At 42.8% G+C, this 122,640-nt stretch overlaps 1 protein-coding gene across 7 annotated transcripts; it reads right to left on the bottom strand.

Moving 5' to 3' along the window:
* Positions 1-14,539: 14,539 nt before the first annotated feature.
* DDX4 (DEAD-box helicase 4) lies at positions 14,540-119,351 on the bottom strand. Of its 7 annotated transcripts, none has more exons than XM_084629023.1 (21): positions 119,284-119,351; positions 118,672-118,759; positions 110,171-110,234; positions 95,970-96,044; positions 89,245-89,295; positions 84,804-84,848; positions 70,251-70,346; positions 69,540-69,617; positions 64,284-64,325; positions 56,600-56,647; positions 56,450-56,494; positions 48,846-48,988; positions 42,683-42,835; positions 41,170-41,324; positions 39,104-39,233; positions 37,417-37,583; positions 36,585-36,730; positions 32,923-33,022; positions 25,253-25,523; positions 24,977-25,084; positions 14,540-15,290 (listed from the first exon to the last, which is right to left on the bottom strand). In XM_084629023.1, the coding sequence occupies exons 2-21, from the start codon at positions 118,741-118,743 to the stop codon at positions 15,207-15,209; spliced, it is 2,073 nt and encodes a 690-aa protein (XP_084485149.1). In that variant the 5' UTR covers positions 118,744-118,759; positions 119,284-119,351; the 3' UTR covers positions 14,540-15,206. The 7 variants fall into 7 exon arrangements, with proteins under 7 accessions (XP_084485149.1, XP_084485145.1, XP_084485146.1 ...); XM_084629019.1 differs by having other exon boundaries at positions 119,237-119,293; XM_084629020.1 differs by lacking the exon at positions 119,284-119,351 and adding an exon at positions 119,172-119,242.
* Positions 119,352-122,640: the final 3,289 nt, after the last annotated feature.

The raw sequence follows: 122,640 nt of genomic DNA, 5'->3' as shown, positions 1-122,640 counted from the left end.
TGCATCAGCGGTCAAGTTAGCAGGTCTAGTGAAGACCTGCTAAATTGACCACCGATCGCTCTCCTGTCAACTCCTTTACTGCACCTAGAATCATAGACTTTAAGGTCAGAAGGGACCATTATGATCGTCTAGTCTGATCTCCTGCACAATGCAGGCCAAAGAATCTCACCCACCCCTTCCTGTAACAAACCCCTAACCTACATCTGAGCTTCTGAAGTCCTCAAATCATGGTTTAAAGACTTCAAGGTGCAGAGAATCCTCCAGCAAGCGACCCGTGCCCCACACTGCAGAGGAAGACCAAAAACCCCAAGGCTTCTGCCAATCTGCCCTGGAGGAAAATTCCTTCCTGACCCCAAATATGGTGATCAGCTAAACCCTGAGCATGTGGGCAAGACTCACCAGCCAGACACCCAGGAAAGAATTCTCTGTAGTAACTCAGATCCCACCCCATCTAACATCCCATCACAGGCCATTGGGTATATTTACCACCAATAGTCAAAGATCAATTAATTGCCAAAATTATGCTATCCCAACATACCATCCTCTCCATAAACTTATCAAGCCTAGTCTTGAAGCCAGATGTCTTTTGACCCCACTGCTCCCCTTGGAAGGCTGTTCCAGAACTTCACTCTTCTGATGGTTAGAAACAGTGGTCTAATTTCAAGTCTAAACTTCCTGATGGCCAGTTTATATCCATTTGTTCTTGTGTCCACATTGGTACTGAACTTAAATAATTCCTCTACCTCCCTGGTATTTATCCTTCTGATATATTTATAGAGAGCAATCATATCTCCCCTCAACCTTCTTTTGGTTAGGCTAAACAAGACAAGCTCTTTGAGTCTCCTTTTATAAGACAGGTTTTCCATTCCCCAAATCATCCTAGTAGCCCTTCTCTGTATCTGTTCCAGTTTGAATTCATCCTTCTTAAACATGGGAGACCAGAACTGCACACAATATTTCAGATGAGATCTTACCAGTGCCTTGTATAACAGTACTAACACCTCCTTATCTCTACTGGAAATACCTCACCTGATGCATCCCAAGTCTGCATTAGCTTTTTTCACAGCCATATCACATTGGCTGCTCACAGTCATCCTATGATCAACCAATACTCTGAGGTCCTTCTCCTCCTCCATTACTTCCAAGTGGTGCGTCCCCAGCTTATAACCAAAATTTTTGTTATTAATCCCTAAATGCATGACCTTGCACTTTTCACTATTAAATTTCATCCTATTACTATTACTCCAGTTTACAAGGTCATCCAGATCTTCCTGTATGATATCCTGGTCCTTCTCTGTATTGGCAATACCTCCCAGCTTTGCCTCATCCACGAACTTTATTAGCACATTCCCACTTCTTGTGCCAAGGTAATAAAAAGAATAAATAAGATTGGTCCCCAAACCAATCCCTGAGGAACTCCACTAGTAACCTCCTTCCAGCCTGACAGTTCACCTTTCAGTGTGACCTGTTGTAGTCTCCCCTTTAACCAGTTCCTTATCCACCTTTCAATTTTCGTGTTCATCCCCATCTTTTCCAAATTAGCTAATAATTTCCCATGTGGAACCGTATCAAATGCCTTACTGAAATTGAGGTAACTTAGATCCACTGCATTTCCTTTGTCTAAAAAATCTGTTACCTTCTCAAAGGAGATCAGGTTGGTTTGGCACGATCTACCTTTTGTAAAACCATGTTGTATTTTGTCCCAATTACCATTGGCCTCAATGTTCTTAATTACTTTCTCCTTCAAAATTTTTTCCAAGACCTTGCATACTACAGATGTCAAACTAACCGGCCTGTAGTTACCCAGATCTCTCTTTTCCCCTTTCTTAAAAATAGGAACTATGTTAGCAATTCTCCAGCCATACGGTACAACCCGAGTTTACAGATTCATTAAAAATTCTTGCTCCTGGGCTTTCAATTTCATGTGCCAGGTCCTTTAATATCCTTGGATGAAGCTTATCTGGGCCCCCCGATTTAGTCCCATTAAGCTGTTCGAGTTTGGCTTCTACCTCACATGTGGTAACATCTACCTCCATATCCTCATTCCCATTTGTCATCCTACCATTATCCCCAAGCTCCTCAATAGCTTCATTAAAGACTGAGGCTAAGTATTTGTTTAGATATAGGGCCATGCCTAGAATATCCTTAACCTCCACTCCATCCTCAGTGTTTAGTGGCCCCACTTCTTTCTTTTTCTTCTCTGTTGTTACTGTTCTTCTGTGTGCTGTTTCTGTTGTTACAAAGTATCGCTTTGAGTCTCTCTGCCTGAGTAGTAGTTGTTACAAAGTATTGCTTTGAGAACAAACTTCTTAAAATGTACTAACAATTAGCAGCTTGCAAGTTTCACACAGAGAGGGAGAGAAACAGTAAAAGAGACCAAAAACCAAGAGACCTCCTAATTAGTAATACCCTGCAATTTAAACTGTGGGGAATCAAACTCATTTGTGATTTTAATACAGAACTTCTTTAATATGATCCAACACTTCAATACCTGTACTCCAGTCATGACTACTATTCCATCATGTTTCTGTTATCCCCATAATATCTGGTTTCACTTCCTGCACCAGTAGCTCTAGTTCCTCCATTTTGTTACCTAGGCTGCTCGTATTAGTTTACAAACATCTTAATTTTTTTCTGTTTAGCTTTGCTTACATTCTTTACACAATTAGGCACAGACATTCTACCATCAGTATCACCTATTAGACTGGTATCTACACTGCCCTTCCTCCTTATGTCCATTCTCTTACCCACAGCTGTATCCTCTCTTACTTTGTTTTCTTCCCTCTTGATGTTCAAATCCAGCATGGAGATTACCTGGACATCTCCCAAACATGTCCCCCAAATTCCTAGTTTAAAGCTCTCTTAATCAGTTGTGACAGCCTCCATCCTAGAAATCTATTTCCCTCCCAACTCAGGTGAAGTCCATCCTGAAAGAGCAGTCCTCTGTCCATGAATGCTTCCCAGTGGCCCTACATCCCAAAGCCCTCCTTATAGCACCACTGCCTGAATAGGCAGAATCCCACTGAAGATCTCCTGAGCCTCAATTTCCTTAAGCATCTTCCCCAGTCTGGCATAGTCTCCCTTGATATGTTCCAGCAAGAATCTAGCCATATCATTTGTTCCCACATGAAGGACGGTCAGTGGATTCTTTCCCGCTCCCGTTAGGATCCTCTTCAGCCTCAGGTCCACAACCCATATCTTAGCACCCGGCAGACAGCACACCCTTCTGTTCTCTGGATCAGCTCTGGTTACAGGCCTGTCTATTGTTCTCAGTAAGGAGTCTCCAATCACCTAGACCCGCCTTTTCCTGGTGATGGTGCGATTCTCCGATCTATCCCCTGTTCCCTCTGGCTGCAAGTCCTCTCGATTCCTAGTCTCCGTTGCAATCCTCTGAAATCCATGCCTTATCCTCCTGGGGCTATTTGGTGTTGTCTCCATAGACTTTTCCCCTCTTCCTTCAGGACTAGCTGCTCTTTTCTTCCTTGCCCTCTCACCTTCAGTGACCACCTGCTGTGCCCCTTCATTTTCCAACTCCGCAAACCTGTTCCTGAGCTCTGTTTCTTCTGCACTAGCCCGTCTTTTCCTCTGCCTGGTTCCCTTAGTCACATGCTTCCACTGTCCACTTTCCTCATCCAGCAGTCTCCCCTCAGAGTTCTTTGGTCCTGCTTCCATCTGCAAGTCTGAGCTTTTCCCTTCAGCCTCCTCATGTCTTTGCTCTATCATCCACTCAAACCCTCTTCTAAACTCAACCAGACTTTCCACCTGCATCTCCAATCCTCAGATCTTTTCTTCCATCAGCTGTACCAGGTGGCACTTCATGCAGACAAAACGCTTTTCAGGTACTCCCTCCAGGATCCCATACATGCGGCAGTTTCCACATCCAGTCATCTTCATTGTGTCTTCCACTGCTTGGGTCACAACCACTGCTGCCTCTGTATCTGTCATAGCCTTCCCACCTAAGTCCTGTTAGTCTGGGAAACACAAACCAAAGCAAACCACCACCACCCACAGCAAAACAAACCCCCCAACAAGCACCAAAACACTGCCAGACCAGCACACACCCCCTTCACTAGCCTGTCTGTTCCTCTGCCTGGCTCTCTTAGTCTTCCACTCAAACTCCAGTTCACAGTTCTGTTTGCTGGCTTTTGTGCTGCTGCAGCTGTCTGTGCCACTGGCTGGATACCTTTATAGGATCCTTAGTCAGAGAAGCCCCGCCCCTTGTTAGGGCTCAGCTTCTCTCCCAGCATACTGCCCGTACCAGCCTCCATAAATACAAAAACAAATACCTACAAATACCTTATCCAACAGAATACCTTCTCCTCCAACAGAACTCCCACTCAAACTCCTGTTTACAGCTTTGTTTGCTGGCTCCTATGCCGCTGCAGCTTATAGAATTTTTCATAGAATATCAGGGTTGGAAGGGACCTCAGAAGGTCATCTAGTCCAACCCCCTGCTCAAAGCAGGGCCAATCCCCAATTAAATCATCCCAGCCAGGGCTTTGTCAAGCCTGACCTTAAAAACTTCTAAGGAAGGAGATTCTACCACCTCCCTAGGTAACGCATTCCAGTGTTTCACCACCCTCCTAGTGAAAAAGTTTTTTCTAATATCCAACCTAAACCTCCCCCACTGCAACTTGAGACCATTACTCCTTGTCCTGTCCCCTTCTACCACTGAGAATAGTCTAGAACCATCCTCTTTGGAACCACCTCTCAGGTAGTTGAAAGCAGCTATCAAATCCCCCCTCATTCTTCTCTTCTCCAGACTAAACAATCCCAGTTCCCTCAGCCTCTCCTCATAAGTCACGTGTTCCAGACCCCTAATCATTTTTGTTGCCCTTCACTGGACTCTCTCCAGTTTTTCCACATCCTTCTTGTAGTGTGGGGCCCAAAACTGGACACAGTACTCCAGGTGAGGCCTCACCAATGTCGAATAGAGGGGGACGATCACGTCCCTCGATCTGCTCTCTATGCCCCTACTTATACATCCCAAAATGCCATTGGCCTTCTTGGCAACAAGGGCACACTGCTGACTCATGTCCAGCTTCTCGTCCACTGTCACCTCTAGATCCTTTTCCGCAGAACTGCTGCCTAGCCATTCGGTCCCTAGTCTGTAGCGGTGCATTGGGTTCTTCTGTCCTAAGTGCAGGACCCTGCATTTATCCTTGTTGAACCTCATCAGATTTCTTTTGGCCCAATCCTCCAATTTGTCTAGGTCCCTCTGTATCCTATCCCTGCCCTCCAGCATATCTACCACTCCTCCCAGTTTAGTATCATCCGCAAATTTGCTGAGAGTGCTATCCACACCATCCTCCAGATCATTTATGAAGATATTGAACAAAACCAGGCCCAGGACCGACCCCTGGGGCACTCCACTTGACACCGGCTGCCAACTAGACATGGAGCCTTTGATCACTACCCATTGAGCCCGACAAGCTAGACAACTTTCTACCCACCTTATAGTGCATTCATCCAGCCCATACTTCTTTAACTTGCTGACAAGAACACTGTGGGAGACCGTGTCAAAAGCTTTGCTAAAGTCAAGAAACAATACATCCACTGCTTTTCCTTCATCCACAGAACCAGTAATCTCATCATTGAAGGCGATTAGATTAGTCAGGCATGACCGTCCCTTGGTGAATCCATGCTGACTGTTCCTGATCACTTTCCTCTCATGTAAGTGCTTCAGGATTGATTCTTTGAGGACCTGCTCCATGATTTTTTTGACTGGCCTGTAGTTCCTAGGATCCTCCTTCTTCCCTTTTTTAAAGATGGGCACTACATTAGCCTTTTTCCAGTCATCTGGGACTTCCCCCGTTCGCCACGAGTTTTCAAAGATAATGTCCAATGGCTCTGCAATCACAGCTGCCAATTCCTTTAGCACTCTCGGATGCAACTCGTCCGGCCCCATGGACTTGTGCTTTTCTAAATAGTCCCTAACCACCTCTTTCTCCACAGAGGGCTGGCCATCTACTCCCCATGCTGTGATGCTCAGCACAGCAGTCTGGGAGCTGACCTTGTTAGTGAAGACAGAGGCAAAAAAAGCATTGAGTACATTAGCTTTTTCCACATCCTCTGTCACTATGTTGCCTCCCTCATTCAGTAAGGGGCCCACACTTTCCTTGGCTTTCTTCTTGTTGCCAACATACCTGAAGAAACCCGTCTTGTTACTCTTAACATCTCTTGCTAGCTGCAACTCCAGGTGCGATTTGGCCCTCCTGATTTCATTCCTACATGCCCGAGCAATATTTTTATACTCTTCCCTGGTCATATGTCCAACCTTCCACTTCTTGTAAGCTTCTTTTTTATGTTTAAGATCCGCTAGGATTTCACCGTTAAGCCAAGCTGGTCGCCTGCCATATTTACTATTCTTTCGACACATCGGGATGGTTTGTCCCTGTAACCTCAACAGGGATTCCTTGAAATACAGCCAGCTCCCCTTACAGCTGTCTGGTCAAGAAGAGTAATGGGAGTCTAGAGTCAAGCGTCTCCTGTCAACATCACATAGGGTGGACCCCACGATAAGTAGATCTAAGCTACGTCGATTTGAGTTATGCTATTCGCGTAAGTCAAATTGCGTAGCTCAGATCAACTTTTCCCTTTAGTGTAGACAAGGCCTAAGCTGTAGAGGCAGAACTGTATCCATCCTTTAATGGAATAGTCCATCACAGCATGTGCAGAGATTGAACCATGCAAGTTTTAAGTACCCCATGTTGAGGTGTCCTGTACAAGAGTGTGTGTACAGTGGCGGGTCTGATCACCAGTCTTAAGTTCAGACAGATAGATATTCATGGCTGTCAAACAAATAAACTGGAGAGTTCTGAAGGTTTTTGAAGAGTGAGGTTTAGCCAAACTTAAGAACTAATGGGTGGGACACTTCTGCCCTGCTGCCATGGGTGGTAAGAGGGAATCAAGGGGGGGGCATGGCTGCTCTGCCATTTATGCCTTTATACAAGAACACAAGCCTCCATAGACAACTATGCAAATGATTCCAATCTTATATACATGAGCACCTACAGTGGAATGCATGACACATACTCTAAAGAGAATCTGCTTACCTACATCCAAACTGTTCAAACTAATATTTGAAACTAAATGTTTAGCACAATGGTACCAATTAAGCTCCAAACATTTGTGTCACCTGATTATCTTTTTACACGCAATGCTATGGTCTAATCATTACAATTTTTCAATGAATAATAAAGATGTGACCTGATGTGAATCCTGAATAGTTAATGTATTTTTCAGTTCATATAAAATATCTTTTTTAAACAGAGTAAATAGTTCAATCTACATAACTAAAACACTCTGTACAATATCTTCGTGGATACTACAAACAGACAAAAAAAATCAGTCAATTTCTTCTGTTTCAGCATACTTCAGTCATCTTTTCAGAAAAAAATATATGAACAAATTACCCCATCTCCTCAGAAGAATGTGCGCATCCTCCATTTTGCTGATGGTAGGAAAAGATAAATAACATCACTTAAAGTTCACAGCTATTAATAGGAATTAGATTAGACATTCTATTTAAATCAGTTTTAGCTTACTCTGTTAAAAGGGAGGAAACAGAAAAACTATAGTGCAAGGAAGTCCCAAATTTATGGTGTTCAGGTGTAATCAATTACCAAGTAGTGCTAACAAATTAATGCTCAAATTGGTTAATCACAGTCACTTACTGGAGCTAGTACTGTCTCCAGCAGGTCAGATGCAGATTTGGGGCTGTATTCCACATATAGCATGTTTGATACAGGAAGATCACTTATCTGTACAGTAATTTTAGTTTGAGATGTTTTGTCCCTATTGGTGCACCAACATATGATGCGCACGTGACCGTGCACTTTTGATTGGATACTTTAGTGTCCTTAGATCAACAACAGCGCAACGGAATCAAACTGCCTGCTTCACTTCAATGTTTTTCCCCATTCATTTAATTTCGCTTTTGAGATTACACAGAGTTCTTCCTTCATGTCATTTCTTAATACCTGAAGAAGAGCTCTGTGTAGCTCAAAAGCTTGTCTATCACCCACAGACATTGGTCCCATAAAAGATATTAGCTCACCCATCTTGCTTAACAGCCTGAGACCGACATGGCTACAACTCAACTTCTTTTATCTTGGGTATTTCTATGCCCCCATTTCTGTTGAATCTGAGCACTTCACAATCTTTATTGTATGTATGCTTGCAATCCCATGTGAAGTAGGGAAGTAATATTTCTGAGGGGCAGCGAGACCAAGGGCCAGATCTTTAAAGATACTTAGGTGCCCAAAGATGAAGGAAGGTGCTTTTGAAAATCCCTATCGGCATCTTTAGGTGTCTAAAATACCTTTCAAATATGGCTCCAGGTGACTTGCGTATGGGCAAACATGTACGTGACAGAGCAGAGAACTTAATGTCAGTCTCCCACAAGCCACGCTAGTTCTTCCATTTTTTGCCCTCGCTGTAATTTTTTCACTTTTGTTCAATGAAAAGAACAAAAACCTACCTATATTTAAGGGTACTACATAACACACTGTAGTTTTGAAGATTAATAATATGACCCATGAAATAATTTTAGTAACACTGGCACAAGCTCTTTGTATTCGTCTGTGCTTGGAAACAAGCGCACACACGTCTAAATTCATTTTAATATTTGCCTAAACTTAAAAGTTAATTAGAAAGTTACAGGAAATGAAGCTGGGGCTCAGTTTTAGCAGAACAAACACCATTTGTATTCAGAGGACTATACATTCTTCGTATTTTACCCACATTCTGTGAATAGCTGGTTTGGTCTTATTGCTACTCAGTATCTACAGGGAGACGGGCCAGTCCTTGCTTACAGACAGCCCCCCAACCTGAAGCAAATACTCACCAGTAACCACACACCACACAACAGAACCACTAACCCAAGAACCAATCCTTGCAACAAAGCCCATTGCCAACTGCGTCCACATATCTATTCAGGGGACACCATCATTGGGCCTAATCACATCAGCCACACTATCAGGGGCTAGTTCACCTGCACATCTACCAATATGATATATGCCATGTGCCAGCAATGCCCCTCTGCCATGTACATTGGCCAAACTGAACAGTCTCTACGTAAAAGAATAAATGGACGCAAATCAGACGTCAGGAATTATAACATTCAAAAACCAGTCGGAGAACACTTCAATCTCTTTGGTCACTCGATTACAGACCTAAAAGTGGCAATTCTTCAACAAAAAAACTTCAAAAACAGACTCCAACAAGAGACTGCTGAATTGGAATTAATTTGCAAACTGGATACCATTAACTTAGGCTTGAATAGAGACTGGGGGTGGATGGGTCATTACACAAAGTAAAACCATTTCCCCCTGTTTATTCCCACCCCCCACCGTTCCTCAGACATTCTTGTCAACTGCTGGAAATGGCCAACCTTATCACAACAACTGGTTCCCCACCCCCGCTCTCCTGCTGGTAATAGCTCACCTTAAGTGATCACTCTGGTTACAGTGTGTATGGTAACCACCCTTGTTTCATGTTCTCTATGTATATAGATCTCCCCACTGTATTTTCACTGCATGCATCTGATGAAGTGAGCTGTATCTCATGAAAGCTTATGCTCAAATAAATTTGGTAGTCTCTAAGGTGCCACAAGTACTCCTTTTCTTTTTGTTAATACCTACCATAAGTTTTAAGATAGAATGTAACTCCATCTCATACAGAAAATTCATTGCAAAAAATGCAAAATCAAGACTAACCATAAGTAATATATTCTGGGGAAAGCGAAATCTACAGCAATAGAATAATCACTAGGTAAAAACAGAGTTTATGTGGTAGAACTGATAATATTTGATGATTTTAGCATACGTCTATGCTTCAAACTGGGGATGTAATTCCTAGCTCAAGGAGACATACTCATGCTAGCATGCTTAAAAATAGAGTGTAGGCATGGCATTTTAAGCAGCGGGAGGGGCTGGCTAGCCTACTCAAGTATATACCCACCCTAGACACTAGTCATGTATACCGGGGTGGGGAGCAGAACACGCTAGTCCCTCCCACTGATTGCGACACCCCAAAGCTATACTATTTTTAGCAAGCTAGCACCAAGCTAGCGCAGGTATGTCTCAAACTGGGTATTACAACCCCAGCTTGAAGTGTAAACATACCCTTAGTGATCATGTCTGCGGTGGTCAAGATCTGAGCTAAAGAACATTCACACAACTCAATGGTCTTGATGAGTACTGCTTACTTGTGACAAAGGGATCATTTCACCAGCTCTATGCCACCAAGGGAATACCCTTGTTCCAAAGGAATTGCCTGGTGGCCAGTTCAGGCAAAGCTAGGGTAAAGAGTATACATAACCTAGAATGAGAGCCCCGTATTGTTCTCTTATGAGCCAGTATTCACATGGCTTTTATGGAAAGCCAGTTGACACCAGAAAAAGAAAAGAGCTGGCTTAGCAGCATATTTTGGAGAAGGAAAAATATATAACTATAAATCTCTTAATGAGTTTACAAAGAAAGACTAAACATTCCCCACTGAAGAGTGGTTTTTAAGATAATTGTTTATTTTATTATGGGTTGCTTTCCTGTGCTGCAAACAATCATGGAATGGACTATCTTCAAACAGAGAAATGAAATGTTGCCCGGCAAGGAACTTTGAAATTAAACAACTATTTTTAAATATTTATATTACTTTATTCCATATGCTTTTAAATAAATCTTCAAGTCTCTTACCTTAGTCATCCAAATTTTACATCCAAACACCAGAATTATCCAGATGGTGCAATTGCTGATCTCACACTCGTTCAATCAGACCTGGCATTTTCACTCAAGGCTGGCAAGGGGCTGCAGCATTGACTGTGCCTTTGCAGTAGATGCGGATGACAGCAGTTAGGAGTATTCCATGTGCTGCTGAAGCACAAGTAACATTTTGCAAGTGACCGAGAGAACCACATACTCCCAACCCAAACTATGTACTTCAGAACGCAGACCTCTTAGCAAAATCAGCAATTTTAGAGCAGCCAGAAGGGCTCGAGTTAGTAGCACTTACTGTTATTGTTTCAAAGAACCCAGGAAAAGAACATGCATCATTCAACATATTACTGAAGCTGGCCTGGTAGGATTGTGCAGCAACAGCCGGACAGGTGCATGCAACGTATCACAGAGCTGCTACTCTCAATGAAAATGAGGGGGTGAGAATTAGCACAAGTCACTGGATGGAGTATAGTCAACATAAGAGTAAACCAACTGTTGTCTTGTACATACATTTTCATTGAAGTTGGAAACTTGGCAGTTGAACTTATAATTGGTCTAAACCAGGGGAGGGCAAACTACAGCTCACACGGGCTGTGTCCGTCCCATCAGACCTTTTAATCCACCCCTCAAGCTCTCCCCAGGGAGTGGGGTCGGGAACTTGCCCTGCTCTACTTGTCCGGTGCTCCCGCCAGGGAGCAAGGTCTTGCCCCACTCTGACACTCCAGCCAGGGAGTGCAGTCGGGGGCTTGCCCTGCTCCACCTGCCCGGCACTCCCCAGCCCGACTCACAATTCCTTGATGAGCGCCATCTTCCCACATGCAGAGCCACACTGCACAGGCTCAACCGGCACCATTTACCCTGACTTCACCATGCTGTTTCTGGGATCAGAACCCCGCCCCTACATGGCAGCACGCCCAATCCCCGAACCGCCATCCTCCTTGCACCAACCTCCACCTAAGCTGGCCAATGATCAAAGCCAGCAGCATCACAGGATACCGAATAGAGTATAATAGTGTAATACCCAATAGTGTCCGATTAGGAACCGCAAGCTCCTTCATCGATCACTCCCCGAAGCACTGCTCCTCCCAGAGACTCTCCTCATTTATCATCAGCCAATCACCTCACCCAGACCCTCCAGGTCTCCTTTGGCCCCACCCTCAAGATTCTCCAAACTGCCATGGAGCTGCATCCATCCCAGCTGGGGTGCCTCTCCCTGTGGTGGAGCCTGGTACAGCTGCCTTGGTGTCACTGCTGGCAGGGCCCCTAGGAGTCCCTGGTACTGCCCCGTAGAGGTCCCCTGTGTGCCACACCCCACAAATCCCCTTCCCCCGACCTTGATAATTTTGTGAGCTTTCATGGCTCGCCATACAATTTCCATACCCAGATGTGGCCCTCAAGCCAAAACATTTGCCCACCCCTCATCTCAACCCTTTGAAAAAATACCATCCTTACTGCCATATGTGGGCCAAATGCAGCCTCCATTATACCCATGAATCATAGCCCTGTGAGCATATGACTCTAAAGGAAACTAAAGGTTTAATCTGACAAAAATTTGTGACGGCAAGACAAACCAAGGTTGTGCTTCAAGTACAATATATCTTCCTCTTAACAGAACTCTTACCTCACTAAGATTCCGGGAAATTATTTTTACCAGATTGGACACAAAACTAACAGCAAGGAAGGATCCTACAAAAACTCACACACTGAAGATACTACTGATTTTAGAATAATAGAGCTTTAGACACAACAGTTTTTCCTTTTGTTCAAAACACCAATCCTCCCCCTCCTTCCACTGGTTCCAAGAAAAAAACCCAAACAGGATTCTCAATTTAAAAAAAACAACAACTGTGTTGTTACCCGAATGTGTTCAGAAATAATCAGCAGCTACTAGTTTTTCCGTAGATGAGAAACTAAATAGTTTTATAAGGGGACAGAGCCAAAAACAGTGCAAACTAACTTTGTACAGAAGACGGTACGGTCTATGTAAGAGAATACCAAGTGTTAAATTAATAAAAGTTGTATTTCCTTTGCTAAAAGCAGGATAAGCTTCAACGGCTTAGGAACCCTGTTGCCTCTACAGTACTAACCAGACAGATGCTTTACCCAGCTCTGGACTCTATAACCTCTCCCAATTTGTTTATTTTGTAGAGGGTTCCTGGTTTTGACCAAAAAGGAAGAGTACAAGACATCTCTAACGATCAGTGTGAGACCAAGTATGTCTCTGGGCAAGTGGTATCTTCAGCTAGGTGCTATTTTTAGATTTCTGAAAAGATGCCTGATGTTTTGGTTAATGCTTTTGATAAACTAGATATTTCCTTTCAAGACGTGTCTATTTGGGGAAGAGCAGTAAAAACTGAACACATTCCACAAAACCTTGAGGATTATCTTGGTTTTAACAAAGGAGGCATGATTTATTAGAGCATCATGTGTGAACAATTTGCAGTTTCAAGCCAGAATTTTGTGTCCTGATAAGATATATCAAGGAAGTTTCTGTAACACTGAAGCAATCCCGAAATAGACAGGACAAAAAAATTAGAACCACAAGTGTGCAACAGAAAACTAAGTTATAGCTAGTGAGCTGAGACAACAAAATTAAGAGATCAGGACAGACATTCCTTCTGTAAAGATACAAGGTGAATACACACATACAATCTCATGCCCCTTCACTTTTCAAATACCGACCTCTTCTAAATTGGCAATAAAGAAACCCACCACATTTGGTTAGGATAAACAGAACAAGGCTCAAAAGAAAAAGGTATATTTATGGTGAATTACCTTTTTCTGGTTGCCTTTGGTTGGTGCTTCTGTGGACTGTGGCCATACTCCAAGCTATTTCCTGAAGTATAAGGTGTGCAGAAGACTACCGGCAGGAGGGTGTGGACAAGACCTCATTTGTTCCCTAGGGTCTTAGCTTTCATTTTTAAAAGTTAAGTCTGTAGCCATGGTTGTGAAGAAAACTTCCAAAATGTGAAGCAAATATATGTTATGCTGAGATGTCTGCCTCAATTTGCAAAGCACTTGAAACAGCTGAGGTGTGAACTCCCCCATTGATCTCAATGTGTGCACTTAGCTGCCAGGGATAAAGCTCTGTTAGCCATTTTACTGTATGCAAAACGGAAAGGAATATCACTGTTATAGCAAAATTTGCTAATATTCTGCACATTATAGGTCAGTGATGTATAAACACAAAGGACACAAAAATCAACTGAATCCAGAGCATCATTAAAGCAATCTTGTCTGGCAGTTAAAGCTCAGTTTCTTTTGTACTGCAAAGCAACTGGACAACAGGAGGGCAGACACTCAGTATCACCTTTCTAAGGTATGTGGTCTTGGGGTTAGCCTAAGTGTGGTTTACCCAGATGGTAACTGCATGAGCTGAGAGAGGAAAAATGGGAAAGGTTTGTTAAATCAGATTTGAGAGACACATTTGAGAGAGAAAAAGGCCCCAGACAGCTGTTCCTTGGGACAGGGCAATGTTACTACTGCCCACTAAAATTACATACATTTAAGTCAACATGAAGGCAAAATGTTTAACATCTAGTAAAATCAAGATTTAAAATGTGAGTTTTGCTATTTTAAGAGAGAAGTTTTTTTTAAAAATCCCTGTGATCAGCTGTTTTGTAAAACAACTTCCCTATAGTCAGCCTCAGGATGGATCCATGACCTTTTGTTTTGTACAGAAATAGTGTGCTTAGAATACAACATGTGATGTTCAGTATTTAGCTGACAGACTTCATGTGTCGGAAATGGATATTATAAAAGCCTACATCTTAACAAAGTCAAGATAAAAGCAATCAGCAATACAAGACATAATCCTCAAGTTTTTATTAAGTATGTTTACAAGCAGACATCTGCAATAGCTCTTTACAGGCCAAAGTGACATGTCATCTGGTGTATACAGTATTTTACCTCTGACATATTTGAAAAGTTAAATTATTTTGCAGTTACAATTTTAAATTTAAGAAAGCCCTTTATAACAGAGTCTTCACTCTCAAAGCATCTTTTTGCAACGTTGTGTAGTTCACATACAGACTATGGACTTGTAACTGGTAACTTGGACCAATTTACTGTTTTGTTTTTTTTTTAAGAACAAAAAAATGAGAGAAAACTGTAAGGGGAATTTCACACATTCTGAAACAAAGAATACTCACTGCCAAAGTATCATCAGTAAACACTCTTAACAGTTTTTGTAATATACTTTCAAGAGTGGAAGTCTTGGTCCAGGATGTATGAAACTTATTACAATGCCTTTCACAAAGTATACCAAAAGTAGCAAGCAACTCATGAAACACTGTACATTTAGTAGATCCATATTTCTGATGGAACCACAACTTTTCAGTAACACCAACAGTTTTTAAACATTTTAAATATTTTACATAACTAAATTCTTTACTGGCTAGTTAAGTGAACATCTCTCACTTTACAAGTCTTTAAAAAACAAAAACTTTTGTATCAAACCAAAATCTATAACTTGGTACTGTTTTAGTCTTAATCCCATGACTCATCAGCTGCTCTTGCAGTATATGACATAGTAAGTCCTCCTGCGTTCATACTGTCTTTGCCTTGGTAAGTCTAGAAAATAAAGTTGATACTAACTTGTAGACATGTTAATTTTAAAAAAAAATTCATCTGTTTTAACCTGAGTCAAAGCTATATAAAATCTTACTCTTACCATGATTGTGTGTATATATTATATATATATACATATATATATATATATACACACACACACACACACACACGAGTAGAAAATTTGTTAGTGATTTATTTCCCTTCTGAGGCGGACTTCTCCCCCACAGTCAGACATTTGGGCTGTGGCTGCCTCCCTGCAAATAAAGACAGTTCAGATTTGTCCGTACAATTATGGGGTTTGGCCACGCCCATTCTTCTATTTGGCCAGATAAATTCTTACAAAGTTAAATGGAAATACTGAATTCCTAGGCTCAAGCACCCCCCACCCCCCAACTGCAATCCCCCAAACAGAATACTGACATTTCCTGGTCTAGTCTGTAGCCAATAGGTCTAATTCTTGGATATTCCCACCTTTGAAAGATGTTGTTCAGGATCTAGTTTTTGACAGAACACTCATGATCACCTGAAAATTGCCTACTGAGCTGATCCTCTAGGACATTCTGTAAGCCTGGCAGATATAGAGCCACTTGATGGGATTTTATGATTGTGCCAATTCCAGAGACTAAAACCTTTATAAAGGGAAAAGGGAGAACTGTGCTCCTTCCTGACATAATTCAGTGCAATTGTGTTGTCTGTCATTACTTGACTTGTCGATACATGCAGCAGGGTTAGACAACTACTGTGCACACTAGGCAAGTGGCTCCGAGTTCTAGAACATTTACATGGAGGTGACTTTTCAGGTGAATCCAGAAGCCTTATGTCTAAGGGTGGTCTATATGAAAGGAATTCTCAGGCAACCTGTACCCTCATGTCCACGTGGTATCTGCTGGGTAGTTACTGATTTCAGCCACCTTTGAATGGATTGTAGGTCAAGTCTGATATGTGGTATGATAAATATACAAGTCTGAGGCATGCTTTTACAGATGTCCATGTGAGAGCATGTAGATGGCTGATTAGGTCTACCAAGGTCTGGAACCTCACCTGTAGTAGATAAATTCTTGCTGTTCTCAGATCTATTCTGGCTCCTGTTAATTGCATCCTTTAGGCTGGCAGTGTGGACTTCTCTGTTGATCCCAAGACCCAGTGTGAAAAGAAAGTTCTAGTATCAAGTGGAATTATTCACCTATTGTGGTTATCTTCCTTGAGTGACCCAATCATCGAGATTTGCGTATAGTGTCCCTTGTCAGCTCACCTAAGGAGACAACTGCTAAATATTTGAATACCCTCGGTGCTGCTGAAAGGCCAATGGAAAAGTTTCTGTACTGGTAGTAGGACACTTCTACTTTGAATTGGAGATACTTTCTATATACTGGATGTAGAAGTAGGCATCTTGCAGGTCGAGAACCATAAATCTGTCCTGGGGATCTAACAAAGGCATCATCAAGGCATGGGGTATCATTCCAAATCTGAAACTTGAAATTTGGAATGGCTCCAGATTAGCTCTTGAAAATGACATCAAACTTGCTGCTGTGAGGCTGATATGGGGTGTGCAGTAGAGGAAGAAGAGTCAGAGGACTGCTCATGTTGAAACCTCTGCTTCTTCCTTAGCAACTTCTATTCTCTTTGTGGATTACAATAGTAAGCAAAGGGCCTCTGTTTGGGATTTGGCCTGCCTTATTTTAAGAGCTGGCACATAGGCTCCAAACAAGCAAGGCCTGGGTCTTAAAACTGAGAGAATCAATAGGCACCTTAAACAGGTCACAACGTTCAAATGAGAAGTCTTCAATGATTGTTTGAACCTCTTTTGGTATTCCTGAATATTGAAACATGGAGCTCTGTATGGGCAACTGAAGTGACCATTCAACATGACACTGTATCAGAAGTGTTTAACAGTCTACAGTAATATTTGGACCACTAGCTGTCCATCAGATACAATAGATTTCAGCTCTTCCCTATGTTCTTGTGGGAGTTGTTCTATAAACAGTGAAATCTTGTCCCAAATGAGGTAATATTTTGACAGACGTGCCTGGTGATTTGAGATGCGCATCTATAGACTCAAAGACCCAGTTATTTAGTATGGAAGTCTTCCTGCCAAACAAATCAACGTTTTGCTGGATCTTTGTCTCTTGGAGTCATCTTTGGAAGCCTTTGCTGTTTGTACAGTCACCATTATCAGTAATCTAGGAACTGGATGGATACAGAAATATTCAAACTCCTTAGCTAGGACTTGATAATGTCTACCTAATTTTTAGATGTGGGTGCCAAAGATTGGCGGGGGGGGGGGGGTGAGAGGCGCCACTTATTTGCTGGTTCCAGTAGCCCTTTGTTAATGAACATGGCAAGCCTTCCAGGCCCGGAAGATGTCCAATAGTGCAAAAAAAAATCCTGCAGATTATCTCCACAGAAATCTCCAAGGTGTCTGTCATATGATGTAAAAGATCTTGAAAGATTTTAAAAATAATTCAGCTAACTAGAAGAAGAAGAAACTATAACCTTTTCTGGTGAGGAAATGGACATTGCTGCTGGAATCATAGTCTCTTCCGTTTCCTGCAGGTGTTCTTCTTCACTGTCCTGTTCTTGCTGACGTAGGCTGTGGAACAGTACCAACAGACTCTTCAATAGACAATGGACAAGGACATGGGAGTGGAGACTGAACTCTAGAAGGGGCAAGCAGAAGTCTTCCTAGCTGGCTGCACACTCAAAGTAGGCCAATAAGGCCAAGACCGTATATTGTAGGGGGTAAGAGGCTGGGGCCATGGGGGTGGATATCAAGGTGGCTGCCCCCCATGAAAACCTTGCAGTCTGCTGCAAATTCCCTATGAGACCAGTAGGGCCCATTTAGAGTGAGACCTAAGTAAATGGATGGAGCATTCCTCCCTGCTGCATTCAGAAGGGAAGGAAGAAAAGAAACACTCTTTCTTTAAGTGGGTACCACTCCGACTGGTGTCCTAGGGTGTTCTCGAAACCCCACCACAATCAGAGCACCAGCATTCATCAGTACTGTGGCAAACAGTTTTCTAATGGCAAACGAGAGCAGCAAGGGTGATTGTGTCTGTGCTGTCACTGTGTGATTGCTCAGTACAAAGAATGTCTTCAATGCCTAGAAAGTAAGTACCTGAAGTATCAGCAATAGAGCCATTGGCACAGGAGTCATCAGCACCTCATGCACTGATAACAGTCCCAAGTTATCAGATACAGGGAAGTGTGGACTGACACTTCTGGGTACTTGGTGACTGGTTTATGCCAAGTTATTAGAGGAACCGAATGTGAGCCATGAACTGCCTTTTGGCTGAGCAGCATGAGAAGATGCTGTGGTATGGTTAGGTTTTTGCTTCATTTTACTAGGCCCCACAGAGGATGACCTAGGGCCCTGCTTGGTGTGTGAGGTGTTCTTTCTTATCCCTTTCTGAGGGCTGGGTGTGTGTGGGGGGGGTGTCTTAGATGCTCTACCTGACTCTGTAGTTGAAAGTTGCAGTCTGCTGGACGAATGACCCCAGGAGCTTGGAGTAGGGCCACAGTCCACAGAAGCACCAACCAAAGCTGTTCAGGCTTGGTAGGGCCTTTTGTCTTAAGTTCAGAGGAAACTCTTTCTAATCTCTCCAGGAGAAAGTTCAAGATTGACCTCTCTTGCTTCCAAGAAACTGCAGAAAAAGGAGCAGAAGACCTGACTAAATACTGGGGATGTATCCCTCTCCAAGGTAAAAAAGAGGCAGGTAGGATTTGTGTTTTTAAGTGGAATAGCCACACCACAAGAGGAGCCAGTTTTGAACCATAGAGACTACAATTCAGACACTGCTATTTGATCCCAATACTGTGGGTTCACTAAATCTAAATGAAAAAAGGGTAGGGTGGGTTTTGTTGGTGTATTGTTTTTTTGTTTGTTTTTTTAAGGCAATGGATAAACAAGACTACTCTGCTAAATAGCATCAGGGAAAAAAGATGCACAATGTCCAGAGTAACCTGACACTGCAAGGGCCCCCATTTTGCTGTCATGGGAGGTAAGAAGAAACAGAAATAGCTGGGCCCACTCCACCCTTTATGCTCCCAGGTGGAAAGTACAAATGCAGACATAGCTCAATGGATATTGGCCAAAAAAATCCAATCTTGAGTACATGCACACCATAAGTAGAAACCATGTGGTCAACCACTCAAAGAACTAAAAGACAATTTTCTGACTAGACTGACGAAGGTATTTTAGCTGATCATTTCATACAGTCATACCTTTTATTTGGGGCATTGATGGTTTTGAACAAAATGGGGGAAGAATGAGCTACTCTTTTTTATGGTTGAAGTAAACCTGGTTCTTGAAGATGATCTACCAAGAACCATGACCTCTAAGAGCAGTGATGCTGGAGATTTTTGTTGCTGTGGTTGAAGGTAAGTATATCTTGAAGAAACGAAATACAGGGCATTAGATGCCATTTATTTTAATGGATGAGTCTTGGGATTTTGCAGCCTCGTAATCCTAGGTATGGAAGACAAGGCAGAAACAGCCTGTATTTATAATACTGTTTTACTCAGACATAAGATCTGATGGTGGGAAGCCAAACCCAAGACCAGGCCATACTGTAAGAAACCCAGGAGGAGCTGTAAAATGCATTTTGTTAAATACATTTTGTTATTTTGTTAAAATCAACCTAAAAAACCCTGTAAGAATTCTGTCCAAGTTCTTGATAAGCCATGAGTATGGGAAGACTGTGCAAAGATAAAGGTGTATTACTTTGTAGAGACCAACAATCTCTGGTCCTTTTCTCTAGTGAACACCCTCAACTTTGTGTTTCAAATGGATGTGAATATGTCTGCTTAGCTCCCTGGATATCATCTAGAAAAGTGGTTCTCAACCAGGGGTACATGCATCCCTGGGAGTATGCAGAGGTTTTCTAGTTCTTTGCCTAATTTTACAAAAGGCTACATAAAAAGTACTAGTGAAGTCCATACAAAACTCCAATTTCATACAGGCAATGACTTTATACGGCTCCATATATTATACACTGATGTAAGTACAATATTTATAATTCCAATTGATTTATTTTATTATATGATGAAAATGAGATAAATTTTTCAGTAGAAGTGTGCTGAAACACTTTTGTATTTTTAGGTTTGCTTTTCTAAGCAAGCAGTTTTTAAGTGAGGTGAAACTTGGCATACGCAAGACAAATCAGACTGCTGAAAGGGGTACAGTAGTCTAGAAAGGTTGAGAGCCACTGATCCAGAACACTTCTTGATGAAAGAGCCATCCTGAGTTATCTGCTGATAGTTTATTCAGCCTATTTTTGTTTACTTGATCCACTTGATGTATGGATGGCTTCCATGGAGCTAGCCAACCTTACATTCAAGAGAGATCATTTAGATAAGTTGGGAAAGGATGCTTGTAAGCCTGTCACTGTGTTGTCTAACTCAGCTCAAATGGGCTGCTCTCTGAAAAGCAGACAAGACCACTTGCATCTCTAGAGTATTAATGCTTCAGTCTCTTGGAGTTAAGCCATGTTGCCTGTATATTGCTGTGTCCCAGATGCATTCCCCCATCCTGAAAGGCAGTTATCTCTAACTTTGAGGAGATAATCCTATCATGTGGGCTACCCCTTTACAGCAATTATGGGACTGCATCACCACAAACTCTAATGTACAGTCTTGCCAATGGAGTAATCCCTGTTTGTGAGACCAGAAGACCTAGTAGCCGCAGGTACAGATAATGCTGTTACATGCTGGATCTTTTAAAACTTTGCTATATTAAAAAGACAATGGCTGTCTCCTTATATGTCTCAGACGCAGACATCAGGCTGATAGTCCTCAGAGTCAAAGAATAAGAGCTCCTCCTTAAATCATAAATTCAAGTGCCCGGAGCACTGTAGACAGAGGGCCTTTGGCTTGCTTCCTGAGAGGTCCACAAGTATGGTGTTTTGATTAATATGTTGACTAAAGACAAACTTCTCATTCAGACTGAAACAGACTAAAGGGTAATGTTTTGTATTAGTAATGGTGAATTTCATGAGAAAACTGAAAAAATTGCTTTTGACAAGAGCCATGCAGAATATGCAGTTTCTGCCAGATTCACGGACGTTAGCATAACTCCATTCTGAATTTTGTCTTAATTGACTTGTCCTGTCTTTTGACCCATCTTCACCAACTTTTTAGAACTACGTTAGAATACAGAGCATGACCCTGGGCATCTCTTCTCTTGAGTCATAGGTTCCTGCCCCTAACTCTAGAAGAAGAAATCTTTCAGGATTGTTTGATCTTTCCATTCTTAAGAAATCAGGAAACAAGATGAAGAGAAGTAGAGGAATCTGAAGAAAGTGCTACACAGATACTATCTTCTGTATCCACCTATTTGAAGTTGACAGGAACCAAGTGTTTGAGAAAGGAGACATCCTGGCTCCTCAGGCTTTTTCTGGATGAAGATCTGGTTGTGGAAGTAGGGAATCTGATCTGTACGCAGGTTTTATTGCACATCATACTGTATGTAATTTTATTTATTTATATATATATATATATACACATATATACACACACACACTTTATTATATATATAGTTTTATATATAAATAAAACTAGGAAAGCTGCTAAGGGGAACATCCCTAAAAGATATCAGACCTTCCACTGGAGAACAAAGAGTATCCTGTAACTTTTCCGTTAGAAGTGATTGGACCGGGAGTTTGAGAGGATCTTTGGACTTACCTCTTATGAGATCTTGTTCAGTGTGGTTTGTTGAGTCCCAAGAGATAAAGAGGACTGGACCCCATCCCTATAGAAGCATCACCAAGGGCATCTCAGGAGATGTGGGGTGACAGGGAGGTCCAAAAGTCCATGATCAGAGCTATGGAAGAGCTCCTTTTCTGTGGCTCCTGAGGTGCTCTCCAATCAGCTGTTATTACTGTTTATTTTCCTTTTTTGGCCTGCCAAGCCACGATCAGGGAATGAGCAGATGTAAGCAGGGCACAAAAAGTGAGCTCATTTGGTCAAAAAACAATAATAATAAAAAAATCCAGGAAATTTTGGTCCCATAAGAAAGAAAATGGGGGGCAGGAGGGTGATGGATTTTGGCCATTGCTGCCCCAAAGTTATGCTATGGAAATGACAAAAATAATGGATGAGGTGGGAACATTGACACACTACTTTGTTCGCATAGCTGGACACAGAAAATCTAATGGAAGGGTGAAATGAAAGGTGGCCAAGCCCTGAGTCTCACGGACAAGTCTGAACTGCCCCCAGAATGCACAGGAAGACAGGTATAGCCCAAATGTCTTGAAACCAGAAGTGATGTCGGGATCCAGAATATGTTCTGCAACAACTTTTTAGCATGATCATGGAATTATTTTGCTCCCATCAATATCATGTCTGGATAAGCAGCACAGACAATGTGCTCACTTCTACATATAAGCTCAGACTGGTGAACAAGTGAGCCATACCAAAGCAGCTCAATGAAACTCACCATGCACCTCCTTCATGGAAGGCAGATGCAACACTTCCACGAATGTAGGTGCTTCTGCTTCTAGATTAGTAGCTTCAGTAAAGCTAAGTGTCAAAGAGCAAGGGAATGAGAGAAAAATTAGGGGGCAAAATAAAAAAGCAATGAGGACACTAGGCAAAAGTAGGAGATTGAAACAAAGAATGACTCCCCCCCCCCCCCCAACACCCAGTCAGAAACACACAAAAGTTGCCTCGAGAAAGGCAAATTCACACTTCTTGATATCATGGAAGCAATTGGAAAACTTGATGGTCTCCTCCGAAGGCAGAAAAATCAACAAAAAGAGCCTCTAAAATGGGAACAATTTTTGGATGTCGATTCATTGCCATTAACTCAAAAAAATTAATCACAATTAAAAAAATTAATCGTGATCAATCGCAGTTTTAATGGCACTGTTAAACAATAGAATACCAATTGAAATTAAATATTTTTGGATGTTTATCTACATTTTCAAATATATTGATTTCAATTACAACAGAATATAAAGTGTACAGTTCTCACTATATTATTTATTACAAATATTTGCACTGTACAAATGATAAAAAATAGTATTTTGCAATTTACCTCAGAAGTACCGTAGTGCTCTCTCTCTATTGTGAAAGTACAACTTATAAATGTAGATTTGTTACATAACTGCACTCAAAAATAAACCAATGTAAAACTTTAGAGCTTACAAGTCCACTCAGTCCTACTTCTTATTCAGTCAATCGCTAGAACAAACAAGTTTGTTTACATTTATGGGAGATAATGCTACCAGCTTCTTATTTACAATGTCACACAAAAGTGAGAACAGACATGGCACTTTTGTAGCCAGCACTGCAAGGTATTTACATGCCAGATATGGTGAATATTTGCATGCCCCTTCATGCTTCAGCCACCATTCCAGAGGACATGCTTCCATGCTGTTGACGCTGATTAAAAAATAATGTGTTTATTAAATTTGTGACTGACCTCCTTGGGGGAGAGTTGTATGTCTCTTGCTCTGTGTTTTACCTGCATTATGCTATACATTTCATGTTACAGCAGTCTCGGATGATGACCCAGCACACTGTTCATTTTAACAACACTTTCACTGAAGATTTGACAGAATGCAAAGAAGGTATTAATGTGAGATTTCTAAAGATAACTATAGCACTTGACCCAAGGTTTAAGAATCTGAAGTGCCTTCCAAAATCTGAGAAGGACAAGGTGTGGAGAATGCTTTCAGAAGTCTTAAAAGAGTGACACTCCGATGCAGAAACTACAGAACCTGAACCACCAAAAATCAACCTTCTGCTGGTGACATCGGACTCAGACAAAAATGAACACTCGTCGGTCCGATCTGCTTTGGATCGTTATCGAGCAGAACCCGTCATCAGCATGGAAGCATGTCCTTTGGAATGGTGGTTGAAGCACAAAGGAAATACAAATATTTAGCGCATCTGGCACATAAATATCTTGCAATGCCAGCGACAACAGTGCCACGCGAATGCCTGTTATTACTTTCAGGTGACACTGGAAACAAGAAGCGGGCAGCATTATCTCCTGAAAAAGTAAACAACCTTGTTTATCTGAGCAATTGGCTGACCAAGAAGTAGGTCTGAGTGGACTTGTAGGCTCTAAAGTTTGATTATTTTATTTTTGAATGCAGTTTTTTGTGCACAGTTATACATTTGTAAGTTAAACTTTCATGATAAAGAGACTGCACTACAGTACTTTTATTAAGTGAATTGAAAAATACTATTTTATTTTTACAGTGCAAATATTCATAATAAAAAATAGAAAGTTAGCACTCTGCACTTCGTATTCTATGTTGAAACTGAAATCAATATATTTGAAAGTATGGAAAATATCCAAAAATGTTTAAGTAAATGGTCTTCTATTAAAGTGTGATTAATTGCGCGATTAATTTCACTTGACAGCCCTAGTATTAATGTTTACGTCACAAAATTGTTCTTGAAGAAACCTCCCCTTCCAAATACAGAATTTAAGTTCAGCCTCTTTTTGGCAACTCCTGAGAACCGGCTGTAATACAGATGTCTGTCTCCCTTCACTTTCTCTCACCTCTGAATTCTACACACATTGATAACATTTCTTATTTCAAGAGCCATCTTGACCAGACTGTCCTAGCCACTCAAACGACAATATTAAAGAACACATAAAAGCCATTTTACACATGGACCTAGGTTATAAACATTTTCCAAAACCAACAATTCCATTTCTTTGTTCCAAAACTTACCTTTCGAGTATCAACAGACGCAAAGATATTTCCTCTTGGATTGCTAAAGCCAGTTCCGTGAGCACTAAACGCAATTTCTTCCAGCCATGATGGAACTTCCTGCTGAGCCTACAGAAGAAAAATTGCTAGTTTAAATTCTGACTCGATTGCCAAATTACATATTAAGAGTTTTTCAAGTGCATCACAGGACTGATGGCTAGTCCATCCACTAAAATTAAGTCTTAATAGTATATGAAATGAGAACATATTTAAGTTTGAAAAAACTGGGCAACATACATCTGAAAGCACTTTAAGCAGAGGTTGGGCTATGTGGCTGTCTGAAACAGAATCAAAGAAAGTAATGGCTTTTCCAATGTTCCCACAGCGTCCAGTTCGCCCAATCCGGTGAACATATTCATCAATAGTGGAAGGAAGATCAAAATTAATAACATGTTGAACATTTTCAATATCCAGGCCTCTTGCTGCTACTGAAGTAGCAACAAGAACAGGACATTTTCCAGAGCGAAAGTCCCCAAGAGCCTCTTCTCGCTCTCTCTGTTCCCGATCACTGCAAATAAAGAAAGCATTGGTTAGAATACAGATTTTTCTCTAAAGGCCAGTGAAACACAAGATTAAGATACTGCAAGTCAAAGATCAACAAGCTATGGATAGTAAGAGACATGGGCAATACTGGTATTTAAGAATAAAGAATGCTTCAAATTTTATAAAACCAAACTGGCAACATTTCACTGAGAAGTAAAACTATTAAAATATACAGCAGGGATGCTTAACTTGCACCTCTAGAGATACATTCAGCTCTGCATGCTGTTTTGATAATATCTCCTCACTTCTGGCCTGGGAGTGCAGTGATCATAGAAGCACTCTTGCAAAATGGCAAGGGGACACAAATGCGGTGGGTGGAAGGAAGGGTCTAAAGTAAACAGCCAGAAAAGAGGTGTGAAGGAGAAAATACGAGATGCTGGAAATTGCAAATCAGTTTTGTGGTTTGAGACACAAACGTCAGATATGTTTCTATGTTCGTACTAAAGTTGCTTCAATATACATTTGCAATATTATGCTGCATCAGTGTACTGTGGTGATAAACAGGTTTACCTAAGACTACAGATATCTAGTCAAGCATCAGTCTATCAACACACTATTTCTTCCAATCATAGCCAAAACAATTTCTGCCAGCTCCTTGTTACCAGAGCCCTAAGAGAGGATGCCATGGATTCCCAGCTGAATGCCCCCTCTTGACCACTCACTACACTGCAGTGAAGGAAACCATCTGCTCAGTCCTTGGGTGTTTTATGCTTCCAGAGGCTGAATGGAGCCCAGCTACTGCCCCAAGTCTTGGGGCCTATGCACATTTAGGGCACAGACCCTTTGTCTAGAAAACCTAATGAGAGATGGAATCTGCTGTCCAGCTGCTTAGCCCCTGGGCTCAGAGCTGACCCTTCAGACACCACCATAGTTTCAACATACCCTCAGATCTCCACCCCAATGTGTGAGCCTTTTGGATTACAGTTTAACACTCTCAGGAGGCCCTTTGTAACTGTAAGCACACTACACAAGATTCTCAACACCACTGCTCTTTCAGTTAAGAGAGCACAGATAAGTTAGAAGATAATTATCCTAGATGCCCCTCACAAGGTCATCCCTCCCTTCAGAGTCCTCGTGAGCACCACGTGTTCAGGAACGTAGGCAGGCTGCCCTGCCTCATCGGGTCTCTACAAATTGGGCTGCTACTCCATCTTGCACTGGAGAAAAATGTCCCCCTGAACAGATCAGTTCCTCCCTTTTGGGTTTATTTATTTATTTTATAACCATGCAGGCGCCTCTGTCAAGAGACTCCATCAGGTGACCAGTGCACCTACTAGGTGACTTCATTGCTACAATATTTATATTCCAATTGATTTATTAATTTTATAATACTAATCTATTTATTGCTACAGTGACCTGCCCAGAGTTCAGATTTGAAAGAATGGTTTGCCCAGAACAGCAGCCATCTGTCATTTAGATGGACAGTCAAAGTTTAATTACTGTTAGGCTTTTGTCTTGGAATTTCAATCCAGCATGGAAGCAATAGCACAAGAGACATGACAACTAGCCCCACATTCAAAATGGAGTTTGCAGCTTGGTAAAGATACAAAGAGAGCCAATCTCAGACAGAGTTAATAAATTGTCACAGGGAGATACGCAGACATTTCCCTGCAGATCCCAGAAGCAGGTACAACTGTTAGTCGGAGGCAAGTGAATGGTGCAGGACTCACCCTTAACCTCTTGACCTTCTACAGCTAAAATTTTTGGCATCTTGATTGACACAGTAACTATTTATATATGTTAGGCCCAAGGAATAGGGTTTATATTTGCATTTCTTTTTTGTCCAAATCAAAGAACAGGAAGTGGTTAGATAAACACAAAAATAGATGTGGAAATAAGATAGGAGGGCAAAACTGAACTAAAAGGAATAAAGCAGAACAATTAAGGGAGAAGGTAAGTTAAAAAGAGTTACTGGAGGGCAGATCTTCCTGCCAAAGATGGCAATGGCTTAATTTATAATGGCTAATTAACTTGTAACTTGGCCATTTTAGATGTTTATTCTAATGTTATAAAATGATTTCTAAGCTCCGGGTGTTGTAGATCTGGAAGAACTTGTGCTGATGTCCTCTGGCATTGGTATCATGCAGACTCTTCCAGCTGTAGTTCACCCACAGATGTGGGCATCTTCTGTTCTCATTTATATGGGTGTAAACTAAACATGACCCCTTTGAAGCCAATAATTTCCACAAGTATTAAATTAGAGCAAAATTTGACCTAGAGTCTGTGTGCATGCCTTCTTTGAATCTGTGGAGGGGAAAGGAGAATACGGCACAGATTTCTGAACAGCCCAGATGTCCTAATGTATATTACTCTTTGTTTATTTCCAGAGAGTCTCTCTTTTTTCTGTGTCCAGATAGAGAGCAGAAAGATGGAAGATCTCTACGCTGGGTTCTACAGTAAACTGCATTGCTCCTCAGGATGAATTCTTCTATTGCCTTACATATTAAAAAATGCAATATGGTGATTCTGTAAATAAGCATCATGAAACTCGTGGCCCGCATTATAACCCTTTATCCCCTGCCACTACTATGAAATCTTTTTTTCAAGATTTGTACCCAAGATTGGTAGTTTCTGAATTCTGTAAATCACTTTTCTGTTTCTAAATTTGTGAACAGTGATGAGAATACTACAGATTAGATAGCACAGATTAAAATAGGGTTGGGCATTTGATTTACCCAAAAATAATTGTGTGACCAGTCAAATATTGGTCAAATATTTTGTAACACTAATTTATTAGCTCAGTAACAAAAAAGAGGAAGACTTTACGATCTTCAATAGGCTCAGCTTTAGATACTTATGCCTAATTACAAAAAACAAGTTAATTAACAAGTTGTTTTAACTTTGAAAAAATGTAGCACACAATGAAATGAAGTTCTTAAAAAAAACTTTTTAGCAATTTAAGTTAGCATTAAAATGTGAATGTTATTCGAGACTGAACAGTTACAAATGAAAAGAAATTAATCAGAAATAGAACAAACAGTAGCTATATAAAAAAATTAATTGTAAATGCACTTATGCTAGGTAGGCAGCAGGCCACCTTTTCAAACCACTCAATAGCCATGCACTTTGTGTGTGTATTTGGGTCAGAAGTTTAATGACTGAACCCTCCTCTCTCCCCCCCACCTCCCTTCTAAGTTAATTTCAGTATGTTTGTCTAGTCAGTTTAGACTGTAAGCTTTCAAGGCAGGAAACGCATCTTTAAACGTGTTGAATATCGTTTGTATACCACAATGTACAATGATGGCCTGGCTTACAAGTAAAGGCATACACAGAGTGTTCGTTCTAGGAGATTCCTGCCAGTTAAGATGCTCAATTTTCGATTAAGTTCACCTTCTTTCCAAAATGTGGCATTACCATGTAGTAAAGAGAGTGTTCAAGACATTTAAGCAGGTTTGCTAACAGATGGGGCCACAATGCAATAAAAAAGGTAGGCCACTACCTACAATAGGACATTCTTGCAGGAATAGTTGTCCATGGTCAAACAGGCATTCAAACCAACTGCCTTGCCAAGCCTAGATTAGAAGCACCTTCCTTTCATACTTGATCTGTGTTCTAAGGCTGCTTTAAAAGAGGTTCCTGCTTTTTTGCTTTAAGATTTCTTGTTGGTTATACTGCAAGGCTGCTCCAGACCCATGGGAACTCATCAGATCATTCTTGAAGGGAGTCTGAACATCTGTGTTGGATTTTACTGAACTTAAAACCGGACAGGCCCTCCTTCTCCTGAGATCTGTCTTAAGAGTCTGAAGATTTGGCATATTTATGCAGCTTAGACTTCTGTTTTCTAGACTTGTATTTTGTCTTCAAGGAATTCTTTGTCCCCAGAGATAAACAAATTAGCTATCAATAAAACAGAAGTTCTAAAACTGCTATGAATAATTCCTAAAAAGGCACGAACTTTTGACCAAAAATGTATGCAATAGGTCCTAAGAGAGTCACTATTCCTGAGAATTCTATCTTTAAATGCTGGGAAAGATACTAACCCTCGAAGAGTCCACAGACATAGCTACTCATGAGAGAACTTTAACACTGAGTGGGGAGTTAACAGAGATATTAGGACATTGAAAATTTAGGAAAGAAGAATGTGGGAATCAGGAAAAAATAAAAAGGAGATAAAGGTAACGCATGTAACTATATTTGGTACTTCACTGTTTCCTCCACAATCCAAACCACTGCTCCCAACTTCATTTTTATTTGTTTGGCTACAAGTCTAGTTATCTGAGCTTTCTGGCTCTGTAACCCACCAATATGAATTTGACTCAGGCTGCTACTTCCTGAAAGTACTCCTGAGAAAATTCTGCACCACTGTGTACATGCAGAATTCATATGCCCCACAGATTATTTTTTCTCTGCAGAAAATACGTTCGCCTGGGAAGGTACTGCAGTTACACTTTTCATCCACCAGGGGCTGCTGTGGTGCCAGAACAGAAGGCAGCCAACTCATCTGCCACAGCAGACAGCCATAGAAAGGGAGAGGAGAGACTGCACTCCTCACAGTGCCCTGCCCATGGGGGCAGGTGAGGAGACATGGGATATGGGGGGAGCGGGACAGAGGGGCACACAGGGCTGCTAGGGGGTCACAGCATTGATCCAGGGGCTGAACAGAAGTGATGGTGCAGCGACACATGGGGACACAAGGAGATGGGGTGGCTGAGTAGGGTTTACAGGGACACAGAGGGAGAGGGGCAGATGTGCCTGACTGAATGGGAGAGGCTAGAGATCAGCCAAAGTCTGCATGGGGAATACTCCCCAACTTCCTAACAATGCCGCCCCCCCGAGCACAGACTTTCTTTCCCATACTTCTCCTACCCCCACCCGACAAACCCTTCACGTTCACTCTCAGGCTCCTTCCCAGCAATTACTTCCTTCTCCCTCAGCTCCTCCATTACGCTTGACTCCCCCAAGCTTTTGCATGGCTTTGAGGGGTACAGGAAATACATTTCTGTATTGTAATTTAAATGAATCATTACTCAAAATTCTGTATTAATATACCTAGTAAGGGATTTATTTGTCAAAAAACATTTTCTGAATCTTTTGTTGTCTGTACTGTTATAAACATACTTGGCTGACAGGTATTTTAAAATAAATCATCAAAATAATTTAAAACTGTGTGATTACATTGTGTTATTTTGACATATATGCAGAATTTTGCAGAATTCTAAAGTACTGTTCACAGAACTTAATTTTTTGTTGCAGAATTCCCCCAAAGTACTGAAAGGTAGTCAGACTCATAAGAGGAGTTTCTGAGGACCTGTAAAATTAGCTGGCTCTCACTCCAGGCCCTGGGGGGACATCGCTCTGCATTGAAAATGTCACCATCATAACTGACAATCTTGACAGAAGCCAACGATTAAATATGTAATATGACTACATTACCCTTTCATATTTGGAGCTAAGTGAGCTAAGTATATTTGGAGCAGTAACTTTCCCCTTTATTTCTCATGCTGTAGAGGACCTCTAAGCAGGCCAAAACATTTAGCTACAGAGCCAGAAAATAAGACCCAAATCCCATGAGCTTCCAAAAACAGGGAAATGAAGATAAAGAAGAAAAGCCAGAAATCACAGCAGCAAAATGCAAATGGAAAAATCACATATTGCTCTCACTTTCTCATGTATTCCTGCTCCACCTCCTTGCCAGGTGTTTTTACTTAAAATGAGAAGTGAATGCTAGTGTTGGAAAAGCCAACTCCAGATGCTTGTGCTCCCTCTCTATGTGCTTTCACTGCACGATCTGAATTAAAGCACACCACACAGGGAAGCTGTGAAGTTATCCATGTTTCCTCCACTGTGAGACACATCTGACTTGGTATGGTCTGTAGGCTTTAATTTGACCAGTTCTGATTTCCTGCTTTCTGCAGATAAACAGGACTTCAGTCTGAAGGACTGAGTCTGGTACCTTTCAAGAATTTTAAATTCAATTTAAGTCAATATATTGAAGGCAGCCAAAGCAATTTGGCCAAATAAAGTGTTCTACAGTGTGACAGTTACAAAAGTTTATTTATAAAACCATATATTTTCATGATATAGTGTAAAAAGCTAATCAAACAAGCTATAATTCTGTCATTCAAGTTTCATTAAAAAGTCAACATAATTTTATCAGTCTATAAAATTATATTTATATAGTGAAAATGGCCTCAACATTATGGATTAGATGGACATTATGACCTCAACTACTGCAATGCACAAAGATGGGAAATCACTGTCTGAGGAGAGCACCCCACTGGTGCAGTATACGAGGAAAACCACTTTGTACATGTTATATGTACAATTATATGTAGATCGAGCCCTTCGTTTTCACTTTTTTTATTTAATTTTTCCTGGGACTATATCAGTGTTTCTTACCACAAACAACAAAAACAGGTGAAAATCAGTGCAAAAAACTTATTAATTTTTCTGGGTAAATACTGGGGTTTATTTTGGTGACCGGAAAGACGGGGATTAATTCAAGTAGGTTAATGTTGTGAATTCCATTCATCAATGTTGTTTGCTGCAGAACTAAAACCCGACTCAAAACACTCCACCTATGAGTTTAAGAAAACAACATCTCTCTAATACCCAAATAAAACTTTTCATTTGAATAAACAGCTTACTGTTGTAGCTTAGAACTATTAGTCTATAAATATTTAAATTTAATAAATTGGGCCACACCATTTGCAACATGTACATTCAACTTCAAAAGTTTACAAAAAAACAAAAACAGGAGCAAAGGATGAATACTTCCTTGTGCTCTGAAATGTATTCTGATTCAGATTTTTGTTTTCTTCCCATTTTAGTGCATGAAATTTTTAAATCGTTATCTGTTAACAGCTTGAAATGTGTACATGATAGGTGTGAGATTCATCAGTACATTCAGATCCGCACGCACTTCAGATCTGACATGCGTGCCTGTTTGTTTATTGTGTATCTTCTCGACTAATACATAGCCTTATTTCAACAGGCAGCATTGCATATACGCAGACTGAAGTATTATCGTAATACATACATCTCATGCAATGTATTGTATTTTCCTAAAAAAGATTTATATATTTGAATGATACAAAAAGAGGGGGAAAAAAGGAATACTTTTTTTTACAACCCCAGAACGTTTTGGTAAAAATCAGTTTAAACTGAAAATGAAGAGGCTTATATGTACACTTTATCGCAGGGAAACAACTGAAAAATATTTAGCCATTTAGCAGTGAGAACAGGATTCCCTCCACTCCCATCTCTTACATTGCCCAATAAGCACTCAGAATCAGAATCCTGGTTCCAAGTGTTTTAGTCCAATAATGGTTTTTGCCCATGACAAATGAGTTTTACAGAAGAGGTCATTTTTAATTTAAATAAAATATAGCAGACCAAAATAATTTATTCAGTAAAATACTTACCCATGAATACTGGTGGTTGGTATTTTTTCTTGACAAAGAAAGGTTGCAATGAAGTCTGCTTTTTTCTTTGTTTCCACAAACACCATAGTTCGCTCATCTCCTGCAACAGATTAAAGACACAATCTGGCAAAGGGGGGACATTACAAACTTCCTACATCTCAAAAGCACTAATGTGTTTTTATCATTTCTACCATAAACATATTGCCATAATTTAAATAGATTCAGAGTTTAAGACCACAAGGAACCAGTCTGATCATCTTGCTTCACCTCCTACACAATAGGCTACAGAATTTCACCCACTAGTTTCTGTATCAAGCACTTACCCTTTGGGGTAAAACATTTGCCAACTCCCTACGCCTCATGATCCAACCTCTGCAGCTTCTTTCCTATCACCCTAAAAACTCTGCTCACTAATAGCAAGAGTAATAATTAGGGCTGTCAATTAATCGTAACTAACTCACTCGATTAACTCAAATTAATTGCGATTCATTGAGGTTTTAATCGCACTGTTAACCAATAGAATACCAACTGAAATTTATTAAACATTTTGGATGTTTTTCTACATTTTCATATATATTGTATTCTGTGCTGCAATTGAAATCAAAGTGTATATTATTTATTACAAATATTTGCACTGTAAAAATGATAAAAGAAATAGTATTTTTCAGTTCACCTCATAAGTACTGCAGTGCAATCTCTTTGTGCAAGTGCAATTTACAAATGTAGTTTGCACTCAAAAACAAAACAATGTAAAACTTCAGTGCCCACAAGTCCACTCAGTGCTGCTACTTGTTCAGCCAATCATTAAGACAAACAAGTTTGTTCACATTTACAGGAGATAATGCTGCCCTCTTCTTATTTACAATGTCACCAGAAAGTGAGAACAAGCATTTGCCTGGCACTTTTGTAGACAGCACTGCCAAGTATTTACGTGCCAGATATGCTAAACATTCATATGTCCCTTCATGCTTCAGCCACCATTCCAGAGAACATGCTTTCATGACGATGACGCTTGTTAAAAAAACAAAGCGTTAATTAAATTTGTGACTGAACGCAAAGAAGGTACCAATATGAGATTTCTGAAGACAGCTACAGCACTCGACCCAAGGTTTAAGAATCTGAAGTGCCTTCCAGAATCAGAGGGATGAGGTGTGGGGCATGCTTTCAGAAGTCTTAAAAGAGCAACACTGCAATGCAGAAACTACAGAACCCAAACCACCAAAAAAAGAAAATCAACCTTCTGCTGGTTTTAGAGTAGCAGCTGTCTTAGTCTGTATCCACAAAAAAAGGAGGACTTGTGGTATCTTAGAGGCTAACAAATTTATTTGAGCATAAGCTTTCATGAACTACAGCTCACTTCATCGGATGCATTCAGTAGAAAATACAGTGAGTAGATTTTATATACACAGAGAACATGATACAATGGGTGTTACCATACACACTGTAACGTATCAGGTAAGGTGAGCTGTTACCAGCAGGAGAGCAGGAAGGAGAAAATCTTTTGTAGTGATAATCAAAGTGGGCCATTTCCAGCACTTGACAAGAACATCTGAGGAACAATTGGGGAGGGGGGAGATAAACATGGGGAAACAGTTTCACTTTGTGTAATGACCCATCCACTCCCAGTCTTTATTCAAGCCTAAGTTAATGGTATCCATTTTGCAAATTAATTCCAATTCAGCAGTCTCTCGTTGGAGTCTGTTTTTTAAGTTTTTTTGTTGAAGAATTGCCACTTTTAGATCTGTAATCAAGTGACCAAAGAGATTAAAGTGTTCTCTGACTTGTTTTTGAATGTTATAATTCTTGAAGTCTGATTTATGTCCATTTATTCCTTTACATAGAGACTGTCCAGTTTGGCCAATGTACATGGTTGTACAATATACCTTCTGCTGGTGGCATCTGACTCAGATAATGAAAATGAACATGAGTTGGCCCGCACTGCTTTGGATCATGATCAAGCAGAACCCATCATCAGCATTGAAGCATGTCCTCTGGAATGGTGGTTGAAGCACAAGGGAAATATGAATCTTTAGCACATCTGGCACGTTAATATCTTGCGACACCGGCTACAACAGTGCCATGAGAACACCTGTTCTCACTTTTAGGTGACACTGTAAACAAGAAGCAGGCAGCATTATCTCCTGCAAATGTAAATAAAAACTTGTTTGTTTGAGCGATTGGCTGAACAAGGAGGAGGACTGAGTGGGGTTGCAGTGTCTAAAATTTTATATTGTGTTCAAAAATAAAACAGTTACAAATGTAGAATTATGTACAAAAGTAAGTTCAATTTTCCTGATAAAGAGATTGCATTACAGTACTTGTATTAGGTGAATTGAAAAATACTATTTCTGTTTGTTTGGTTTTTTTTACAGTGCAAATACTTGTAATCAAAAATAAATATAAAGTGAGCATTGTACACTTTATATTGTGTTGTAACTGAAATCAATATATTTGAAAATGTAAAAAAATCCAAAAATAGTTAAATAAATGGTATTCTGTTATTGTTTAATTGCGCGATAAATCACAATTCATTTTTTAATCGCTTGACAGCCCTAGTAATAATGGAGGTATGCTATTCTCTGGCACTAGAAGTACAACCCACCTAGTTTTTGAAACCTTTCTGAAGGGTTATTACTGAGCTTATTTTAAAATAAACTACATGCAAAAACTTATTCTCAAAGCAAGATCAGGATTATTAAAAAAAACCACATTCAAATACTATTATTCTGGTGGGTGGAGGTGAGTTCTGTGGAGTACCGAAACGGTCAATTGATCTAGCTGATTTTGTCTGTCCATCCAGCCATGATGGCCTTCACAGATGAACAAAAGAAGAGTCATGTATATAGTCAAAAGAAGTCAGAGCTGAATACTAGAACACGTCATTAGTTAACACACTTGACACCAGCAGGACAACAGTACCTCCCCACTTCTCCAAAAAGATTTAATAGGATGTGTGTTGAGGCCTAGTAAGAATTTATTACATTTACAAGATACAGAACACATTTAATAATGTAGTATGAAGTATCACATAACTGAACAACACCTATCAATTCTATAAAATCAATTTTGTGATAGAGGTATTGGATTATACCTGTACTTTGCATTTCTGTGAGCGGACCAATGGTCTGTGAACAGAGATGTTCTTGCTTCAGATAGCTTTCCCAACCAATTGGCAGAAACCTTCGGTGCCTTTTTCCCCAACTAACAACTTGCCCTCACTAACTAGTGGTCAATATTCCCCCACAGAATTCCAGTTCCAAATAATAAACTAAAATTGGACCAGGGTAGAAAGTAAGTCTCGCAGGTGGAATTGTAGAGTTCCTTCACAGAAATGACCACAAATCCTTATTTTTGCTCTGCGGGGTGCCAGCAACCTGGGAAACTATTTTTCGTCTAGCAGTACCCAAAACTAGTGGATTATCTATAGAACACCTATATACAACATAAACATGTTTAAAACAAAATTACTTACATTAGGAAATTTGCTAAAGAAAGAAAATACTCTACTGAAATGGATACTGTCTTTTACTATATAACAGTACAGTGCCTAGAAAAGTGGGGTCCTAGACCTGGCTGAGTAGCAGAATCAAGCGCTAAAATAAATTCCTATTAACTTGATTTTCTCTGGAAAAGACAATTAAAAAGCTAACAAAGAAAGTTACTTATGCTTTGCAGAATTTCAACCAGTTTTTCTCTCTTGGAATATTGGGAAACTTGAAGAATGGTCTGTTGAACATCACTACAGGCTCCACCCACTTGTCCAACAGCAACAAATAAATATTCAGGTTTCAAAAATTCTCCAGCCAGCCTTTAAAAAGAACAAGGTTTACATTATTATAGTGGTACCTGATTTGTATTGTGCTAATAAGTAGTTTAAGTAAGTTGCATAAAGCTTTTTATTATATATAAACCCAATCACCACAACACAGCAAAGGAATAGACTTTTAGACTTAAAAATTAGACCTTTCAGACCAAATTATATCCTGGGATATACAGTACTCCCATTAATGTTACAGGAATCCAGGGCAGAATTTTTGCCTTAAGTTTTTAAAATAATCAACACAATCTTTAATAAGAAAAATTTGAGAATGCAAAGCACTAACTGCTAATTGTAGGATTAGACGTCAGGATTCCTGAATCTCAGCAAGCTCAGCAGTTTAACAGTCCACCAGACCACACTGCTTCTCGCATAAGTCAGCATCTCCTCTGCTTACATGCCAAGGAGACACTGACCCATGCTGCAATAACTGAAGTTAACTCTTTTACATAGTGAACACAAACCACAGAAAATGAGTTCAACTTGGGGTCTTTTCAATAATAAACTTAATATCCTATAAAGTTTGTTAAATATTAGTGCTCAATTTTTTAAAACAGTATTAAGTAGCAACTTCAAACATTTTTATTTGATTGTCCATATAAGCGAAGTCTGATCACAGATCTTAAAAACACATTTTCTGCAACTACATTTCCAGCTTCACACAAATTATCACACACCTTTGAATTTCTTCCGGGAAAGTGGCACTAAACATTAGTGTTTGACGCCTGTCTTTTGATGGCATGCCTGGGCAAGAGATTAATTTCTTCATCTCTGGACCAAAACCCATATCGAGCATACGGTCGGCTTCATCTAACACCAAATATCTCACTTTACGCAGTCCAATCTTTAGTGGATTTTTAAATAAATACAATAAGAACGAAAACAGCTTTAAAATATTTCAGTAAAGATACATTCAAAACAGAACAGGCTAAAAACAAGAAACTTTTCTGCCAATACCATTTTCTGTGACTATCTGTAATAATGGTAAGGTATTCCTCTCCTCTCAGAAAGCAGGTCAGTCACATTTAAAATGCTTCCTGTTTTCCCCAGAATCACCTTATACCTGTTCATTTCTATCCAGTACACAACTTAAAGATCTTAACTTACTTTACCTCTGCACTATCTACTCTACAAAGTGTCAGGGAATTTCAGTACAAAAAATAATTTCTGATATAGTTCAACATAGTTAAAAAATTTAGTCTAGTTGGAACGCATCCATTTTGTCGTAACCAGACCTCTGACGTTTATTAGTGACAGGCGCCCAACACACCCTTTGTTCCCTGACATGACCCCTTGGTGTCACTAATGCAGACCTCCACCAAGTCACAGAACAAATTAGTGGCTACAGACAAAAGTTTATTTTGTGACTATTGTCACCAATCAGGAGTGAGATTCTGACCAGCTGTCCTAGGAAAACGGATGGAAAACCAACACCAGATGCTTCCTTGGTAGCAAGGAACACAATTCTCCAGGAGGCACTGAGATATCTTCACCTGCCCAGGGCCTTATTTACTGAGCATTACTTTAACACTTCACCATAGGTTTTGTGTTTTTTCTGCCAACATTCACCTAAGTGCAAATAATAGAGTCACAAACTTACAAACTGATTAATGGAAAAAATAAGTTGTTTCCAAATATGTTAATTTAATTCTTTTCATATTAAGAAAATAGTTCCACACAGACAATAAAAGCTGCTAATCCTAATACTAAGGATTTTACTACCAACAGAAGACTAAGCCAGTGTAAATCAGATGGAGATTTGCCCTGAAGAGAGAGACCACTAGGGAGACCTGAATTCATGTCCCTGCACCAAAGTTGTAATTTTCTGAAAATCAAAACAACAAATACGACTGAGCCCATAAGTAAACAAGATTGTCAATACCTTTCACTTCTGTAATCCTTTTCTTGCCATGTCATCTTCCAAACACTTACCTGTCTCCCTGGCTGGTATTATGTCAGACTCCAGTTCCTCAGGGCAAGAATACTGTCACAACTAGATGTCTTAAAGTGCTACATACATTTATGGTGTTACAAGAGTCCAAATATAAATCCTGCTAAGTGCTCTAAATATGCATCTATTTACAAACATATTTTACATTGGCTAGTTATACTACTGCAACAAGTTTAGCATTTTTTTCAAAAATGCTACCTAGTTAGGTCATGCAAATGGAATCACTGCAACCTCATTTGACTGCCAAATTCATCCATTCTAATCAATGGTGACAAGTTTGCAAATCTGTCTTTGCTTGCATCAAGTTAGACTGACTAGCACTGATCTGTAATAAATCTGGTGCAAACTGTTTTCAAGGAATTCAAGGTAAATTACACACTTAAATGTAATCGAAACTTTAGGTAAGATCTTACCTTTTCTTTTCCTATGATGTCCATAAGCCTTCCTGGGGTAGCACATAATATATTACAGCCTTGCTTTATCTGACGAATTGAATGACCTGTCTGCGTACCTCCATATATCACAACTGGCCTTATGCAAGTTCTATTAAATTGGCAAGAAATTGTGATTACGTAGTCACAAGTCAATTCTTCGTTACACACCTTCATTTATAAACCCTCCTCCCCCTCATCCCAGGAATTACTGTATTGGTTCATAGTTACAGCATTTAAAGCTTTTCCACAAACTGCTCAAGTCAGGAACTTAAATAATGGGTGACTGTGGTTGATGTTGAGAGAGGCAAGATTTTGTTTGATGATGTACTAGGACTAGCACAAACATTTAGTAATTCGGCATTCTCTCAGTTATTTGCTCATTAATCCTCCATACAATTACTATAGAGCTAAGACTAACAGCTACTATTTTTAGCATCCTGATGCCAGTCCTCTGTATTTTGTTTGAGGCTTTTGTAAATTTCATACATTACAGAATTAAAACATGATAGCTAAAAGGTCACATTCAAAGTCAGAAAATGCCAACGTTAATTTTTCTTGTACAACTTATCTTTCCCCTTTGTGCATAAATATCATGATGACTGTCTTGCATGGTTACATTACACCTTTTCCCACAGGATCTCTATCTCATGCAGTGGTTAAATCAGCAGTTCAATATCCATTTGCTACATTTTGGGCACTCGGTTCACCATGGGCTTGCACTTGCTTTCACTTACACCAGTGAGAACTGCGACTGAATCTGCTGACAGATTTACTCCAGGCCTACGCTATAATAATTGCGAGAAGAATTTACCCACAAAAACATAGATCCCATTCATTATGTCCTTGCTTTATTCAATATGCACCATCATCCCACAAGCTGAATGAGTAAGGCACTCTTTTACCCAGGACTCCTAAGTAACCTTGGAGCTGAAGTCCCACTGAATAAGTCACACATGCTTGAAAAATTGTACTCCCTTTGAACAACATCCAATATACAATCATTACAACTACTGTAACAAATACACACAAAGGACAGATTTAATGCTGGGCAAGCAACCTTAACTGAGGCACTGAGTGTCCATCGTAAGTGGTTTCCTTAAAAAGGACATAATAGTAACAAATTCTATAGTGTGGAACTTAAAAGCTACTGCACTTGAATGAGCTGTTTTGTACAAGATGAATCATTAATGAAGCAAAGGTAGTAAGTGCATCAAATGAGAGATTTGTTTAAAAAAAGGCATTTAAAATTCTATTTAACTGTTATGCACACGTATGTAGTGCCAACAGAACTTTGGAAGATTACACAATTAGAGTGGTTGTGTGAAACGTTTTTCCAGCTATTCCATTTGCCAAGGGATGGGCACAGATTTTTACGAAATCAAAAAACAAACAAAGACGCTTATCCAACCTCAGGGCTCAGTGCTGAATTTCTATCCCTCTCCTTTGAGGCAACAGAACTGCTGTAAAGAAACGACTGACAACTTTTTTTAAAAATAGCAGCAAGAGTGTTTTGCCTGAAAAGATTCAAACAAAAAACAACCCCCTAAAACACTCACCATTTTTGCTCAGACTTTCAATAAGATCTCTTTGAACCTTAATTTAGCGTCTATTAGTAATACTGAACTGTAGCTACTTTATTTTTATTGTCAAGATGAGTGAATGCCAAAAAAACCTTACCATAAATTATGAAAGCAAACTAGATTATTTCATTTTACTAACAAATTGGAACTCATTTCATAGGAAGCGTCGCTTTGTGCTTCTATAAACATTTGTCACAAATCACCTTACAAACTCTTTTTGCCCATTCTAACTTCTTATCCATATATTAAATGTCAACTAGACTACAAAAAACTTCTTTTGTGGCCTAAATTCAATTCCTTGCTCAAGTGAATGTAGACAAATTGAATTGGATGAAAAGTGTGGGTTTTTTTTTTTTTTGTTTTTTTTTTTAAGGAAATGCCATGGTAGCAATTCTTTGATTTTACAGTCATTAAATTAAGCCTCATACTTTTGCAATGTAGCCTGGTATTTTTTTAAAAGCTTACCCATATGAAAACTTTCTTGCTTCCAGAAAGATCTGGTTTATCAGTTCTCTAGTTGGGGCTACAATAATACATTCTGGTTCTTGCTGCTCTCTGAAGTGACTGGCAGTTACCCCATCTTTCATCATGTGAGCCAAAATTGGCAAAAGAAAAGCTGCCTGGAAAGCAAACATGAATGCTTTATTAGCATTGTGTTTAAAAGGTTTGTTTCAGGAGCATGAGCAATTTGTGAAGCAATGAAGTTAAAGAAAATAACTTTATTTGAAGATTGAAAAGTTATAATAAACCTAGCAAGTTCTACAGAAATTCAGAGACGGGAGGGCTGCAGGTACTCAGGAGTGCTATCTGGGGGGGAGGGGGCACACACAGATGGGAGCAGCCTGGAGCACGAGCTGGGGCTGGCAGGCTCCCTACCCGGCTTCTCAGAAATGGCAACATTTCCCTCCCTAAGCTCCTAACTTCATGTGCTGCCAGCTACACAGCTCCCATTGGCTGGGAACTGCGGGGTCAGTGCCTGCAGCTAGGAGTGAGGGAGCGACATATTGCCGCTTCCAGGGAGCCCCCCACAAGGTAAGCAGCATCCAGAGCCCTCATCCCCTCCCACGCCTGAAGCCCCAGATCTGAGCCTCCTCCCACACCCCAAACTCCTCCTGCTGCTGCTGAAGGGTGGTGGCCTGAGACTGGCACAGCAGTGGCCGGTGCTGAAGTCACTGCGGTCGTGGAAAATCACAGAATCCAGGACCTCCCTGACAAACTCTCAGCCTTACTTGTGAGGTATCCACTGAAAACTAAACTCACTGATCAATAATATTCTTGAAAGATGTATGCATGCAGTGGGTTATAAAGGAGTTATGGGACATATGCTGGAATGGTAACTAAAATGTGTTGAAGCCAGGCATGTCAGGGAAGTTAGTAAACAGACCTGCTGAGACAAAGGAATTCGTATTTGAGTCTTTGACCAGCCCAATCTTCAGCCAAAGACACCGAAAATCCATATTTCCATATAAGCAGAAACAGGACCATCAATACAGCATGGAAAGGAGATGGTAGGAACCTGAACAATTTGCATTTCAGCCAACACAAATGGGGGAAAAGAGAGCATGGAGCTTCCTTCACCACCAGGTTCCATGTCGCCTTCCTCACAGCTTAAAGTTCTTTGAGCAGCAGCAGTCAGAAGAATCCATTTCAAAGGTTTACTGGTCTATAAAGACAGTGGGTATGAACCTCAACTGAGAAGCAACTGAGTCAACTTATTGTATACAATATTACTATATTAATCAGTGTACAGAGTGAGGTCTTTTCTTAAAGCTAATGACACTGGTGATTCGTATCATTGTTAAATGTATGTATTAACACTACATAAGGAATTATGGATACTCATTGATATTAGGCTGTATAGTCTGCCCAGACAGGAGGGAATGTCATAGCTATCTACCTGTCTCCTGTGTAAATTAAGCATAGGAGAAATCAGAACCAATGGAAGCCCCCTTTATACAGATCTTTATACAGAACTTACCGTTTTTCCAGATCCTGTCTGGGCACATGCCATTAAATCTCTCCCTGCAAGTATAACAGGAATACTATACTTCTGCACTGGCGTAAGTTTCAAATATCCAGCTTTAGCAATGTTCTTGTTCAATGTTTGACAAAGATTAGCTTCTTCAAAAGTCTAGAAAAGAATCAAGAAAAAGTCTATACTGTTGTATATCACCATACTAAAATTATTCAAATTCAGAAGTTGAGAAATACTGATAGGAAGTGGTCTAGAAGCTTGAAACACCAGAACTACTCCACTGCTCCTCAGGATTCAGAACTTTTCATGTCTACGGCTACTTGAGCGTGTCCCATCACCTATTTAATTCCCCTCAACAATATCCTGCAACTGCTGCTGTGACCATTCCTTCATACGAGTGCCATTCAGAAAAAGTTAAAAGGATTGCCGGAGTAACATGGAGAGCTTCAATGATTGAACAAAAAGAAAAGGAGTACTTGTGGCACCTTAGAAACTAACCAATTTATTTGAGCACAAGCTTTCGTGAGCTACAGCTCACTTCATCAGATGAAGTGAGCTAGTGAGCTGTAGCTCACAAAAGCTTATGCTCAAATAAATTGGTTAGTCTCTAAGGTGCCACAAGTACTCCTTTTCTTTTTGCGAATACAGACTAACACGGCTGTTACTCTGAAACCAATGATTGAACAGTTAGGGATTGCAGGACAAGATTCAGATGCCATTTTGGTTCTCTGAATAGGTGGAAGCTCAACTGCCGTATCTGGCTTCAGAAATCTACAGACAGATCTGAAAGCAATTTCTTCGGATTGCAGCACTGTACTGAACTGACAGACTTCCCACAGTGCAAATTTCACTGCCCCACGTCCAAGTGAATTTATGCTGATTCTGCCTTTTGAATCTCATCAACATTCCCCAGACTGATAAGTTGCCTAGTTGCTCCAGAGTCCCTGAGATTGGCTTCTGTAGTGGAGTATCAAAGCAGTTTCTAGGACAACATACAGGAGCATAGAAATTTCCATACTGGATCAGTCCAGGGGTCCATCAAGTCCAACATCCTATCATCAACAGTAGCTAGCAAAAATATTTTAGGAAAGGTACAAGAAACTCTGAAGCAAGCAGTTATGGGATAACCTGGCTTCAGGGAAAGTTTCCTCCTACCTCATCCACCACCAATAGTCAGAAGCAGGCTTAAAACCTGAAGCATGATGGTTTATATTTCTTCAAAACCTTATTTAATATTTACAAAAATTCTGGATTATTCTGGTTATCCCCATCAATGTCTAATCCCTTTCTGAACCCTGCTAAGCTTTTGAAGCTCTTGGCCTCTAATTATCTTGTGGAAACAGTAGACCTGGTGTCTTAGCTGGTCTACAACCTTGTCTGTTCTAGACTTAAACAGCCCTTCACCATCAAGTGGAGTCTTACCTGCATTCTTGTTTTGAGAGGAAATCCTGACAAACATAGCCACAAGTGGTACTTCAAATTAATCACAGCTGCTACAATTCTAGAGGCCTCATCTGAAGCACTGAATGATGCTCTGACGGCATACTTAGCAACTGACTGACTGACTGACCTTCAGAAATAAAAGGTTTGGCTAGTCTTGTATTGTCTTTCAGCAGTGACTGGAGCACGCGCTGGTGCTGGGAGTTGGCGGGGCTGGCAGGCTCCCTATCCGGCTTCTCGGAAACGGCTACATGTCCCTCCCTAAGCTCCTAACTTCATGTGCTGCCAGCTCCACAGTTCCCATTGGCTGGGAACTGCAGGGTCAGTGCCTGCAGCTAGGAGCTAAGGGAGGGACTTACTGCCGCTTCCAGGGAGCATCCCACAAGGTAAGCAGCACCCAGAACCCTCATCCCCTCCCACGCCCGAACCCCCAGACCTGAGCCTCCTCCCACGCCCCAAACTCCTCCTGCTGCTGGAGGGGGGGGCGGCCTCTTTCTTCCATTTGCATATAATCACCTGACAGTTTACCATTCTAATGCCCAGACTGACAGAGGAGAACATATTCCTGCCTAAGTTTCTTATCTTCTCTATCAAAGTATTAGAGTGGATTTGAACTGCTTTAGCACTTTGAACTGCAGTCACATCACTACCAGTGAGACAAGAAGCAGCCAATATAACGGTAGTAATGAATGACTAACTACCCTGACATCTGTTGGAAAAGTAGTACAGCAAAACACAAAATTTCCAACCACCATTCCAAAAGGCGTGAGTCCATGCTGATGATGGGTTCTGCTTGATAACGATCCAAAGCAGAGCAGACCAACACCTGTTCATTTTCATCATCTGAATCAGGTGCCACCTGAAGAAGGTTGATTTTTTTTTTTGGTGGTTCGGGTTCTGTAGTTTCGCATCGGAGTGTTGCTGTTAAGACATCTGAAAGCATTCTCCACACCTTGTCCCTCTCAGATTTTGGAAGGCACTTCAGATTGTTAAATCTTGGGTCCAGTACTATATGAATCTTTAGAAATCTCACATTGGTACCTTCTTTGAGTTTTGTCAAACCTGTTGTGAAAGTGTTCTCTAAAATGAACATGTGCTGGGTCATCATCCGAGACTGCCATAACATGAAATATATGGCAGACAGTTGGTAAAACAGAACTGGAGACATACAAATCTCCCCCAAGAAGTTCAGTCACAAATTTAATTAACGCATCATTTTTTTAACGAGCATCATCAACATGGAAGCATGTCCTCCGGAAAGGTGACCAAAGAATGAGAGGGCATATGAATGTTTAGCATATGTGGAATGTAAATACCTTGCAATGCTGGCTCCAAAAGTGCCATGCGAATGTCTGTTCTCACTTTCAGGTGACATTGTAAATAAGAAGCAGTCAACAGTATCTCCCATAAATGTAAACAAACTTGTTTGTCTTAGCAATTGGCTGAACAAGAAGTAGGACTGAGTGGACTTGTAGGCTCTAAAGTTTTACATTGTTTTGCTTTTGAGTGCAGTTATGTAACAAAAAACTACATTTGTAAGTGACACTTTCACGATAAACAGACTGCACTACAGTACTTTATGAGGTGAACTGAAAAATACAATTTTTGTTTATCATTTTTACAGTGCAAATATTTGTAATAAAAATATAAAGTTAGCACTGTACACTTTGTATTCTGTGTTGTAATAGAAATCAATGGGTATTCTATTGTTTAACAATGCAATTAATTACAATTAATTTTTTTTAATCGCAGTAAATTTTTTTGAGTTAATCACGTGAGTTAACTGTGATTAATCAACAGCCCTAGTAGAAATGTATAACTTAAAAGGGGAGATATAATGGAATGCTAACCTGTATTATTATTGTTCAGTCACTAGGTGGTGTTGAGTGTAAAATACCTTTTAAAGCTAACCTCAGCCATACATGGGAAACCACTAAAGGATCTTATGAACACATCTGGTGTGTATAAGCAAGCTCTGAAGCCACTCCGTATCTGGCACAAAAGTACATGACTGGAAAGTTACTACTGTATGTCCGACATGAAGAATTAGGAAGAGCATGGGAAAAGTTCCATGAGATGCTCTCTCTTTTGGAGGCTTTCTTCCAGCAGATGCATCCTTATAAAGGGAGAGATTTCCTTGTTGGAATTGACTTTGAACTATCTAATAACTGCAGGGGAGGAAACTGAATAATACTGCTTAAGAAGAATGCAGGATAAACCCGTCACAATAAAAACAATTTTGAGTTTAAATAAATTTGGCATCTGACCCTTCTGCTGGCATAGCTACCTTTAACAAGTTTCATTTCTGACATGTTTGTATGGGAGCCCTATTTAAGGCTAAGCTGTTGTCCAACCTGCTTAAACAGTTGAAGCGTTTCTTGCAGAGGGCGCTCACACTACTAGTTTGTTAAATAAGGCAACTTTTCAGCAATATCGTCAAATCCAACTACAGACTAAAATGCCAGTTTTAATTTTAAAAGTGTGTTTAAACATTTATTGATAGTGAGGATTGTAACCTAGAACTCTCTTGTGGCTAGACTGAGCAAAATGGGTTCAATCGTTTTTCTTAACCTAGTGAAAAGATGCTCAGAGGAGTAGTTTACTAAATATATTTCTCCAAAACATCTTTTCATTTTTTTCAGCCCTTTTCAAGCTTCCCAGCATAGTTTATAATTTGGGTTATAAAAATATCTTCCCAGAACACCTGGACCTTAAAGTAGAAATTTTTTTTCTATAAGCAATTTTAAAATCAAATTCTTTATGCAATTATGAACTGCATGCAACATCAAAACCAGAAGAGAACAAGACTGTAATAAATACCAAACAAAATTGTTATGTAAGCGTTGCCACATTTATTGGCCGAAATATGAATTTTTAAAAAGTCAAGAGTTCCAGTGGTGTCACTTGGAGCTGTGCTGACTTATTTTAAAATAAACAATGTAAAATAAAATCAGATATATTAATTGGCTCCACTACAGGGAGTGGGGAAAAAAAACCACAGCAACGAATAGCTGTAAAGTTTTTGGCTAAAATGTGGTGAGCTGTACTACACTAGCAAGGTCTGGACCTGGCTCTCAGTTCTGTCTTTGGTATTCCTACATCACCCTCTGAAGTTTTATAGTTTTCTTTCTTTCAACTTAACATACACCTGTGACATAGCCAGATTAGACCAGTCTTGAGTATCAGCCATCAGTAACCAACTACAAACACCTATTTCATTAAACTTCTTACCAAACAACATGTATTTACACATCTCGTTTGCATATTAATTCAAGCTCAGCAGAGAAAAACAGACTCCAGTGAGAAACTGCTGAGCTTGAATTAATAGGCAAACTAGATACCATTAACTTGGGTTTGAATAGAGACTGGGAGTGGCTGGGCCATTACACACTGAATCTATTTCCTCATGTTAAGTATCCTAACACCTTCTTGTTAACTGTCTAAATGGGCCATCCTGATTATCACTACAAAAGTTTTTTTTCCTCCTGCTGATAAAGCTCATCTTAATGAATTAGCCTGTTACAGTTTGTATGGCAACTTCTACCTTCTCTGTATGTGTATATATATCTTCTTACTACACGTTCCATTCTATGCATCCGATGAAGTGGGCTGTAGCCCACGAAAGCTTATGCTGCTCAAATAAATGTGTTAGTCTCTAAGGTGCCACAAGTACTCCTGTTCTTTTAGCGGATACAGACTAACATGGCTGCTACTCTAAAACCAGTTTAATTATATTTACTGTTTCTAATTTTCTGTAAAAAACGATCTTTTCTGAACACAAATAACTCTTATGCTGACTATTTCCATTCCTCAGTGTTGCAGCTTTTTATATATGGTTTCAATGGAAAAAAAGCAGATCTCCTCAGGCAGCATATTGCAAGTGTTTGATTTGGAGAGAAAGTAGTAGTAGTATGTATTTTTGCAGAGCAAACAAAAATTTTAAATTTGTATGATCTGGAACATTAAAATCACCACTTTAGATTTCTAATACTGACAACTGTACCTCTTTACTTTCTCAAAACATGCCATTTTAGTTTTTATGTTCCTCTCATTACGGACAATGGAAACAGACTATCAAAGGTGGACAAATACTAAGTTTACTCTAATTAAGGATTCTTATTTACTTTAAAATGAACAGATTTCAAAATACGCTTTTACCAAAATGTTCCTAATGATTTTCTAGGTCAGTATTTTTTTAATTTTATTTTTTAAGAAAAAAATTATTGCCAAGGAAAAAAATGGGTGTGTACCTTTTGCTTCTTTGTCGTGTCTAAAGAAGGCACCAAAGGTTGCTTTGGTTTTTTACTTTAACAATTTTAGTCCTATTAAACCTGGAAGAATATTATGGAGGAGGTTGTGAAATTTCACTAAACAGACAAAGCAGAGCAATTGAGAGGTGAACGGATTTTTTTTTTAAGTCAGGCTTTGATGTGTTTGACAGCTATTTAATTTCGACAGTAATTTGGAAAAAATTAAGATTCCACACTTACGTTTCTGTCACCCTTCAAAGTTGTGAGAGCTAACAAAATAAGTCCCTGAAACTGCCCCTCAAAAGAGATCTTCCAACAAAAAATTCCGAGTTCTATTTTGCCATTCATTTATTCATTATATTTTTATCAAAAGAAAAAATTTTATACATCATAAAGCAGCAAAAAAGGGCAAAAACTCATTTTTAAAATACCCTTTGCCAGTAACTTTAAGTAATAGAGGACAAGAGTTCACTAACCAGTATTGCTGGTGGAGGATCAAGTCCTGATACTTCCACAAGAATTGTGTCATATTTGTCAAAATTAATTCCTGTCTGGTAGTGTGCAAAGATGGCTTCTTCATTGTCAGGTGGAGGTGGTGGCACATAGGTCACCTTTGGACCTTCAGAATACAAAAGAAAACCAATGGTTCAGATACATGAACAATAATTTGAGGGACAATTTTAGTTGCAGTAATTTGTTCCTTGTGGAGCAGCCAAACAATTCAGTAGAACTTCATTAACCTGCACTTTATAATTCATGTCTGAAAAAATCCCTTCCCATTTCTCAAAGATTCAGTAGTGTGCTGCACTGAGGTTACTGAATACTACAACTTACAAAATATACTAGTGTACCTTTATAGCACATCAAACATTTCCATTATTAAAAAGCTTACCTGCAGTTGTCAAAATCAAAGTTTTTGTGAAACATTCTACTTGCTTAGCATTTGTTCACTTTTTCACAAATGGCTCTTCCAGTCAATAGAGAGAATTAGTGAAGTTTTACTGGGCAACTAAAAAACCAGAAGCTGAATTTTACACCTTTAAAGTCTTGTTTACACTATAAAGTTTACATTCTGCTGAAATCAAGTCTACCCCAAATTTATCTGGTACATGAGTAAGCCGTATGGAACACTTACATGTGGATGTGAGGTGTTCTACAAGTGAATTAGGAAGACTGAACTGTTCTGAAAAGTACGTTTTAGAATTAAAAAGTTCTTGAAACTATTCAACAGATTTGGGGCCTGTAAGAATTTTTTGAAGACTCATTTGAAAGCTGTCTGGAACACTGGTAAGAGAAGTAGCTGTTGAGGGACTTTCAGTATTGACCATGAAAAAATTTTATTCACAAATTATGCCAAACAATAATTTTAACTGTTGATTATAATTCTGAAATTCTAAATAAAGAGAAAATGCAAAATAATGCATACATTACTGTCTTTTTTAAAAAATAAACACATTGTTCAGTAAAACATAATAGATTTTAAGGCCAAAAAGGATCATCTAGTCTGAACTCCTATATGTCATAAGTACTTAAATTTCACCCATTATCCCTGCGTGAGGCACAATAACTTGTGCTTGTCTAAAGCATATCTTCCAGAAGGGCAAGAGTCTTGAAGACTTCATGGAATGGAGAATCCACATTTTGCTTTGGTAGGCTATGCCAATGGTTAGTCACCCTTTCAAAAACCTGTCTTATTTGCAATATGAAGTTGTCTGGCTTCAGCTTCCACCCACTGGGTTCTTGTTATCCACTAGATTAAATCACCCTTTATTACCCAGTATTTTCTCCCAATGAAGGTAATTATACACCATAATCAAGTCTGCTTTTTATCTTTTGATAAGCTTGCATCATTTGCGGCTTTTTCCAATTTCTCAACATCATTTTTAAAATACAGACACTAAAACTATCTGAAGTATGCCAGTATGTATCTCGTCACTGGCATACACCTCCCTACTCCCCTGTGTATTACATCAAAGGACTGCATTAACCCTTTTTGCCCAATCGCACTGGGAGTTCATGTTGAGTTGTTTGTCCACTACCACTCAAGTCTTTTTCAGAGTCATGGCTTTCCAGGATACAGTCCCCATTCTGTAGAACAGACTCCTCTTCCATGATAGAAGGAAGGCATCCCCCTGAAGAGGTGACCCAAAACCCATGCTGGAGCAGAAGAGAGGAGACTTCCTATTCTTGGAGGTGGTGAAAAGATTAAATCTCTGGCTGTCCCCATCTCTGGAATAGGCCTTGGAGGACCCAAGCATTCGACTCCCATTTGTAGTCACGGGAAAAGTGTCTGGGTGGCAGAAGGGAACACCTACATATATGAAATTGCTCCTTTCACTAGTTTAAGGAGTTCTTTACATACAAGAGGACCACACCTGCCTGTCCAAGGCATCCTTATTTGGAGGACAAATTCCAGCCTTGGAAGGAGCAGAGGCACCGCCTTGCATGATTGGTCACAAACATTCACACCACCATATGGCCAAGGAGTTGAAGACAATTCCTTATTCATGTCCGAGGGCATCCTTGAATCATCCCCACTACACCAGACAGTCACAAATCTATGTAACAGGAGGAATGCTCTGGCTGTCACTGAGTCCAAGTATGCCCCTATAAACTATCCTTTGTACCAGTACTAATGTGGATTTCTTTGCATTCAGGTGTAGGTCCAACTCCCAGAACAAAGCAAAGGCCTTCTGGATGGATGACAACACTGCTGGGAAAGAGCGGCTTTTGAGAAGTCTGTTGCTAGAGTACTGGAAGACTAAAATTCCTTCCTGCCAAAAGGTAAACCACCACTACCATTACAACTTTCAAAAAGACCCTTGGGATCGAAGGGAAGCACTTGGTACTGGAAGTGATCTTAAACCACAGTGAATCATAATCATGTCCTGTGCAATGGAGATATAGTTATATAAAAGTAGGCATCTTGTAAGTTGAGGGATGTAAACCAATTGTGTGGAATGAACATAAAATTAAAGTTATTTTAAGTTAGCTAAGGAAACATATATATGTACTGTAAAGAAATGCCCTTGACTAGCAAGTAGAAGAAAGGCCTAGAAAATAAAAAGTGATGCGGCCAGAAGGAATAAAGTAGGAAGGATGTCTGGTTCAAAGAATAACCATGAGATAAGAGGAAGTTTCTAAAAAAAAAGGCCTCTGACAGGTGCGACTGCAGATGGTTTTGAATCAAACAAAGAGACTATCTTAAAATGAGCCAACACAGCTCTTCCCAACCCACGCTCCAACAGTAGAGCCTATATGAACCCAGGGGCAATGGGAAAACTGTTGGACAGCAAGGAGGAGGGGAGGAAAGGCCTGGGGGAAAAAAAGGAGGTTGTAAATCTTATCTGGACAAACACGGGAAATAAAGGGTGAACTGTCTCCAATTGGTTTTTAGCTAAAGTCAGTAATTGGCAGTGACACCACTTGTTTGTTAAAGGGTATAAAAAGCCAACTCTCAAAGGGTTCATTGCTGATACCTGCCTGACCATGTTTGAGCTGACCAATATGGGTCTAAGCACCTCTGCGTTTAGCTCATTTGTAAGTATACTGATCAAATACTTATAAATGTTTTACTACTATTGGGATGTAGTAAATTGCTTATTATTTAGAGCTTTTAGGCATGTTTAGAGCAATTGTAGAAGTACCATTTGGCCTTTGCATTTAATAAAGAAATTTAGGGTTAAATCTATCAACTTCATGAAAAAAAGTCATACAGATACAGACATCATCTTCCTTTCCAAATGCAAACAGTTGGACATCATACCAAAAGGACTGAAGGTAAAAAAAATCCATTACAATCTACATACCACAAAGACTATGCTGACAGATTGTGCCACACGCTCTCAAAGAAACTGCGGAACCACCTGATCAACATCCTCTACAGCAAACAGAGAAAGATTAAGAATGAGCTCTCAAAAATGGATACTCTCATAAAAAAACCAACCTTCCGCACAAACCTCCTCGTGGCTGGACTTTACAAAAACTAGACAAGCCATTTACACCACACACTTTGCTTCTCTACAAAAGAAAAAGGACACTAAACTATCTAAACTACTACATGCCACAAGAGGCCACAACAGTGGTTCCCATAACCCACCGAGCAATATTGTTAATCTATCCAACTATACTCTTAGCCCAACAGAAGAATCTGTCCTATCTCGGGGCCTCTCCTTCTGCCCCTCCACCCCCAATGAACATGATACAGTTCTGTGGTGATCTGGAATCCTATTTTCGACGTCTCCGACTCAAGGAATATTTCCAACACACCTCTGAACAGCATACCAACTCACAGAGACCTTCCTACCAACACTACAAAAAGAAGGATTCTGGGTGGACTCCTCCTGAAGGTCGAAACAACAGACTGGACTTCTACATAGAGTGCTTCCGCCGATGCGCACGGGCTGAAATTGTGAAAAAGCAGCATCACTTGCCCCATAACCTCAGCCATGCAGAACATAATGCCATCCACAGCCTCAGAAACAACTCTGACATCATAATCAAAAAGGCTGACAAAGGAGGTGCTGTTGTCATCATGAATAGGTCGAAATCCTCTGAGCCCACTGAGGGTTACCAAAAGAAACTACACCATCTGCTCAAGAAACTCCCTGAAACAAAAGCACAAGAACAAATCCGCACAGACACACCCCTGGAACTCCGACCTAGGGTATTCTATCTGCTACCCAAGATCCATAAACCTGGAAATCCTGGATGCCCCATCATCTCAGGCATTGGCGCCCTGACAGCAGGATTGTCTGGCTATGTAGACTCCCTCCTCAGGCCCTATGCTACCAGCACTCCGAGCCATCTTCGAGACACCACTGACTTCCTGAGGAAACTACAATCCATCAGTGATCTTCCTGAAAACACCATCCTGGCCACTATGGATGTAGAAGCCCTCTACACCAACATTCCACACAAAGATGGACTACAAGCCATCCGGAACAGTATCCCCGATAATGTCACGGCAAACCTGGCAGCTGAACTTTGTGACTTTGCCCTCACCCATAACTATTTCACATTTGGGGACAACGTATACCTTCAAATCAGCGGCACTGCTATGGGTACCCGCATGGCCGCACAGTATGCCAACATTTTTATGGCTGACTTAGAACAACGCTTCCTCAGTTCTCGTCCCCTAATGCACCTATTCCACTTGCGCTACAGTGATGATATCTTCATCATCTGGACCCATGGAAAAGAAGCCCTTGAGGAATTCCACCAGGATTTCAACAATTTCCATCCCACCATCAACCTCAGCCTGGACCAGTCCACACAAGAGATCCACTTCCTGGACACTACAATGCTAATAAGCGATGGTCACATAAACACCACACTATACTGGAAAACTACTGACCGCTATTCATACCTACATGCCTCCAGCTTTCATGCAGACCACACCACACGATCCATTGTCTACAGCCAAGCTCTACGATACAACCGCATTTGCTCCAACCCCTCAGACAGAGACAAACTCCTACAAGAGCTCTATCAAGCATTCTTACAACTACAATACCCACCTGCTGAAGTGAAGAAACAGACTGACAGAGCCAGAAGAGCACCCAGAAGTCACCTACTACAGGACAAGCCCAACAAAGAAAATAACAGAACGCCACTAGCCGTCACCTTCAGCCCCCAACTAAAACCTCTCTAGCGCATTATCAAGGATCTACAACCTATCCTGAAAGACGAACCTTCACTCTCACAGATCTTGGGAGACAGGCCAGACCTTGCTTACAGACAGCCCCCCAACCCGAAGCAAATACTCACCAGCAACCACACAACAGAACCACTAACCCAGGAACCAATCCTTGCAACAAAGCCCGTTGCCAACTGTGTCCACATATCTATTCAGGGGACACCATCATAGGGCCTAATCACATCAGCCACACCAACAGAGACTTGTTCACCTGCACATCTACCAATGTGATATATGCCATCATGTGCCAGCAATGCCCCTCTGCCATGTACATTGGTCAAACTGGAAAGTCTCTACGTAAAGGAATAAATGGACACAAATCAGACGTCAAGAATTATAACACTCAAAAACCAGTCAGAGAACACTTCAATCTCTCTGGTCACTCAATTACAGATCTAAAAGTTGCAATATTACAACAAAAAGACTTCAAAAACAGACTCCAGTGAGAGACTGCTGAATTGGAATTAATTTGCAAACTGGATACAATTAACTTAGGCTTGAACAGAGACTGGGAGTGGATGGGTCATTACACAAGTAAAACTATGTTTATCCCCCTCTGCCAACCGTTCCTCAGACGTTCTTGTCAACTGCTGGAAATGGCCCACCTTGATTATCACTACAAAAGGTGTCGTCGTCCCTCCCCTCCCCGCTCTCCTGCTGGTAATAGCTCACCTTAAGTGATCACTCTGGTTATAGTCTGTATGGTAACACCCATTGTTTCATGTTCTTTATGTATATAAATCTCCCCACTGTATTTTCCACTGAATGCATCCGATGAAGTGAGCTGTAGCTCACATAAGCTTATGCTCAAATAAATTTGTTAGTTTCTAAGGTGCCACAAGTACTCCTTTTCTTATTAGGCTTAAATTAGTGTTTGGTGTTTCCCCATATTAATAATTTCAAATATTAATAATTCAAACCAACAAATTTCCTTCCTCCAGAGAAGGAATTGCCAGAATCACCATCCTGAACTTTTGAGGCTTCACAATCTTGTTCAGTCTTAGCTTTAAGATCTGCCTGCAACATTTTTTTTGTTCTAAGAATTATTCTGAGTAGAACTCCCTGCCCCTCTAAAGGGAAAGGACTGGTTCTGTTGCTCCTAGCCAGAGGAGAGTCTCTACCTCTTACCTTAATAGAAGCTTGTGAGAGGAGTCCATGAAGAGGGATGGAGAAACGGGTGAAAGGGACAGAGTGGCAAAAACTGGATGATGTAGCCCTCTATTATGACCTCCAAGACACATTTGTCCAAGGTGATCTGCTCCCAAGCCTGTTGGAAATGGACAAGGCAGTCCCCAAAAGGAAAAAAAGTGGACTAAAGGACGCAACCTTAAAATTCGAAGAGTGGAGGCATAGGGACTGTGCATGGACCAAATAGACACTGCTGGCTAGAAATCTCCTATTGACTCATCAAGAGGCACATGTGCAGCATCCCTACGGGGGACTACTCGAAGAAGAACTTCTGCCTTCTGTCTTCCTCTGTTCATGGGACAGGAAGGATCTCAGAAAAGATGTCTTAGACTTTCTTCTTCAGCATCCTTCAGAGTTCCCTGAAGTCACCTACTATCTGCAAGATATCATGCGATGAAGTGTCATTTGTGCCAATGTGACCCAAGACCAGTGGATCGTTGCCCATTAATTTCAGAAGCCTACCCAATCTTAGAGTGATGTCTCAAAGCAGCACATTGACTTGTCTGTCTGTAGCCTGCAGAATGTTCTTTCTAGTCTTCTAAGGAGAATCTCCAGCAAGTATCATCTGTCTTCCTTGGATGGTTGGAGAGCTCTTTATGGTCAAGGCTGATTTTCTTACAGGTTGGGGTAAGCTGCTCCACAGGTGTGTCCTGGATCTCTCTCCAGTCCCTTGGACCTGCTGGATCTCACTTTACCACTTTTTGCATCACTCCTATGCTCATCTTTGTGTCTGCCTTTCTCCATGATGCCTTTTAAGCCTGGAATACCTTTACCTATTTTGTACAGCCGCTTTCTACCCTTTTGTCTTTCAAGTAAATTCAGTATACTTAAGTGAATCTTATTAATCCAACATCTAGAGAAATAATATTTTGAAGTCACAAAAACTACTGCACCAATGTGACCATTCCAAATTGTGGTCACATGGTGCTCTGTGCAACTGAAATATCTGAAAAGTTTTTTGGTTTTTTTTTAAACAGTCTGGATTGTTTTAGATTATAAATTCCAAGATGGGCACCCTGTGTGTACCTGATGCATTTATAATATGTTTTTATACTATATGCTTGGTACTGTGCAGTCACTCAATTATATTTATAGATTAATGAAATCTAAAACAGAATCAAACTTTACAAGTTTGGCCTTCTTGCCTTATAAGCAATCCTACAAACATGTATCCCAATGAATTTATTAATTTACCTTGATTATCACCACTTTCTGTTTCGCCGTGCGGTTTCCAAGAACCTTAAGAAGAGAAGAAACTGATTAAGAAAGGAAGAAAGAAAAGTCAGGCAATAAAAGAAAAAAAACTGAATTCTTGACAAGCTACCTTATAGCAAATCTACTTACTTCTTCCCGAACCTGCGATTACTTCTTCATTGTAACCTCTGTATCCTCCTGTTAAAATTTGTCAAGTTTTATTTTGATTTACAAAATAAACAGTTCTCTCAGGCTCTACTGCTCTTCAAAAATTAGAAGTACAGTCACAACAGATAAACATGCATGAGGGACAGAATGGAAGATAATTAGGTCCTTGTAGAAGTAAATAAATGGGTGATAGAGCCAGACAGTTGGCAAAGTAAATGGGATGGGATCACAACACAGTGAGCTAAGAGATCAGGAAAGTAAGGTGAGCTAAGATATCGAAGACAAGGACCAAAAGCTTGTATTTAACACAGTGAATAAGGGAGAGTGACCTGACCAAAGCAGTGAGTTGAGAAAAAGCAGCATTCTGACTGGACCTGAAGGAGCAATGTTGAAGTGATGATGACTAGAGAAGAGATGGATGCAGTAATCAAGAAGCAACATGAGGGCATGAATGATAGCTTGGCGGTATGGTCAGAAGAGAAACCAGATGTTGATCCTTTGACCAGAGGATCCTTTGACCCACGTAGTCCAGAATGGGGAGCCAAACCAGAGAAAGCAAAATTCTACCTTTTGATACCTCATGGCAACTATTACCTACATTCTTAGAATTTTTAGTTTAATGATCTGCTTTTTTCTTATGGTCTCCAGGGCAAGGAGCTCAAAAACTTACCTACCAGAACACTTATGTTGCTTACAGTAAAACTCTGGACTCCTCCCAAGAAACTATCACAATCCAAGTGAAGTTTAAGATAAAGATTAAAAAAAATAGCACACACTAACCTACAAGTCCATATTTGTTCAATTGAACATTTCAAAAAAGGGAAACTATGATGTCCAGTTTGGCACAAAATTTAGAATTTGTAGAAAAAGCTTTCATTTATACAAGCCATGAAAAATGGTTACTAATCTTTCCTAACTGTTGTTCCTTGAGATGTGTTGCTCATGTCTATTCCAATTTAGGTGTGTGAGCACGTCGCGTTCACCATCGCTGGAAGACTTTTTCCCTACTGGTAACCGTCAGGTCAGCTCTGGTGCCCCCTGAAGAGGCACTCCCCAGCATAGTACATAGATAGGCACCTGCCAGCCCACCGCTTTCTCAGTTCCTTCTTGCCGGCAACTCCGACAGAGGCAGGAGGGCAGGTTGTAGAATGGACATGAGCAAACATCTCGAAGAAAACAGTTAAAGAAAAAATGCTTACTAACCTTTTCGTGAGTGCTTGCTCATGTCCGTTCCAATAGAGGCGACTCCCAAGTAAACAGTCATGTGGCAGGGTCAGCGTTCCTGCGAGACACGGATTGGAGGACCGCAGCGCCCAAGACTGCATCATTTCTTGCCTGCTGAGTTCGGGTGTAGTGCCCGTAAACGTATGGATAGACGAGGTAACCGCCCTCCAGAGGTCTACAATTGGAACATGGGCCATGAATGCCGCTGATGAAGCTTGTGACCACGTGGAGTGCGCCATTAAATGTGGGGGAGGCACTTTTGCCAGGTCATAGCACATGTTGATGCAGGACTTTTTCCAGAAGGAAAACCTTGGAGCCAAGACTTGGCTGGCCTTCATCCTTTCTGCAACGGCCACAAATAACAACACTGGATTTTTGAAAGGGTTTGGTCCTTTCTATGTAAAAAGCCAAAGCACCTCTAACATCCAAAGAGTGCAGCCTCTGTTCGTTTTTAGCTATATGGGGCTTAGGATAGAAGACAAGGAGAAAGATGTCTTGACTGTTGTGCAAATGGGAGACCACGTTCAGAAGGAATGAGGAGCGCAACCGCAACTGCGCTTTGTCCTTGAAGGCCGTGTAGGGCGGCTCGGAGGTAAGGGCTCGGATCTCCGACACCCTTCTAACTGAGGTGATGACCACCAGAAAGGTAGTCTTCCAGGACAAATAAATCAAGGGACTTGCTGCAAGCAGCATGAACAGTGGCCTTGTCAGTTGTGAGAGGACCAAGTTGAGATCCCAGGGGGGCATAGGTTGGCATACCTGTGGATACAGGTTCTCCAAGCCCTTTAAGAACTGAGAGCTAATTAGATTGGAGAAAAGCGATCTGCCGTTCACTGGAGGCTGGAATGCTGATATTGCCACCAAGCGGACCCTACCAGCAGACACGGCCAGACCTTCCCCTTTCAGATGGAGCAGATAGGCCAAGGTAACAGAGAGGGTTTCTTCCAGAGGAGAGACGCCCTTCTGAAGTGACCAGAGCGAGAACGCTTCCATTTCGTTAGGCAGGCCATTCTAGTTGACTGCTTTCTGCTGCCCATAAGTACCTCTTGAACCAGTGCCGAACAGGCGAATTCCATTTCGTTCAACCACAAAGGTAGTAAGCCATCAAATGCAGAAATTCCAGGTTCAGGTGAAGCATGTGGCTGTGGCCCTGGGAGATCAGGTCTGGCCACACTGGGAGATCGACTGGGATGTCTATGGAGAGGTTTCAGTACCTTGTCTCTTTTGATGTGGAGGAGTACCCTGTGGATGAGGAGTGGGGGGAAAGGGAGGGGGAAAAGATGTGTACAGGCATCTGTGCCCCCCTCCCTGCCCCCATGGCAGCCGGAAGGCATCAGAGAGAACCCAGACGGTACACCGCGTATGAGCAAAACTGGAGGCATTTCCTGTTGCTTGTGGTTGCAAACAGGTCCACCTGGAGAAACCCCCACCTCCAGAAAATAGCCTCCAGGATGTCTGGTCAAAGAGACCACTCGCCATGACTGATGAAGGACCTGCTCAGGTAATTCGCTAGCTTGTTCTGCAAACGTGGTAGATAAGCAGCCTCCAGATGAATGGAGTGGGCTAAGCAGTAGTCCCAAAGTTTCAATGTCTTGAGGCATAGGGGAGAGGATTGAGCTCCCCCACCTTGCTTGTTTATATAGAACATTGCCGTCGTGTTGTCTGTGAGGACCGATACAGACTCGCCCTGGAGCTTGCGGCAGAACGCACTGCCCTTAGTTCCCCGACACTGATATGCAGGTGTACCTCCTCTGGTGCCCACAGACCTTGTGTCCTGAAGGGCTCCAAGTGGGCTCCCCACCCCATAGCTGAGGCCTCCATGACCAACCCTACCAACAGTGCAGGCCTTGTAGAGGGAACACCTGCACATACTATATCTTCATTTAGCCACCAATGCAGGGCGCCATCCCTTGGGGAAGAATAACCACTCTGTCTAGCAGGTGACACCCCAGTATGTACACCGAGGGCACAGTCTGAGGCATGCATGCTGCACTATGTAGGTGCAAGAGGCCATATGACCAAGGAGTTTTAGGCAGTTTCTTGCCATGATGGTGGGGTACGCTAGCAGGCCTCGAATGAGAACTGAGATGACCCTGAAGCGCCCTTCTGTCAGGGAGACTCTTGCCTGGTTTGCATCCAGGATATCCTCTGGATGGGCATGAGCATGGACTTCTGCTCGTTGATCAGGAGGCCCAGGTTCTCGAAAGTGGACTGTATGATCTGCACATGCTGTTCCACTAACTCCCTGGATCCACCTCTCACCAACCAGTCATCGAATTCGGGGTAGACCTGCCCCCCCCCCTCCTTCTGAGGAAGGCCGCCATCACCGGCATACATTTTGTTCAGGCTCTCCAGGCCACCAACAGGCGAAAGGGCAGAACCGTGAACTGAGTGGTCCTGAGTTACTACAAACCGAAGGTATCTTCTGTGCCGCTGGAAGACAGCTATATAAAAATACATGTCTTTCAAGTCAAGTGTGGCATACCAGTCCCCTGGATCTAGGGAAGGAATAATCAAGGTCAGACACACCATGCGGAACTTCAGCTTCTTCAAAACCTGTTGAAGTTCCTGAGGTCTAGGATAGGTCTGAGATCCCTGCTGGATTTTGGGAACAGGAAATAGCAGGAATAAAACCCCTTGCCTCTTAGCACTGTGGGAACCTCCTCTACTGCTCCCGCCCTTAGGAGTAACTGCACCTCCTGGGCCAGGAGATTTTCGTGAGAAGGGTCCCTGAAGAGGGATGAAGAGGGGGAGTGGGAAGGAGGGAAGGAGAAACTGTAAGGTGTATCCCAGTTCTACCATGAGGACCACCCATCAGCAGGGGCGGCAGGTTTGTATAATTTTTGGTGGTGCCCAGAACCCGCCCCTACCCAAACTCCCCCACCACCACCTGCCCAAGGCTCTGGAAAGGAGTTTAGTGGTGGAGGTGGTCTGGGGTGCAGGCCATAGGCTGGGGCAGGGGATTGGGGTGCAGACTCTGGGAGGGAGTTTGGGGATGGGAGGGGGTGCAGTCGAGATGGGGGCACTAGGACCTTGCGTCAGCAGTTGCTGCAGGAAAGTAGCATGGAGCTGCGCAGCAGAGGCAGGAACGCTCGGCTCCGGTGCATGGGGGCAGCAGGTGGGGCCAGGGGACAGACACCCAGCCCCAAATATTGGTGGAGCTGGGCCCCTGGGCTCTGAATATTGCTGGTGCCAAGGTACCACATAGAAATGTAACTCGCCATCTATGCCCATCAGTCAGACGTGATGTTGGCCCACGCCCAGTAAAAAAAGGAACAAACAGCCCAAAAACATACAGGTAAGATCTAGATTGTGAAGTGGTGCATGGTCCTTGGTCGCATCTTCAAAAGTTTTGTGTTGCGCGATGATTGTCTTGTAGGCGCAGATGTCGAGGCTGTTGAGGAGTCTGTCTCTTTTTGAAACCCCTATTCCTCCTTTGCCCAAAATCCTGTCTCTGGTAGGGCTGGTAAAAACAGCCCATAGGCTGTGGCTTAAAATGTTTCCGGGATAGGGTTGGGAGGCCCTATGACTTCTAAGTTGCCCTTGAATCCTTGAGGCTGTGGTTCCAAAAACAAGGACTGCCCTTCAAATGAGAGGTCCTGAACCAATTTGTTGGACCTCATGGGGGAGGCCCAATGACTACAGCCAGAAGCTCCTCATTACCATGCCCATGGCCCTCGCCCAGGCCGCCGCATCCATGGCATCTAGAGCCACCTAAAGGGACGCCTTGGTTATTGCTCTGCCTTCTTCAACCAAGGCCCCATATTCATCCCTACAGTCAGCTGGCAGGAGCTCTTTGAATTGCTGACCAGGAATTAAAATCATAAAAGCTAAACAGGGCCTGGTGGTTAGCAATTTTAAGATGAAGGCCGCCTGCGGAGTAGACTTTTCTCCCCAGGGACTGATCCTCTTTAGGAAAGGCACAGAAGGGGCGCCCTCACCTCCACGGGTACCGAAAGAGAGCGCCCCCCCCCCATGGGAGCCCAGGACCACTTGCCTCCCCAGTGGTCAGTGTGGACCCCTTGGCTGCATCTGCCATTGGCCAGAACCTCACCCTGTTGGGACAAGCCCCTAGGTCTTGCCCTCAGGACACCTGTGATCCACTCTGGATACAGTTCCTCACAAGGCATATGACTGCCTGCAATTCGAAGCCAAAAGACCCACCCCTAGGCGACCAAAGCGGTGCCGTGAACAGTGGTGCTGAGCGGCCTTACCTAGGTGGGGAGCGGCGTTTCCAAGGAGAGCGGTACTGCAACGAATAACGTTGCCACCATGGGGAGTGTTGCAGTGATGAAGAGCCACATTTCAAAGACGAGCGATGCAGAGATTGCAAGCAGTGCCACGGGAGAGAGCAGCATGGAGACTGATCGGTGCCAGGAGTACGACCAGCATCTAGGTGGGGTGTCATGTCGCTGCGGTGACTGTGGTCTCTGTGCCAGGTCTCCTAATGATGAGTGGGATGGACAGAGGTGCCTTGACATCATTGCAGGCTTGCTCAGGGCTGGTGCTTGCCCTTTTGTGGCTGGAACCTGTGGTGACTGGTCTATTTCCTGCAGGCCTCGGCTTGCGGACAGTGATGCCGAGCAAGTGAAGAGGTTTTGTTTCTCCTCATATGCCTCTGGCATCGAGGGTGCTGTCAGGGTCGTGTCCCCTTCTTGGCTCGCCCTATCTGGAGAGCCTCTCAGTGCCAGACTCAACGGTGCCAGTTGAGCCGCCTCCTAATCGAGAGTGGTCTGCCACAGATCGCACTCTCTCAGCAGTCTCTCTCAAGGGGAAACGTCCCGATCAGACTTTTTTGACCACTTCTTCAGAACTGGTGATGGGGATTGGTGCCAAGTCGTCAGCGCCGGGAGGACAGTGCTGAGGAGCCCAAGCCACACTGGTGTTCCGAACATACACCGGCACACTCCTGTTAGAGGTGATGTTTGGTATCGGGTCCCGTAGCTGCTCTGAAACAGGACGGCGTGCCGCCTCCATAAGTAGGAACTTCAGACCAAGAACCAAAAAAAAAAAAGAGAGATGATCAACTGAGGTTCCTACAGATCTGGCACTTAAATATGACCCTCTCCCAAGCACTTTAAACAGCTCTTGTGAGGGTCACTGACTGGCACACCGCAGGCTGTTTGAAGCCCTGGGACCGAGGCATGCCCCAAGGCCCGGACGGGAGAGCCCCACAGGGTGGATGCTTTCCAACTAACTATCACTCTACTTATGCTAACAAACTATTTACACTTATCTACTATCTATTTACAGGAAGACCACCACTACAGGAATCAGTTGCTGAGCAAGAGATAGGAGCGTTCCAGCGACTGTCACAAATGGGAAGGAGGAACTGAGGAGCTGGCGATCTGGCAGGTGCCTATATACTGCACCATGGAGGCATCACTCCAGAGGGCACCAGAGCTGACCCGACAGATACCACTCGCAGAAAAAAGTCTTCTGGCGACAGTGTGCACATTAATATTGGAATGGACATGATCAAGCACTCAAAGAAGAACCATTAGAAACCTCTTTTCTTAATGTAAATAAGGTATTCCAGCAAGTTCTAAAAACAAAAAACAAAACAGTGCTCCATAGTTGCTAGTGACAAAATGAACTGGCATGCTTGGGATACTAGAACTATCCTACGTCTGTCTGGAAAGTGGTCTATATTCCTTTGTCTGTGGGATTACTGACTGTCTAAAAAGTTGAATTGTGAAGGAATCTTGATGGATAGAACTAAACAACATTGGAGAATTAAGAATCATACCTTTCTTAATGACATACAGCAGCTAATCCTCATGGTTTGATGGAAGGAAAAAGATGGATGACAACCAGGACTAGAGATTAAGCATATGCACAGTACTCTGTACTTTTAGTGTAGCATCTTAATATAATAAATAGCTAGTTTGCCCTGCCTGCAGCCACATTGCGAACACTGCAGCCACATTGAAAACATTGAACATTTAGGTTTGAAAACAGAAACAAACAGAAATGGACTGAACGGATTAGAAATCAAACTGGCTACTATAATTTCATTATCCAAGATGAGAGAAATGCAATAGTAAATAAGTACGTTTCAGTTTTAACAAAGTTACTTGGTATATAGTGGACAAGAAAATTGAAGACACCAGTGAAATTTAACCTGACAATGTCACTTTCAGATGCTTGTGCTAAGTTCTAGCAAATGCAACTTAATATTTTTGTTTTTCTGCATTTAAGGCAGTCACAAGCACTTTCCAAAAATTAATAAAATAAATCTCAGTCTCTCAAGGTAGGTATTACCCCATTTATAAACAGGGAAAATGAGGCATGGAGTGACATATGATTTGCCCAAGTTGTCAAAGAAAATAAGTATCAGAGCTAGGAATACAAGACCCAAACCTCCTGACTCCCTCCCTTCCTTTCAATCATTATTAAACATACACAATCTTTGTATAACCCTAATACATAAGAACCTGACCTTTGCTTCCAAATCCTCTGCTTCTGTTACTGTCATTATCACCTGAAAAAAAAAAAAAGGCAGAATTATTTACATGTAATTGGGTGTAATAGTGCTTCACCAATTTTAATACAACATCTTAAAGCTGTTATGACTACAGATAGCAGAAAGCAGGATCCCTTCCCAGTAAGAAGAATCTGGCAGTGGTTTTGTCAGCCCTTCATTATCCATCCACCCAGTAATTCTTTATGTAAGAACATTAACTCCTCCTTTCAAGCAGCAAAGGATTTAAAAAAAAAAAAAATCAGTAACAGGCAGTTCATAAACTCATTCCATGCCTTCTCTATTGTAGAGACTTTCAGGTCATATACAGTTATGGGACAACAGGATTTAGGTCTTGTCTACACTAGAAAGCCTTTCACAACAGTTATTCCAGCAGAGCTCTGTAAAAGACAGGAGGAGTTGTTCTGCTGGCATACCTACACCATGTGCCAGACTAACACCAACTAAGCCAAAAGAAGCACACTGTCGGTACTGTGGTGTCTGCACTGAGGGTTTTGCCAACATAGCTATGTAATTTTTTCCACACTACTAGCAGACATAGCTGTGCTGGAAAAACTTTGTAGACTAAGTCTGAGTGGAAAGGAAGGACAATAATAGAGGTACTTGCAATTCTTTGTCTCCAGTTATCCCATCCTATAAGGAATACCTCAGTTCATGTGACAAAACTCCCACCCAAAAAGCCACCCTGCATTTAATTATGGCACATTTTTTCATTTTGTTCACTAACATTTTTCATCCTAATATGTCACTGAAGAGAACCAAAGGCCCACGCAATGTTAAACATCTGGCAAATACCAATAGGATCTCTTAGTGAGAATAGAAAATACAATACAACAATCATTAACCTGAAGACCTACTAGAATAGACCTCTCACCATTCTATATCTACTACATTAAAAACTACTTTGATTATCCAAAGCATTTCAGATTATTGAATATCAAACTCCACCAAGACATATGAATAAAAAACTCTGACCTGGGCAGTGGGTATTTTAAGCTGCCGGACCCCCGACCGCAGGCTTTTGAGAGGGAAGTTTGTGTTTTATTATGCCCAATGCAGGTTCCTGGGCAGCTGAGGAGGGCGTATGTGCTATTCAGCTTCCCCGGTTTTTATTTTTCTTTCCTTTTCTCTTCCTGTTTCCATCCTAGGATGCTGATGTTTTGTGTGTCATGGTACACCAAGTCATCTTGAAATGTGACCTAATCACTTCAGATGTGGTAGAAACCCTCCTAACCTACTGGGCTATCCAGCCTCACAATTGCAAAGTCTCTGCTGCTTCTGCAGCAGCTACAGTTTTGTTGCTGTTGCAGTCTATGACTTGCCCCTTGAAGACACAGAGGAATGCCTTTTTATTTTAATCATATGTATAGACATAGGGGTGATACGGAAAGATGGCAGGAGGGGAGAAGAGCAGAGCAGGGCTGGCCATAAACACTCACATTTGAAACCACTTGCTCATAATGCTGTGAGCTGAAAAAGCCTTACTGAAGTAGCACACCTGTACCACAAAATGATATATTCTCCTCCCTTAATGGCGGGACTGATACGCTGCAGTGTTTTCTCCGAGAACACAGGTTTCCTACAAGCTTCTGTCCTCCAAAACTCCTCTCCTTACTGGCTAGGCACCATGAAGAGGGATAAAAATTAAAAGTGCAATGGAAAAAAAGGAGAGGAAGGAACCTCATTGCTTCAAGTGGAGGCAAGACACCAGGGGGTTAGTGAGGCAGTCAGTTCTCCGAACAGCTCCATCAGCTGGCAGTAAATTGAGACACTAAAGGGATGTTTAAAAAGGAAGAGAGGAGGCTGAGGAGTAACCCAGTTTTAACGGCTCACAGGAGCACTAACAAAAAACAAATCTCACCCAAACTGTGTTGGCTTGTGTATTTCTAATTATTGGACTCTCACAGCACAGTGACCTTTTTCCTTGGCAAATTGTTCTATGATGCTCTTCAGCGCCAATCTTGCTGTTTCATCTTTCTTAGTTGCAAGGAGAGCAAGGTCACTCAGTTGTGTCTGACAATGCTGAATGCATGTAGTTTGACACGTCAATGTACTTATTGGTCAGAGTCAACACAACGTTTCCGGAAAAGCATCAAGAGAACTTGACACTATGAAATTCAAGTAGCTCTGGACTCCAAATGACAAACTGGACACCTCCGTGACCTTTGCAAAGTAAGACATCTTGAAAGACTCATGAACCAAGTCTAAAGAAAAATATGAGTATTTTCCCATGAGTTTAAGAATTTCCTCCTTTGACTCTTCTAAAGCTGTATTTAAACCCATTGCTTCCCATCTGTTCTGATATTCTTTAACAATTTCCTTATAACTTTCTTCAGATCTGAGTTTGCTGAACTCATTCACCGTGTTCTCAAATATCTGTAAGACTTGGAAAAGGTAAATTTTCTTTAACTGAAGTATTCCATCGACTGCAGTCCTGATAACTAAGCAATCCCCCATGAGCTCTGAACATAACACTAGCCAGCACATCCCTGGCCAGACATGTATTTGGCGTTTAATCCACACTTGCCAAATAAAACATTAGTTAACTGATCAAACAAGGATTCAGCATCTGCCTCACTTACTGCTATGAAGCTTACAAAATGCGCTTTTATATCCACTTTTCTTTTGATTCAATCAATATTAACTAAGTTAAGCACAATGGCCATTTGATCAAGATGGCTAATATCCATGATTGCATCTGCAATGACAGTTAACCCCCCCCCAAAAAAAACCACCACTTAGCTTCTTTGCAAATAATAAGTGTGTCTCCTTGTATCTGATGTTAAGAGACTTAATTCACCAGTAACTGTCTTGCTCAAGTACTTGATTCTCTTGGCATCACTGATATGATGGGCAAAAGTTGTATTAGGTCTAGCAAGTAACTGAAGGATGCTCAAGTAAACATCACAATTGTTGCTCTCCAGCACTTCACGGTGGGCTGCAGAGGGACTAAAATTTTGATGGTGTCAAGCAATATTTTAAGTATTTCTTGCCATTTCCTAATATTTTCAGATTTGTTTATCAAAACATGCATTGATACTGTGACCCTATGAACGATATACTAAGCCACTGGATATGCAAATCCTCAAGCAGTACATTTTTCATTGACGGGTTTCAGAGTAGCAACCATGTTAGTCTGTATTCGCAAAAATAAAAGGAGTACTTGTGGCACCTTAGAGACTAACAAATTTATTTGAGCATTAGCTTTCGTGAGCTACAGCTCACTTTCATTCTGTAAATGAAAATGAAAAATGGCAGTTTGTTCATTTGGGCTGGCAAGGACCAATCATACAAGGATACACAATTGTTTAGGTTATAAAGCTGAATCTTGAAAGTAACTTATCAGATGGGGACTTGAAACCTATTTCAGCAGGAAGACTGGTTTGTCCTGTTTCATTGTTGACCTGCTCATCTACAAGGCCTTTGGTTTTGTTCCCTTCAAGTTTGTCTACAGGTTTTAAACAATTAGCCTGTCAATCAGGCTTCTAATTCTGTAACAGGAATGTACAAAGACGCAGGGAAATACGACACTTCCTTGAAAATCAACTCTAACATAGGAAAATTACCAAAAATTGCCAATTCAAGATGAGAGTGGGGGAAGAAAACTTTTCAGAAAAAGAATGTAGGGACTGAAAGAAAGAAAAAAAAGTAAGTTTGTAGGCCCCAGACAAACCTGTGAAGTTCAGCCCTGGAACAGTAGCTAAAGAGTAGGGCTGCCAATTAATCACAGTTAACTCAAAACAAATTAACTTGATTAAAAAATTCATCGCAATTAAATTGCAGTTTTAATCACACAGTTAAACAATAATAGAATACCAACTGAAATTTATTATAAAGTATTTTTGGATGTTTTTCTACATTTTCAAATATATTGATTTCTATTACAACAGAGAAAACAAAATATACAGTGCTCACTTTATATTATTTTTATTACGAATATCTGCACTATAAAAAAGATAAAGAAATAGTATTTTCCAATTCACCTCATACAAAGTACTGTAGTGCAATCTCTCTTGTAAAAGTGCAATTTACAAATAGATTTTTTGTGTTACACAACTGCACTCAAAAATAAAACAATGTAAAACTTTAGAGCCTGCAAGTCCCCTCAGTCCTACTACTTCTTCAGCCAACCGCTAAGACAAAGAAGTTTGTTTACATTTATGGGAGATAATGCTGCCCCCTTCTTATTTACAATGTCACCTGAAAGCGAGAACAGGAGTTCACATGGCACTTTTGTAACCAGCATTCCAAGGTATTTACGTATGCTACACAGATATGCTACACATTTATATGGCCTTTCATGCTTTGACTTTTTAATCTTGTTACAGTGCAAATATTTGTAATAAAAAAATATAAAGTGACCACTGTACACTTTGTATTCTGCACTGCAATTTAAATATATTTGAAAAATTAGAAAACACCCAAAAATATTTAAATAAATGGTATTCTATTCTTGTTTAACAGGGCAAATAAAACTTCAACTAATCGCAATTTTTTTTTAATCTTGCAATTTTTTTTTAATCGTTTGACAGCCCTACTCAGCAGCCATGCTAGTAATAGTTCTATTGCCTGATAATAAAGCATCAGACCACAAGCTCAGATAGCCACCACAACCATAACCAATTGCTACACACTGCTGGACAAACATTCTGAAAAACTAACTAAGCTAGATGCCACCTACAATTTAAAGACCTGAAACACTGATTCTCCGAGGACCTATAAATTTAAAGTACTAATTCTAAGCCAGTGATCAGGAAGAAGGAGATGTTTCAATCCTTATTCAATCCTTGAATAGTTAAAAGGAATCCAGCCTGCTTTTTTGGGGGGTAGAAGTAGAGGACATCATCATTTCAATGAGTGATTCATGTATTCTAACAAACAGAAACCAGGAGGGCCGGGAGTATACATGTATTTGAGCCAACATATCCAATGTCAATATAAATAAAATAATTCTATAATCTGGCTCCTGCATGTGATACCCCAATTACAGACACCCTGCTTTTTTTCCTCTTTAAAGAGAGGCAAGACTAAAAGCTTTGCAGACCCCTCCCATGTCTGTTAGGTTTCTTCTGTGTTTGAGTGTAGAGATAAACTAAGTTAATACAATGCTTAGGGTTAGTGAAAAGGAAGAGAATGAGCCCAGGAGCAAGCAGCTCCAAAACAAAAACAAAACAAAAAAAGATTTAAATAACTTTACAGAAAGTATCATCGTACCTGTAGGACCTCCAAACCCTCCTCTCCTCGAGATAAAGGCGCTACCAGACTGCTGAACTCGTTGCTCATTTTCATTATCTGTAGTAATTCATACCCAAAGTAATCAGAAAGCAATTATACAAAGTGTAAGTGTTCAAGCCTGAATTAGCAATTTCAACTCAATGAGCTTAAAAAAAGTGGCAATCCCATCAGGTTATCAAACATATTATTTCTAAAAAACTCCCACTCAGCAATACCAGAAGTGAACCTGTTCATGTACATTTTAAGTTTCCATATATTTCTGAAGCAGTACCTTCGTTTATTTCTAAAACCAGGAAAGCCCTCTGTCTACTCAAGTAGTAATTTAATTGAATTTTTGCTCCATGATTTTGTCCAGATGCAATAAGCTAGATGCCACACAACAGGGATTGGCAACCTTTGGCATGTGGCCTGCCGCACCCGCAGCATCAGCCAATCGCAGCTCCCACTGACCGTGCTGTTCGCCACTCCAAGCCAATAAGGGCTGCGGGAAGCGATGCGGGCCTAGGGATGTGCTGGCCGTCCTTCCCGCAGCCCCCATTGGCCTGGGATGGCGAACTGCAGCCAATGGGAGCTACAATCAGCCAAACCTGCAGATGCTGCAGGTAAACAAACTGGCCCGACCCGGCCCACCAAGGGCTTACCCTGATGGGCCGCGTGCCAAAGGTTGCTGACCTCTGCCATACAACTTACTCTGACTTTGTCCAAATCCTCCACGGCCACCTCTGAAACCACCTGCAACACCTCTTCGTGTGCCAAGATTTTCTGAATAGCTTCCTTCTTGAAAACCTGCAATACAGAATAATAGCAATTTCGCACCTTAGTTTACACTATTATTTTGCATCTGCAGACTTCAAAGCACTTTTTAGAAAGGAAAATAAACATCATGATCCCAAATTTACAAGTGGGAAACCTTAGGTGCAGTGATTTTAAGTGACTTACTCACAGTCTCAAAGAATCAGGTCCTTTTCAGTATGCTACTCTTTACATTCAAGTAAATTTACATAGAAGGTATTCTGAAGCAATTATTACAGTTCGCAAGACAACAAAAGTGAAAAGCTACCCTTTCTGTGGGTATTCCTTCTTGGTACTACACATTGACAGATAATACAAGTGGAAGGAATTAAGGCCTTGGGGTATTCTTTCACACTGCACTTCTACATTTGTGGATTAAGATACACAACTCTCTACCCTCCAATCTTCCACTTTGGTATAGATTCTCCAATAGTTAAAACAGAAGACTGAGTCAGATCAGGACGCTATACTGATCACCATCACAGTACATGACACTTCTAATGAATCACTTGTCTCAGTGCACCAATGAGATAATGAAGTTCTCATTTTATTAGCGGCCAAGAATCCTGTGAGTCTGTAGACTAACAGACATATTGGAGCATAAGCTTTCGTGGGTGAATACCCACTTCGTCTGATGCATGTAGTGGAAATTGCCAGAGGCAGGTATAAATATGCAAGCAAGAATCAGGCTAGGGATAATGAGGTTAGTTCAATCAGGGAGGATGAGGCCCTCTTCTAGCAGTTTTGGTATTAACTGTCTAATCCTGTGTACGTGTACTTTAATTTGATTTTATTTGTGAAAAATGGCTAAGAATATGGAAGGAAGTACAGCAGATAGTTTCAGATTTCTGAAACTTCTTGTCAAGTTAGGGTTTTGGATGACACCACCAAGCAAACCTTGCTCCATTTTGCAAGGTAAATGTGTCTGGTAGTCCTTTCTGCAGTTCACTAGAAAATTCCAGACAGGTGAAGAGCAAAACTGCTCTGCATTCAACGTTTATCCAGCAGATGAGCTATGGGAGGAAGGAATTTGAGATCCCTTCACTCTGTGACAGTATATATAAGAACACAGGCAAGGTCTTTGGCTAGTTCAAAACATCTGGGAACCAAATTGTCTGGACCACACAGAAGCTATCAATATCAGCTTGGTAGAGTCCTGTATAATCTTGCGGAGCACTCTAGAAATCAGGGGACCAGTGAGTAAGCATACATCAGAGATGATCACATGATTAAGAAAACGTCAGACAACAATTCTGGACTCAGACCTCTCCCTCAAGTCAAAAGCCTGACACTTGCTTTGCACTGCAAACTGGTCCACTCAAGAGTAGCCCACTCAAAGAAGATGTCCTGGAGGATGGAGTCTGACCTCACACCCGTGACTGGAAAAGAAGAGCCCGCTCAATTCGCCTGCTATGCTGTCCTGCAGGCCAGTAGGCATATCATCAAAAGGGAGATTTGGTATCTGATGCACTAGCTCCATAGTCGGATTGCTTCTTAACTTGGGGGAAGACCTCACCCAGCGCTGCAGGTTGGCATAGACCATAGTACGCATATTGTCCATTGTTATCAGTATAGAACATCCTCTGATGTGATGGAAAAAAACAAAGCTTTGCACACTGCTCTGAATTTCTACAGATTGATATGCGTCTGCGTCTCTCATGCAGTTCGAAGGCCCTGCACTTGATCTTGAGGTGGGAAATTAACAGGGATGGTCTGCAAGGCATGATCACTAGATTCTTGGTATGGGGGGAGAGGTGCAAAGGAGACTCTGCAGACTTTTTGGGGTCTTTCTACCATTTCAAGGAGAACTGTATTATTGGAGAACAGAGATGGGCATATCCACATGATGCTTGGTGGGGGCATACACTGACCTCAGTCAGACCTGCATGCATCCAAAGGTATAGTCTAGCACAGTGCTAATCAAAGTGGTGGTCTGCGGACCGGTGCCGGTCTGCAAGCCATCAGCTGCCAGTCTGCACGCACATTGGGGGAAAAAAAAAACACCAGTCCCCCACATCAGATAGCTTGAAAAGCACTGGTCTAGCATGTAACACAACAAAGGGCACAAAGCCATGTGCCTAAGTAGCATGAGAAATCCTCACTGTGGACTCCGGGTTATACATCCCAATTGTGCTAAGATGGTCAGGTTCTCGAACACGTCCATAGGCAGAAAGGCTGTGGACTTATTGAAATCCAACACTGGAATCTTTGAGCAGTAGTTAGGTTGGACTTCTGCATGCTAACTTTCAAGACCAGATGCACCATAACTGCTAACACCTTGGTGAATGCTGTCAAGAGTCCAAAGGTAGCAACTCAATACTGAAAATGCTCATGACCTGCCACCAACCATTAGGTATTTCCTGTACGATGGAACAAATATATGAAGTATGCATTTTGGAGGTCAACAGATGCAAGTCAGACCCCTGGATCCAGGGAGAGAATCATCAAAGCAAGCACATTCATCCTGAACTTCATTTTCAATCTATGAACATGTTAAGCGTCAAGTCCAAGATGGACTGTCATCCCCTTTTCTTTTTTGGGATAAGAAAGGATTTGCTGTAGAATCCCCTCCTTAGGTATTGAGGTAGGACCCTTTCTTTCACTCTCAAAGAAGCAAGAGGACCTCTTGATGTAGCAGATCCTCATAAAACAGATCCTTGAAGAGGGTTGGGAGTAGGCACAACATGAACCTGGACAGAGTATTCTGTTGTAATCATATCCATAACTCACTGGTCTGAGGTGATGCGGGAATGTGTGCCTGAGAAGGGGTAGATGGTCCCCGAAAGAAACTCAGTGGCTCTGGATCAATGGGAGTAAGTTTGAACCTTCTGACAGTCCCAGCAAAACACATGTAGATATAGAACATTGTGGGTTCTTGTCATAAATATACACAGGGCAGCTGTACTGAATTGTCTTACCTATAACAGGTTAATCAGTTCAATTAACCTAGTTGGCACCTGACCAGAAGGACCAATAGGGAAAGAAGATACTTTCAAATCTGGGGTGGAGGAGGTTTTGTTTGTGCTCTCTTTGTTTGTTGCCTCACTGGATGGAGAGAGGGACCAGGCAGGAAAAACATCTCCTAAAAACCCACCTGAAATGAGCATCTAAGATTACAAAAATGGTAAGTAAGGCAAGGAAATGCATTAGATTATCTTTTGGTTTAGCTTGTGAATTTTCCCTATGCTAAGAGGTCATTTCATTCCTGTTTTGTAACTGGAAAGCAGAGTCAGAGGGAAATCCTCTGTTTTAAATCTTTTTATTTATCCTGTAAAGTTTCCTTCCATCCTGATTTTGCAGGGTTTTTTTTGTTTTGGTTTGGTTTTTTTTTTTAATAAAATTCTTCTTTTAAGAACCTGATAAATTTTCAGTGTCTTAGAAACCCAGGGGGTTGGTCTGTGCTCACATTGTAACCAATTGGTTTGTGCATTATTTTCAAGCCTCCCCAGGAAAGGGGGTGAAGAGGCTTGGGGGAAACAGGGACTCCAAGTGGCCCTTTTTCCTGAATTTTTGGCTAAATTACTTGGTGATGGCGGCAATACCGTCCAAGGACAAGGAAAGGATTTGTACCCTGGGGAAGTTTTAACCTAAACTGGTAGAAATAAGTTCAGGGGTCTTTCATGCGGGACCCCACATCTGCACCCCAGAGGTCAGAGTGGCAAAGGAACCCTGACAGTTCTATATTATGTTTTGCTGGGATGGAGACTGCAATGAGTGAGCTACAAAGGCTGCCTGTGTCCTCTGGAAAGATGCCAGTTTCTGGAAGGCTCAGCCAGTCTTTGGTGACAGAAAGAATATGGAGCTGATCTTTATGAGACGTATAACTGTGGTCTGATGTGCTCTCTTTTAGGGACCAGCGTGAAGACCCTGAGGGATCTAAGGTGCCTTGGAGTGCTTCAGTGTGAAGGGTTTCATCAATTCTGGAGCTGAACAACTGTGATCCTTCAAAAGGCAAGTCCTCCACTGTAAGTTGCACCTGCAGGTTAAGCCCCATCCTTGCAGCCACAAACCCACTTGCCAACTACACCTCTCATCACCGAGTAAGATACTGTATGCAACACACCCAGCACAGCTGAGAAGCTGGTCTTGGCAATTAGATAGCCTTGCTGACCACAGTAGCAAACTCCTACCTTTGCATCTGCTAGTAGCTTGTTCATAAAAACACATGAATTTTTCAATTCAATTCAGGAAGTCATACTTGCCCATCAGGCCTGGTAATTTTTAATACAGCATTGCAAACTAGTGTCCAAATAAACCATCTTTTAGGATCACAGTCTTTTGTTCTGACGTATATGATGGGTTGATATATTGATTAATCAATCTTAGACTGCAGTGGTCAATAAAGGTTCGGTCTCCTAAAGACTACAGCATCGGAATATCATCATCAGTATCATTAAAATGAGAGACCCTAGAAGTACATGAGAAACAACTGCAATTTATCAGAAGTCCCTTTATTAACGTATCTACCAAGCAGATAAACAATCCCACAAACAACGAAATACAGGAGCAGAGAGAGAAATAATCCAAAGGTGTTCAGCTCTACAACTGGCATCCCTCACATCTCCTGCTGTGGGACCCCAAGTATCAAGTCATTATCTTCCTCATGATAATGACTAACAAAGATGACAATCTTCACCAGTTGTTGTCATGCTAGCATTTCCCCAGGTGTTCCCGCACAGCAGAGAGGCCGGGCAACACCTTTTATCCTGAGTTACTCTTATGCCTACAAAGGCTCATATTATACATAAGGGTTCCAACCCTCTTTTTCTTATCTTCCACATACCACTTCCACATACTTCCACATACCACTTGTTTAGGAGTGCCCCATTTTCATACGCTACCTCATGAGTTCCTTCTTTGCTCATTAACATTTACTTCAAATAAATAGTTACCATTGCAACTGGTGGTCAAGCTAAAATTCTCTAACATGTTAGTACTGGTCATACTGGAATATTAACTGATACACTGTGACATTCTCCAATCTATTGTTGCACAGCTTCCAGAACCTAAGCCCTTCATCTTTCACTGTAATTTTATATTGTACTGGTACAGGGTTCTCTCTCTGTCAACTAGTCATGCCAACCTGTTTCAGCCATGAGGCCCTTTATGGCCAAGCTACATATCTTACAGACCTAAAGCCTGTAGACCTTGTTACAGCCTTGTATTACTTACACACCTAATATACCATTGTCAGTTATACAAACTTATTGGTCCTATACCCCTGTAGTGAAAGTCAAATCTAATCCATTACTCATGCACTGATTACATATTATATTTAGCTGCAGATATGACTTTTCATTAGCAGCTATCACTGCTACTAAGGACAGTACTGCATAATTATAAAATAACTCAGCCCCTTCCTCTCAACATTTGATATTTCGTCTGCTTTGTAGGCAGCAGGGCCACTTTACATGGTGTCAGCCAGATCACTTGTGCAGGGTCCATAATGGCCTCATTCATCAGAAGGGCTATCCTTCCCTAAAAAAATATATCTATTAGTTTACGAGTAGGTTCCTGGATCTCCTCCACCGGGATCTGTAAGAAAATCAGACTGAGTCCTGAGAATCCTCAAAGTCATCCCACTGAGGCATACTGGGGATGAAAAGGAGATCATACTGGTTCCCAGTAGATCCACCAAGGAAGAAACTGTGTTTGGTAAGTCCTAACGCTGGGAATAAGGCTGAGCAGGTGGAAGTTCAGAGGCAGACTGCATAGCCAGGGCCTTAGGTGGAGCATTAGAAAAGGCAGTTACCTTTTCCGTAACTGGTGTTCTTCAAGATGTGTTATTCATGTCTATTCCACAATAGGTGTGTGTGCTCGCCACAGGCACCAGTGCTGGAAGTCTTTCCCCTAGCAGTACCCGTAGGGGGTAGCGCACCCCCATGACCCCTGGAGCGGCACCTGCCTGGCACAGTATAATGGGGGCTGCACTCCTCCCACCCTCCGTTCCTTCTTGCTGGACAACTCCGAAAGAGGGGAAGGAGCACAGGATATGGAATAGACATGAGCAACACATCTTGAAGAACACCAGTTACGGAAAAGGTAACTACCTTTTATTTTTTGAGTGATTGCTCATGTGTATTCCACAACAGGTGATTCCAAGCTATATCTGTTGGAGGTGGGTAGGAGTTCACAAGTTCTCGGGACGGAGTACCACCCTGCCAAACCCGGCATCATCCCTGGGAGACGATTGCATAGTGCGAGGTGAACGTGTGACCTGAAGACCACGTGGCAGCCCTACAAATGTCCTGGATGGGGACATGGGCCACGAAGGCAGACAACGAGGCCTCCGCCCAAGTTGAGTGTGCCCTCACAATGGGCGGCGGGGGAACCCCCGCCAGCTCATAACAGGAACGGATGCACGAAGTGATCCGCTTAGAAAGCCGCTGAGCAGAAATCAGCTGACCCTTTGCATACTCAGCCGAGTCGATGAACAGTTGCGAAGACTTTCTAAACGGCCTGGTCCGCTCAAGGTAGAAAACCAGAGCTCACCCCACATCGAGCGTGGGGGGACAGCGTTCCTCACTAGTCACATGAGGCTTGGGGCAAAGGACTGGCAGAAAAGTGTCCTGACCCATGTGGTAGGCGGAGACCACCTTCCGGAGAAACACAGGGTGTGGACCTTGCCCTTATGAAAAACTGTACACGGCGGTTCAAAGGTTCAGGTCCTGAGCTCCGAGACCCGCCTGACCGACACGATAGCCACCAGGAAAGCCACCTTGCACGAGAGGTGAGAACAGGAACACGTAGCCAGTGGTTCAAACAGGGCCCCCGTGAGACGAGCCGGCACCAGGTTTAGGTCCCACTGTGGAACCAGGGGCTTGGAATATGGGTAGAGATGGTCCAAACCCTTAAGGAACCAGCCAGTCATAGCATGGGAAAACACGGTGGGATGAAAGGCTGATATGGCCGCCAAGTGTACCCTGACTGACAAGGGCGCCAATACCTGGGCCCTCAGGTGGAAGAGGTAATCAAGGATAAACTGGATCGAGACGGCCATCGGGGAAACACCCTGGCCTGCCGCCCACCTCGAAAACTTCACCACATGGGAGCAGCGAGTGGAGGGCCATCTACTTTTGAGGAGAACGGGCTGAACCTGAGCATGTCCTTTCCTCGCTACCTAGCCACTGAGCAGCCATGCCATGAGGTGTAGCGTTGCTAGGTTGGGATGGAGGAGGCGGCCCTGGTCCTGAAAGAGAGCAGGTCCGAGCAAAGCAGCAACTGCCATGGCCGAGCTACCGCCAGCTCTGAGAGGGTCCCATACCAGTGCTGCCTGGGCAATGAGGACTCTGGCTTTGTCCATCTTTATTTTTTCCAGAGCCCTGCTGATCAGAAGGAACGGGGGAAAGGCGTAGAGGAGCTGGCCTGACCAGGACAGGGTAAAGGCATTGGAGATAGCACCCCTCCCTAGGCCCCCCCGGAGCATTGTCGGTTCTGCCGGGTCACAAATAGGTCCACCTGGGAGTGCCCCACCTTCGGAAGAGCTGGTGAGCCACTTCCGGGTGTAAAGACCACTCGTGCTGAGAGGAAAAATCCCTGCTCAAGCAATCCGCCCTCACATTCCAGGGGCCCACCAGATGGAAGGCTTCTAGGTAGATGTCGTGGGCTATACAGAAGTCCCACAGACTGAGGGCTTCGTGGCAGAGGATCGAGGCCGTGTTGTCCATGAGGACCCTGACTACCTTGCCCTCCAGGAGCAAGTGGAAGGCCATACCTGCCAGTTGTACCGCCCTGAGTTACTTGACATTTATATGAAGGGGTAGGTCTTGTAGTGACCACAGGCCTTGGGTCTGAAAATTCCCCAAATGGGCCCCCTCAACCCTGGTCTGACACATCAGTCACCAGCTCCAACAATGGGGCCCTGTCCCTGAACGGGACCCCTTGGAGCATGTTTGGGGCGGACCACCACCGCAGGGAGGTGATCACCAAGTTCAGCACAGTGAGGACTTTGTCCATTCTGTCCATGGCCTGGGAGAACTGCGAGGCCAGCCAGCGCTGGAGGGGCCTCATTCTGAGTCTGTGCATGCAGACATGTGACCCAGCAGTTGCAGGCAAGCCCTGGTTATCGTCACCGGGAACCTTGTGACCGAGTTGATGAGCCCTTTCAGGGTCTCAAACCTGTCTGGTGGGAGAGAGACCCTGGCTGATGTTGCATCCAGTAGCGCCCCAATAAACTCTATGTGTTGGACCAGGACTAATGTGGACTTGGCGTTGTTTATCAACAGGCCCAGGGCAGTACATGTGGACAGGAGGAGTGCCACATGATCCCTCACCTGCGAACAGGAGGTGCCTTTGACTAGCAAATCATCCAGATATGGGAATATTTGGACCCCCTGGTGCCTGAGGTAGGCCGCTACCACCACCATACACTTCATAAAGACCCTGGGGGCAATGGACAGACCAAACGGTAGGACCGTGAATTGTAGTGACTCTGTCCCACCACAAAACTGAGGAAGCGTCCTTGCCCCTCGAATATGTGGATGTGGAAGTACGTGTCCTGTAGATCGAGGGCAGCGTACCAGTCCCCAGGATCCAGGGAGGGGATGATGGAGGCCAGGGAAACCATGCAGAACTTCAGCTTCACCATGTAGTGGTTCAGACCTTGCAGGTCCAGGATGGGCTGGAGCCCCCCTTTAGCCTTTGGGATAAGGAAATACCAAGAGTAATACCCCTTGCCCAGGAACTCCTTGGGTACCACCTCTATAGCTCCTAGGTCCAAGACCACCCCACCTCCTGCTCGAGCACAGCCTCGTGAGAGGGGTCCCCCAGGAGGGACGGGGATGAAGGGCGGGTTGGGCAGGGAGGAGGTAAACTGAAGGGTGTAACAACGGGAGATGGTGTTGAGGATCCATCGGTCCGAGGTGAGTTGCAACCATTCCGGGAGGAAAGCGCACAACCGATTGGAGAAAGGGAGCTTTACTGGGGGTAGGTCCCTGATGAGAACTGGCAGGGTAGTCCCGAGCGTCCCATCAAAAACGCCTTTTGCCCGCCTGCTTGACCTTAGTAGACCCAGGCTGGGGGGCAGACTGGGACTGCCGTTGCGGGCGCTTTCTATAGTCCCGCTGCTATTTGTGGGCGGCCTTGTACTTCGGGAGGGTGGCATGGGTGGGAGCCCGCTGTGGCCTGAACTTGGGTTTTGCTGGATGAGGGACATAGAGGCCCATGGTCTGGAGGATCATGCTGGGAGTCTTTCATGCCAAGCAGCTTTGTGTCTCTTTCCTCAGCAAACAGAGTCTTCCCATTGAAAGGGAGATCCTGCATTGATGACTGTGCTTCGCTGGAGAGCCCAGAGAGCAGAAGCCATGATGCCCGACTCATGGACACTGCTGAGGCCATGGACCATGCAGCCGTGCCCGCTGCATCCAAAGCGGCCTGCAGGGATACCCTTGTGACCACCGCCCCTTCCTCCACGAGCGCCTTAAACTTTTATCATGCTCCTGGAAGGAATCCTCAAGCTTGGGGAGGGATTCCCAGAGGTTAAACTCATAGCGACCCAGGAGAGCCGGATGGTTTGTTACTCATAGCTGAAAGCTTAACAAATAAACCCTCCTCCCAAAAGTATCCAGCCTCCAAGAGTCTTTGTTCTTGGGGGTTGGGGCTGGTTGCCCCTGTCGCTCCATGTGGTTGACCGACACGACCACAAAGGAGTTGGGCGCCGGGTGGGTATACAGAGACTTGTATCCCTTCATGGGTACAAAGTACTTGCGCTCCGACTTTTTAGAGATGGGAGCCAACAAGATTGGTGTTTGCCACAGGGCATTTGAAATGCTTGCCACCCCTTCATGGAGCAGCAAGACCACCCTGCCCGGTGCTGAAGGGAATAGCACATTGAACAGGGAGTCTGAGGGCTCTTCCATCTCCTCAGCCTGGAGGTGGAAGCTCGCTGCCACCCTTTTTCGGAGGTCTTGGTGGGCCTGGTAGTCCTCCTGTGGGACAGAGGGGGGCGAGGCTGGTGCACTGCTTTGGGCATCATCCGGCACTGGAGGATCCACCATCTGGTCAGACTCCGGGCACGGTACCAAGGACACAGGTCCCACTGACCTTTTTCCTGACGGTCTAAAGACGGACGCCAACGGTGCTTCCGATGCCCCGGCTACTGAGCAAGCCCCCACCAGGGACTGCGCCGGAGGCCCCGGTGCCCACTGGTACTACTGAGCTGGCCACAATGCTTGGTGCCATTGCACTTGCTAAGGCACCAGCAGGGCCGGCTGCTCAGGCTGGCTAGCTTGGCCTGTAGACTGGCAGCTATGAGGGGAGGCCTGGCTGGCGTATGATCCGCTGCTGCCTCTGGACCAGGAGTCAGTGCCGGGATCTACATCGGCCAAGGGACCATGATCTCAACGCAGAGGAGCAGCACCGACAGTAGTAGCTGCTCCATGAATGGCCTTGATGGGCGGACCCGCGTCGGCGAGATGCCGGCAATCAATGCCCGGGGCTACGGTGCCTTGGTGGAGACTTGGAACAAGAGTCCGAGCGGGAACAGCATTGACAATCGTGCCGCGACCAACTGCGATATCTCCTGCGAGACGAGGACCGTTGGCAATGTCTGCCACAGTCCCGTTGATATTAGCTTCATGAAGACGAGCAGTGCCGGGAGTCCCAGTCAGAAGGCACCCATCCGGACAGTCTGGCCGGCGTCTAGGGCGATCTACACGGATTGAGCCCTGAACGGTTGCTAGGCGGTGAGCGGTGTCAGGAATGTTCCCTCGACCAAGACTGGTACCAGGCCGGTGGGGACTATGGTGATCCCAGCGGCAGCTTGCCTCTGGAGCATGGGGCAGACGTCGGCGGAGCTCCGGGCACTGGCATGGACATGACGTCCCTGGCTGCCTGGAGGGCTTCGGGCGTAGATGGCGTCCGGACATCTGGAGGGGCCTGCTCCGAAGGGTCCGTGCTAGTCCGTTCAACGTGAGTCGGAGGCCTAGGGCCCGATGGGGATTGAGGACTAACCAACATGGGCCTAGCCTCTGTCCCAGGCGTCCCTCAGTGCCGTTGTGAAGAGGGAGTCTTTCCGGTCCTCTTGGCATGCCCCGTGGACGGGAAGCGGTGCCGACTGGACAATGATACCAGAGGTACCAAGTACCGACGCTGCTGTGGTGGGTACCGGTTCGGAGCGGCGTGCCGGAGTCGGGGCCAGCGCCAACTCCGTCAGGATAACCCGGAGCCTAATGTTAGTTAGATGAAGCAGCTTTCAGCAGTGGCACTCAACTCATCCAAGTGTAGTCTGCTTGTGCCAAGGACTCCACACGGTCATGAGGTCAAGCTTCAGTATAACCACGTAAGGCCATGAAGTCTCAGAATTGGAGAAAGAGGGTAAAGCTCTTCAAGCTCTTTGTTTGGAACCTATTCCTGGAACTCCTTGTGACCTATTCAATTTCTGAGAGTGTCTTCTTGTCAGATTTGGTTGATCTTGGAGCCGGGACTGAAGATGAAGCACTGAGAGTCAGCACCCACACTCTTCAGAGCCAAGACATCATGTTTTCGGGGTTTGGAGGGGTTTTTTGGGGGTGGGGGTGGGGGGAGAGAAGGGGCCTCTTGTGACCTGGGGTTTGATGACAGCCTCTTGGACTTGCCCATTAAGTGGATTTATAGCTGGGTTGTAATGATTTTCCTTGGATCAGCTAGTCATCAAGATACAGGAATACTATTATTCCTCGTTTTCTGAGGCAAACCACCACCAGTATTAGGCATTTGTTGAAAACCCTTGTGAATGCAGACAAACTCAAGAGTCAGACCCGAAACTGATAGTGGTTTTATCCTTCTTGAAACCTTAAGTACTTTATGCACAGGGTATATGGTGATATGAAAGCAAACATGCAGGTCAAGAGCTGCAAACCAGTCCTGTGGCAAGAATGAAGGAATTATGAAGGCTAGAGTTACCACTCTGAACCTGATGCAATAAATGAAGGCACTGAATGCCCCAGCATCCTTTTTTCCCTTGAGGATTAGGAAACAACTGGAATAAAACCCCCTGCCCTCTCTACTGAGGCAGTACTTCCTTTACTGCTTCCACAGAAAAGCAATTCCACTTCCTGCTGAAATAATCTCTTTGAGAGAGAGTCTCTGAATAGAGACAGAGAAGGGAGTGGGCAATAGGGCTGGAATTGTAGGAGGTATATCATTGTTTCTATAACCCAGACATCTGATGCTACCACATTCCATGCTGAAAGAAAAAAACCACTGTGGAAAGGCTGCCTCCAAATAGAGAATGGATGAAGATTAAAGATCCATCTGCACTGTTGTAGAGCAGTCGTCTCCAACCTTTTTACACCCAAGACCACTTTGAATTTAAGGGCAACCCAGGACCTACCCCGCCCCTTCCCCAAGGCCCCACCTGCTCACTCCATCCCCCCTTTCTCCATCACTCGATCTCCCCCACCCTCTCTCACTTTCAGTGGGCTAGGGTAGAGAGGTGGGGTTCAGGAGGGAGTGCAGTCTCTGGGCTGGGGCTGAGGAGTTGGGGTGCAGCAGAGGGTGAGGGGTGCAAGCTCTGGGAGGGAGTTTGGGTGCAGAAGGGAGCTCCAGCCTGGAGCTCAGCGTTCGGATGAAGGAGGGGGTTGGGGTGCAGCCTTCTGCTGGGCAGCGGCAAAGAGGGGCTGCCACTAAGGCAGGCTCCCTGCCTACTCAGCCCCACACTGCTCCTGGAAGGGGCCAAGGTGCCCCTGGAGAGGGGGGGCAGATGGCTCCACGCACTGCCCCCTCTCTACAAGCACCATCCCCGCAGCTCCCATTGGCCACAACTCCTTGTTCTTGGTCAATGGGAGCTGCAGGGGCGGTGTTTGCAGGCAGGAGCAGCGCACAGAGGGAGACCCCTGAACCCAGGGCCACACTGGCCACTTCCAAGAGTGGCATGGGGCTGGGGCAGGCAGGGAGCCTGCCTTAGTAGCAGCCCCATTGCACCAACGGAGATTGCGATCAACTGGGAGATTCTCTAGGATTGACCAGTCAATTGCGATCGACCAGTCGGTGACCACTATTGTAGAGCGCCTCTAGACCAATCCATCAAAGTGATCGCTTCAAAGTGGTTGCAGAACAGGATGTGGATGTTGAGGCCAAAGGACTCCTCTTTTGAAAGCACAATCTCCTTCCATGGAGGGTCAGCAGATAAAAATACCAAATAATAGCCTCTATGTGGTGTATGGCAGCTTTCCCTGCTTCCCTCTAGGAGTTAGTGTATATATTCCAAGAGAACAAAGTGCAGCCCAGGAGTCCTTGAACAAATTCAAGAGCCTCATCTTTTTTCCTCAGTGAAAAAAGCAGGACTCAAAGAGAAGAATGTTCCACCACTGATTGTATCTCCCTTGTGATGCTGGAAGATATAAGTAGAGCTTCCCGGCTCCAAACATTTGAAATTTTCATGGAATGGAATATGGAGTCAGAGGCATCCAGAGCTTTCTGAAGAAATATCCTGGTTATCCACGGTCTCTTGGAAATCAAAAATGTAAAGTCCGCCATGCCTCTTGCAGTAGTTTGTCAACAAAATCCAGGAATTTATAATAGCAGATTATGATTATATGAGCTAAAAACACGTGGCAGTCGGTGATCCTAAATTATAGGCTGGCTAATGATTAACTCCTAACAAATCAAGCTGTTTTGGTTCTCTATCCCCGTGGTTCTCAACCTTTCCCAACTACTGTACCCCTTTCAGGAGTCTGATTTGTTTTGCGTACACCACGTTTCACCTCACTTAAGAACTATTTGCTTACAAAATCAGATATAAAAATACAAGTGTCATAGCACACCGTTACTGAAAAATTGCTTACTTTCTTTTACCATATAATTATAAAACAAAGAAACTGGAATACAAATATTGTACTTACATTTCAGTGTACAATATGTAGAGTAGTATAAATGTCATTATCTGTATGAAATTTTAGTTTGTACTGACTTTGCTAGTGATTTTTATGTAGCTTGTAAAATTAGGCATATCTCTTAGAGGAGTTCATGCACCCCCGGAAGACCTGTGCATACCCCCAGGGGTACAGGTACCTAGAGTTGAAAACTACTGCCCTACCCCATCATTAAAAGGGATAGCCACCTTTAGGAGTGAGAGTTTTTAAATCCCAGGGATTTAGAATCAGACAGGGCTAAATCCCCAGGAAAAAAAATCTTCCTGTCAAAATAAAATCAAAAAGAGCTGAACTATAAAAAAATATTTACCAACTCATAAGCTATCCTAACTATGTTAAACCTAACCACACTATTATATACACACATCTACCTACACTAAGATTAGAAAAAAGCGTGTTGCGACATGGACGCTGGAGTTCCATCTCACAGGCCTGGGCAGTAAGAAGGAACTGAGGGATGACTGGGCCCAGACTGCTCTACATGGGAGCATGTGCACCAACAGTAGAATTTATAGGGACAGTCACTCGAAAAATGTTAGACTCCCTTGGAGATAGCAGATCTGTTTGTTCTATCAGTGTCACTCCATCTTTGTTGCCTTACCTCCTCTCCTTGAAAGCGCTCTTGATTGGCCATCTTCAGTAGATTCTTCAAGACAAATGCATTAAAATTAAAATTTTAACAAACTTGTCAGGTCTCTGTGCTGTGTTTAATTGTACACATCACTAAGTATTTTGGATCTTCAAAGTATTAAACTGGGTTGAAACGTACACATTAACAGCTAGCATAATTCTATCAGACAAACAAATAGTATGTCATTTGCAACACACACATCGCTTGCCACAACACAGAAACCAACTTCCTACAGCCTTGCTGCATTAAGATCCCACTATCAGGAAACACTGGGAGAGGATGCAAGCAGAATTTACACAAGCGTTCCTGCAAAAACCTGACCATTTAATTTAATTGTGAGTGTTACAAGTTTGCAGAGTAGATGGGATGGACTGGAAATTAGGCCTGAAGGTGGTATAATCACTCCACCACTAGAGTCGACCAGAATAATATAATTAGTGAAATCATTCTAAGACTCTTTTATAGCTGGCTTTTAGTAAGTGAACAATTATATGTTGCCTTTAAACACTGAGGAATATGCTTGATTCCTTCTTCCAATTAATAATTTAATTAAAAATAACTACCCACTTTTACGTTACTCTTTGGTTTACACTGTTGTAGAATACATGCTTATGGTCGAAATAAGACTTGCCAAGTCCATAAAAAAAATGAAGTTTTCCATGCTAGTTTTTTCCCTTAATTTGAAATGGAAAATAAGTTACCTAATTTTTTTTTTTTAAAATAGGACTGAGCTCTTACCTCATTATGAAAAATTGGGGCTGTACTTGTCTTCCTGAAAATCCTAAAGGCAATTCAGACTCATCCATGAGGTTCTGTATCACATTCCTTTTGTTCTCACAGAGTGTAATAGAATAATTTAGTAGAGATACCTACAGGACTTAGCTGGGATGGGTGGTGGAAAGATCAGCCCCCAGAAAGTATAGGTAACACGTTCTTCATTCTGGATCTTGAACTCTTCCCACTTCCAGGTGTCTGACTAACAAAATGCATAAGGCAGGAGAAAGAAAAACCCCACACTCCCTTCTTTTCACCCTAAAATCAGTCGTACTATTCTATTTTGGGACCATCCTTTGAAGTGCCTTCCTGCTAAAGAATGCTTTCGCAAAGCAGTGATGATCAAGCCTGATGGATGATCAGTTGAGAATGTTAAGAGATTTCAACTCTGATGGCTGACACCTTTTCTACAAAAAGAAAAAAAGAAAAGGAGTACTTGTGGCACCTTAGAGACTAACCAATTTATTTGAGCATAAGCTTTCGTGAGCTACAGCTCAACTTCATGTGAAATAGACTGAATAGGTTCTAATAGCTTCTGGAATTGGTTAATTAGGGGCTGCATATGCTTGAGTGACAGCATTTAATTCTCTTAGTTTTGGAGGACTTGGATGCAGGCACTGATATTTAAGGTGGATGGAAACAAATAGAGGTGATGTTCTTGTGAACTGATTGGCTCTAATAAGGCACATTTCAACTTTTTACATAGAAGATGCTTTTTCTTTCAGGTATTGAAACTCTGGGTAACAATGAAAAGTAAAATGGATGAGATCAGAAGACCTAGGAACTTCAAATGAAAATTGATGGATACTCTCTTCCACAATACTTAAAGTGATCAATGATATGATTTGGCAAATTTTACTTCTCAGGAAGATTGGCTCTTGCATCAACTCAAACAAGGTGCAATTATTTTTATTTATTTACAGTTAGGGTAATTAGCCACTGTTACCAAGGGATATGGTGGATTCTCCTTCCCTTTAATCTTTAAAGCAGGACTGGATGTTTTTAATTAAAAGATAAAGGCCTTTGATTCAAACAAGTTACTGGGTTTGATCCAGGAATTACTGTATGAAATTCTATTACTTTTTTGCATGAGGTCACACTAGATCAGTGGTTCTCAACCTATTTACCATTGTGGACCGCATATGCAGTTCTCTGTGTGTTATGTGGGCTGCATCCACACAATATCATCATCAATCATCATTATATACATACACAGACTAACTATATGGCCCTGAGAATGTCACATTGGCAGCAGCTGTGTGCTGACTGGGCCACAAGTGTCCTGCAGGTTGAGAACCACTGCACTAGTTGATCACAATGGTCCCTTTTGGCCTTAAAATCTATTCTCCTAGGAATCAAGATAGGTTGATAATCCTGAGAGGGGATCACAGAGCTATTTTAAATTAATCAACAAGCATGCATGCTCAAGTAAAGGTCACCTTCCGCAAGGTCCCTGGGGACAATGCCTCTGACTAATAAGTTGAAGAATATGTATAGATGATTCCCTAAAGTCCTAAGAATATCTTGTCAAAGATCCTGGGAATTGACAGGATCTTTTTTCTGTGAATAGTGGCAATTTTCACAAGTAAACTAGGCATAAGCAAACTATTTGAAAATTCCATATTAGACCTAAACTTCTACCAGATCCACCAATACCAGACAATCTCCCTGAGAAAGTTCAGAGAGAATGAAAACTGAGGTCTCCATCTTGAATTTAATCTTCATTGATCTATTTCACTTATTTTGGTCATAGGCAGCCAAAGGGATATCCTTTCCCTTAGGCCTATTTCTAGAGGGAGACAGACAGAAATGGAGTTATTACTGTTGGCAGGGTTTGAAAGTAGTATTGAATCCATTCTCTGATCAAAGTTTTCCCATACAGGTTTTATCCCAGACCTGACAGCTCTCTTGTGGGTATCTATTTAAGATACATATAAGGCCACCATTACTATACCTTTCAACTGCCACTATCTTTTTAACATTTATCCTCAGCAACCTGTGAGATAGGGAAGAACTGTTATTATGCCCATTTTACAAATGGGGAACTGAAGGGCAAAGACCAAGTGATTTGCCCATGGTCGCATCAGAAGTCTGTGGCGGAACAAAGAATTGAACCTAGACCCGTGGTGTCCCAAGTTTGCACCTTAACCACTAGACTATTCCCCTCTCAGAACAAAAAAGAAGCTTTTGCCCATATGAGCAATCCTAATCCTTTGATTTCATCAGAGGTGACGGAATGCTTAGGTCCTTGGTGGTGGTAGCTACCACCTTTATGAAACTTCTCTCAAAAAAGAGGATTTAACCTGAGAATTTTGAAGCAGAGGATTTGATGCGAACAATTATATACTGTCCAGAGTGGCTATGGTCTTTGCTGCCAACCTTGAGTCTATGAACTCAGCAACGAGGCATATTTTCTCTCGTACTGACTTAAATTTGTCTTGGTTCAGCAAGTACAGGTTCTTTTGGCTGTCACACCAGGACAATGTGGTTCTAGTCAATCAGGTGGTTGCCAATGAATCCCTGATGAAGCTTTGAAGTCCCTCAAAGGGTGTCTATTTTTCTGTTTGCAAGGCTTTTTGCTGAGGATGATATCTTCGCATGAAAAAGACTTTGCTTGCTGCTGCCTCAAAACCAGATTTAACAGCTAGAACAGAAATAGGTAAGTTGGAAGTGCTAAACAGTCACAGGCAGAATCTGACAAAGATTGAAAGAGAACGGCTGTCTGAGCTACACTGTTATTTGCAGGAAGAGAGGTACTACCCACACATCTGGAGGAAAGTTCAGGACCCATAAAAATGACTGGACAAATCCTGAAAGTAATGGCATACAGCTAATTCAGTTACAGAAGGAAGCTACAACCATTCTGTGTTTGATTCAAAACAGGACAGACAAGACTATACTTGACTATCACAAGGAACTTCCTCTGAACCACAACCTCCAGAGTTCACTTTTAAAAGTTAGGAATATTCTTCTTTCTGATCAGCATTAGCTTAATTTTATGCTTTTCTCCAACCAACAATTAAGACACGTTTTTGCAAAAAGGTCACATTTTATTGCAGTGCGGAACAGGGAGTTTTCTCTAAGTTTACTGCTAAACTGCACCCTCAGCTCTGACCACATTATTCTTAATCTGGACAAAAAAGGTTAAAGTTTTACATTTAAGATTGGTACTACGAAAAACTGCATTTTTAGCATGTCTAAAAATGTCCCAGTCTTTCAGTTTAAACATTTCATAGACATGAAAACACTCAAAGAAGTCTCAACATGAATGCTTTCAGAGGCAAACTGACATACTTTCAACAGGAATTACAAAATACACTGTATAAAACAGCTCAATAATTGCCCTCCAAATATTTAATACATGATCATATCTACACAGCAAAATAATGTCAGGCACAACTATATCAAACCACCTACCACACTGGAAAGAGACTGACTGAAAGCTATTATAGTTCAACATGACATCTCTACAATATGTACACATGTACTGATGTCCGATGAAGTGAGCTGTAGCTCACGAAAGCTCATGCTCAAATAAATTGGTTAGTCTCTAAGGTGCCACAAGTACTCCTTTTCTTTTTACATGTACTGATGGTGAATTATGCTATAAAAAACAGACTGGAAGAATCAAGCTCACCTCTCTCAAATCCAGAGCTGCTTCTTTCTTCAAATTTATTCCCTAGTGAAGCTATAGGGAAAAACAGACAAATAAGCTATAGCAGAAGAATCAACACAGGTATTACCATAGACTCATACCGATAGTATTTTAAAAAGTCAGAAGGGACCATTATGAACTAGTCTGACTACCCAGACAGTCCAGACCACAGAACCTCAACCAATAACCAGAACGGAATATTAGGATCAGAGTAACCTGAACTTGAAGGCCTTTTTCAAACCTTTCCACATCAGAGGTTGTCATAAATATAAAGGGAAGGGTAAACCCCTTTGAAATCCCTCCTGGCCAGGGGAAAGCTCCTCTCACCTGTAAAGGGTTAAGAAGCTAAAGGTAACCTCGCTGGCACCTGACCAAAATGACCAATGAGGAGACAAGATACTTTCAAAAGCTGGGAGGAGGGAGAGAAACAAAGGCTCTGTGTCTGTCTGTAGTCGTCTTGGCCAGGGACAGACCAGGAATGGAGTCTTAGAACTTTTAGTAAGTAATCTAGCTAGGTATGTGTTAGACTATGATTTCTTTAAATGGCTGAGAAAAGAATTGTGCTGAATAGAATAACTATTTCTGTCTGTATATCTTTTTTGTAACTTAAGGTTTTGCCTAGAGGGGTTCTTTATGTTTTTGAATCTAATTACCCTGTAAGATATCTACCATCCTGAGTTTACAGGGGGGATTTCTTTATTTCTATTTACTTCTATTTTTTATTAAAAGTCTTCTTGTAAAAAACTGAATGCTTTTTCATTGTTCTCAGATCCAAGGGTTTGGGTCTTTGGTCACCTATGCAAATTGGTGAGGCTTTTTATCCAACATTTCCCAGGAAAGGGGGGGTGTAAGTGTTGGGAGGATTGTTCATTGTTCTTAAGATCCAAGGATCTGGGTCTGTAGTCACCTAGGCAAATTGGTGAGGCTTTTTACCAAACCTTGTCCAGGAAGTGGGGTGCAAGGTTTTGGGAAGTATTTTGGGGGGAAGGACGCGTCCAAACAGCTCTTCCCCAGTAACCAGTATTAGTTTGGTGGTGGTAGCGGCCAGTCCAAGGACAACGGGTGGAATATTTTGTACCTTGGGGAAGTTTTGACCTAAGCTGGTAAAGATAAGCTTAGGAGGTTTTTCATGCAGGGCCCCACATCTGTACCCTAGAGTTCAGAGTGGGGGAGGAACCTTGACAGAGGTACTGAAGGCAAATCAAACAGAATTTTGGCCTGGCAATCAAGATTACAGCCGTCCCAACATCTTGTGAAAAAGTGATGGACATTTTCTTTTTTTGGGGGGTGGGGGGTAGGGGCGGGAAGCAACAGACCAGTCTATGGCATGTCAACTCCATTTTTGGAGATAAACTCTAAAATCTTTGTCCTTCAGAGACCATTCCCGCAGGTACTATCTCAGTTTACATACTCTAGCTCAGGGATCATCAAACTTTTTGGCCCGAGGGCCACATCTGGGTGGGGAAATTGCTTGCAGGACCGGGACAGGGGGTTGTGGTGCGGGGTGTGCAAGAAGGGGCTCAGGGCAAGGGGTTGGGGCAGAGGAGGGATGCGGGGCATATGAGTGGGTTCAGGTCAGGGGGTTGGGGTGCAAGAGGGGGCTCAAGGCAGAAGAGAGATGCAGGGTGTATGGGGGGGTCAGGTCAGGGGGTTGGGGTGTAGGAGGGGTGTGGGGTGCAGGAAGGGGCTCAGGGCAAGGAGTTGGGGTGCAGGAGGGGGTTCAGGCTCCAGCCTGGCACCGCTTACCTAGAATGGCTCCAGGGTGGCAGCGGCACACACCAGGGCCAGGGCAGGCTCCCTGCATGCCAGCCCCACGCCACTCCGGGAAGAGGCTGGCACCACATCCCTGCATGGCCACTGGAGGGGGGGAGGGGGTGCCACAGGGCTCTGCGTATTTCCCACGCCTGTGGGTACCTCCCACAAAGCTCCCACTGGCTGCAGTAACCCATTCCTGGCCAACGGGAGCTTTGGGGGAGGTACCCACAGGCAAGTGTGGAGCTCTCTGCTGCCTCCTCACCCGCCGCCCCACCCCACCACCACCAGCTGCAGGGACCTGATGTGGCCGCTTCCCAGAGAACATGAAACAATGGGTGTTACCATACTGACTGTAACAAGATTGATCAGGAAAGGTGAGCTATTACAAGCAGGAGAGCGGAGGTCGGGGGGGACACTTTTGTAGTGATAATCAAGGTGGGCCATTTCCAGACTATTTCACATTTGGGGACAATGTATACCTTCAAATCAGCGGCACTGCTATGGGTACCCGCATGGCCGCACAGTATGCCAACATTTTTATGGCTGACTTAGAACAACGCTTCCTCAGCTCTCGTCCCCAATGCACCTACTCCACTTGCGCTATATTGATGACATCTTCATCATCTGGACCCATGGAAAAGAAGCCCTTGAGGAATTCCACCAGGATTTCAACAATTTCCATCCCACCATCAACCTCAGCCTGGACCAGTCCACACAAGAGATCCACTTCCTGGACACTACAGTGCTAATAAGCGATGGTCACATAAACACCACACTATACCAGAAACCTACTGACTGCTATACTTACCTACATGCCTCCAGCTTTCATCCAGACCACATCACACGATCCATTGTCTACAGCCAAGCTCTACGATACAACCGCATTTGCTCCAACCCCTCAGACAGAGACAAACTCCTACAAGAGCTCTATCAAGCATTCTTACAACTACAATACCCACCTGCTGAAGTGAAGAAACAGATTGACAGAGCCAGAAGAGTACCCAGAAGTCACCTACTACAGGACAGGCCCAACCAACAAAATAACAGAACGCCACTAGCCGTCACCTTCAGCCCCCAACTAAAACCTCTCTAGCGCATTATCAAGGATCTACAACCTATTCTGAAGGACAAACCTTCATTCTCACAGATCTTGGGAGACAGGCCAGTCCTTGCTTACAGACAGCCCCCCAACCCGAAGCAAATACTCACCAGCAACCACACAACAGAACCACTAACCCAGGAACCTATCCTTGCAACAAAGCCCATTACCAACTGTGTCCACATATCTATTCAGGGGACACCATCATAAGGCCTAATCACATCAGCCACACCATTGGCTCGTTCACCTGAACATCTACCAATGTGATATATGCCATCATGTACCAGCAATGCCCCTCTGCCATGTACATTGGCCAAACTGGAAAGTCTCTACGTAAAGGAATAAATGGACACAAATCAGACATCAAGAAGTATAACATTCAAAAGCCAGTCGGAGAACACTTCAATCTCTTTGGTGACTTGATTACAGACCTAAAAGTGGCAATTCTTCAACAAAAAAACTTCAAAAACAGACTCCAATGAGAGACTGCTGAATTGGAATTGGAATTAATTGGAATTAATTTGCAAACTGGATGCAATTAACTTAGGCTTGAATAAAGACTGGGAGTGGATGGGTCATTACACAAAGTAAAACTATTTCCCCTTATTTATTTCCCCTCCTACTGTTCTTGTAAAGTGCTGGAAATGGCCCACCTTGATCATCACTACAAAAGGTTCCCCCCATCCCCGCTCTCCTGCTGGTAATAGCTCACCTTAAATGATCACTCGTTACAGTCTGTATGACAACACCCATTGTTTCATGTTCTCGGTGTATATGAAATCTCTCCACTATATTTTCCACTGTATGCATCTGATGAAGTAAGCTGTAGCTCACGAAAGCTTAGGCTCTAATAAATTTGTTAGTCTCTAATTTGCCACAAGTACTCCTTTTCTTTTTATGGATACAGACTAACACGGCTGCTACTCTGAAACCTGTCAAAATATTATGAGGAATTTAAGTTGCAGTAAAATTGCAGCCACCATTAAAAGCCATAAAAGTTGAATGAAAAGCATTCTAGAAAGCTCTCTTAACCCCCACTTTGTATTTTACAAATTTCCATTAAGACTGAAGTTTCTTACATAGCCTCGGCCCTAAAAGTCTTTGGAATAATTTCAACAAAAAGTCAGTCAAGTAATTTTGGTATTAGAGTGTGAGGGGAAAAAGCAGCATTTAAAAAAAAAAAAACAAACACACCTCATCCCTGATAGGGCTCCATCCTTGGTTCTCTTCTCTATCTAAACCATATACACCTTATCAACATAACTTGTTCTCTTTACACTGATCACTCAAATCTATCTCTACCTCCCTTTGGCCAAATTCACATCTTGGCCTGTCTTTCTGACATCTCCTCATGAGTCTTTCAACTCAGCCTCTACATAACTGTCACCCTCAATCCAGTCATCCAGGCCCACATTATGGGTGTCAACTTCATGTTGCATTCTCTCGCCACACCTACACAACCAGGTGTGGTCAAAACCTTGTAGCTCTCTCTTACAAAAGATCCAAGACTCTACATACAGCATTTAACACAGTCAGATCTCAACTGATGTCCATACACCTAATAAAAAGGAAACACATCAAAGTACTTTCCTCTCTCCATACCACCAAAACTCTTGCCCATGTCATCATCTTATGCCTTGACTCCTGATCTGTCCCTGAGTACTGCAACCTTGTCTCCATATTTTAAAAACTGCCATTAATCTCTTCCTGGCTATGCCACCCTCTTCTGAATCCTTCCACAGACTCCCCATCTCCTCCGCATCAGACACCAGCTTTCCTTCTTTTACCATTTAGCCCTATCCTAGCTAGCTATTCTATTAGCTTATTGCTACTTAAAGCACATTTCTTCTACACTAAGATTCCCAGCTTTCACTAGACACCAGTTAGCACAAAAGCATTTGAGGGAGGAACTTTCTCCAATGTAGCCCCAATGCCTAGGTGATGCTCTGTACCTCAAAGTAGAAACCTGGAACCCCCGTATTCACCACTATTGTATAATTATGATCTATTTTGTATTAAGTATGCCATGTTAAAAGTTTTGATCTGTTGAACATTAATATCTTGTTCGATTGCACGTGCCGTCATTATCCATGAAGTTATAAAGTCAAATTGCCGTGTGTGTTACTGAAATATGTTGTCAGGTTGGGAGATGTCCACAGCCTTTCAATTGCAACAAAGTTTGTTCAATTGCAACAAAAAAGTCAGCCAAAAAAATATGCTGATGGCCCATTAAAGGGAATCTACTCTCCCAATAGCCATTCCTGAAACTTCTCATGGCTAATCTACACTGACAGCGCTTTAACATGGTTTGTGTGGTCACGGCAGAGTGCTGGGAAAGAGGTCTCCCAGAACTCTATTTAAAAAAAAACCGAAAAACAAAAAAAAGCCCAGCCTCAACGAGAGGCGTAGCTTCCAGCGCTGGTGCACTGTCCACACTGGCGCTTTATAGCACTGAAACTTGCTACGGTCAGGGGTTTTTTTTCACACCCACACCGGGGGGGGGGGGGGGAAATCGATCTAAGTTACGCAACTTCAGCAACGTGAATAACGTAGCTGAAGTCAACGCACTTAGATCAACTTACTGTGGTGTCTTCACCACGGTGAGTCGACTGCTGCCGCTCACCCGTCGACTCTGCCTGCGCATCTCGCGGTGCTGGAGTTCAGGAGTCAACGGGAGAGCGCTCAGGGATAGATTTATTGCATCTAAACTAGACGCGATAAATCGATCCCTGCACGCCAATCCAGCAGGTAGTGAAGACATGCCCTGAGACTCTATGCTGGTGAACAATATACTTATTTCATCATCCTCTTCCTTCACCCCACTGCTTGTTTTGACCACTTGTTGCATTATATTTTGTCATAAACCAAGACTGTAAGCTCTTTGAGGCAGGGACTGTCTAAATCTTACCTGTACAGCACCAAGTACAACAGAGTTCTTATTCCCAATTAGGGCCTCTAGGAACTACTATAATACAAATAACTAATTTTAGTTTTCCTGCATTAAATATTTTCCTGGCAATTTGATGTTTGTCCACTTTCCCAATCTTCCCCCTTCCCACCAGTAATTTGTTTCTACTGCAGCAAAGATGGATTCATGAAAAAACACTACATGGGAAAGGAAAACTCGTACAACAGGAAGAAGCCACTTACATACCTCCCTGCATATGTAAAATAGCACTTCTCCAGCAGTGCGATACTACAAACTATTATGCATTCATGATTTTTTCAGATGACAAAACTACTACTGTGAAAGGTGCAAATGTGATCACATTGATTAAAATGGACACATTTATTTTGAGTCATACAGCACCTTTTAAAAGTACAGAGGAAATAAAGACACATTAGCTCCTAGAGTAATAAAACATACTAGAGTTAGCAGTACCTTTCCATACAAAGTACAGTGAATACCTGACATTGCAACCAACCAATTTTTAATAGCAACAAGTGTAAATGAAGTATCTGAGAGCTGTTACACCGACAGAAAGAAATATTAAATTAACCTACTTGAAAACTGAAGCAAACAAAGGAAGCAGATTAATTACATTTTGTCATAAGACAAAATGTAATTAAAGTTCTCAAAATGTTTTCACATTAAGCTACAACTATTCCACAGACATCTGCAGCAACATTCAATGATAGATAATACTAATAAGTTATCAGAGTTTACAAAATAAATTAAATTTCTTCTGCTCTCAGTAAGCAAGGATCAATATATCTAAACAAGTACAAAAATTAATTTGTAAAAGCAAAAGTTCTGGGGCACCAGTACCAAGGCCTTTGTTTTTCATTACAAATTAAGAATTTACATGAATACAGCAGGACTTTAAACAAACGTTAGATAATACAGAACTACCTCTGTTCCCAAAACTCCTTCCAGTACCAAACCCACCCCGCATGGGTTGACTTCTGTTAGGTCTCACACCAGCATCTGGGGGAAAAAACAAAAAGAATTATTGATTCAGATAGCAATACATTAAGTTTTTCTATTCCAAAATATCCAAGTTAGGACTCGGCTATACCTACAGCCATTAGAGAGATATCAACAACCCTCAACTCAAGAAATAATCTAGTTACTAGCTATGCTAAGAGGAAACTCTTCCCTTCACTTGTGTCACAATATAGTAATACACAATGGGCTAGGTATCAGATTTTGATTTTGTCAGGCATCAAACAGACCACTTTTGATAGAGAAAACCAGACTAGATGGACTCTCAGTCTGTTCTAATAAGTGATTTTTTTTTCTGAACTACCAAATTCAAAGTTGTTTAATTAAAGTGGTCACTGGAGACATTTACTTTAAATTGCCATATGTACATTCTCAGACATACCAAGATATACCAGCCAATATGACTTCTGGGTGGAGTCATTTGTGCATGAAAGAGTGAAAGAAAACTAATCTTAATTTAGAAAGATGCAAAATGCGCATAATAAGAGCATTAAAAACTGCATTCTGTTATGTGTTAAGCTGCCCTATCAACAGGTGTTTTGGTGCTTTTACTAATGACCTGAACACTGCTCCTAATGTATATTGCCTTAGAGTTGGGATAGGGTGGATAATTTATGATAAAGTATAATGTTATTGGTGTAATTATTGCAAAATATTTTCTAAAGAAAGCTTGTATGGATCTTTACATAATTATTCAAAAGAAAAAAATAAAGCAGAACAAAAAACTTGTTACTTCATGAATAGAATGGAGACTCACTGCATGCTTTAAACTGCAAGCAAGCATAAAAAAAGCTAATGATTGCATTATAAGATATACTGTAAACCTAAACTACTAATGGAAAAAGTAAAAGTGTACATATGCAAAAAAAAGAATCACTACATGCTGTAGAAGTAATGAAATCTTGGGGTCTTCACTACAAACGCCACTATGGCAGCTGTTACATTTTGTTTTGTCCAGGTTTCTCACTTCACTACTCTGAATTATAACATGGTTCTACTTATTAAATGGAATGCAACTTGAAAAATTGTTTTAGCTACCACATCTGTTCCGATCTCTCTGAAGATGTTTTGGATAAGTTTCTCTTCCCTGTGCTGTTTGAACGAGACTCAGAAAACTGACTTAACTGCCATAAGAACAAGAACATAAGAATGGTCATACCGGCTCAGACCGAAGGTCCATCTAGCCAAGTAGCCTGTCTTCTGACAGTGGCCAATGCCAGGTGCCCCAAAGGGAATGAACAGAACAGGTAATCAAGTGATCCATTCCCCACCACTCATTCCCAGATTCTGGGAAACATGGGCAAGGATAGTGTCCCGAGCCTCTCCTAGCTAATAGCCATTGATGGACCTATCCTCCAAAAATTTATCTGGTTCTTTTTTAAACCCTGTTATAGTCTTGGCCTCCACAACATCCTCTGGCATAGAGTTCCACAAGTTGAGATAGCAGCAAGGTGTACCCTGATGGATGACCCTGCCAGGCCCTGTTTCAGATGTAGGCGGTACTCCAGGATGAGTGGTATAGACGCCTGGAGCGGATGTGCGCAATGCTGGGCACACCAGCAAGTGAACCTCTTCCACTTAGCTGATAAGTGGCCCTGGTGGATGGTTTTCTGCTTCTAAGCAGAACCTCCCTTCCTGGTTTCGAGCACAGGAGCCCCAATGGGTTTAACCATGAAGCTTCCAAGCCATGAAATAGAGGGACTGGAGGTCTGCATGGGGAAGGTGACCGTGGCCCTGGGTGTTGAGATCTGGGCAAAGCGGTAGCAGGGGTGTACACAGACATCTCCAGAAGTGTGCCGTACCAACGTTGGCGTGGTCATGCTAGGACCAACGGAACTCTCTGGTTTCAGAGTCGCAGCCGTGTTAGTCTGTATTCGCAAAAAGAAAAGGAGGACTTGTGGCACCTTAGAGATTAACAAATTTATTTGAGCATAAGCTTTCGTGAGCTACAGCTCACTTCATTGGATGCATTCAGACGAAAGCTTATGCTCAATAAATTTGTTGGTCTCTAAGGTGCCTCAAATACTCCTTTTCTTTTGAGGATTATCTCTGCAGATTTTGAGCAGTACCTTGTGTACAAGCGGGACCAGTGGAAAGACATACATGAGGCAGTCCCCCCAGGGTAGCATGAACATGTTTGAGAACAAGCCTGGGTTTCCCCCCCAAAAGGAGCAGAACATTGGACACTTTCTGTTGCAGACAGATCTACCTGGGGAAACCCCCACCTTGGAAATGGAATGTATGACATCTGCTGAGGTGATCTGCTAGCTCATTCTGCACTCTCGGGAGATAGGATGCCTCCAGATGAATAGAGTGGGCTATGCAGAACTCCCATTGCTGAGGGCTTCTTAACACAGGGGAGAGGAATGGGCTTCACCCTGTTTATTGATGTAGAACATGGCAGTAGGATTATCGGTCTTGACTGCCACGCACTAGCCTTGTAGTCGTGACAGGAAGGTCTGGCAGGCTACTCGCACCACTGAGTTCCCGGATATTGATATGGAGTTAGAACTCATCCTGTGACCATAGGCCTTGTGTTTGGAGATCTCCCAGGTGAGTCCCCCCAAACCAGAGCTGACACGTCCATTACTGTGAACGGAGAGGGTTTGGGGCTGTTGGAGAACTCCTTCGCAGACTATCCGAGGGTCGAGCCAACAGAGGGACCTGAGTACGTGCTCTGGCACGAGCACCACTGAGTCCAGGCTGTCGCACCCTGGGCGATAGATCAAAGTGAGCCACGCTTGGAGTGGTCTGAGCCTCAGTCTGGCATGTCAGACCATGTAAGTACATGCTTCCATGTGGCCGAGGAGACTCATGCATCCCTTTGCTGTCATGGTGGGGTATCTCGCCTAAGGCTTTGGTCATGTCTGTCATTGCTTGGAATCGGGTCTCTGGCAGGACCACCCTTGCTTGTATTAAGTCCAGCACCGCCCCGATGAATTCTATTCTTTGGGTCGGTGACAAGGTCGACTTGTTCACACCGAGGAGGAGTCCAAGTCTCTCGAAAGTAGATCTCTCTCGTCCAACTTGAGACTCTACCTGCTCCCTGTAGCGCCCTCGTAACAGCCAGTTGTCAAGATAGGAATAAACCTGTACCTGCCTCCTGCGAAGAAAGGCTGCGACCACCGACATGCACTTGGTGAACACACGAGGGCCCGTTGATAAACTGAACGGGAAGACCATGAACTGATAATATTTGTGGTCGACCACAAACCTCAGGAATCATCTGTGTACAGGCCGAATGGCTATGTGAAAATACGTGTCCTTCATGTTGAGAGCAGTGTGCCAGTCTCCCAGATCCAAGGAGGGGATGATCGTGCTCAGTTAGACAACGTGGAACTTCAGCTTGACCAAGAACTGGTTGAGTCCTCACAGATCTAAAATGGGTCTGAGATCCCCCCTTTGCTTTGGGGATTAGGAAATAATGGGAGTAGAATCCTCTGTTCCTTAGCTCCCAAGGAACCTCCTCCACTGCCCCTATGGTGAGAAGTGACTGACTGCACCTCCTAGATAAGGAGTTGATTGTGAGAAGGGTCCCTGAAGAGGGACAGGGAAGGGGGGTGGGAGGGAGAGGAGGAGCAGAATTGGAGAGAATATCCCGCCTCTACCATGCAAAGGACCCAATGGTCTGATGTTATTTGGGACCAAGCACAGTAGAAGTGGGATAGCCAATTCAGAAAGCATGGGGAAGGATCTGGTGTAGTGACAGGTACGCTGTCCTTGGGTGCACCTTCAAAAGGCCTACTTTGAGCCCGACAAAAGTTTGGTTGGGTCCTGGCCCTGACTGGGGGCGTGCCTGCCATTCCTTCTATAGAAGTCCTGTCTGGGTCAAGGCGGGTAGGAATGCTGCTGTTGAGGCTGCGGTTTGAAGTGTTTACGCTAGGTTGCAGGGGTGTGTATACCTAGCAACTTCATGGTCACCCAGGAGTCCTTCAGGATGTGCAGCTTGGAGTCCGTCTGCTCTGAGACTAACCCCATGCCCTCAAAACAGCAGGTCCTGAAGGGTTTACTGCACTTCCGGGGGCAGCCCCTACGCCTGCAGCCATGAACCCCTTCTCATGGCTAATCCCGATGAGAAGGTGCGGGTGACAGAATCCATCGTATCAAGGGAGGCTTGAAGAGCGATTCATCCCACAGCCTTCCCTTCATCAATAATGGCCATGAATTCAGCCTGGAGTCTGATGGAATTAGCTCCTCCTTGAACTTCAACATGGAGGCCCACGATTTGAAGTTCTATCTGCGGAGGATAGCTTGTTGGGTAGCAATCCTCAGCTGCAGGTCCCTCGTTGAGCAGACTTTTCTACCAAAAAGGTCTAATCTTTTAGACTCCTTGGATTTCGGAGTCTGTCCTTGCTGGCCCTGCCTCTCCTTCTCATTGACCATGGTCACTACTTTGGAGCAGGGCTGCGGGTGCAAAAACATGTCCTTTACATGGGACAAAGTACTTGCACGTCACGCCCCTCAGTGTAGGCAGGATCGATGCCGGGGTCTGCCACAGCACTTTGATATTGTTCTGTATAGTTTTATTAGGGGCAGAGCTACCCTGGATGAACCTTCCAGCGTCAGGATATCGACCATGAGGTCCTCTGGCTCAATAGCCTGTTCCGCCTGCATTCCCATGTTGCGGGCAATTCTGCACAAGAGGTCCCGGTGCGTGTGGTGGTCTATCGGGGGATGTCCCGAGGCCGAAGTTCCTGCAACCATGTCGTCCAGGGACAAAGATGAGGAGGCTAGAGGCAATACCAGGTCCTCCTGACCATCCAGCTCTCTAGCCTCCTCCTGGTCAGTGCCTATGGGCTCTGCGCTGACCGTTATCACAGCAGTGGTAGTTTGGCTGGCTGTCAAGGCTGTTGCCACGGTTGCTTCAACTGTGTCCTAGACAGGCTGTGGGGCCTGTGCTGGCGTCGATTCTGATCCCCGAGGTGCCAGGCGATCTTTGTGTGGCTGGGGTGCTTGAGCTTCCAAGATTACTGACCGAGAGCCCCTGGAAAATGAGCCCTGGGCCTGGTGATAAACCTTCCAGAAGGAATCCAAAAGGGCCATCAAGGCTGCGGCTACGAATGTGGAGACATGCCACCGGTGCCTCATTTCTGTTCCAATCCAACCTGCACCTGCTGCAGCATGAATAAAATGAGTTCCCATCTGAGTCAGACAACACTGATCTAGATTGTGATGACCATGGCGGTGCCAAGCGGTACTGAGCTAGGACCGGTGCCGCTCCGCCGGGACTGAGCACGGGGTCCCATGCTGGAGAACGGTGCCTCGGTGATGGTGAACCTTTGCGGTACCGAGGTGAACGGTGCCGTGTCAGAGAAGATGATCGCTGCATCATGGCCGGCTTGCATCTAGATGGCACCACAGGTGGCAGCACCGGAGGCTCGTCCCTGATAGCCAGAGGTTGAGGGGCCGCCACGGTTATTCGGTCCCTGGTGGCTTCAAAAGAGTCTGGGATAGAGGGGGACTCCAACTTCTCCACCTGGCACTGTCTGTCCGGGGAGTTGCTAGGCACCAGGCTCAACAGTCCCCCTGGTGGGAACCGAAGTCAACAGTGCCAACTCCTGGTCCTCGGGCGCTGAGTGCTCCTTCATGGGACGTATTGCTGTTGCACCTGGCACTGCCTTCGGCACCCAGGAACAAGCCCCGTCCATCTTCTTGTGCCGCTTGTACGACACTGGTGAGTGCAAGCGGTGCCTGGCTATCTGCGCCATTTGCAGTGCTGGGAAGTGCCGGTGCCGAGGGTCTCTGAATCAGAGTCTTTTGTCGGCGCCGTGTCGCGCACCAAGGCCGGAGCGCTCTGCACCGAAACGCTCAGTGCCAGATCCCAGCGCTATGTGGCAGGCTATGGATGGAGAGCAGACTTCATCAGAAGTTGTTTCAGACAGAAATCCCTCTTTCTTCGTCCTAGGGTGGAAAGACCAGCAGATTTTGCACCTGTCTGTTTGGTGCTCTTCCCCCAGACGCTTCAGGCACGTGTCGTGGGAGTCACCCAGTGGCATGGGCTTACCATGGGTCCCGCAAGGTTTAAACCCTTGGCCCCAAGGCATGCCCCAGCGCCAAGGAGAGGTAAGGGATAGTGGAGAACCCTGTACCCTAACCCAAACTACTCTATACACCATGTACACGAAACTAAAAACTAACTACTAACTGAAACACAGACTAAGACTGCAGACTAAAGAAGAAAGCTAAGGGAAGCACTTGCTAGGCAAGCAAACACAGTTCCATCGGCCATCACAGAGAGTAAGAAGGAACTGAAGGGGGTCGGGTCGGCAGGGTCATATATTGAGTGCCATGAAGGCGTGACTCCAGGGGGCTCCACAGCCGACCCAACGGGAGCTGCTAAGGGGAAATTTTCCAATGACCGTGCACACGGCACACACACCCCTGACTGGAATGGACGTGGACAAGCACTAGAAGAAGTAGCAGCTTTTCTTGCTGATCCATCCCATCTTCCATTTCTTCCGAGGCTTTCTGCTTTCTCTTAATCACCTGTTTGAGATGCGTGCTTGTCTGCAGCCCTTCCCTACAAATTTCTCCCCTTGCTTGGGATGAAGGCTTCAGATAATTTCTGCAACTTCGACTTCCAAGCCTCCTCCACATTCAGATCCTTGAGTTCTTCAGTCCAGTCTTCTTCCCTAATGAAGTCCCTTAATTTTTTTTTTTTAAAGTTTGCCCTTTCGAAATCAAGGACTCTAGTTGCAGATCTATTGCCATTTATCCTTCCATTTAGGATGTTGCCACCCCTCCAAGGGAATGCGCCGTAAGTTACTGTCATCAGCTTTTAAATGAGGTCACAGCAGGACTGGATGCACACACAGCTTGAGAGCTTTAGAAACTACAAATAACCTTTTTTAGATATCTGTTCAGTTTGTAGAGACTGAAAATAATGTGTAAGACTTTTTTTCTTTAGAATAAGAAAAATACCAGGAACAAAACTTCATCCCCTTTGTATGGTTCTGACACAACTGCTCTATCTTCTATATTTTAGCAGGACCATTTCCCATAAAATTAAGAGAAGACTCTAAAAAGAAAAGGGTTTGGAAGATAGTTGGGATCTGACGCAACCTTGCCCTGAGGGGTATATCTTGTTCATTTCCTAACAGCCAGCAGCCAAAAGAAATAACCAGGAATGCTGTTGAAAACAGGGGAAGAGAACTGAACAGTCAAAGGAAGTAGTGCCAGTCCTGGAGCTTATCTTTAGATACACTGCCATGACAGCCCTGCCCTCCTTAAACTTTCCTTTGCCATGATGCCTACAAAAAATGTTAAGCCATTAGTGCACTGATGCCACTGCCTGCCATGCTGACTAATACGGTCTGATTATACTCCCCATTCTTTTATCGTACTCCCATTAGCCTGTCTGTATCCATCTTTTGTCTTATACTTAGACTGTAAGCTCTACGGGGCAAGGACCATCTCCATTCTGTGTTTATCCACAGTAGGGTCCTGGTCTACAATTAGAGCTCCTAGGTTCAATGGTAATACAAAGAATACAACCTCTGACCCCTTTAATGAGATCTGAACTAGAGCTGGGCAAATAATGGATTTTTCAGTTTACTAACCATTTTGCAAAACTGAAAACATTTTGGGTTAAAACATGTTCTGAAATTTTTGGCAAAACAAGAAATGTAAAACATGTTGAGTCAAGAGATTTAGTTTCTACTTTCAGGCATTTTGAAAAGAGGCAAGAGTTTACAAAATGAAGATAGAGGGGAGGTGATGGCTTTATAAGCTTTAGCCCTGCGGTTAGGGCACTCACCATCACGGTGGGTCACTGAACTAGGGAAAGAATAAGAATGACTCTTACCGCCTGGTAATTAGTATGCCCACCCAGGATGTAGGAGACCTGGATTCAAATCCCTGCTCCAATAACTAAGTATTAGAAAAAAAGAAGAACAGCTTCGAGATAAGAGACTGAGAAAGATCCATACTCAAATATTCCATAGCCCAGTGGCTAGGGCACAATCCTACAATGGGGAAGACAAGTTCTAATCCCCTTTCCACATAAATAAGAGGAATTGAACCTGGATTTCCCACATCCCAGGTGAGTGCCCTAACCACTGGGCTAAAGATTATAAAGGCAGTACCGCCACTTGCTCCTGGTTTATGAATCCTTTGCTTTTGTTAAAATGCCATTTTTCAGGTGAAAAAGTTTCATTTTGACATTACCTAAATGTTTTGACTTTTAGTTCTCAGAACATTTGGACAAACTACACGAAAACAAATTGTTCCATTTGACCTGAAACAGCATTTTTTGGCAAATGAACTATTAAATAGCAACAGTTCATTCATCTCTAGACTGGACTACTTCCCAGAGAAATTGAATCCCTTCTCCTTCCCCTCCAAAAGGTTACAGAGATCTGGACAAAACTGAGGGACAATTTCTTAGAAACAAAAGACTTACTCTGGATCAGAGTCCATCTGATCAGGTCCATCTAGATCAGGATACTTCTTTGCAATATTTATTATAACACATTCTTGTAATTTATTTAAAGAGGAAGTGGACCTTTGTATCTTACTATGTTCTTGGCTTCAGTGACATCTTGTGCCAATGAGTTTAATAGTCTCCATGTATTATTAGTATTGTGTTTTATCTTTGCCACTTGTCAGTTTCAGAGTATCCCCTGTGCTCATACTGTACTATGAGACAAGGAAAACAAAGTGCCTGATCAGCCTTGTCACAAATATTCATTACTTTGTACTCTTATCAAGCCCCTCTTATGTGTCTCTCTAAAGTAAAAAAAAAAAAAAACTATCTTCTTAGTCTCTTTATAGAAGAGTTTTTCCACGACCACAGACTGCCAACTCGTTTGACTTACAACAGTCCTACTATACCTGCAAGGTAATCTTGAGTGCCTTCAGCTTCTTAGGATCGCAGCTCATCTTCACGTTGAAGAGTTCAGATCCCTCCAACAGAAAGTTAAGCAGCTTTGCTTGAACTTCCTGAGACAAGCCGTAAGTATGAAGCCCAACAGGGCTTTTCAGAAGCATCGCAAAAATCAAATGATTTGGTTGCTTTATCAAAAAGTAGCAAAGATGCTCTTGGACAGCAGCTTTTCAAGCATTCCTTCTCAGGACAGAGGTTAAGGAACTCCCTGTCATCTAATATGTGATTAGCTCACGTGAATACCCTAGTACACAAGAATTTGTAGTGAGCCATGACAGCCTACTAGCTGGAAGCTATAGCAGCTGCTAATTAGCAACCTTTCTGCACAAATCATTCAGCTATCAGAACTCTTTGCTGTGTGTAGCAAAGATTATCAATGATCATGGAAATCATCAGTGAACCAACTGCTGAGTGTTAACATCAAACCTTTCTCTTGGAACCTAATGAATAAAGTTTCTGAGCAGTCCACAGAAGTAGGGTGCCTCCAAATATCCTTGCCCAGGTCCAGTAAGCCCTTCGTGGAAAGGGCTGCTCCACCCTTTTCCTAAAATTCTAGGATGTCAGAGTGTTTGACATCACTGAAGGAGGAAGGCCCATAAAGGAATTTTCCAGAGTACCTGCCATCATGCACACCATTGCATGAGGGTGAAAAGGAAGTTCTAATCCCCTCCCAGAGAGTTATGGTGAGGAAGCATGGGTGATCCTGATGAATCATGTGACTAGGCACTGCCGCAAGATCCCTCCCAAGCAGTGAAGAACTTGTCCTAACCCCAAGCTTGCTGATTTGACAGAGAAAATGTGGGATAAGCCCAAACAGTGGAGAGCAAGAGCCCAAGGAGTCTGGGCCTTCTAAGAATGGACAGCAAAAGAAACATCAAGACCCAGATTTTCCCAACCCCCAGTCCTCCTTGGCATCAAGCCCAGCACAGAGGCCACCATCCAATGTCCAAAGGCTCTCACAGAAGAGGTAGAAGTTCAGAGAAAACCTAAAAGGACAAAACTCCAAAGGGGAATAGTTCCAACTCAGCAGCAAACAGTGCTAAGTCTTCAGAGATTCCCTCCTCCCCCCCAGTATGAACCCTTGTAACTTGATTCTCAGAGATCATAGTAGATGAATCTGACAGGGATCCTGGAGTATTTCAAACAGCTTGGATCCAAAGGGCTGCTTTACTTGCTACAACTCCTGGTATATGCAAGGCTGACACTGAGGCTCAGATAGATCTTTCCCACAAACAGCTCCCTGAAATCACTGGTAACTGAGTAGAATCCCCTAGCTCTAAAGGAGATTAGATTTCAGGGCCTCCAGCATTTTTTAAGAGGACTCTTTTCAGGGCATTTCCCCCCCTACAAGAATGACTTCTCGTCCCATACTGAAGAAAGCAGGCTAATCCCATTTAATTCTGAAGCAGTGCCCTTGTGCCTAGAGAAGCTTCTTTTCCACATGTTCTCTCTGAAGCTATCCTTGATAGTCACCCTCACGAGGAGAGTTTGGACATCTTTTTGCACCCTCCAAGGAGAGGCCATGCTTTTTCCTGCAGTTTGCTCTACTAGACAAAGAAGAAAGTGTTCATGGGCACATAAAAAAATTGGTTACCACAAGAGGAACGCTTCTTAAACCCCTTTCCTCAATACCAGGTTCTCCACAAGGTAGGAATTAAAAAAAACAAAACACCACACACACCTACCCAACTAATACTAATTTAATTAAAAAACCACTAACTATTCGAACTATTTTAAATGGAAAAGTGTTTGGCAACCTTGGACTATAGTTATCAGCACTGCATAGAAGTTTTTAAGGTCAACACCACACAATAAAGAAAGTAGCATGGGGTAATCCTAAACTGGTTTGTTTGAAAGAAAAGAACTACTAGGGGACAACTGCAAACCCCTCTTTATCTACTTAGCCCATGGGGGGTAAGAGCCTGCGGGATACAAGCACACCATGCACTCATTTCTCAAAGTTTCACAGCCATCCCCCTAAGCATGTGAATCCTAAAGTAGCTCTGTGGAGGACAATCTACATAGTTAATTTTTTGGCATTTTATGTTAACTAGTGCAATCTGATTTAATGGGTCAGGAAAGTATTCTTACCCATACCACACACAAAAAAAGGAGAAAGAACGAGCATCCATATCTACTGCGTTATATTTGCTTTTTTCATACCCAGATTTATGAACATTTACCATCTGTCACTCAGAATTCTAGATACCTTAAGATTTTAAAGAACCAAAGTTCTGATATACTACCACCAATCAGCAAATGCACTGTGCATAAATTACTTACCAGACACCAAAAATAACCTCAGAATGCCATCTGAACAGTTCCCTAAGTAGCACTTTACAACACTATGTACTGGGTCTTGCAGTCATCTGTTTTAAGATACACTGGTACAACACAACCAATCTTCAAAGGTTTTTCCTCTTGAAGAGGGTAACACCATTTTTCTAGCCACATTCACAAACAATTTGGTCTTATCCAACAACTATCTCAACATGTAAAATCATGTTAGTTTTAAGCAATTTTTAAACTCGGCTTAAATTTGCTTCAATAAACAATTAAAATACAAGTGTGAACGAGAGGCAATGTTACAAAAAAGGTGTAGAGTGGTAGAGGTGAAATTTTACTCCAGCACCAACTAGAAATGATCTTTCAAAATACTATCATTGGTAGCAGAATAGATTTTTAAAAAGACAGAAGAAGAAACTGACAACTAAGCACTACTCAGTGCCTTATACCAAGAAAATAATCAGCAATTACATGTCAGTATTGCATGAAGAGGACTGCTACAACAGAAGCAAGAAAGTTAAAAATTCACTTTAGAATTGTTTGCATGAATATTAAGTTCAAAGTCATGTCTTGCTTCAGTAAGATATAAGCCATACAAGCATAACAAGCATTATAGACCCCAGCACATTTCATAATGAAACAGAGTACTTTTCAAATGATGCATACAACAGCCTCTTAACCACTTAAACGCAACCAGCTTTTGTGATGAGCTAACAACTGGTACACGACATAATGTACAACCACGTGAGAGGAAGTTGATTCAGGGAAGTTGTGACATGGGAAAATCTGGCCAGTTGAAAGCTGCAGAGAAGACAACTGCTGGAGGAAGCATGCCTCAATTTATATGGGAGTTTTTCTTTTTCTTTTTCATACGAAGTGTCTCAGTTCCATACTTTGTCAGTTATCTACATCAAGTCATTCTGTTGTTAAAATGGTATAAGTAGACACCCTCAGGCCATGTCTACATTATGGGGACTAAACCAGCATAGCTACAGCACTGGAGCAATGCCGGAACAACCCCATAATGTAGACGTAGCAGCTATAGATAAAGGGATTTTTCCCCATTGGTTTAGTGGCACCACTTCCCTGAGCGACAGTAGCTAGGCTGACAGAATCATTCTTCTATCAACCTAGCTGCATCTACACTTTATGCATAGGTTGGCATAGCTACATCGCTCAAAAGTGTGGATTTTTCAGCACTTTGTGCATAGCTAGTTTCTCTTTGAGGATGTTTCACACATCAGCACAGGAGAAAACACAATTACCATTAAAGAAATTTTTTAAAAGGAACACTAATGTATTAAATGTCTCTAACAGCTCTCCTAAATATGGTTCCACTCAGATTCACCTCCACTAAAGTTTCACAGAAATATAAAAATCGTCATACCAGCTCTCAATTTAACTTTTTAATCTTTTCTCTTTTTATGTCCAGTATCAGAAGCTCCAAAGGAGGATACAAAAAATCCTAACACCTGTCAACAGTCAGACCTTATGGGGAAGAGTTTTCAAAATCACCTAAGGATTAGGAGAATAAGTCACACTAACTGTTTTAGGGACAGATTTTTCCATAATCTGGTTTCTCAGGGTATGTCTACATTGCAATTGAAAACCCACTGCTGGCTTGTGCCAGCTGACTCTGGCTCACTGGGCTCAGGCTGCGGGGCTGTTTAATTGCAGTGTAGCTTTCCAGGCTCGGGCCGCAGCCCAGGCTCTGGGACTCTCTTATCTTACAGAGGCTGGAACCTGGGCTCTGGGGCCAAGTCCAGAAGTCTACACTGCAATTAAACAGCCCCACAGCCTGAGCCTTGTGAGCCTGACTCAGCTGGCATGGACCAGCCACAGGCATCTAACTGCAGTATAGATATACCCTAACGAGTCCTGACCTACATGTTACCCTCCGATATTCATTCTCTATACCTACTGCAATGCCTTGTCTGTTCAGTATTGTTGCATGCTAGTAAAATTTTCAGAAGTTTTTAAATCCTGTTGACTTTCAATGAGAACACTGGGCTCCTGAGTTAGTCAGGTGTTTCTGAAAATTCCACATGCTAGGCACAAATTGACACAAGGCACAAATTGACACAATACTGAAAAAAGGTTGAGACCTGTATAAGACCATACTAGTGAACAGCTTTTACTATCCAATTTTCAAAAATTGGACCATCAACTCTTCTTGTAGGGTTCAAATGAGATTTCTTGAATAATGATATGAAGTTTTTTTAGGAAGTCAGGCAAGCACAATTAATGTTTAAGAAATGTTACTTCTGTTAAAGCATTTTAAGCTACTACGTACAGTGCCTTACAGACTTACACACTTCAGACTAAGTTTATCTCTGTGCATCCTTTTGCTATCAGCTGTAGCTGATTAGGTGCTTAGCTGTTGCTTTGGGGAAATTCTAAAATGGGAAATATGCACAAACTGAAAAAATAAATATTTTTCTCTACTCTTTCACTTAAAGATCTTAGACATTACTTGTTTATACTGCCTAGTGTAACAGAGTGAAGTGCAATTTTTAAGTTGGTTTCTCTTTGCAATCGTGTTAAATGTGTAAGTCCCAAAATGGGAAACTATGAATTTATACTGGTTAATCCCCAATGTTACAACATTTACAAGCAGTTCTTTAAACTTCCAGAGTCATCACCTATTTTATGAATTATAAAACAAACACTGACAAATATTTTTTTTCCTTTAATTTCAGCCCTTAACAATAAGAATCAAACCAACCTCACTGCATCTGTTTACATTCTTTAGGAAACAGATCATAATTTTGCAAAATTACAGAAAAATGGCTGATTTATACTAAATGTTCTTTACTACATTATCATGTATTGAAATACACTCATACAATCCTTTGACTGAAAACCTCCTGCATCTCTTAAGCCCACTCAAGTGATCCAAAACACAAATGCTTACTATTAGAAATTCCGTAACACATACCTGCTGAATTTATGCTCTGATTGCAGCTAAATGAGGGGTCATTTGCTCGTCCAGAAAAGTTATCCTAGAACAGCCAGCAAGATACATTAGATCTATTATAATAGTTCTGGACCAAGTAAAGAAAAAACACTTCAGTTGCAAATACATCTATCAATGTGGAAGTTACACTTCTGATGCACCAAGAATAAATATTATAAATGCTCTTTTAACAAAATCATATTTCAAGTCTAAAAATGTTTTGCATTAATATGTTTTGCTAAATATATTAACATCTCTTTCAAAATCTTTATCTTCTACAGTTGCTAAATGATTAAACTGAGAAACATTTTACTTTTCACACACTTCCAGGACACAATGGGTAACACTTGCATGTTAGAGGCTCCCAAAATGCACATTTATTTTTAATATGTCCCTTTAACACAGGAATACTGTCAATTCCCTGGAACAAGTGCTACAATTTTTTTTTTTAATGGGCCTTTAATCTGTTTTTTCGATGCACAAGTTCTGAAAGTTGTTTGGGTTTTCTTTTTTTTTTTAAATAAACTGGAAGGAAGTTCTTACTTTTACTCTTCAGACAGATTACAAATGTTATGCTTGATCTTCTCTGGTTCTGCTGGTGAACATCATGGAGTATGTTTATTGTGAGCTTTAATAATTTAATTGAAACAGCAGAGCTGTTGAACATTTAACACATTTTTTAATCCAAACTAAGTTAAATGTTTGCTAAAACAAACCAGTGTAATAAGTCTAACCAAAAATCCAATTAATCCTTTAACATTCATTCTTGATTTCTGTGATGTCATCACTGGCTGTACCTCCACTGAAAATTCTCTAATTATACCACCTCTTGTCAAGTACTGGTGCAATTCCAACAATGTTAACAGTGGCAGTGATAGACTATTTGCAGGGTTGGGGTTTGTTTTACAAGGTGTATTGATTTAAAATCAAAGCAATCTAAATTACAGATTTTAATGATGATTTATATCAGCAAGCAGGAAACCTTGATTTAAATCATCAATATTAATCTTGTTTCACCTTTGTATTTTTAGTTATTTTTCTAAAGAAAAAATGATTGGTCAGTAACCATTTTAAACGTGTTGACTGGCAACTACATATAGACTTTACACAAAATTTGGTATTTTTTTTGCTTACCAGAACAATACATTAATATCTATACACATTTAATCAATTATATAGCTTAACATACATTTATTCAGAATCTTAGTTTTTATATCATTATGTTAGAAAATGGTGAATGATGCATTTCTTGTTTACATGATTAATTTTTTTATTTGTGACTTGTGTTAAGCTGTATTTGGATGGAAACTGGAACCCAAACGGACAAACACAGCATTTTAATTTTTGTATTAAATAAAACTACCTTAAGTGTGCTGGATACCTAAGAGAAATTATCAAAACATATTTTGCATTTAAAGTTAACTGATTTATGAAAACAAGGAAGTATTGGCTGTAGTTAATGAACTCAACTGTTTCTGTTCACCGTGTCCTTCAAGATTTTAGAACTAGTAGATCTCCTCTCACACCTTGTTTTTAATCCATAGACTGAAAAAGGAAAACAAGCTTTTGTCTTTTTTTCCCCCTTCAACTCCCAGTTTCTCAATGAACTTGTAATTGAATTGAACTAGCTGCATGAACTGAAATGAAGAAAATATCTCTGCACTTGCAGAAGAGACTACTGCTGTCAAAAGCTAGTTTAACACTTCACCAGCTTAGAGGCTTGGCCCTCTTTAAAACTTCAGCAGCAAATATGTTCTGCTTAATATATTTTTAATACAAATTATTTTAGGATATTATAGTAAATTTAGGCCTTAACCCAAATTACCATAATTTCAATTAAATTTTAAAATAATTTTTAAAAACAAAATTTAGTTTTAAAAATTTGACTATTTGCAACAACCATTTTATCCTCCCTGCTTTTCTACCACATCATCTAACCCTTCTCAAAGCAGACATACTGCTGACCACTAAAGCAAAACAAACTTAAGGTGTAATTGCTACTTTGAATGTCAAATTACTCCTCGGGGAAATCTGCACCACTGCGCAATGCAGAGTTTTACAGAAATTCAAGTTGTGAGTGCAGAATTTCCGCCCCGCCCTGAGAAATGGGCCCCAGAGCTGTTGGCCACCACGAGGTGGACCCGGAAGAGCCCAGCTTGCAAACAGAAAACAAGGCCAAAGAGAGCAGGAGGGGGAGGGAACTAGAGGGTTCCCAGCACACCCTGAAGGAAGGAGGCAGTGGTGGCATGCAGGAAATTCCATGCAAGCCTGGGACCCACCATTAGGCTGTTTCTCCCTCTGGATCCCTAGGGAGGGGGGCATGCATGAGCTGGGCTCTGGGGGGAAGGGAGCGTGTGTCTGGGCCTTCCTGCAGCTAGCTCCCAAGGGATAGGAGACGTGACTGACTGGATTGCGGGGGCCATGGCTCGGCTCTGGGGAATAGGCAGTGCGAGTGTCTGGGCAGGGATGGGTCGGATGGGCTCTGGGGAAGAAGGGGTGTGAGTGGCTGGGCTCTGGGGGGAGGGGGAAGGAGGAGGAGGTAGGGCAGAGAAACAGGAACTGGGCTGTTGTAGGGTTTCTTTAACTCTCTATTTCTGGGGGAATTTGTGTGTGTGTCTGTATTGTTACATACAGTACTTGCTAACCATTATTTTGAAATAAATTACCAAAATAATTATGACTGGGGTGATTATATAGTGCTATTTTGACAAATAAAATTTGCAGAATTTTAAAATATTGTGCACAAAATAAATTTTAATGTTTTGGCACAGAATTCCCCGAGGAGTAGAATGTGTATACAGAAGTCAGTTTCTTTGATAATCTTAGCTTTACCACATTTAAATGTATGAATTAATATTTTTCGTGTAATCCTGGTTAAAGGGAAGGCTGAATTTTTAAATTTGCACATAATGCTGTTGCAGAGCCAGTATATGGTAAATTTTGTGCAACATTCTTTTTCGCTGAATACAGCAAGTGTTGAACAACACTTCTTATCTGCTGCCTTTAGCGGTTTATATACCTGTACAATGATTTACAGATCTAGAGAGAAAACAGTGAAGTAAAATATTGAACAGATCAGTTAAGTGTTTCACTGCAAGCACAAATTTAAGCAAGTTAGAACAGCAAGGATATTACGTTTTGAGATCTGGGACCTTACTGAACGTAAAAGGAGAGGTGCAAAGAGCCAGGTGAGTTGCTTCGAAGGCTCTGAGATTCTTCCTTTCATAGTTTTAAAACATTTAACTTTCTGGCTAAAGTTATGCTCCCAGTGTCCTCTGGTAAAACCACATAAAACCATCAGACTGTGCCAAATCAAATGAGGAGAACCATGCTTTGACACCACATCCTTGAACACTCACAGCTCTAAGCTGGAGAAGGTTGTTGTGCATCTTTCTTTCGGGTCTGGACCATCTCCCATGCAACAGGAGTTGTTCCTTCAAGCACAAAAATCCCAAATATTGTTCACATTGGAGTTCTTACAATGGCATACTTTTCAATAAATTCTCTGGAAGTTCTCACCAGAGGTACTGCCTGACCACAGAACTGATATAAATTAACACTTGAGCTCCTCTAACTGGAAGTCATACAGGCAGGGGACGTGTTTAACCCAAAGCACTAATTTTATGAAGTGAGAAGCGGTGCATTTGTGTAATTCATGAGATCTGTCTCGCCCTGAGCATCATTCACTAGATTGCAAAAAAAAAAAAAAAAAAAAGGAGTGATGCATCTGATGAAGTGAGCTATAGCTCACGAAAGCTTATGCTCAAATAAATTTGTTAGTCTCTAAGGTGCCACAAGTACTCCTTTTCTTTTTGTGGATATAGACTAACACGCCTGCTACTCTGAAACCATTCACTACATTGATGACTTTTTCCTGTGTCTCCTGAAAACGGAAAACTATTCTATGGCAATGTCAAAGATGAATTCTAGAAGAACCATCGGTCAATTTGGAATTAACACACTAGTCCTGGATGAAAGTTTAGCTGACATAAAAGAGATACTACTCCTTAAACTGCTCACAAGGCAGATTGTCAGTTTAGAGATTTTATGAGCGGCTCATTCAGATAAAAATATATATATATATATATATATATATATATATTTTTTAACCAAGAGCTGCAGTCATACCCACCAGGATCTTGTGAGTGCTTAAGAGGCTCACATTACATTGCAGGGCAAAACATATTCCTGAACAAAAAGCCAAGTTTGTGTATGAGTCAAGGTCCATGTCAGAAAACTATCCTCCTCCCTCTAAGCTGAAGATTTGGAGTCAGCAAGGTAGGGCCTTGGACAAGCCCCAGTGTACGGCACAGACAACTCCATGGAGAGTGAGAGGAGTGGGGTACACAACAGATGCAACCTCTAACCATGACGTGGGAGATTTCTGCCTTCCACCTGTCCGTCCCAAGGGGATATGAGAGAAAGTAGCCATGATCACTCAAAAGACACACCTCTCTCATCAGAGCGCATGAGAGCCTACTTACAGAGCCCCAAATGTCTCAAGTAAATGCAGATGGAGAAAACAGAGAGATCCCCTCTGCTTTGACCTCTTAGCTGATAAGCCACACTATGTCAGGGCCCGGGGTCCTCCTGTAGTGCCTACCCATGGACAGGGGTATGGCCCTCAGGTTTCCGAGGGGTTCCAGGGAGAGGAGTAAAAGGGCCTACTACATCAGTACCATGACCACTCCACATGAGGGGACTCATAAGACAATCCTTTTGAGTCATTGCCACCTTGAGTCAGCAAGAAATGAACTGAAGAGTTTGATCCTGGGACCAGAGGCAGTGTTGCCAACTCTGATTTTATCCTGAGTCTCATGATAATTATTGCTTTCCTTAAAACCCCAGCTCCTCCGGGGTCAAGTGGATGTGTGATGACTTCAGCCTTCATTCTTAGAGAAGAAGTAAGTTTCTATCCCTTATGGATGTGGAGAAAGCTTCAAAATGTGACCCCAGTGCACCCTAAAGGCTCAAAAAGCAGAAGGCAAATAAACACCAAATCTATTTTACATAATCCCAGGATTTTAAAGCCAAACTCATGATTTTTGAACATTTGGGGTTGACAATACTGAAGAGGACAGCCAAGCCCAAGGAGATTGTAGAGCACGCATATCCATATTTTGAACATTTGCACCAATTACTGTGGGTGGCATCTTTGTGGGTGCAGTTTCGTTTGCGGGCAGAAGCTGGAAGGGTACAAGGATATTTCCCACCTATTCAACCCTGCTTATAAATAAAAGAGCTTTGTGAAGTAAGAAGTGCACATGCCCATTCGGCCTAAAATTCTAAATAAAACCTTCCCTGGTACAAACAGTATAAAGTTTCTTTAGCTCAGATCATGAGCCTCAACATGACCCATCCAAAGCCCAGTCAGGTCAAAACTAGGAGAAGTGTAATCATGGTCCTTAACCAAGCCATAGCAAAGGCTGAAGTTACTGAGCAATCAGGGCCACAGCTCACACATCAGAATCATTTGGTAGTTCCTGGGAAGTTCCTTCAATGACCAAAGTCCAAATGGAACAAACAGGGCAGAGCCCTCAAGATGCCTATAGGTGCTTCAGAGGGTCAAAAATCATAAGAGCTAAAGGATTTTCCTCAAAGACAACTGCTGAAGGCACAAAACTCTAAGGTAAAAATCCTGCACACATTATCTTTTAAGAAAAATGCTCATTTGATGTTTCTCCACTTCTGTAAAAATAATGTGCCCTGAAACAAAAACTTTTGATTATTTATAATCTGTTTAAAGAACACCATAGGCAGAGATTATGCTTTACAGACAAAAAAAATCAAGTCCCTTCCTAAAATGTCATATGTAAATAAAGCTTTATAGACTAACATTTCCCTGTCTCAAATGTGAGACTTTACCCTACCAAATTCACGGCCATGAAAAACACGTCACAGACCATGAAATCTGGTCTTGTGTGCACTTTTACCCTATACTATATAGATTTCACCAGGGAGACCAGCATTTCTCAAATTGGGAGTCCTGACCCAAAAAGGGAGTTGCAGTGGGGCTGCAAGGTTATGGAGGTGGGGGTCCATGATATTGCCACCCTTACTTCTGAGCTACCTTCGGAGCTGGGCAGCTGGAGCGGCTGTTGGCTAGGTGCCCAGTTCTTAAGGCAACACCCTGCCAGCAGCAGTGCAGAAGTAAGGGTGGCAATACTATACCATGCCACCCATAATCCTGCGCTGCTTCCTTCAGAGCTGGGCAGCTGAAGAGTGGTGGCTGCTGACTAAGGGCCCCTGTCTGCAGGCAGTAGTGCAAAAGTAAGGCAATACCATCGTCACCAACTGCATAGGTGCTCTGGGGCTGGAGCACCCACGGGGAAAAATTAGTGGGTGCTCTGCACCCACCAGCAACCAAGCTCCCCTCCTCACCCCCCGGCCCTACCTCACCTCACCTCCACCTCCTCCCCTAAGCGCACCACGTCCCCGCTTCTCCGCCTACTTCCCAACACTTGCTGCCACAAAACAGCTGTTTCACAGCCTAACAAGCTCCAGGGAGGGAGGAGCAGAAAAGCAGCATGCTCAATGGAAGAGGCGGGGCCGGGGTGCAGATTTGGGGAAGGGCTTGGAATGGGGGCAGGGCCAGGGCAGGGCAGGGCAGAGGGTGGTTAAGCACCCACTGGCACCAGCAGAAGTCAGCGCCTATGGGCAATACCATACCATAGAACATCATGGTTGGAAGGGACCTCAGGAGGTCATCTAGTCCAACCCCCTGCTCAAAGCAGGACCAATCCCCAACTAAATCATCCCAGCCAGGGCTTTGTCAAGCCTGACCTTAAAAAATTCTAAGGAAGGAGATTCCACCACCTCCCTAGGTAATGCATTCCAGTGTTTCACCACCCTCCTAGTGAAAAAGTTTTTCCTAATATCCAACCTAAACCTCCCCAACTGCAACTTGAGACCATTACTCCTTGTCCTGTCATCTGCCACCATTGAGAACAGTCTAGAGCCATCCTCTTTGGAACCCCCTTTCAAGTAATTGAAAGCAGCTATCAAATCCCCCATCATTCTTCTCATCCACAGACTAAACAATCCCAGTTCCGTCAGCCTCTCCTCATAAGTCATGTGTTCCAGTCCCCTAATCATTTTTGTTGCCCTCCGCTGGACGTTTTCCAATTTTTCCATGCCATCCTTACTTCTATGGTGCTGCTGGTAGCAGCTCTGCCTTCAAAGCTGGGCTCCTGCTGCTGCTCTCCTATGCCCAGCTCTGAAGGCAGCACCACCAGCAGCAGTGCAGAAATAAGGGTAGCAGTACCACAATCCCCCCCGACAATAACCTTGTGATCCCCTTCTCCCAAACTCCTTTGGTCAGGATCCCTACAATTACAACTCTGAAATTTCAGATTTAAATAGCTGAAATCATGAAATTTACTATTTTTAAAATCCGATGACTGTGAAATTCACCAAATGGACCATGAATTTGGTAGGCCCCTATTCATCACTATAGTGTGCAAGTGCCTGTGAGCATACGGTGAAAATCAACGATGACAACATTCAACGATTGAAGTAATGGAAGGTGTGAGAATGGATGACAAAAATGAAGGCAAGGACTTCTGGGAAAAATGGGTTTAAGACAAAGAAAGAAGGCACTTGCTGTGGATGGATCTAGACTGTTCTCAGTAGTAGCAGTTGACAGAACAAGGAGTAATGGTCTCAAGTTGCAGTGGGGGAGGTTTAGGTTGGATATTAGGAAAAACTTCTTCACTAGGAGGGTGGTGAAACACTGGAATGGGTTACCTAGGGAGGTGGTGAAATCTCCTTCCATAGAAGTTTTTAAGGTCAGGCTTGACAAAGCCCTGGCTGGGATGGTTTAGTTGGGGATTGGTCCTGCTTTGAGCAGGGGGTTGGACTAGATGACCTCCTGAGGTCCCTTCCAACCCTGATATTCTATGATTCTATGATAAAGAGACTGTTCCAAGTATGGAAGTAAACATCCCTAGAGAAAAAGCTAAAAATCAAAAATGAAGGGAACAGTAAACTGCTATTATTGGGAAGGACATAGAAAGAAAGAACAGAGGCATTAAAACAAAAGATTGAGGGAACAGGATTGCGTAGGTACCCTGCTTATAGGCGAAATCAAGTTGTTAAAGAGACAGGACTTCAACTGAGATCAAGGGGAAGGAACTTGACCTGCCCAGCAGGAACATTTTCTCAGTACTTCTGATAGACTGGAAGGATAAGAGTATTTTATTTACAGAAGTCATGGCAAACAGTAAAGATTAAAAACAGTCTCTCCCTATTAACAAACACTTAGGAAATCTAGATAAATACTACTTTGTCCTTCCATAAAACCTTGGCCTCTAATAACACAATCCTCTACCAACAGTCTATCACTCCAATGCAAGGCAAGAGAGGCTTATGGGATCGTGCTTGTCTCCCCCGGCCCGGATCTAGGTTAAAAAGAGGTTGTGCAAGGCATGCTGAAGTGTAACCGGGCCCCAGCCACCCTATGCCCCAATGTCATGGTCTCGTACCAGCTGCTGGAAGTCTGGTACGAAGGATGCCACGCGGTCCTGGATCTCGGTGTCCCAGTCCTCATCTCCCATGGTGCAGGCTCTCAATCTGTACGGAGAGGGCAAGACCTTATTACCGGCGGCCACGGGAAGCTGCCGCGGCCCGGCAGAGCCGACAGACAAGGCAGCCGCGAATCAGGACTGGAGGAGCTTGTAAAGCCCAGACCCACCAGCACCCGCAGCACCACACGAGTCCCGCAGCTCCTACAACCCGGCGTTGCCCTTCCCGGCCGCCCAAGCCCCCCCAACAAGCTCTTCTCCGCGGAGCCCCACGCTTTCCACTCTCTCCCCCCGGACTTCCCACTGGTTGCTGTCCCAGGCGGGCCGCCGCCCAGCTTCCTTCCGCGGGGCTTCCCACCCAAACGCCACCCGCTCCCTTAGGCCAGCGCTGCCCAGGGACGCCATCGACCCCACCCCGGCGTGGCGGGAGAGCAGGCGGCAACCGCCCCACTCCCTCTCACCACCTCCGCTCCACGCCACGCCACACCAGCCGTCACGCGCCCCAAAGGCTGCGCGCGCTCCTTACAACGAGCATTCTTCCACTCAGCAGCCGCAGCACGTGCCGCTACCTACCAACCGCCACGCAGCGGCCCGTCTTTGTGTCACGTGCCACCCGCCAATGGGGACGCAGCAGCCGTAGCGCCCTGGGCGCGGAGCGCTGCTAGAGGGTGTGAGTCATTCTCAGCCGTGAGTTTGAGCTTGTGCACGTGGTGCTGGCTCGGTGTGTGTCTGAGGCTGAGCCGCTGGCTGGGAGGGCTGTGGGGCTGTGTGACGCTAGGCACGGTGCCTGGCGAGGAGCTCGGGGGCGGTGGGCAAGCAGAGCTGCGTGTGTCGCTGTGTAATGGGCTGCGGGTCACCCTATCGTCTTATTTGTATTACCATCGAGCCTCGTAGCCCCAGTCAGGTACCAGGACCTCCACTGTGCTAGGTGCTCTTCAAAGCAAAGACAAAGCCCCTGTCCTGTATGTCGCTGTACTGGTGGTCTGGAGAAGGTCATTATACAGCTTGCTTTGTGAGAGAAAGGGGGAGACCGTGCAAATACAGTGCTTCTGGATGTATGTGTCAGCGTACAAGAGGTTTGTGTCACTAAAAGTAGAAAAGTCACTGCAAAGAGCTGTGAATGGATTACTGTACATAGGTTGCATGGGGGGAATCATTGTCCAAGGAGGGTGGATTATGTGTGACAGTGTCTGCACAAGTGATGCAGGGGATGGATCACTGGTCAGCTCTGTATATGTGTGTGCTGCAGAGCATGTGCAGCATATTGGAAAGATTACTGCAACTATAGACTCTCGAAGCTCTTTGTCCCTGTGCAAGTGGCTGTTACTGTGCAAGGAGTCCTCTATATCACTGTGCAAGAAGTGGTAGGGAGCTCACTATTTAAGGAACTGTAGCCTTGATTCACAGAGATGCCTAAACCTCAGAGCCAGTTTTAGGCTCCCCTGCCATCCACAAAAACCCCATCAAGCCTTATAGGCATCTAAACGGTTTTAATGCCTACATTTTCAGGGTGAATTTCCCACAACACCAGTGCTTTTGCCTCTGGGTATGGGTTGTAGGCCCTCGGATGCCTAGCTCCTGCCTAAGCCCCAGAGCAATCCACAAATTGGGGGAACATTGGCAGACTAACCCCTGTCTCACATATGGGGTTGATCTAGTGGAAGTTGTCTCAGAGGCCACCTACCAAATCAGGTCCCATTCAAAATCTGGGGGGAGGTAGCAGAGCTCATGAGATTTTTAGCCCAATGGTTAGAGCACTCACCTTGGATGTGCAAGATGGAGATTCAGTTCCCTCCTCTGCATAAGTTGGAGAAAGAATTTACATCAGGGTTTCCCGCACCTCTGAAGAGAGGTGTACTAACCACTGAACTATTGGATGTTCTGATGTGAGGTTACCTCAGTCTCTCCCTAACCAGCAAGCTTCAGAGTCATTGCCCTTTTGCTCTTTCTAACCCAATACCTGTTTAAGTATCCACAATGGAACAGTCATTGGGCAAGAGAAAGAGGGAATGATTCTTTAGCCTGCTGGTTAGGGCACCCACCTTGGTGGTAGAAGACTCAGGATCCCTCCCCTCGTTCTAATCACTTTTTTGTTAATTATCCACAGTGGAATAGCTTCAACAAAATATCCAGTACCTGGGTGGTTAGCGTATGCTCCTGAGAGCTAGGAGAACTCTGTTTAAATCCTTTTTCCCCATCAGGCAGGAGAAGAACTGAACCTGAATCTCTGACATCCTATGTAAGTGCCCTAACTACTGGGCTAAAGTTAACAAGATGGGTGGTTCATTCTCCAGCCATTTTGCATCAAGCAAGGCAGGTGCCTAACTCATTCCCACAAGAAATGATTTAGATACCTGACTCCAGGAGTTGGGTTCCTGTTTGTGGCTCACTAAACAGAGATAGGCGCCTCCCTGAAGCCGAGGTTTAGACACCTATCTCCCATAGACTAGTTTAGGCAGCTCCCTGCCTAGCATGCTAGCTGTTGTGGATTCCATTCTAAGGTGCATATCTATCCCCATTCATTGTATTAGGAGCTTAACTCAGGCTTTGTGGATTGCAGTTTTGTTCCTGTGATTTTCTAGGAACCTACAAGTTAGGTGCACGATGTGCAGCATTACAGTGCTGTGTCCCTTCCTGGATCCAGGCCTATGTGTATCACTTTACAAGGGGAAGAATGGGGGTCACTGTGCAGTAAGCTTTGTGTGTGTGCATGCCACTGTGCAGAAGGCTAGGAGAGGGTCATTCTGCAACTAATTTCTTGTGTGTGTAATTGTCGGGCCTAATTTATGCTGGAATAAATGATTGAGTGCATCCATTGTACCCACCTGAGTTGGTGCAAGATTTGCCCTAGAATCTATGCCAGGACTGCTTTACACCAATTCAGGCGGCATTTATCTTTGACAACTCTTATCCTTAATTTTCTGGCTTAAACCAGCCACCAGCCACACCCCCATCAGCCTTTGTATACCCCCTGTTATAGAGTGTTTGGGGATTTACTCATTATTTAAATTCCTTGGGAAAAGATTAATTGCTTGAATGGAATTAGCAAACTAAGACAGTCTGTAAAATGCAGTAATTGAGCTAGGTGGTTAAGCCTTTGAAAGGCAGTTAATTAAAGAGTCATCTTCTCCTCAATGGGCCATCTTCTTCAGTGTGAGTCATGTATCTGCTCCACATTCCATATTGTGTTTGTATAGTCTGGAGAGATAATGTGGGAGGAGGATGACTTAGGGAACAGTGAGAGGGAGTTGTCAGCCCTGACAATTGTCAAAGAAGACCTCTTTAAGAGCTGATCACCGATTGTGCCAGGATGTTGTGGCCACACTGGGACACACAATCCATTGAGCATGCACCAATTCAGACTACCCTAGTGCTTACCCATATAATATTTTGGGGTAAATTATGCCAATTGCTGCCTCCCCAATTGACTGAAGCACTTTTGTGTTTGGATACAAGGTGCTTTCCAGATGACTGAGAGGGAGCAATTACTCTAGTGTAGACACAAAAAGAAAAGGAGAACTTGTGGCACCTTAGAGACTAACAAATTTATTTGAGCATAAGCTTTCGTGAGCTACAGCTCACTTCATCAGCTGCATAGTGTAGACAAAGCCTCTGTAACCAAGTTAAAAAGATGACTAACATACTGTAAAATCTTAATGTAGACAGGTCAAGTTGCAGTTTTACCTCAGTTTAGCTAGTCAGGATAAACCAGGTCATCTCAATTAGCTAACACAAAGTATTAACTACAACTTGCCTTGTCTACAGTAGGATTTTACAACATTACCTGTCTCCGTTTAAAAAGAAAAAACACTTTAAAACTCTAGTGTAGTTATAGTATCTGTGTGTAGTAATGTGGAGGGGTATGGGTTGTTTGTCAGAAGAAATTCCCTTCTTCCCAACTCTGCCACCAACCTTTTGTTGTGAGACACT

This window comes from Lepidochelys olivacea (assembly GCF_965140295.1).
Source record: "Lepidochelys olivacea isolate rLepOli2 genome assembly, chromosome: 5".
In the NCBI taxonomy this organism is placed as follows: Eukaryota; Metazoa; Chordata; order Testudines; family Cheloniidae; genus Lepidochelys; species Lepidochelys olivacea.
Note: the sequence above shows the minus strand (reverse complement) of the source record. Positions and strands in the feature narration are given on the sequence as shown.

Bases quoted from the DNA above. Each gene is read 5' to 3' on its own strand.
- DDX4 (XM_084629023.1), bottom strand. From the start codon at position 118,743: ATGGGAGATGAGGACTGGGACACCGAGATCCAGGACCGCGTGGCATCC. The intron at 64,326-69,539 runs GTACGATGATAC...TTTTTTTTTCAG, and splicing joins AGGGTTTGGAGGTCCTACAG to GTGATAATGACAGTAACAGA. The intron at 48,989-56,449 runs GTAAATTAATAA...TGTATTCTGAAG, and splicing joins AGAAAGTGGTGATAATCAAG to GTCCAAAGGTGACCTATGTG.